The sequence below is a fragment of the Girardinichthys multiradiatus genome, chromosome 3, assembly GCF_021462225.1.
Source record: "Girardinichthys multiradiatus isolate DD_20200921_A chromosome 3, DD_fGirMul_XY1, whole genome shotgun sequence".
NCBI lineage: Eukaryota > Metazoa > Chordata > Actinopteri > Cyprinodontiformes > Goodeidae > Girardinichthys > Girardinichthys multiradiatus.
In genome coordinates this window covers 47,360,815-47,504,993 of record NC_061796.1, presented here as the reverse complement: position 1 = coordinate 47,504,993, position 144,179 = coordinate 47,360,815, and the positions used below count along the sequence as shown (strand labels likewise).

At 41.7% G+C, this 144,179-nt stretch overlaps 6 protein-coding genes and 1 long non-coding RNA gene across 9 annotated transcripts; 3 read left to right on the top strand and 4 right to left on the bottom strand.

The window, feature by feature from the left end:
* Positions 1-9,391: 9,391 nt before the first annotated feature.
* Positions 9,392-16,997, bottom strand: LOC124866222 (C-type mannose receptor 2-like). Of its 2 annotated transcripts, XM_047361919.1 has the most exons (6): positions 14,692-16,996; positions 14,124-14,166; positions 12,916-13,269; positions 11,774-12,103; positions 11,597-11,694; positions 9,392-11,392 (listed from the first exon to the last, which is right to left on the bottom strand). In XM_047361919.1, the coding sequence occupies exons 1-6, from the start codon at positions 14,710-14,712 to the stop codon at positions 11,249-11,251; spliced, it is 990 nt and encodes a 329-aa protein (XP_047217875.1). In that variant the 5' UTR covers positions 14,713-16,996; the 3' UTR covers positions 9,392-11,248. The 2 variants fall into 2 exon arrangements, with proteins under 2 accessions (XP_047217875.1, XP_047217873.1); XM_047361917.1 differs by having other exon boundaries at positions 11,597-12,103; positions 14,692-16,997.
* LOC124866223 lies at positions 11,976-13,052 on the top strand. Its single transcript, XR_007037751.1, has 3 exons — positions 11,976-12,361; positions 12,459-12,684; positions 12,794-13,052. It is a non-coding gene; the product is annotated as an uncharacterized LOC124866223 (long non-coding RNA).
* Positions 16,998-34,886: 17,889 nt separating the features above from the next.
* LOC124866070 (kallikrein-7-like) lies at positions 34,887-47,161 on the bottom strand. The gene is made up of 7 exons (XM_047361717.1): positions 47,079-47,161; positions 37,359-37,475; positions 36,451-36,634; positions 36,190-36,372; positions 35,585-35,646; positions 35,192-35,343; positions 34,887-35,093 (listed from the first exon to the last, which is right to left on the bottom strand). Exons 2-7 carry the CDS (start codon positions 37,396-37,398, stop codon positions 34,932-34,934), a joined length of 783 nt encoding a protein of 260 aa, XP_047217673.1. The 5' UTR covers positions 37,399-37,475; positions 47,079-47,161; the 3' UTR covers positions 34,887-34,931.
* A 2,562-nt stretch (positions 47,162-49,723) lies between these two features.
* Positions 49,724-70,023, top strand: trim33l (tripartite motif containing 33, like). The gene is made up of 14 exons (XM_047362084.1): positions 49,724-49,923; positions 54,397-54,459; positions 54,628-54,763; positions 54,922-55,048; positions 56,323-56,439; positions 60,504-60,618; positions 60,702-60,848; positions 61,684-61,795; positions 63,847-66,497; positions 66,597-66,808; positions 67,907-68,018; positions 68,119-68,175; positions 68,693-68,815; positions 69,275-70,023. Exons 2-14 carry the CDS (start codon positions 54,418-54,420, stop codon positions 69,575-69,577), a joined length of 4,254 nt encoding a protein of 1,417 aa, XP_047218040.1. The 5' UTR covers positions 49,724-49,923; positions 54,397-54,417; the 3' UTR covers positions 69,578-70,023.
* Positions 70,024-77,017: 6,994 nt separating this feature from the next.
* Positions 77,018-79,778, top strand: zgc:171704 (Ras-related and estrogen-regulated growth inhibitor-like protein). The gene is made up of 4 exons (XM_047361944.1): positions 77,018-77,623; positions 77,908-77,961; positions 78,058-78,125; positions 78,446-79,778. The coding sequence occupies exons 1-4, from the start codon at positions 77,521-77,523 to the stop codon at positions 78,854-78,856; spliced, it is 636 nt and encodes a 211-aa protein (XP_047217900.1). The 5' UTR covers positions 77,018-77,520; the 3' UTR covers positions 78,857-79,778.
* Positions 79,775-99,407, bottom strand: plin6 (perilipin 6). Of its 2 annotated transcripts, none has more exons than XM_047361942.1 (8): positions 99,322-99,407; positions 97,833-97,872; positions 97,427-97,625; positions 97,175-97,257; positions 96,445-96,682; positions 93,871-94,052; positions 85,535-85,801; positions 79,775-82,201 (listed from the first exon to the last, which is right to left on the bottom strand). In XM_047361942.1, exons 1-8 carry the CDS (start codon positions 99,324-99,326, stop codon positions 81,797-81,799), a joined length of 1,419 nt encoding a protein of 472 aa, XP_047217898.1. In that variant the 5' UTR covers positions 99,327-99,407; the 3' UTR covers positions 79,775-81,796. The 2 variants fall into 2 exon arrangements, with proteins under 2 accessions (XP_047217898.1, XP_047217899.1); XM_047361943.1 differs by having other exon boundaries at positions 99,217-99,335.
* Positions 99,408-139,466: 40,059 nt separating this feature from the next.
* LOC124866158 (GRIP domain-containing protein RUD3-like) lies at positions 139,467-142,830 on the bottom strand. Its single transcript, XM_047361835.1, has 2 exons — positions 140,368-142,830; positions 139,467-139,475 (listed from the first exon to the last, which is right to left on the bottom strand). The coding sequence occupies exons 1-2, from the start codon at positions 142,132-142,134 to the stop codon at positions 139,467-139,469; spliced, it is 1,776 nt and encodes a 591-aa protein (XP_047217791.1). The 5' UTR covers positions 142,135-142,830.
* Between the last annotated feature and the right edge of the window lie 1,349 nt (positions 142,831-144,179).

Here is a 144,179-nt window from a genome sequence, read left to right as displayed (position 1 = left end):
TCAAACTTTGTGTCGCTTGGAGTCTAATTTTAGAGAAACCGTAGCAGTTATCAACAAACCGTTTTCACTTCTGAAGAGCCGGCGGATTTTCCTACAAACTGAAAGTCAAACTGTGTTTCTAGGTGAAAGTATGGCGATACAGCAGAGCCTAAAAAACAGTGAATTTTGAGGATTCCTTCCGCCCCTGACTCCATTCATTCCTATGGGGATTTTGGGGGGGTGGTTTTTCGTTAATTACGTCGCCACGGTAACTCGAAACGCCAATAAAAGTAATAGCACACCTCCCGGGACCGAGCCGGACGTTTTGATGTATATATTGTGGGGGTGCGCGCTGCGGTTCGGGCCGCATTAACGGAGATAGGTTTTGACCAGGTGAATAGTAATAGGCATGGAGGCAGTGCAATGCACTGCCTCCATGCAATGCATGGCAGGCCCCAATCATTGAATCCTCGCCACATGTAATGGAGCTTCTTCACATACCCTGTATGTATGTGACGGACGTCTGTTTCACTAAATGTACCATTTATGGCAGTTCTTCAGGTTTGGACCAGAATAAAACACATTTATAAACCCCTGAACATGCTCTAATTGGTGTGTTGAATCACATGACAGTGATGGGACTGAGTGGATCCGTCATCTAAACACCAACAACAGCTCTTCGTCCAATCTGATCTTGCATCTTATACTGCTCTATACTTACTCTCACTCACTTAAAACTGTGCACATATATTTATATTATATTGTAGATATGTTTATACTGTTTAATTTGTATTGTATTGCACTGACTACGCCAAAACAAATTCCTTGTATGTCCAAAAACGTACTTGGCAATAAAGCTTTTCTGATTCTGATTCTGATTCTGATTCTGAGCTGTTTTGGAAAGATAAAATTTAATTTTTTCTTTGGATTTGTAAATAACATTTTGAAACCTATATTTAATTTTCCTTTCAGCTCACAGTTCAGCAATACTTTGTGTTGATCTGTCAGATGAAATCCAGACAAAAAGATACTGAGATCTGTGATTGTGAGGGTGGGAATACTTTTGCACTGAAGGTTCTCAGTGGGAACAGACTGATCAGAACAAAACGATCCTGAGAGCCGCTTCCTGAAGTCCTTCTGGGATCCAGTTTCAGACGGGTCTGCCCCCAGTTGGCCTCGGTGTGTTGTTGTGGAGTTAAGGTGTGTCTAATCAGAGCTGTGTGTGTGTGTGTGTGTGTGTGTGTCAGTGGGAGGACTCCTCGGTGTCTCTGAACAGGAAACGCTCCGGACTTCACTCTCCTCTATCCACCCGCCGCTTCGCCACTTTTCGGCTTTCTTCTCGTCTTTTTGTCGCTGGTCGGAGCTGCACAGATGGCGATCAAGGTAAGACCTTCAGACCAACCAGAGGATCTGCAGACGGATCGATTAGAGTTGATGATCACAGGATCTGATCAGAAAGGCGCTCCTCCCTGCAGGACGCGCCTCTTCTGGTTTCTGAGCTTTGCAGCGTTTTTGAGATGATTTCCACAGAGACAAATGAAGTTTTTCCACTGTAGGGTTTTAGGTTTTACTGGCAGAAATTTTTGTCTCAGGTTTGCATGTACGAATAACAATACTGAGAGTTTTAAGTCTCACGGCTTTTAAATATCTGTGAACACTGGGTTGGATTTGGTTCATGAAGTTTAATTAAAGCCCAGAATATCAGCGCACATTAAGGTCCAACCCTCGTTATGCAAATGATTCCAACAGAAATTGAAAGTGATGCAGCTGCAGTTCAAACACAGAGAAACAGCAACTAGAAATGATCCAAGCATGAAAACAGTTAGTGGATTTTATCCTGAAAATTTCTCCAGCTGAAAATGTGAATTTTTATTTTTTAGTTCTCACAAACACGAAGGTTCTTTAATAAAAACTTGCATCAACGTGGCTTTTTTATTTGTTACTAAAAACAGGTTGAAAGGTTTTTAGATGTTGGAGCTACAGACATTCACGAGGACCTGGTCCTCAGGCTGCCTGATCTGCTGATTTGGTCCTCAATGTCAGGTTGAGGTTCTGGTTCCTGGTATGTGATGTGGGACAAGTCAGATCTTTAGGGATCTGTGATGAACTCACATTTCTAACCTCCATCTATAGAACTTCATGTTCTATGGATTAAATCTTTTGTGAACCTTTTCTTGTAAAACCAACTGAAAAATTAAATAGCTGATAACAGCTAGTTAGCCTAGCCACTGATCACAGCAGTACCTAACCTCAGTGATTCTGATCCAACCGGGCATCGTTCACTTTGGTGTCACGTCCCTCTCACATATGAATTTGGACCTCTAAATAAATACTAGATAAAATGCTGTAAACAGTGAATTTTTGCAAGGAGGTATATGAATATAAACCTGTACATATGTCACATAGTTATCAGAGGATGTAATAATAATTGACAGTTTCAAAGTGAATAAATTACTGTTGAAGGATGGATAAAATTAGAAATTTCAATGTTGCAATTTAAAGCAGCTGTAAAACATAATTTTAAGGAAGTTTTCTTGGTGGAAAATGTGCTTTCAGGCGCTAGATTATGGTTTTAAAGTAGAATAACTGCTATGCAAAACAATAACTCCGCCCCCAGACAAACTTTAACCGATGCCACCAAAGTGGGCGGTGCCAAGTGTGGGGATGAGGGGCGGGGATTAACCAAGGGTGTGACCAGGAGGAGGAGGGAGAGTGGCCGCACCCCCTCATCATCGGGTGGAGGAGGAAGTCCAACTCCTGACTCGCTATGGGGGCGTGTCTCAGTGAGATGGTTTTATACCCGAACTGAGGGTTCTGACATAGATATGGACCAAGCTGTACCGTTTAAACCAACAGGAAAATTCACCTGCAGTAACCACTGTTCAACCCACAGAGGGCAGCACTAAGACAGTTTTAGGACAAATATTGCAAAATTAAACAAGTTTACATTAAATTAAAAAAATAGCAAAGCAACATAAAGATAGCACCCTGAAGGCGCAGTTTATACAGTTTATCTGCAAAGAAGTTGAGTTGGTGTTTAGTTCCTCTTCAAACCCAGGAAACAAGTGGGTCAAGGTTGGCTGTCAACACGCTGCTGTTTGTTAATGAGCTAAATGTTTCCGCAAACACAGTAAGAGCAACAGAAGCTATCTGTCCTACCCAGGACAGTCTAAGTCCAACCCTAACATCTGAAGGTTTGCATGCGTCGGACCTTTGAGAAGAGCATCATTGTGCAGAAGACACTTTTCACTGAACCAAACCTAAAGGACTTGTGTGAACCAGCCTCAGGAACCACCTGCAACTAGTTTCATCTTGTTCAATAAGTAAGGATGCTGCCCCCTTTTGGTGTTAGATAGCGATCAGTGGCATCCACTTCAGGAGGCGAATGGATCAGTGCTGAAGGTTTAAAAAACCTGAGTTAGATGTTAGGTTCCTTTTTTCCTGGAAGAACCACAGCTTTGGGTTCTGCTGACTGAACGTCCCGACAGGAAAAATGGTTAAAAATATGTTTTTTAGGTCGGAAACCCAAAACAATGTGGACCAATAAAGAGTTTTCATTTTAATGAAATGTTTTCACAGTTGGCGGGAAAACTTTGTGATGATGAAAACTCAAAGAACCAAAGGGAAAATCTTTGCAAAGCTTGGAAGAAAATCCAACATATCCGTATGTGGAAACTTCACAGGAAGCTGAGAGATATTTACAACGATGTGATCGATAAAGAAAGACAGACTCAGAATAATGATGAAAGTTCTAAATATCAGAGAAGGTCCAGATTAACACGTTGCTCTGCGCTGGACAGACAGATCAGACTGGGTGGTTCCGATAACTCAGCAGATCCTCTGAGATCATGCAGATTTCTGCAGCCACCGCCCTCTTTCACAAACAGTCTTCAGTCCCTCAGAGAGTTCATCGGACTGATCTCATTCAGCTGTTTCTGCCTCAGCTCCGGCAAAACAGACCCAAACAGCTCAGAGTGGGCCCGTCCGTCAGAACTCCAGCGTTTACAGAGAAAGTCCCAGAATAACTCAGAATGAAGACAGACTGGATCTGATTTAAGCCTGGAGGACGTATTTTATAAAGTTCTGGAGATAACTGAGAGGAGAAGGTTCAGAACTCAAACCTGAAAGAGCATAAAATCCAAGATAGATGACTTTTTATTTAGTTTGGTCCCATAAAATTTCACCTGTCCTGAAGGAGAAGCTCAGACTGACAGGTTGATGATTAACTTGAATTCGTTACACTCTAAATAAAAGGGAATAAAACTGCAGTTAGTGTCTCTGATTGGCTGACTCAGTGCCGGTCTGTGTGTAGAAAGGTAATGAGTAACTGGACAAAGAACCTGCAGATCAGGGTCAATAATAATGTCTGAGTTCATTCAAGAACAGGTCAAATAAAAACCCACTGATTAGTCTGGACTTCCTGCATCCTATTGTTCCTGTAAACCGATCCACAGTCAGCGTTTCCATGTTTCCTGATGGATGTAAAGAGGAAAAAACGCGGAGCGGAGACGTTATCTTCTGATGAAGCTGGACATTCCTGAGATTCCCAGTGGGAATGTAACTCCTCCCTCAGTCTCCCAAAAATACTTTTTAGTTAATATTTTATATATTTATAATTTACTCTTTATAATTTATACACTTTTCTGTTGAGTCAATCAGAAACACATCGTGACTTTGTGAAAGTTTGACTTTATTCTGGATTCTGTCCAGTTAAACCTGCTTCACCCTGATCCAGCTCTTCTTCATCCTGGGCAGAATTAGTAAAGCTGATTTTAACTGGTTTGTTTCCAGCACAGAAGGTTGGAGCTTTTGGAATAATTGTTATGTTAGTCTATTTTATTTTTTCCAGAACCACTTTGGGTCTGTTGGGCCAGAGTCAATCATCTAGCATGACGCTACGACCACCGTGCTTTACAGGCCTGTTTATCTCAAACCTCTTTGGGAGGACGTCCTGACCAGTTTAACATTAAGACCCCGCCCATAAGAACTTCCACTGGGTCACATCAAGGCTGTGTGCTCTCACCTTTTAATACCTGAAGTGACCTGTCAGAGCAGATAGAGCAACAGATTCATCATAAAGAGCGCTGAAGATTCTGCTGCTGTTCATTCTGCTCCAAGAAGATGAAAACAACCATAGCCCAGAGAACATTGGGTTTGTAAAATGGGATGAGGAGTATTATCTTCATTTTATTACTGATTAAGACTAAAGATGTTGTAGTGACTTCGATCCAGAACAATAGTCGCTGCTGGCTGAGGAGGGTTTTGTACTGTGACGCGTCTCCAATTAGCCATGATAAGTTCCATTTGCGTTTTATTTTAAAACATATGACAATAAACTTTGGTTCGATCAAATACATCGCTTATGATTAGAGTTGTGAAATAACGTTCAAAATAATGATCTAGAATGACGGTGGTTGAGATGACGGTCAACAGAAATGTTTGCAAAAAACCCTTCAGCCTGTTGGGAACGCCTGTATCAGCTAAATAACTGAGACCACAGAAACAATCTGAACACTTGTGCCACCATAACAAACATTAACTTTGGCTCTTACAGATGTGATTATAGATTTTAGGAGAAAATCTCACAAGCATAAAGTCACCTTAGCAGATCAGGCCATTACTACAAATACTCTGGGACAATATTAGATGACTTGTTGAATTTTGAAGCCAACAGTGACGCATTGTGCAGAAACCCACATCAGCGCCTCTTCTGCTTGAGGAAACTCTGCCATTTTAATATAGACCAAACCATAATGACCATTTTTTATTATATTTTATTGAATCAATTTTATCCTTTTCCTTGGTGTCAATACTCTATTTAAAGGAAATCAGATTATGCTCTAATATAATTTTTCTTCTTTTTAAGCTCAGTAATAGTAATAAAGAAAGACAACTAATTTGAAAATCTCACAAATATTGTTTGCGTTAAAGAATATTTGAAATATGATGAACGAAAGTAAAAGTATTCACATCCTGATGAAAACTCTGGGAATGAATAAAATCCAGCAGAATCATCACTGATCCTAACTTTGGTTCCTCTGTTTCAGTACTCAGATCTGGAGCTGGCCATCAACACGCTGGTCACAGAGTTTCACAAAGCTGCAGATGACGCTCCCACCATGAACACCTCCCAGTTCCAGACCTTCGTCTCCAAACAGATGCCGCTCATCGGCAAGGTACTGATGACATCACGTAGGGTCCTCCAATCACGGCAAGCTTTGCTCTATAGACCCCACCACCCAGATCTTCTGTTTTTGGCTTAACTTCATAAACCATGCAATTATCTTTTTAGTATTTATTTTTGAAACTTTTGAAACCTAACAGTAATGGAAACTACTCATTTTCTCGTTTACTTTTATGTTTATTTTTTCTGTAATTTGACCTCAAATTAATGGTGCAGAGAAACTGATTCTGCAAATTATTTAATATTTCACCAGAATTTCCTTAAAAAGTTTTGTGTTTACGTTGCTGACAGGTTTACAGTTTTAAAAACACAGAAAATGCAAACAGGGAAAGGATAAAGAAGCAATAATATTTATTTTTAGTTATTTTACTGTCATTTTTATCCCGCTTTAAAAAAAAGAAACTAAATCATATTGGAAGTAAGAAAAGGAAAACAGGCTGAAAAATAAAAAAAATATACATTTAAGAAATAAAAGTTAAAAAAATGAAAAATGAAAAGAAATAAACATACATTAAAAAAGGATACATCTGAAATATTAAGATGTAAAAATTATTTAAATGATTTATAATAGCTGTTTATAATTATATCTCCACTGCATAAGTTTATTTCCTCAGTTTTCCTTTAATTTTGCTTCTGTTCATGTTGGGTAATTTTACAGTATTGTTTTAATCTAACTGACTGTTCCTGTATTTTTATGCTCAATAAGTTTTAAACAGAGTTGGATCAGTTTTGTGGGAGGAGTCGGTCTGCAGTGGAGCTTTAAGGAGAAATTTAAGAAAAAGGGAAAATTCGCCTTGTTGCAGTGAAAATACAGATTAACTGTAATAAATCTGATAGTAACTCGAGGCCTCAGAGGCACTGAGGTCAAAGTTCATCCTGCTGCCAGCAGGGGGAGCTGCTTGATATTCAGCAGCCCCAGTGATCCTGCCTCCTCTGCACTCTGCACCTGAATTCTTGGGATGTTTTTGTGTCTGACATCACTTCCTGCCCTGAGTATTTTCAGATGTGCTGACTGACTTCATCCCCAGTTTTTAACATCTTTTTATCTGAATTCCAGTTATATTTGAAATCTCTCAAATATATTGAATCATATGAATACCTGACTGAAATATTAATGGAACTGCCCACCGACGTATATCAATCCTAACATATCAATCCCCTTGTTGCTAGTTTCATTATTATTAATATTTATGTGTATATATATATATATATATATATATATATATATATACATATATATTTTTGTCTCTCTTATCAATAACACTTTGTTTTTCCATTTCGAGATCTGCCTGTACTATGCCCTATACAGAATTGCACTGTTGTTGTTGTAATTGCCTTACTTGTTTGTGCTACTTTGTTTAAATAAAGTAAAAAAAAAAAAAAAAATGTGCTGACTGACTTCCTGCTTTCTGTCTGCAGACGGTGGAGAGTGAGGAGGGTTTGGGTCAGGTCCTGCAGCAGATGGGCATCGAGAGCGGCCAGAACATCTCCTTCCAAGACTTCTGGACGCTGATCAACAAACAGGCCTTGCAGGTGTTCAGCAACACGCACAAAGAGAAGGATATCAAGTGTAACTGCCTGCTGCAGTGACACCTGCAGGCACATCTGCAGAAACACCTGAGCCTGAGAAACCACATCTGCAGGGCTGCTGTGTCCTGACCATAGGGGGCGCTGCAGGACCACAGTCAGATATGAAGAACATGAAAAAAACTAATTAATTTGTGCTTCTATCAAACTTAAAGCTGCAGGTTGTTTTGTATGAGGAGGAAGTGGGAAATACGGAGGACCAATCATGACCTATTAGGAGACAAATAATTAACAAGAGTTTTACATCAAATTGTTTGTGTAAAATTAAAAGCTGCAGATCGTTTGTTTTTTGTGACCTGTAATGTGAATTTACAGAAAATCCATGATGACATTAAAAAGAGAAACAGGTCAATTGCTGGAATCACAAAGAAACATTAGATACTTATCAAAACTCCATTAATCTGTTATCTACACCTGCTTATCAGTACAGGCCCACAGGGGGCGGGGCCTATCTGCAGCAGTTATTGTGGAGAGATGGGGTACATCCAAGAATGGTCTCCGGTCCAACACATGAAAAACAACCATGCACACACTCACAAACCCCTAAGGCCAATTTAAAAAGACCTAACATGCCTGCATTGTGTGAGGAAGCTGGAATACCCGGTGAGAACCCACGGAGACCAAGCAGAGAGAGGCCATCCAGGATTCAAGCCCCACAACCTTCCTGCTCCATGGCAACTGAGCTAAGAAACTGTGGTACCATGCAGCCCTCCTGTCTAACAGGTATACCTCAAAAACACACAAATTACATTTTTACCCTGAAATAATTAAAAAGCAACTTTAAAAACCCACAAAAGTAAAATAAAAGACATTAAAGTTTAAATTTACCACATTCAATAGTAATCATTTTTTTCCATAGAAATTATGGATGAAAAACATTATAATAATCCAAAAACTAAAATGATTAGTCAGTCAGCTGTATGCCGCTAAGAACCAGTGGGACAGATTAGAAAACCCAAGAAGACTTTGTCATAAATATCATTAATTATTAGCAGCATAAAATTATGAATACTTCTTTCAAGGTCTTCTTATTCCAAACAGTTTTCTTTTTCTGCATGTCATTATTATTATTATTATATTACTATTATTATTATTTGGTCATGTTTGATCCTCCGTATATTAACTGCAATATAATCAATTCCTTTTTCATAGCAGAAAAAAAATATTTAGACAAACATTTTTGTTTTTTTTTAACCACAGAAATATGTAACAAATTTTATCAGTATCATTATATGTTTGATGTAATCCTGTAACTTTACTACTTCAGTTCTTAGTTAATCTGTTGCTTGGTGCCTCAATGAGTCGCAGCCCAGAATGAGTCCAGATCAGGAGGTATAGATCTCTGAAACCTAGATCTGATCATCGCTCGTTTGTTTTCCCACATTTTGTCATTTTTATTCTTATTCGGCTGTTACTGCAGATTTCTTGAATTATAATTAACCTCACAAAACGATGACTTCATGCTGCATAATTACTACATTATGATTGGTTGTTATAACCGCCAAGAATCTAAATGCAATCCAACGTTCTCTGAACTCTTCTAGTTTAAACAAGTCAAATGAATGCAGGCGGACCATAATTTCATTAAATGACTGATTTAATTGATGATTACATCAGATGATGATTTAACTGATTGTTTAGAAACAGTTACTCACTTCTAGGTTTTCTGTTTCTATCTAGAAATAGAAAAGCGACTCATGTCAGGAGGCGACAGTCCCGACGTACATTTATTCATCTCATAAAGCAAACTGTGATATTTTCATATTTCAGTCTGTTTTTACGTCAAATAATCTGTCTGCAGATTAAAGAATTATTAATCTGTGTGAAGTTGTGACTTCTGATTGGACGGTTAAAATCCAGCGTTGGCATCCATCTGTCCGCGCTGCGGCCGTCAGTCTCAGCAGATGTACGTGTTGATGATGTGAACCAAGCTTTAGATAAACCTCTGCAGGTCTCTGTAGCATTAATGAAGGAGGACACTCACCCTACCAACCACTAGTTGTGTTGGATTAATATTTGAATTGTTTTCAAGAATCTCTTAATGAGAAAAAATGTTTTTATCTCATATGAAGGAAGTAGATTATTTGGATGTGATTTTATTAGATATTCTGAGATCTTCTGAAGGCTCCTAAACGTCTCTTCTGATGAATATCCCGGTTTCTAACTTCCACACATGATGTCTAGCATCATCATATTACTTGGATTGTTTTAGTACTCCTAAAAATGATGTCCATATTTCTACTGATGTCAGAGGAACATGCGGGTTTTAATTGGATGTCCTGAATTACAGAAACCTCCTCAGTTTCAACCAGCTTTCTTAGACTAATTCAGGCCTCACACTTTAATCAGTGTCATATTTCAGGTATGGTGATATTTATTTGAATTATAACATGTAAAATGTAATGAAATAATTCTGGTCACAAACTGTGAAGGTAATTTAATATCAATCAATAATTAAATCAGTTTGTTGAAACTATCCAAAAGCCTTGTTATACAAGCACAAAGGAAAATAGAGCTTACCCTCCTAATGACACAGTATGGACTTTAAAATCAGGCCTAAATATCAAAGGATATTTACAAGTCTCAGGAATAATGTGACTACAGAGCAAAAGCACATTTCTTCTTAGATATGATTAAAAATGAAACAGGAACAATAGAAAACTCTGGAAAACCACTGATAAACTTACAGTAAGGAAGAATAAAAAGAATGGAGGTGCTCCTCATTCCGATGTTTCAGTTATGGCAACTTATTTTAATCACTATTTTATTAAATTTGCAGGTTTATCCTTATCAATCAAAGACAAATTGTGAATGTAATTAAACCTTTAAATGAGATCAAAACAATAAATCCTTCACTCACTAAGAAGTTCCTAAGCTCAAGATATTTATGAGTTATGCACAATGAGTTTAAAAATGAACAAAAATGCATCAACAGATCCAATCACAGAACCAATGAATCAATCAATGCAACAAAGAGTCGTTCTAACATTGCCATCATAAATCCCATCCTTCTTACCTGCCTGAGGAACTGCAGAAGCTGGAAGCTAGGAGCTAGGATGTGGTCCAGAGCTTCTTTACTCTGTTGGAGTGTTTCTGTCATCATCCCTGATTCCAGAAATAAATGGGCCTTTTGTCACAAAATGTTTAAACCTCAGGAAGCCATGGATTACTAATCAGAATATCAGATTCTGATAAAAGCTTCAGTTCAGTTTATTCCATAGGAATTGGTGTAGGTGATGCTAATCTGGTAATAAAGTTATTGTCTCTTAATAACATGTTTCTCTATTGAACAAAGTGAAAGGTTGGATTTTTTAAGCTGCTTTAATGAAAGATAATGTTAATTATTAATAATAATTGTGAAGGTGACTTTATTTCCCATATAAAGAAATATCACAGAATAATATTAGAATTAATAGTAATAAAGAAAAGCAAAGCAAGACCTATGAGAAGAAAATGACCCAACAGCAACTAGGAAAAGGAAATAATTAGTTGTTGGTGTTAAGTTGTGTCACACGTGTCCGTCTTGCAGACACTAGGGGGCGCTGTCTTGTCCTCTCGGTGGAAAACCTTCCCCTCAGGCTGGACCTTCCACCTCAGATTCACCTCCTCTGTTACTCCTTGGTCCTCCATCTTCTGCTTCAGCTGTAAAACAGTCTCCCATTAAAATAAAGTCCTCATTGATCAAAACATCTGATTAAAAACTCATCAGTCAAATATCAGTCAAATAGGAGACAAAATAAATGTAAGAATCACTGAATTTAATGAAAGATTTCCACATTTTTCTGCTTAAGAGTTTTAAAATAATAGATGCATTTCTCTGAAAGTCCCAGATAAGCTCTGTCTGACCTGCTGAAGGATGGATTCTTGCACTACAGGGTCGTTCAGGTCTGCAGATGCTGCCTTCAGCCGAATCTTCACCGACTTCATCACTGAAGGTATGACTTCTGCAGGGAGACCCAGAAACACCGGCTAACATCAGCTTGGCAGGATCATAGCTTGCAGAGATGCTGAAGGAAAACCCACCTGTGCTGCAGAGGAAGGTATAGTTCTCACTGCAGGGCCGCCGGGACCAGCTACCTGAAGAAGAGTCCACCATCACACAGTTCGCCTGTTCAATCGAGTCCTGAGTGGCCCAAACCCGGTAGGAGGCGCTGCTGCCATCTGACCAGACCCAGTCGGATCTGTACAGACCAATCCATGCATCGTCTGTCCAATAAGGCAGCAGAAGAGTCATCGCAGAGTTCTCTGCATAAGTTCTGATGCTGCTCAGGTCTGTGTATTTGGACCTGCAGTAAGACTGAGCGTCCGACCAGGTCATCTTCTGGTCCACCAGGACGTTATGGAGAGCTTCACCTGTTGATAAACAAATCAGAAATATTAAATTCAACAAGGTGCAATGGTCAAAAGAAAGAAAATCAGCACATTTTATAATGAAAATATTCTTAAAGTACATTTTCTTTTAATTCAGAGGAGCATCTATGAATAGCCAGTATCTTCCCTGCAGGGGACAGTGGTCTCGGTTTGGAGAATCAGGGAGGAATTCTTATGCAAAGAGGAAATCTGAGCAGGATCCAGTCAGAAGAGATTGGAGGGATCCTTTTATGGAAAAAAGTGAGTTCCTCCATAAAATTTATGCATTTTCTCTCAGAGAAAAAAGTTAGGACACCCCAGCCCTCTAATAGCTACTCTTACCCCTCTTTGATTGGAGGAACATAGTTCTTGTAACCACCTACCTACCCACCACCTTCCTGAAGACTCTTTGGATCTCACCATGATGTTCCCTCTCACTTCAACAGTCAGGAGCACCAAACTAAAGGTCTGAGGTTTAAACAGCACAAACCTCCTTCAAAACATTGAGTAATGATGTTAGAACCCTGAGGACCTCATATTAAGACCTCTGTCTGAGGCTTTGCTCATCTGGAATGGGAAGAAAGGTAAAGGTGTCCTGATTTATTCCTTTTTTAATTTACAAAAAGCTTTATAATATCCTTGTTGTTATTTGGTTTATGGAATTGTTAAAATTTTAATTTCCGGCTTTCCCAGGACATCCCAAACTTTGCTAATTTTACAGGAACCGCGACTCTACAAGAACTCAAACAGAGCAGATGTCAGGATAAAACCAGAGAGAACAATGAAACTAATCCATGTTGATCAATCAGACTCACCTTGATAACATAAAAACTGATGCAGCTCTTCACAGTCATTGGTGGACCAGGACCCAAATTTATTGACTGTCACACAATTCCCGCCCCGTGGCTCATAGCTGGACCATATGGCGAACAAAGAGCGGGTCGTATCCTTAGACCACTTCCAGGTGCCATTAAAGAGTCCGATCCAGAACTTGGAGGTTCCTGCTGCCTGCCGGGCTTTGGTGCTGTTGGCAGAGTTCTGGATGGTGGCGAGGTCGGAGAACCTCTCCCTGCAGTAGGTCTGAGCATCATTCCAGTTCTTCATCAGGCCAACGTATCGGAACTGTTGAATGGTTTGATCCGACTGAAGATCACAGATGGCCAGGAGACCTGAGAGATGAAGCATGGTGAGGTGTTTACCAGCGGAGATGAAAGACAAGCTGCTGAGGACATGTAGAGGCCACCATACTGTTGGACAATTCAGAACCAGAAATGGGACAGCCAGGTCAACTCTTCCTGGATTGATGTCCAGAAGGGCTTTAAGTGTTGGAAAATGAAACACGGGTCCCCTTATGGGTCAAAAAAAGGGTCCCATGCAGGATTATCCTAGATTTAAAAAAATGGCACCAAGTTAAATGTTTTTATACGGGAGGTTTGATGAGGGATAATTCTGGATACAAAGTGGGTCCCATATGGGTCCTGGATCTGTTGTGCAATTGAATTTTTGAAAATTATTTTCGAAATTGAGATTAATCTAAGGCCCACAAAGGATGCCAGACTGGTGTTGCTGATATATATACCAGTACCCACCCAGCCTGATCTCAACCCATATGGGTCCCACAAACACATGATGATTGGGCTGGAATGTTCTTCAGCCTGAAATAAGGTTCTGATGGATATTAACAGATGAGACGAAACCTTAAATCATGTTTATATAATGGAACCATCTGCAGCAGAAAAGAGTAACTAAACAGAACCAGGCTGCCTGTTTTATGTTCTGATCTCGCTGATGGTCCAAACATGCTCCGACTTGGACTCACTCAGACATCTCTGCTGCTGGATTATGGAAAGATCTGGGAACATTTGTGTCAGATTGTTTGAATAATAGAGTTTAACTGTTTAAACGCTGTAGGAGCTAAACATTATGACCAGACTGGACATGTGTGTTTGGAAAGATCTCTGTGGGCCTCAGAAAACATCGTAGGTGTTTTTAAAGTCCACGCAAAGGATAGAGAATCACAGACCTGCGATCACCAGGAGGAGTCCATGTTTCTTCATGACTGAGATCTGAGGACAAGAAAAAACAAATATTCACAGTAAAACATCAGCGAAGCACGAACATCAGCCTGAGAACCTGAAGATTATTCATCCGTATGAAAATCTCCAGCTTATAGAAATGCTGCTAAAAATAGATATAAAGAAAATAAAATGAAAACTTTAGCAGCTGCTTTATGCACAAACCTGAAAGTTTTACCTGTTTCTATTAACTTTTAATAGTTTCTTTACCCTTTTGATAACATTTTTGATTCAGTTGCTGCTTAAAATGACAAGATTTGACAAATAAACGCTGTAAAAAACAAGACATAAAAAATATTAATTATGGCCAATCTTTATTATAACTATTTATTAAAGCAGTAAATTATTAGTAAATGTAATATTAAAGTTCAAAGCTTTCTCAAAAATAAATATTTGTTAAACTCTGCTACTAAACCTTTAAGAGTTTTTTTCAACATTGTTTCATATAATTACTATTTAATAAACCTTTAAATATGTTTAAATGTATTCATAGAATCCAATCAAAGGCTCACAAACCTGAATAAGAAGAGATTTCATCCTGAGGAGCAAAGCGTCTAAACCATCCGTCTTTTATAAATCCTTCCAGACGTCCATCCCATCCCACGTCTGTCCACCCAGTCCCACGTCTGTCCACCCAGTCCCACGTCTGTCCACCCAGTCCCACGTCTGTCCATCCAGTCCTCTTTGATCCGAGGGCTGCATGTAAAACCAGACACAGACATTAATCAGAGCCCATTTGGTTAAAAGATGCTGAGAGTCGATCCTGGATGCAAACAGAAAACATACCTAACGATTCATTCAAATGCAGCTGGGAGGGGAAGAAGATGTCAGAAACCAGTAGGAACCAGAGCTAAATGAGGTGAGAAAAGGGTTGAACTGGAAAACCTAATGGTTGACTCTCAGGTCTGACCCCTAAAGCAAAAGATCCAACCTTGTCCTGCATGTTTTAGATAAAAGTAGCTGCTGAATGAGAAACATCTAAATCTGATGTCATTTAAAGGTTTTTTCTCCACTATTTGAAACAACTTCTCCTCCTTCAGCTGAACTTCCGTCTCAGGTGTTTTTGCATAGAGTGAAGAGGTTGAGTGGAAACAGTATGAGCGATCTGCACCAGCAGCTCACAGTTATTTGCTTAATGCTGTCATTATCATCATTTGGATAAGAAAGTGCTCAGATTGAAGGCTCTCCTGGTAAATCAGCACAGAGAACATTTTATATTTAAAACACAACCATTACAGGAACTTCTCTGATTTCTTCTATAAATCCATGTTTTTCGGTATATTCTTGGTTTTCACTCTGCAAATATTGCCTGAAAACGTGTTCATGGAGTTCAGGCGGTGTAAGAGAAGATCCAGAGAGGAGCAATGAAAACCAGGAGCTTAGACACTGAGGCAGGGATGGAAACTGACAAAGGCACCAGATGAGTTAATCAGTGGAGATGTGGAGCAGCTGTGGCGGGATGAAGGCAGTGAAGCTGAGGGAGGGAGACTATTTAACACAAAGGAAGCTGAACATCAAGGAGAAAAAATAAATAGAGATCTAAGAGAAATAAATGTCCAGAGAACAAAACACGAAGTAAACCAAGAAACTAAATTCAATTCAATTCAGTTTATTTATATAGCGCCAATTCACAACACATGTCGTCAGGTTCATTCCAATTAATCGTAACCATTGAACAGTGAAGTCAGATTCAGTTATTTATTCAAATTGGATCAAATGTTTTTCTGTCTAAGGAACACAAAGGAATGAATTAATATGGAAAGACCTCAATGAACACAGAGAAATAAACTGAAGATAACGAGACCTAAAGAACAAGGAAATTGTGAAAACACAAACAATTCAGGACACAAACAGTAAAATTTGAGTCCAAGTCGGGGCCTGTTTGGACCGTCAGAAAGGCCCAGACATAAAATATGTACATAGCCTGGTTCTGTTACGTTTGTCTGTTTCCATTATATAAACTTGATTTAAGGTTTCGTCTCAACTATTAATTTCCATCAGAACCTTATTTCTGGCTGAAGAACATTCCAGCCCAACCGTCATGTGTTTGTGAGACCCATAGGGGTGGAGATCATTTGGATAAAAACACATACTAGTACTGGTATGGGTACTGGTACAACCCATATACCCGAATTCCTCAAAATAAATCTTGTTTCCTAAACATGAATATCCACACTGAACGGTGACATCAGTGCATCATTTTATTGGTTCCCTTGTTCCTTCATTGTTCTATAGTTTATTAGTTTCTTTATTCCTTGATTTTCCTGGGAGTTTATTTGAATTATTCTAACCAAATAAAGAGTTTGTTTATTGAAATATTTTAACTTGAAGTTGAATTGTTTCTGTTAATAAATCCTCATATTTTAGAGAGAAGTTGTCTCTTTATTCGATGTGTGCAGAGTTGCTGTTGCCGAACGCCAGCGCTCAAATGATCTATTTCTATAATACAACCCCCTTATGGGGCTGCCATTTACAGGACAATACGTGACAGACTTTAAGTTGTTTAGCTAATGATTCATGATCAGGTCCTGATTTCTAGATTTTCATTTTACTTGTAATTTTGTTAATAATTGAAAATTATAATTGTTAATTGTTACTAATAGCCAAACAACCTTGATTTGATCATGTTGTCTTCTTTCTCTGAAGAAATGGACTCCCTAAAACTCATTGGCATGTAATATGATGCAAATCCAAAGACTACAAACTCAGCTGACTTTGGAGGAGTGACCTCCAGGCAGGCATACGATCAGACAGATGGAAGTCAAAGTGACCACTTTTCTGTACACCCTGTAGTAAACTTTGCAGGTTTGTTGGGTGAATAAATGTAAAAAACAGAAATAAAAATGTCTTCTTTTTAGGAAAGTTTAAAACTCCCTGAGAAAATGTAAAACTTTGCTGATCAGTGATTAAATTCAAGTGGACCTCCTGCAGTTTACCTACTTTGCAAACAGGTCGGCAGATGATGCAGTCAACTTGGGACTATTCTTCATCCTGCAACACCTCGACCATCCAGGGACGTACGCCAGGATCCTGTTTGTAGACTTCAGCTCGACCTTCAACACCATCAACCCAGACATCCTCCACCAGAAGCTCACCCAGCTCAACGTCCCAGCCTCCACCTGTCAGTGGATCACCAGCTTCCTGAAGGACCGGCAGCAGCAGGTGAGACTGGGGAGCATCTTCTCCCGCACCAGAACCATCAGCACCGGCGCCCCCAGGGGTGTGTTCTCTCCCCACTCCTCTTCTCCCTCTACACTAATGACTGGACCTCAGTGGACCCGTCTGTGAAACTCCTGAAGTTTGCAGATGACACCACTGTTATTGGACTGATCCAGGACGGTGATGAGTCTGCATGCAGACAGACGGTGGATCGGCAGGTCCACTGCTGTGGTCAGAACCACCTGGAACTTAACCCACTCAAGACTGTGGAGATGATGGTGGATATTCAAAGCACTTTTTGCAGAAACCAGCCGCCACAGAGACAGTTTCAACGGGCCAGGAGTACTTTCTATGTAAAAGAGAAGTCAGTAGAAGCTCCAAGTGGCCTGATGTAGAGAAACAGCACAACAGAGAAGCTCTGGGCCTTGGGTTCCATCTATGAGATAAAAGCATTATTGTCACACCAGTTCACATTTACATGGTTCGAAATTCAGACTCAGGTTCAAGGTTTGTTATAAAATAAATTTAAAATGCTTTTGTCCTTCTGAGGTGACGATACGTCTGACCTGACAATGGCTTCCACCTTCCCTTCTGCTCCGTCCTGTTGGTCATCTCCACTGCATTGACAAACTAAAGAAGAAATGTGCCTGAACGAAAGGTGTTTCGTTTCTCTTCCTGCCCCTGGATCACCTGCTGGTTCAGCACAAGAACTTTCGCTGCAGAGGAGTCCAGATGTCTGCGTGAAGGTTAGGTTGATTCTCACATCTGCTCTTCCTAGAAGTAGTACCAGGCCACATGGGGTTAATGCTAAGCTGATATAAGGAAGTGTCGATCTTTGTCTCATCAGATTGGTCTCAGCTCTGCTCAGTAATAAATCTGTCTCCCTAAAAGACTAATTTAATAAAGCTGACTGAATGGTTATCAACGTTCTCTTTCTTTAGAAAATAATGTTTTTCTCCAACAGGTTTAAGAAGCCTAATAAAGGAAAGTTGAGTATAACAAAAAAAAGGCTAAATATAACAATAGAATAAAAATATATGCAGCGAAGAGCAAAAACAATACACAGGTAAATAGTGAAGCTGAAATGAACTTTGCAAAGGGCTAAATATACGTTAAAACAGAGGTAGTCTGTAATATTGCACCTTTGGAGGGTGAAGTGTTTAGTGCAGGTCAGTGTGTAGCGAGAGAGTCTACAGAGTGCAGCTCGGGTTCAGCAGGTTCTGAGCCCGGTGGTCTCGCTCTGATTGCTCCTCAGCCACCTGCCTGAGGGGAGGGGCTGAGATAAACATGCAGATGTTTCCAAGCTGCCACAATGAGAGGAGGAAGATGAGTTAACATTTTTTAACCCAGACATTAAATGAACAACAAATCTACAATATTTTCACATTTTTGTGTAAACATTAAGGGATTTACCCCTTAAAGCCCATAGAATAGAAAAGTGACATTTTTTCCAGATTTTCTTTCTGGAAAAAACATAAAATAATGCAAAGTTGCACAGTTGGATTTCACTTTAATAAAAGCTGATATGACATATTAAATCTGCTGCTATGTTTCTAGGTTAAATCTTACTTTTAATAAGACAATTCAAAGACAATTGAAAGTACTTCACATGAACAGACCAGAGGAACAGAAAACGCAGAGATTAAAGATCAAGGTAGGTAATGAAGGCAGGTGAAGAAAAGTTGGACCACAGACTGAAATTAGTGATGTTTTAGTTCATTGTTTAAAAAGAACCAATAGGTTTTAACCTTGATTTAAAGTAACTCAGGGATTCAGGATTTCTGCAGGTTGCTGGAAGTTTGTTTCAGATTAGTGGAGCAGGATAACTGAATGCTGCTTCTCCATCTTTGGTTTTGGTTCTGGGGATCCAGAGTAAACTGGAACCAGAAGACCTGAGTGGTCTGGAAGGTTGGAAGGCAAAAGATCTTTCATGTATTTTGGTGCTTAGCCATTCAGTGTCTTATAAACTAACAGAAGTATTTTAAAGTCTCTTCTCTGAGGTCCAGAGACTCAGTGGAAGGACTTTAGAACTGGGCTGATGTTCTCTACCTTCTAGGTTCTAGTGAGGACCAGGCAGCAGCTTCTGGATCAGCTGCCTGATTGACCTTTTAGGGAGACCTGTGAAGAACCTGCAGTGATCAGTTCCACTAAAGATAAACAGATGGATGAGTTTCTGCAGATCCTGCTGGACATTAGACCTTTAATCCTGGAAATGTTCTTCAGGTGATAGAAGGCCGACTTAATGATTGTCTTTTTTTAAATTAAATAGTTGTTTTTATTTCTATTTTATCTGTTAATCACCTGCACGGCTCTTTGGTTTGTAAAGCTCTTTATAATTATTAAAATGATAATAATGACTGTGGCTAATTGTCAACTGCTTGAATGTTCCCATGACAATACAGATGATCCACAATCTTAGCAAAGATAACATAATGCAGAATTAACTTAACTAAAAAGTCCCAAAACACATTTGACATGCGGTAAAAACACATCATCAGACTCTGCGTGCTGTATTACGTCTTATAGATGGATTTTGATAGGACAGAGTTCTCCTTAGTGTCACTGTTTAAAGCGCCAGGGTTGAAAGTCAGAGCAGCTCAGTTCTATCTGTTATCAAGATTCATTTTATATCAGGAGACATTATTCTCCACAGTGGTGATTTTAAGAAGACTGAACTGACATGTATAACTGATATATGCAACCTGAGGAGTGATGCTGCGGGCTCTGTTTAAGCTAGCTTTTATTATGGCTGTAAACACAACTCTGCTTCCATGGAAGCCGCTTTTCTGATCTGCACCTCACTAAATGAATGAGTATAGTAATAAATAAAATATTAATGTGGACAATGATCTTGTTGTTCAACTAAACCATGAAGTAATGTCTTCCTCAGCAGCAGCTGCGCTAGCGCCGTCCTCCATCTTTAAATGTAGCATCCGTCCAGGACCTGCCACTCAGTAAAATGTCTCCACTACAGCCAAACCATCTGTTCTCTGATTGGATGGTTACAGTTGTGATTGACATGACATTGACCAATCAGCTGAGAGGAAGAAAGTTCTGGTCAGAATCAGGACTTAAAGGTGAAACTCACCCTTTAGTCGGGGAACTTGAGCTCAACTTTTATACTTAGGTTTTAGCTGTAAATAGAGATTAACAAAGAAAATGTGCTTCTTGTGTAATTATTTTTTACAAGAACAAATTTGTTTTACACACACATATCTATCTACACCTGCACAACGCTGAAGTTCCCATAAAAAAACAAATTCACAGCTACGCTGTCTGGTCACTTGATATTTATGACTAGAATTTGTGCCCATAAGGCTTCAGCTTGTTCTGCTACCAGTGAGCAGCTGTGACCTGGCATTAACCTGATATGTTCTGGCATTAGCCAGATAAAAACACCTAACAATGTATTTAGTGACTGGGGTCTCTTAAACAACATGTTTCAGTTCAGTTCAGCTCACTTTATATGGAGCCTTTTACAATAAATGGTTCCTTTAATACAGTCCAATCATCTACAGGGCCGAGTTCAAGTATTTCACATTTATTCACGTTAACGTCACAAATCTCAACGTATTTCATTGACATTTTATGTGACAGACCAACACGAAGTAGTGCAAAATAATAAAGTGGAAGGAAAATAGCTTTCAATTTCTTTCATGAACTAATCAGTGCATTTGTGTCCTGGATTCAGCTCCATCCATCTTCTCATGAACTCTGACCAGCTTCCCACAGCTGGATCCAGTGGTGTCTGGTCATCAGGGCAGGTTGGGCCGAGCCTCTGGTGGATTTAAACCTCCAGTTGCTTCCTTCTTCCTCCCCTAGGTGTCGTCTGACCATGGTGGCTGGGTGCTACACAGGTGTTGCTCATCAAGCCTCATCAAGAGAACTCTGCTGCCAGCACTTTGATGCCCGAGTGTTAACCAACGGTGGTAAAGCTCTAGCCTTCTGATGTTCCTGATTCCTTGTTCAGAAGGATTTTCTCACCTCGTGTTTGTTCTCCCTCAAGTTACCCTGTGTTCTGGATCCCGTTCCAGCTCGTTTCCTGGTTCCTGAACTTACCTGCATGAGTGGATGGAGGATGGATGGATGGATGGATGGATGGATGGAAGAGTGGATGGATGGATGGATGAGTGGATGGATGAGTGGATGGATGGATGAGTGGATGAGTGGATGGAGGATGGATGGATGGATGGATGAGTGGATGGATGGATGGATTAGTGGATGGATGGATGAGTGGATGGATGGATGAGTGGATGGATGGATGGATGGATGGATGGATGGATGAGTGGATGGATGGATGAGTGGATGGAGGATGGATGGATGGATGAGTGGATGGATGGATGGATGAGTGGATGGATGGATGAGTGGATGGATGGATGAGTGGATGGATGGATGGATGGATGAGTAGATGGATGAGTGGATGGATGGATGGATGGATGAGTGGATGATGGATGGATGAGTGGATGGAGGATGGATGGATGGATGGATGGATGAGTGGATGGATGGATGAGTGGATGGATGGATGGATGAGTGGATGGATGGATGGATGAGTGGATGGATGGATGAGTGGATGGATGGATGGATGAGTGGATGGATGGATGAGTGGATGGATGAGTGGATGGATGGATGAGTGGATGGATGGATGGATGGATGGATGAGTGGATGGATGGATGGATGAGTGGATGGATGAGTGGATGGAGGAGTGGATGGATGAGTGGATGGATGGATGGATGGATGGATGAGTGGATGGATGAGTGGATGGATGGATGGATGGATGAGTGGATGGATGGATGGATGGATGAGTGGATGGATGGATGGATGAGTGGATGGATGGATGGATTTGTGGATGGGTGGATGAGTGGATGGATGGATGAGTGGATGGGTGAGTGGATGGATGGATGAGTGGATGGATGGATGAGTGGATGGATGGATGGATGGATGGATGAGTGGATGGGTGAGTGGATGGATGGATGAGTGGATGGATGGATGGATGAGTGGATGGATGGATGGATGAGTGGATGGATGAGTGGATGGATGGATGGATGAGTGGATGGATGGATGGATGAGTGGATGGATGGATGGATGAGTGGATGGATGAGTGGATGGATGGATGGATGAGTGGATGGATGGATGGATGGATGGAGGGAGGATGGATGGATGGATGGATGGATGGATGGATGGATGAGTGGATGGATGAGTGGATGGATGGATGGATGAGTGGATGGATGGATGGATGGATGAGTGGATGGATGAGTGGATGGATGGATGGATGGATGAGTGGATGGATGGAAGGATGAGTGGATGGATGGATGGATGGATGAGGGATGGATGGATGAGGGGATGGATGGATGGATGAGTGGATGGATGGATGGATGGATGGGTGGATGGATGGATTGTTGAGTGGATGGATGGATGGATGAGTGGATGGATGGATGAGTGGATGGATGGATGAGTGGATGGATGGATGGATGGATGAGTGGGTGGATGAGTGGATGGATGGATGGATGGATGAGTGGATGGATGGATGAGTGGATGGATGGATGGATGAGTGGATGGATGGATGGATGGATGGGTGGATGGATGGATTGTTGAGTGGATGGATGGATGGATGAGTGGATGGATGGATGAGTGGATGGATGGATGGATGGATGGATGGATGAGTGGATGGATGGATGAGTGGATGGATGGATGGATGAGTGGATGGATGGATGGATGGATGGATGGATGGATGAGTGGATGGATGGATGAGTGGATGGATGGATGGATGGATGGATGAGTGGATGGATGGATGGATGAGTGGATGGATGGATGAGTGGATGGATGGATTGTTGAGTGGATGGATGGATGAGTGGATGGATGGATGGATGGATGGATGGATGAGTGGATGGATGGATGAGTGGATGGATGGATTGTTGAGTGGATGGATGGATGAGTGGATGGATGGATGGATGGATGGATGGATGAGTGGATGGATGGATGGATGAGTGGATGGATGGATGGATGAGTGGATGGATGGATGAGTGGATGGATGGATGGATGGATGGATGGATGAGTGGATGGATGGATGGATGAGTGGATGGATGGATGAGTGGATGGATGGATGGATGAGTGGATGGATGGATGGATGGATGAGTGGATGGATGGATGAGTGGATGGATGGATGGATGAGTGGATGAGTGGATGGATGAGTGGATGGATGGATGGATGGATGGATGAGTGGATGGATGAGTGGATGGATGAGTGGATGGATGGATGGATGGATGGATGGATGAGTGGATGGATGAGTGGATGGATGGATGGATGAGTGGATGGATGAGTGGATGGATGGATGGATGAGTGGATGGATGGATGAGTGGATGGATGGATGGATGAGTGGATGGATGGATGAGTGGATGGATGGATGGATGAGTGGATGGATGGATGGATGGATGGATGGATGGATGGATGGATGGATGAGTGGATGGATGGATGGATGGATGGATGGATGAGTGGATGGATGGATGGATGGATGAGTGGATGGATGGATGAGTGGATGGATGGATGGATGGATGGATGAGTGGATGGATGAGTGGATGGATGGATGGATGGATGAGTGGATGGATGGATGGATGGATGGATGGATGAGTGGATGGATGAGTGGATGGATGGATGAGTGGATGGATGGATGGATGAGTGGATGGATGGATGGATGGATGGATGGATGGATGAGTGGATGGATGGATGAGTGGATGGATGGATGGATGAGTGGATGGATGGATGAGTGGATGGATGGATGAGTGGATGGATGGATTAGTGGATGGATGGATGAGTGGATGGATGGATGAGTGGAAGGATGGATGGATGGATGAGTGGATGGATGGATGAGTGGATGGATGGATGAGTGGATGGATGAGTGGATGGATGGATGAGTGGAAGGATGGATGAGTGGAAGGATGGATGGATGGATGGATGAGTGGATGGATGGATGAGTGGATGGATGGATGGATGGATGGATGAGTGGATGGATGGATGAGTGGATGGATGAGTGGATGGATGGATGAGTGGATGGATGAGTGGATGGATGGATGAGTGGATGGATGGATGGATGAGTGGATGGATGGATGGATGGATGAGTGGATGGATGGATGGATGGATGAGTGGATGGATGGATGGATGGATGATTGGATGGATGGATGGATGGATGAGTGGATGGATGGATTAGTTGATGGATGGATGAGTGGATGGATGGATGGATGGATGAGTGGATGGATGGATGAGTGGATGGATGGATGGATGGATGGATGAGTGGATGGATGGATGGATGAGTGGATGGATGAGTGGATGGATGGATGGATGGATGAGTGGATGGATGGATGAGTGGATGGATGGATGAGTGGATGGATGGATGGATGAGTGGATGGATGGATGAGTGGATGGATGGATGGATGGATGGATGAGTGGATGGATGGATGAGTGGATGGATGGATGGATGGATGGATGAGTGGATGGATGAGTGGATGGATGGATGGATGAGTGGATGGATGGATGAGTGGATGGATGGATGGATGAGTGGATGGATGGATGGATGGATGGATGGATGGATGAGTGGATGGATGGATGGATGAGTGGATGGATGGATGGATGGATGAGTGGATGGATGGATGGATGAGTGGATGGATGGATGGATGAGTGGATGGATGGATGAGTGGATGGATGGATGGATGGATGGATGAGTGGATGGATGGATGGATGGATGGATGGATGGATGGATGGATGGATGGATGAGTGGATGGATGGATGGATGAGTGGATGGATGAGTGGATGGATGGATGGATGAGTGGATGGATGGATGGATGAGTGGATGGATGGATGAGTGGATGGATGGATGGATGGATGGATGGATGAGTGGATGGATGGATGGATGATGGATGGATGGATGGATGGATGAGTGGATGGATGGATGGATGAGTGGATGGATGGATGGATGGATGGATGGATGGATGGATGGATGGATGGAGCGCCAGCATTTAATCTCCACTACAGCATGTAAATCATGTAATATTAGGTTGAACACCTGAAACAGAAGCATGTTAGAAGTACTTTAACAAACACTTTAAACATCCAGCTGATTGAGGACTGGACTGAAGAAGCTGTGAAAACACCTGAAAGACCTCATGAAAGTCTGGAGAACTAAGTCTGTAGTAGAAATTAGAGCAGGATCAGGAGTTTAGGATTAGGATAATTATACACAGTCTGGCCCCGAGCCTGAAAGCCTGAAAGAACTGGGCTGATGTTCTCTACTTTCTAGGTTCTAGTGAGGACCAGACAGCAGCATTCTGGATCAGCTGCAGTTGTCTGAAGGACCTTTCAGGCAGACCTGTGAGGACACTGTTGCAGTGATCAATTCCATTAAAGACAAACATGTGGATGAGTTTCTCCAGATCCGGCTGGACATTAGTCCTTTAATCCTGGAAATGTTCTTCAGGTGATAGAAGGCTGACATAGAGACTGTCTTAATGTGGTTCTGGAGGTTCAGGTCTGAGTCCATCACTACACACAGATTTCCGGCCCAAACAGCCTGGACATAAATTGAGTCATTAACAAGACTAACATCTGTGAAATTTTCTCAGGTTTCTGCAAAACTGGTTTCAAGATGTTGCAAAGAGTTACCACAATGACTGTTTCTCTCAGTCATGAAGAATTGGCATTATTTTATCTTTAAAGTCAGGATTACAAAGCGAAACAGAAGAACCTGAGATAAACATGCAGATATTTCCACACTGAGATGGAAATCTGCCACAATGTGAGGAGGAAGATGAGTCAACATTTTAAACCCAGGCATTATTGCTTCAGGTATTAAATAAACAACAAATCTACTGTATTTTCATATTTTTGTGTAAAACTCAAGGAATTTACCACTTAAAACCCATAGAATGAAAAAGTGACATTTGTTCCAGGTTTCTTTTTTGGAAGAAACATAAAATTATACAAATTTGATATGATGTGTTAAATCTGCAGCTGAGTTTCCAGGTTAAATCTTTCTTTTAATTATAGTAAAATGCATTTTATTTACAGGTCCTTCTCAAAATATTAGCATATTGTGATAAAGTTCATTATTTTCCATAATGTCATGATTAAAATCTAACATTCATATATTTTAGATTCATTGCACACTAACTGAAATATTTCAGGTCTTTTATTGTCTTAATACGAATGATTTTGGCATACAGCTCATGAAAACCCAAAATTCCTATCTCACAAAATTAGCATATTTCTTCCGACCAATAAAAGAAAAGTGTTTTTAATACAAAAAAACATCAACCTTCAAATAATCATGTACAGTTATGCACTCAATACTTGATCGGGAATCCTTTGGCAGAAATGACTGCTTCAATGCGGCGTGGCATGGAGGCAATCAGCCTGTGGCACTGCTGAGGTCTTATGGAGGCCCAGGATGCTTCGATAGCGGCCTTTAGCTCATCCAGAGTGTTGGGTCTTGAGTCTCTCAACGTTCTCTTCACAATATCCCACAGATTCTCTATGGGGTTCAGGTCAGGAGAGTTGGCAGGCCAATTGAGCACAGTGATACCATGGTCAGTAAACCATTTACCAGTGGTTTTGGCACTGTGAGCAGGTGCCAGGTCGTGCTGAAAGATGAAATCTTCATCTCCATAAAGCTTTTCAGCAGATGGAAGCATGAAGTGCTCCAAAATCTCCTGATAGCTAGCTGCATTGACCCTGCCCTTGATAAAACACAGTGGACCAACACCAGCAGCTGACACGGCACCCCAGACCATCACTGACTGTGGGTACTTGACACTGGACTTCTAGCATTTTGGCATTTCCTTCTCCCCAGTCTTCCTCCAGACTCTGGCACCTTGATTTCCGAATGACATGCAGAATTTGCTTTCAACCGAAAAAAGTACTTTGGACCACTGAGCAACAGTCCAGTGCTGCTTCTCTGTAGCCCAGGTCAGGCGCTTCTGCCGCTGTTTCTGGTTCAAAAGTGGCTTGACCTGGGGAATGCGGCACCTGTAGCCCATTTCTTGCACACGCCTGTGCACGGTGGCTTTGGATGTTTCTACTCCAGACTCAGTCCACTGCTTCCGCAGGTCCCCCAAGGTCTGGAATCGGCCCTTCTTCACAATCTTCCTCAGGGTCCGGTCACCTCTTCTCATTGAGCAGCGTTTTCTGCCACACTTTTTCCTTCCCACAGACTTCCCACTGAGGTGCCTTGATACAGCACTCTGGGAACAGCCTATTCGTTCAGAAATGTCTTTCTGTGTCTTACCCTCTTGCTTGAGGGTGTCAATAGTGGCCTTCTGGACAGCAGTCAGGTCGGCAGTCTTACCCATGATTGGGGCTTTGAGTGATGAACCAGGCTGGGAGTTTTAAAGGCCTCAGGAATCTTTTGCAGGTGTTTAGAGTTAACTCGTTGATTCAGATGATTAGGTTCATAGCTCGTTTAGAGACCCTTTTAATGATATGCTAATTTTGTGAGATAGAATTTTGGGTTTTCATGAGCTGTATGCCAAAATCATCCGTATTAAGACAATAAAAGACCTGAAATATTTCAGTTAGTGTGCAATGAATCTAACATATATGAATGTTAAATTTTCATCATTACATTATGAAAATAATGAACTTTATCACAATATGCTAATATTTTAGAAGGACCTGTATAGGTAGGACAGAGTTTAAATGGCTACTAAATGGTTAACATCCTCCTGCTTTTTGGTTTGTCCTACAGTGACACCTTGTGGCCTGTTGTGGTTTTATTTTGAAGTGCGCAGTTTTTCTTCTTCGTGGTTTTTTATGTAATGCTGCACTTCCTGTTCGTGTTACAAGCACAAGGCAGCAGATCCTGAGATAATCAGAGGAAATCTTAAAACTAGTGCCCTTGGAAAGCAGAATGAAGTATAAATATGTCTGTTGTTATTAGAAGGGTGATGTATTTATTCAAGAAAAGAGAGAATATATTTGTTTTATTAGTCCATACAAGGAAAACTACAAATGCTACAAAGTTAAAGGAAACAATTAGTACATTTTGTGTTTCACACTTGTTGTAAAAAACTTTAAAAACACTTTTTATTTCATCGTGATTAATCCCTTTAAATGATTTGTACTGTATAGGACACGATCAACAATCTTATATCTTTTCTCTTTTATGCAATAGTTTTCACGGTGTTTATGGCAACTAGAGAAAGATTAAATGATACCTGTTTGGAACTCCCCGCGTCTGGCTGAATTAATCCAAGTGGCCGCTACAGTGAAAACTCACTGCAAGAGACCAGACCTCCCTGCAGTGAAGGTGACGCCATCCTACCTGAGGTCCAGATGACTCCACTCGTTCCCACATTCTTACACAGGCAAGATTAAAAAGGACAGTTACAACTACGGATGTCAAAGAGACATTGAGTGCTAAGGATCAAAAGGGACTGTCACACAAGCTCACAGCGTAACTGAAGTGCCTTAAATACTTATATCATATTTTGAAGTTACGTAATTACATGGGCTAAGTCTCAATGCATAACAGTTATAAATTGGTAAATAATTCAAATTGATTGGCATATGAGTTTGTGGTAAAAATAATAATAATTGTTGACCTGTCTGTTTATGAAAGAGTCTAAAAGTGAAGCTTTTGTTTTTTTGCTACAGTGCTTAATGCTTACATTTGTTGTTCCTGCTTATGCTAAAATTCCTTTGAATATACGAATCTGAAAATGCTTGATAAGTAATACTCTGTGGTAAAAGACAACTGCAGCTTATAAGAGTAGAGTACAGCATAGGATAATCAAATGCTGCAGTCAAAGCAAAAAATAAAAAATGTCACTCCCAACAGAGAAAACAGACAATCCCACAGACGTGCCACTCAGATCTAGTTCACGTGAGAGAAAACTAACAGAAAAAGGCCAGGAGATGCATAACGAAGACACCAAAAAACGTGAGAAACCATTTACCAAGGACTATGATTCTTGGAAGCTGGCAGCTAGAGAGAGTAGGACAAAATTAAAAACTCTGCACATTAGATGATCTGAGTAATTTACAGGAAAATATTCAAGCAAAGCATGATTCTGTAAGACTACAGTATGAACCTATTCTACATAACAGTAACACTACAGCAGATATTGTAAAAAAATGGATGCCTGTGTTACACTGACCAAAGAGATTTGTGACCTCATAAACAACCGTATAGAGACTATTAATGGAGATTATAATAGTCATCTTGAGAAAGAAAGAGTAAGAGAAACATTAAACAAGGATGAATATGGTTCTGTTTTTGGTCAACTGAAACTGTAAACTCATCAGAGTCATCAGAGAGATCAAGCACCCACTCCAGCTCAGCCAGTACCTACAACAGCAAGGCAGAAGCACAAGCAGAACTCGCTGCTAAGGTGGAGCAATTAAAGGCCACGAGTGAAATTCAAGCACATCTCCACAAATTAGAACATGAATGGAAACTTAAAGAGGCAAAAATGCTGACAGAAATGAAACAAAAAGAAGTGGAAATGCGCCAACTGCTGGAACAAGAAAGAGCAAAACTGCAACAGTTACAAGAAGAAAAAGACTTAGCTGTAGCAGCAGCTCGTGTGAGAGCATAAAACAAATTTGAATGCTACAAAAACAGAGCTGAAAAGATTAATGACAGAACCAACCCTGCTTGTTATACAACTAAAGCCCACTTGAATCCAGATGCTGTATCATTCCAGCCTTGCCAAGCAGCTCCCGAAGTGACAATGAATCAGGAGTCTGCTAGTCTAGCCCAAGTCATAGCCAGCTCATTAAGGATGAGCCGCTTGCCAGTCCCTGAACCCACTGTGTTCAGTGGTGACTCTTTAAGGTTTACAGATTGGAAGATGTCATTTATGACTCTTATTGACAGAAAATCCCTCCCAGCAAGTGAAAAGATGTTTTACCTCAGAAATTATCTTGCCGGAGAAGCAAGCAAAGCTGTGGAAGGTTTCTTTTATCGAGATTCAGAAAGTGCATACATTGGAGCATGGAAAGTTTTAGAGGACAGATTTGGGAACCAGTTTATTATACAGAAAGCTTTCCGTGATAAGCTCACACAATGGCCAAAGATCAGCCCAAATGATCCACTAGCACTACAAGAGTTTGCTGACTTCCTCCAAAGCTGCAATGACGCCATTCCACATGTCAAAGGACTATCTATCCTTAATGACTGTGAAGAAAACCATAGGTTGCTCAAGAAACTGCCTGAATGGGTTGTGCGCAAGTGGAGTCGAATTGTTGTGGATAAACTTGACACATCAGGCAGATACCCAGATTTGGAATGCTTCACAAAGTTCCTGAGCAAAGAGGCAAAAATAGCTTGTAATCTCATTGCCTCTCCACTGTTGATAAATTTTAAATCTGCAGATGACAGAACCACAAAGAAAGCCAAAGCCTTCAACACAAACACACAGCTGAAGAGTTTTGCTCAGGAGAAACAAGAAACAAACATCTATAACCAAAATCACCCTGCACTGTCTGTAAAAGTGAAAGTCATGGGATCACCAATTGTCCCACTTTTGCCTCAAAGAGTTTGGAAGATAAAAGGATATTCATACATGAAAATCGGCTCTGCTTTGGTTTCCTAAGAAAAGGTCATGTGACTAAGGACTGTAAGAGACGGCACATATGCAATCTATGCAGCTGTCGTCACCCAACCTGCTTGCATGAAGAGAGAAAGGAAAGACCTGTGGAGGCAACAACAAATAGCTCCAATGCAATGAGTTTCGTTTTGGTGGAAACTCACACTGTGATTTGCAGCAAGCAGGCAGACAGGCTCCTTCTCTTTCAGGCCGTGCTGAAGAAGCGTCTCTGATGGAGTAGCCATGGAGAAGGGCAGGTTTCTAAAGTCCAGACTCAAAAATGCAGATGTTGAACTCAAATCCCATATATGTGTGTGTGAGAGAGGCAGATGAAAAAGTTTAATATAGGTTCAGATTTTGCACACAGAAATATTATCAGTCAGTCAGTCAGTTGTCCACCATAACATGCACTAAACTACTTTCTTTTCCGACTGATCGCAATATTTAAGACAAACGAAACTTCCTGCAGGAAAGTTTTAACTCTTTAACACCTTAATTGATGCACTCTGTGCTTTTTAATCTTTTTCTTATGTTTTTTATTTTTCTCATCTCCATCCATCAACTGTTTTACTTGAAACTATTTAAACTATTTAACTGATTTACACTCAAACTTCCACTCTGTGAAAAACCAAACTTATCTTCCCAAATTAAAGCACATTTAACACAATCATCCCCACCTTTTGCTTTCATTTTTTAGGAGATGATGATTAATGTGTAATAAAAATAATAATATACATTATATCATACAGAGCAACTTCTCACCCAGATATATTTGTAGACAAATAGTTCGGTTCAATCGGCCAGAAGCCGCAGGCGGACATGAGGACTCCCCTCCGTAAAATGGAGGTGGACTGAACTGAGGACAACGTCTCCAGGCTGGCCAGGCGTCCGTGTCCCCTCCCGCGGTCTCCTCTTGCACGTTAGATCAATTATAGTATGAATGTCCCAGATAAAAGGTATTTTTAATCTGGGCAAAAGAAAACACAGGACCAACAGAATCTTCCTATGATTCTATTAAAATGCTTAGTCTTCCAAACACACACAACAGCGCTCACACAGTTAGTATTTTAACATATTTATGTCCCTTCAGCAATATGTATGGTGGACCTAGCTTAGTTTATGAGCTCCCTTATTATTCAACATTTCATTTCATTTCCTTACGGCGAAATGTTACCAACCAAATTATTCAGTTCCCTTACGGCAGAATTACCTACTCGTTTCTGATCTCCTTGTGGCGAGATCCTACCTAATTTTATCGCTATTTCCTTGCGGCGAAATAAAACCTTTCCAATTGCTGTCTCCTTACGGCGAGACACTACCAACGACTTTTTCTTATCTTAGCGCTTATTCTATTTTAAAACTGTCTCACCTTGGAGTTGACCTCTTGGTGACTCTCTGGATCCTCTGAGAGTCACAGTTAAAGCAAAGAAAATAAGGTTATTGAAATCTCTCCGCTCGAAGGACCAAGTTAATGTTAGGTATTAATTAGTCAACTCAGAGGCAAGAACGATACAAAGTCAGATTTACTTACAGCAACGGTAGCTCACTTCTGCAGTGCAGACTACAAAGTGTTGGCACCCCTCTCTCTTTATTTATACATGCTGGTTCACACACAGTTCAACAAACATTCAGGGTGTGTGTGTGTGTGTGTGTGTGTGTGTGTGTGTGGGTGGGTGGGGTCAGAAAGGTTAGGGTTCATGTGTCTTGATTTTAAACAGAGAGAGACGGAGTGAGGACTTGGTAATCATAACTCATTCGTCTCCCACATCTCCCTTTCTGTAGCATGTAGGAGGGAAAACCACTTAAAGCAGACATGAGTGATAAACAATACAAAAGTTTTCAAATCCTAACAATAAGTTTAGTTTAAATCAGCAGGTAAAAAAGGAAAGAGGACATTAAATAAAAAGGTTTGAAGGAAAATAAAATTTCTCAAACAGAAACTAAAAATGATTGAAATATTTTGCTTGAAATCGAGAAGAAAATTACCTAATCACTGTTGGGACCATACAGCCATGGATGTCGACACCAAAACTCCGGTACATACTTTTCTGGAACTTTTCAAAATAAAGTGCATTAACCTTCTTCCGGCACAGCCAGGAAACGGGATAACTGCGGACTTCCTGTGATGCCATTACCCAAATAAAAGCACAGCTGTTGCTACGTCCGCTCTCTTTCCACACGGCCTCCGAGGAGGATGGTTCAGGAGAGGCCAAGCGCGCGAATGTCTTTTGCTGGGAAAAAGACATAAATTCAACTGGATCCAAAGCCATACGATCATCAATCATATGCAAAGTTAAGTAGAATGAAATACTGTCTGTGTATCTGGTATTTTCATTCATGAACGGGGATAATTAAAGTACAAGCATTGCTGACTGTCTCTCCGAGGCCCGCAGACTGAAAACTGTTCGAGAGAGAGAGAGAGAGAGAGACCCCGTCCAGGACGCAGTCTCTCAGCCTGAAGGAAGACGGTAGAGACCGCAGCGGACAACGTTCGTTCTTCATCCACAGCTGGAGGTTAGCGGGAAGCTAACCTTTCGTTCACAGAACGAACGCAGAGGTTCCGCTTGTTTGACTGTGGACGTTTCGTCGAACTTCATCGCCCTTGAACAACATATCCTCGCTACGGTCAGAGGTTAGGTTTGGGCAGATTAACAGATAGGTTTAGGATGAAATGATCTAAACGTTTTCATGTTATGAAGTTTTGTTTTGTGGAACCTGGCGATCTTTAGCGCTAGTAGGCTAGCTACGGTACGCGCCGGTTCTGTGTTCTTTATATGTTTTAAAGTTAAGATAAACTTTATTTAAAGGGTGATTTTAAACAGAACATTGATCATAACGCGCCGTCCGCGCTTATGCATTTTAACCCTTTTATTAACCTGGTATTTTAAAGGTATGTGTTGATTCTGGTGCTAAGCTATTAGCTTCTTGCTAGCTTAACTGCTAACCAGTAAGAACACGTGCTGCTGCTAAAGAGTATTTAACAGAAAGGTTGTTAGTTTTCAAGCTAGTAAATAATAGTCCCTGAACATCATTTACTAAATTTGATAATGAAGTAAACACCATTAAGCCCCATTTCTCCAGAAAGATTTGGCTCTTTTCCAAAATACTGAATAATATTTCTCCAAATATTATTTTAATAAATAAAGGCAGTTAATTAAAGACCGTTGAGAATTAGTCATCCTGAAGGTTGGTTTTATTCAGCAGATCATTATTTAAAACATTATTTTATTAAAATAATATTTTATCTGATCTTACATTGTGAATGGTTGTCTAAAGGTTGCTGATTATTTTCTAAGTTAGTTCCAAAACTAATTTAACTTCATTTCCAGATTCTTCAAGATAATCCTTGGTTCTCAAACATAAACATTGCATGGTAATGTTGCATCACTCTTTTGGTCATAATTTCCAATCATCTTTAATCAGCTTGTTTATATTGTACATAGTCCATTAATCTTCATTATTCTTTAATTCTGATTGGTAGTTTAGTTGAATTGTTTTAGCAAAGTAAAGAGTTTGTTAATTGAAATATGTTTGACTTTGAGTTGACTTATTTTTGTTGATAAATTCTTGTATTTTAAGAAATTGTGTGAATTTATTCCATATATGTACAGAGTTTATGCTGTTCAATAATGTCAGAGCTCATCTCACACCTTTCTATTTTGTTCTAATACCATCGCCTTATTGGGGCTGGTATTCACAGGACAACCCTTAACAGACCGGAATATTATTTGATATAATATTTAAATATTAAATAATATTCTCAGATTCATATTTACAACATCAGACAACAGCCAGAATATCCTGTTTTTATCTATTTTCTAGTTTTGTGACAGTGGATATAGTGACTGCTTGTTACAAGGATATGTGGGTAAAAACAGTTTTACTTGTACAGAATAACATTTATCCTCACATAATTCAGCTATAAAGCTGAAAAGAAGGAAAATTAAGAACTACAGTAAAGGACAAAGAAACTGAAACTTAAAGGTAAATGCAGTAATTTAATGATGATGGAGAAATATCAAATTAACCACACCCTAGACACTTCATTTTGTTTTCTATCCACGGCTTGTACGAACAGACGTCCATGAAACCAGCTGGTTGACTGCATGCATAGTCTGCATTTCCAGTGAAAGCATGAACACCATAAAGCTGGTCATTGTAGACCCATCCTCCACCAGAGTCGCCCTGTCAAAAACAGAAAATTTCAGTTGTCATGTCATGATGGTTCTTCTAGTAAATTAGAGACATGTCGTTTTTGTACAGAAGACAGTTAAAAGCCCAACCGGAGATGTGTCCGTCGTAGAGCTTACAGCACAGTTCCAGGACTGGTGTAAGTAGTCATTGTTACGACCTGTCTTCAAAAAAGCAGCTTTCAACTTCTTAGGATCTTTAATCGTCATGTCTCCACACAGAAGATCAGATGGAGTATCTTTTACTATAGATGAAAAGCAGCATAAACAGACATTAGGTCTGTCTTAATGTCGGCACATTTTATTCCAAGATTTCATCTTATTGTCTCTGGTTTTTAACCAGTTTATCTCAGAATGTTTTTGATGAAGTAAAGTTGAAGAAACTCTTTTCAGTTTAGCTTGAGCAGAGAGTCTGATTGCTGAATTATATCATCTAAATTATTGAATTAATTTTAGAATGATTAGAAACATGAACATTTATCTCACTTCGTTTATTTTTAAGGCCTGCTATTCCTGCTCCAAAACCTGCAATCTGAACTGTGGTGCCTCTGAAACACAAGAACGAAACCAGAAATAAGTCACAGCACATAAAGAAAAAGAAAACTAACCCTAAGAGGCCAGGGGCCCCATGTACGAAAGAGTGCGCAGCTTTCATACTACAAGTTTGTGGTAGGGAAAAACTCTGAAACGTGCGGTGCACAAAAGAAAATCAGATGTAGAAAACCATGGGCAGACGTGTCACTGCACACGTAGCCTTCATGCATCCCAATTTCTGCCATTACAGCAAAACAACAACAACTTGAATGAATCAGTGACTCAAACCTGGCTGAAAATAAAATGTCGGGTCGAACCCGTTTAGGTCTACAGTGTATGTTTTAAATCCAAACGGCGCCATCTAGCTGCTGCACTGAGTTCATTCATAGCTCAATGTTGATCATCATAATGGTGTGAATATGCCTCATATTTGTCTGACTGTCATCAAACACACTATATCAAGTCCTTTAAATCTTTACAACCATTCAGGACGTCACATAGGCCTCATCATAAAGGTCAAAAACCAAGTTCTTCGATTTATTAAAGACACGACTTACACTGGGAGACTTGTTTGGCAGTCAGTCAGCTGTATAGGCTGGATTTTTGTTTTCTTCGGCAGCTTCAGGAGCATGATGTCATGATCCTTACCAAGGTTGTCTTTATAGATCTCATGATGAGTGATTACACGAGTCTCCTTTTTAGCACTTTTAGGATGAATTCCTAAAGTTGCTGTTATAAACCTGCTCAAATAAAATACTTTTATTGGAGAAAGAAACACAGTTGTTGGTGATTTTTCAATAAAACTGTCCTTGTCTTACCATCCAGGCTCCCAGCAGTGAGCTGCAGTCAGAATCCACTCATCAGAGATCAGAGATCCTCCACAAAAAAACTCATGTGTTGAATTACTTCCGTCAATCCTCACATGATACTGACGCTCTTTGTCATTACATTTATGACCATTTACGACTCTTTTCTGCAGAGACATTGAGCTCACTGGAACACCTGAAGAAGAAAGTGCGCTTGTTTAGCAATCCAAGATGAATCCTGTAATGGAAAATTATTTTAAAGTGCTCTGACATTCCCTTCACCTCTCTCATTTGAGTCTGTGTTTTATCACCCACAGGTGACTTTCCATCTACCTCTCACCTCTGACCTCTGTGTTTTGTTAGTGTTCTGTTTTTAGAGCAGATGGACTCTAAATTCCAATGCTGGAGAGTTTAATGGTTAAGACCCATCATTTAGGATGATGTCAGGAAGGGCAGTTAGGTCTGTTCCTAGATAACCTTGTCACCTTTGAACTCAAGAAGGGTTTGGGTCATAAAACACAGACTCTTGGAAGTTGAGATAACACAGTCATGTTCTGGTATAAATACTGTGTGTAAATGTTGATCGGGGGCTCTGTTTCACTGACTAACCTCAGTGTCAGGGTCTTCAAACGCTGAATGCCTTTGAATAAAACTTATAAGACAAAGTCCGGATTTTCTCTTGTTATGAGTCAACTTCTACCCACTTTGATAAGAAAATTCCACAACAATCCACAAAGCAGAAAGATGCTGGCATCACAGCTTAATTCAGAAAAACATCTTACAAGGTTGTTAGAAATTAAAACGTAAGTCAGTATAACTTCAGTGATGTTTATACCCAGAAACACAGAGACCAGAAACGTCCCTGAAATATTCACAGAACACCTCTAAAGTCTCAGTGTCCACAGTATGCCCTGACTCACCAAGCCACAGCAGAAAGAGAAGAAGGTTCAGCAGAGCCATTGTTGTGGTCCAGCTTCCTGTGAATGTCTGCAGTCCTGCAGCACCTTTTAAACTCTGTTCACATCTTCCTGTTGGACCTGAAGCCACCAGTCACAGGATGGACACTTATCAACACAACCACAGCACACAGTCATTTGCATACATTAAAGGTTTTGTGACTCACTCGTTCTTTATCTAAAAAAAACACTGAGTTTTGATGGATGAAAAGTCAAAAAGAAGTTACCAAAAAGGATGAAATGACAAAGAGCTTTATAACAGTCTGACCTCTCTAAAGCACATGAACGGCTTTAAATGAATTCAAATAAAACTAAGACTCACAGACAAACATCCGATTTAATGGAAAGGATCCTGGCTAAAGCAGGATTTAAATACACATTTTAAAACATGTTTCAGTAAAATTTTTACTGATGTGATGCCTTTCAAAAAGATCCAGACAAATTAAAGTCCTCTAAAATGGTGCAACAAAAGTAAGCATCTTTTAAAAACAAATTTTCTTCGGCTTTTAATCGAACTTTTGACTTACTCAAAAGCAGACTTGGACGTAAACTTGGCAAAATAAATGAAGAATTATTGAAGGAAGAGCGACACATATCGCTGTTTCAAGGTTGTTTCTTTAAAAAGGCAAAAACCGTTGACATGTTAGGTGTTGGGTCTACATGTTCCTATTTTACAGAAATAAGACTTCTTTATTTTATCCAAATATTGTGTGTTTTGGTCATTGTTGAGCAGGTAAAAATTAAACAAGAGACAAACAAATGTTTTTACATTTGCAATTTAAAAGGAAAGTAATCTAAATTCCGTGGTCCTTAGCTACTTTCAACTTGACAGTTCTAGTTCCCATGGCAAAAGTTTGAATATCAATGCTCTGTCCAGTTTTATGGATCCATGAACTATACCCCCTCCTTGTACAAGTTCAAAATGTTGCCAGTCCATCTCAGGACAACACAGAGACACACAGGACAGCAACCACACACACTCACTGCTAAGGGAGTTAGATTTAAGTTAGTTTTAGAGAGGCCTATTAAACAAACAGTCTTGTTTCTGGACTGTGGGAGGAAGCCAGAGCACCTGGAGAGAACATCAACATGTTTTCTGGGTTTTTACCTCACAATTTATCCAGCCTGAAGACCTGATTCTAAGCAAACTTGATGTTTTTTTTCTGCACTATATCCTACAGGCTGAATGGTCATCCTCTTCCTCCCTCATAGGTCAACATGAGTCTAACAAAAAACTGCTGAGTTGTTGAATGCAATGTTGTTTGTCCTATGTGTCTGATGGATGGATGAGTGGATGGATGAGTGGATGGATGGATGGATGAGTGGATGGATGGATGGATGAGTGGATGGATGGATGGATGGATGAGTGGATGGATGGATGGATGAGTGGATGGATGGATGGATGAGTGGATGGATGGATGAGTGGATGGATGGATGGATGGATGGATGGATGAGTGGATGGATGGATGGATGGATGGATGGATGGATGGATGGATGGATGGATGGATGGATGGATGAGTGGATGGATGAGTGGATGGATGGATGGATGGAGCGCCAGCATTTAATCTCCACTACAGCATGTAAATCATGTAATATTAGGTTGAACACCTGAAACAGAAGCATGTTAGAAGTACTTTAACAAACACTTTAAACATCCAGCTGATTGAGGACTGGACTGAAGAAGCTGTGAAAACACCTGAAAGACCTCATGAAAGTCTGGAGAACTAAGTCTGTAGTAGAAATTAGAGCAGGATCAGGAGTTTAGGATTAGGATAATTATACACAGTCTGGCTACGAGCCTGAAAGCCTGAAAGAACTGGGCTGATGTTCTCTACTTTCTAGGTTCTAGTGAGGACCAGACAGCAGCATTCTGGATCAGCTGCAGTTGTCTGAAGGACCTTTCAGGCAGACCTGTGAGGACACTGTTGCAGTGATCAATTCCATTAAAGACAAACATGTGGATGAGTTTCTCCAGATCCGGCTGGACATTAGTCCTTTAATCCTGGAAATGTTCTTCAGGTGATAGAAGGCTGACATAGAGACTGTCTTAATGTGGTTCTGGAGGTTCAGGTCTGAGTCCATCACTACACACAGATTTCCGGCCCAAACAGCCTGGACATAAATTGAGTCATTAACAAGACTAACATCTGTGAAATTTTCTCAGGTTTCTGCAAAACTGGTTTCAAGATGTTGCAAAGAGTTACCACAATGACTGTTTCTCTCAGTCATGAAGAATTGGCATTATTTTATCTTTAAAGTCAGGATTACAAAGCGAAACAGAAGAACCTGAGATAAACATGCAGATATTTCCACACTGAGATGGAAATCTGCCACAATGTGAGGAGGAAGATGAGTCAACATTTTAAACCCAGGCATTATTGCTTCAGGTATTAAATAAACAACAAATCTACTGTATTTTCATATTTTTGTGTAAAACTCAAGGAATTTACCACTTAAAACCCATAGAATGAAAAAGTGACATTTGTTCCAGGTTTCTTTTTTGGAAGAAACATAAAATTATACAAATTTGATAGGATGTGTTAAATCTGCAGCTGAGTTTCCAGGTTAAATCTTTCTTTTAATTATAGTAAAATGCATTTTATTTACAGGTCCTTCTCAAAATATTAGCATATTGTGATAAAGTTCATTATTTTCCATAATGTCATGATGAAAATTTAACATTCATATATTTTAGATTCATTGCACACTAACTGAAATATTTCAGGTATTTTATTGTCTTAATACGGATGATTTTGGCATACAGCTCATGAAAACCCAAAATTCCTATCTCACAAAATTAGCATATCATTAAAAGGGTCTCTAAACGAGCTATGAACCTAATCATCTGAATCAACGAGTTAACTCTAAACACCTGCAAAAGATTCCTGAGGCCTTTAAAACTCCCAGCCTGGTTCATCACTCAAAGCCCCAATCATGGGTAAGACTGCCGACCTGACTGCTGTCCAGAAGGCCACTATTGACACCCTCAAGCAAGAGGGTAAGACACAGAAAGACATTTCTGAACAAATAGGCTGTTCCCAGAGTGCTGTATCAAGGCACCTCAGTGGGAAGTCTGTGGGAAGGAAAAAGTGTGGCAGAAAACGCTGCTCAATGAGAAGAGGTGACCGGACCCTGAGGAAGATTGTGGAGAAGGGTCGATTCCAGACCTTGGGGGACCTGCGGAAGCAGTGGACCGAGTCTGGAGTAGAAACATCCAGAGCCACCGTGCTCAGGCGTGTGCAAGAAATGGGCTACAGGTGCCGCATTCCCCAGGTCAAGCCACTTTTGAACCAGAAACAGCGGCAGAAGCGCCTGACCTGGGCTACAGAGAAGCAGCACTGGACTGTTGCTCAGTGGTCCAAAGTACTTATTTCGGTTGAAAGCAAATTCTGCATGTCATTCGGAAATCAAGGTGCCAGAGTCTGGAGGAAGACTGGGAAGAAGGAAATGCCAAAATGCCAGAAGTCCAGTGTCAAGTACCCACAGTCAGTGATGGTCTGGGGTGCCGTGTCAGCTGCTGGTGTTGGTCCACTGTGTTTTATCAAGGGCAGGGTCAATGCAGCTAGCTATCAGGAGATTTTGGAGCACTTCATGCTTCCATCTGCTGAAAAGCTTTATGGAGATGAAGATTTCATTTTTCAGCACGACCTGGCACCTGCTCACAGTGCCAAAAACCACTGGTAAATGGTTTACTGACCATGGTATCACTGTGCTCAATTGGCCTGCCAACTCTCCTGACCTGAACCCCATAGAGAATCTGTGGGATATTGTGAAGAGAACGTTGAGAGACTCAAGACCCAACACTCTGGATGAGCTAAAGGCCGCTATCGAAGCATCCTGGGTCTCCATAAGACCTCAGCAGTGCCACAGGCTGATTGCCTCCATGCCACGCCGCATTGAAGCAGTCATTTCTGCCAAAGGATTCCCGATCAAGTATTGAGTGCATAACTGTACATGATTATTTGAAGGTTGACGTTTTTTTGTATTAAAAACACTTTTCTTTTATTGGTCGGAAGAAATATGCTAATTTTGTGAGATAGGAATTTTGGGTTTTCATGAGCTGTATGCCAAAATCATCCGTATTAAGACAATAAAAGACCTGAAATATTTCAGTTAGTGTGCAATGAATCTAAAATATATGAATGTTAAATTTTCATCATTACATTATGGAAAATAATGAACTTTATCACAATATGCTAATATTTTGAGAAGGACCTGTATAGGTAGGACAGAGTTTAAATGGCTACTAAATGGTTAACATCCTCCTGCTTTTTGGTTTGTCCTACAGTGACACCTTGTGGCCTGTTGTGGTTTTATTTTGAAGTGCGCAGTTTTTCTTCTTCGGATGGATGGATGAGGGGATGGATGGATGAGTGGATGGATGGATGGATGGATGAGTGGATGGATGAGTGGATGGATGGATGAGTGGATGGATGGATGAGTGGATGGATGGATGGATGGATGAGTGGATGGATGAGTGGATGGATGGATGGATGGATGAGTGGATGGATGAGTGGATGGATGGATGAGTGGATGGATGGATGAGTGGATGGATGAGTGGATGGATGGATGGATGAGTGGATGGATGAGTGGATGGATGGATGGATGAGTGGATGGATGGATGGATGGATGGATGAGTGGTGGATGAGTGGATGGATGTGGATGGATGAGTGGATGGATGGATGGATGGATGAGTGGATGGATGAGTGGATGGATGGATGGATGGATGAGTGGATGGATGAGTGGATGGATGGATGAGTGGATGGATGGATGAGTGGATGGATGAGTGGATGGATGGATGGATGGATGAGTGGATGGATGAGTGGATGGATGAGTGGATGGATGGATGGATGAGTGGATGGATGGATGGATGGATGGATGGATAGATGAGTGGATGGATGGATGGATGAGTGGATGGATGAGTGGATGGATGGATGGATGAGTGGATGGATGAGTGGATGGATGAGTGGATGGATGGATGGATGGATGAGTGGATGGATGAGTGGATGGATGGATGGATGAGTGGATGGATGAGTGGATGGATGAGTGGATGGAAAGATGAGTGGATGAATGAGTGGATGGATGAGTGGATGGATGAGTGGATGGATGGATGAGTGGATGGATGGATGAGTGGATGATGGATGGATGGATGAAGGGGATGGATGAGTTGATGGATGAGGGGATGGATGAGTGGATGGATGAGTGGATGGATGGATGGATGAGTGGATGGATGATGGATGGATGATGGATGGATGGATGAGTGGGTGGATGGATGAGTGGATGGATGGATGAGTGGATGGATGAGTGGATGGATGAGTGGATGGATGAGTGGATGGATGAGTGGATGGATGGATGAGTGGATGGATGAGTGGATGGATGAGTGGATGGATGAGTGGATGGATGGATGAGTGGATGGATGAGTGGATGGATGAGTGGATGGATGAGTGGATGGATGGATGAGTGGATGGATGGATGAGTGGATGGATGAGTGGATGGATGGATGAGTGGATGGATGAGTGGATGGATGAGTGGATGGATGAGTGGATGGATGGATGAGTGGATGGATGAGTGGATGGATGAGTGGATGGATGGATGAGTGGATGGATGGATGAGTGGATGGATGAGTGGATGGATGGATGGATGGATGAGTGGATGGATGAGTGGATGGATGAGTGGATGGATGGATGAGTGGATGGATGGATGAGTGGATGGATGGATGGATGGATGAGTGGATGGATGAGTGGATGGATGGATGAGTGGATGGATGGATGAGTGGATGGATGGATGGATGGATGAGTGGATGGATGAGTGGATGGATGGATGGATGAGTGGATGGATGAGTGGATGGATGGATGAGTGGATGGATGGATGAGTGGATGGATGAGTGGATGGATGGATGGATGGATGAGTGGATGGATGAGTGGATGGATGGATGGATGAGTGGATGGATGGATGGATGGATGGATGAGTGGATGGATGAGTGGATGGATGAGTGGATGGATGAGTGGATGGATGGATGGATGGATGAGTGGATGGATGAGTGGATGGATGGATGGATGGATGAGTGGATGGATGGATGAGTGGATGGATGGATGAGTGGATGGATGAGTGGATGGATGGATGGATGAGTGGATGGTGAGTGGATGGATGGATGGATGATGGATGGATGGATGGATGGATGGATGGATAGATGAGTGGATGGATGATGGATGGATGGAATTGATGGATGAGTGGATGTGAGTGATGGATGATGGATGGATGGATGGATGAGTGGATGGATGGATGGATGGATGGATGGATGAGTGGATGGATGAGTGGATGGATGGATGGATGAGTGGATGGATGAGTGGATGGATGGATGAGTGGATGAATGAGTGGATGGATGGATGGATGGATGAGTGGATGGATGGAAGAGTGGATGGATGGATGATGGATGGATGGATGGATGGATGAGTGGATGGATGAGTGGATGGATGGATGGATGGATGAGTGGATGGATGGATGGATGAGTGGATGGATGAGTGGATGGATGATGGATGGATAGATGAGTGGATGGATGGATGGATGGAGGGATGAGTGGATGGATGAGTGGATGGTGGATGGATGGATGAGTGGATGGATCGAGTGGCTGGTGGATGAGTGCGATGGATGAGTGTGATGGCATGAGTGGATTGGATGGATGAGTGGAGGATTGGATGAGTGGATGGATGAGTGGATGGATGGATGAGTGGATGGATGAGTGGCATGGATGAGTGGTGGATGGTGGATGGATGGATGATTGGATGGATGAGTGGATGGCTGAGTGGATGGATGGATGAGTGGATGGATGAGTGATGGATGAGTGGATGAGATGATGTGGATGGATGAGTGGATTGGATGAGGTGGACTGGATGAGTCGGATGGATGAGTGGATGGATGGATGAGTGGATGGATTGAGTGATGGATGAGTGGATGGATGAGGATGGATGAGTGGATGGATGAGTGGATGGCTGGATGAGTGGATGGATGGAGAGTGGAGGATGAGTGGATGATGGATGAGTGGATGGCTGCTGGCTGGATGAGTGGATGGATGAGTGGATGGATGAGTGGATGGATGGATGAGTGGATGGATGAGTGGATGGATGGATGGATGGACTGAGTGGATGAGTGGCATGGATGGATGAGTGGATGGATGGATGGATGGATGGATGGACGGATGAGTGGATGGATGGCTGGAGGGATGGTGGATGGATGGATGCGTGGATGGATGGATGAGTGGATGGATGGATGGATGAGTGGATGGATGGATGGATGGATGGGATGAGTGGATGGATGGATGGATGGATGAGTGGATGGATGGATGATGGATGGATGGATGAGTGGATGGAGGATGGATGGATGAGTGGATGGATGGATGAGTGGATGGATGGATGGATGAGTGGATGGATGGATGGATGGATGGATGAGTGGATGGATGGATGAGTGGATGGATGAGTGGATGGATGGATGGATGGATGGATGGATGAATGGATGGATGGATGGATGGGTGGATGGATGGAGGATGGGATGGATGGATGAGTGGATGGATGGATGAGTGGATGGATGGATGGATGGATGGATGAGTGGATGGATGGATGGATGAGTGGATGGATGGATGGATGGATGGATGGATGGATGAGTGGATGGATGGATGGATGGATGGATGGATGGATGGATGGATGAGTGGATGGATGAGTGGATGGATGGATGGATGAGTGGATGGATGGATGGATGGATGATGGATGGATGGATGGATGGATGGATGGAGCGCCAGCATTTAATCTCCACTACAGCATGTAAATCATGTAATATTAGGTTGAAACACCTGAAAACAGAAGCATGTTAGAAGTACTTTAACAAACACTTTAAACATCCAGCTGATTGAGGACTGGACTGAAGAAGCTGTGAAAACACCTGAAAGACCTCATGAAAGTCTGGAGAACTAAGTCTGTAGTAGAAATTAGAGCAGGATCAGGAGTTTAGGATTAGGATAATTATACACAGTCTGGCTACGAGCCTGAAAGCCTGAAAGAACTGGGCTGATGTTCTCTACTTTCTAGGTTCTAGTGAGGACCAGACAGCAGCATTCTGGATCAGCTGCAGTTGTCTGAAGGACCTTTCAGGCAGACCTGTGAGGACACTGTTGCAGTGATCAATTCCATTAAGACAAACATGTGGATGAGTTTCTCCAGATCCGGCTGGACATTAGTCCTTTAATCCTGGAAATGTTCTTCAGGTGATAGAAGGCTGACATAGAGACTGTCTTAATGTGGTTCTGGAGGTCAGGTCTGAGTCCATCACTACACACAGATTTTCCGGCCCAAACAGCCTGGACATAAATTGAGTCATTAACAAGACTAACATCTGTGAAATTTTCTCAGGTTTCTGCAAAACTGGTTTCAAGATGTTGCAAAGAGTTACCACAATGACTGTTTCTCTCAGTCATGAAGAATTGGCATTATTTTATCTTTAAAGTCAGGATTACAAAGCGAAACAGAAGAACCTGAGATAAACATGCAGATATTTCCACACTGAGATGGAAATCTGCCACAATGTGAGGAGGAAGATGAGTCAACATTTTAAACCCAGGCATTATTGCTTCAGGTATTAAATAAACAACAAATCTACTGTATTTTCATATTTTTGTGTAAAACTCAAGGAATTTACCACTTAAAACCCATAGAATGAAAAAGTGACATTTGTTCCAGGTTTCTTTTTGGAAGAAACATAAATTATACAAATTTGATATGATGTGTTAAATCTGCAGCTGAGTTTCCAGGTAAATCTTTCTTTTAATTATAGTAAAATGCATTTTATTTACAGGTCCTTCTCAAAATATTAGCATATTGTGATAAAGTTCATTATTTTCCATAATGTCATGATGAAAATTTAACATTCATATATTTTAGATTCATTGCACACTAACTGAAATATTTCAGGTATTTTATTGTCTTAATACAGATGATTTTGGCATACAGCTCATGAAAACCCAAAATTCCTATCTCACAAAATTAGCTTATCATTAAAAGGGTCTCTAAACGAGCTATGAACCTAATCATCTGAATCAACGAGTTAACTCTAAACACCTGCAAAAGATTCCTGAGGCCTTTAAAACTCCCAGCCTGGTTTATCACTCAAAACCCCAATCATGGGGGAGCAGAGGAAAGACGTGTCCGTGACTCATTTATTTAATATTCCCCTTTTCAGGGCGATTACAAACGCAGGACGCTTGCATCCTGGGAAGGCTGTAAGTTCCCTGGTTTGAATCCTATAGAGCCCCACTCTGGGTCCCAGAGCAATATAACATGGGTTTTATCTAGTATTGGTAGTAAATGTTGCAGGAGAGGATCCTATGGGTTTAATAAGACTTAACCTACACACACTTGCTAAACACAGTTCTAAAACAAAAGAAACCTCTGGAAAGCAACAAAATGAAGTGGTGGTCATAAATACTGCTCACATTTCTTTAGATAAAAGCACTTATTTGGAAACTGGTTACTCTTAAAAGAATACATGGTTGGCTGAAGCCCAGGATGCTGCAAAACTGGCAAACAGAGGAAATTGTACTGTGTGTGCTCAGGCTAGACCTACTCTCATCTTAATTGAAACAGCATTTATAAATTCTGTAAATGCTTCTATATCTAAAAGAAATCAAAGTGATATGACCTGTTTGTTGCAAGTGATGTCCTGGGAAAATTTGGAAAAGGTTTGTGCTGGTTGGGATAAAACGTATCCTGTAGCACCTCAAAATACTACCCTACCTATATTTCAACCCAAAATACTTTCTAAAGTCACCTGTTTTGTCAACAATAATGGAGCATCTCGAGAGGCTGAAGTAGGAAGATAAGGGGAGGAGCTCAGTAAAACTACAGTAAATTCAGCCTCTCAATTGACAGTTTATACAGCAGATGTGTGGTGGTATTGTGGGGGAAATAAACTTTTGGGATGGTTACCTGCCAACTGGGCAGGACTATGTGCACCTGGGTCTCTTATCTCTCCTATACAGGTAACCCCGGTACTGACTTTCAGCTGCCAACTGGGGGTGGCAAACATCTGATGAAGAGAGGTTCTCCAGTGTGGATAGATTCCTCAAGGTTTGCCAAATGAATTCAAATTAGTTGATCAGGTAGCCGCAGGTTTTGAATCTATTTTTATCTGGATAACACCTAATAAAAATGTAGATCGGATAAATTACATACATTACAATGTGCAAAGATTAGCTAACTTTACTGGAGATGGATTTGAAGCCGCCCATGAGCAGCTGGCAGCAACTTCTGTAGTAGCATATGAAAATAGACCGGCCCTGGATATGATCCTAGCTGAGAAAGGAGGACTGTCTAGTATGTTCGGAGAGTTGTGTTAGGTAAGGTAAGTTTATACATATAGCGCTCGTGTTGTACCTTTATCACTAACAACACAGCTCCTGATAGTTCTCTGACCAAGACTCTGCAGGGCCTGAGAGCTTTATCCAACAAACTCAAGGAACATTCGGTTGAGTTGAACATTCCCTTTTTGGTATTTTTGAAAAATGGTTTGGTAAGTGGGGGAACTTGATGGTAAGCGCATTTACATCACTTGTTGTCATGGCTGTTTTTGCTTTTTGTGGCTGTTGTCTCATTCCGTGTTTTCGAGCTCTCATTCTCAGGTGCATTGACCGTGCTGTGGACTCCCTAGACAACAAAGGCCTGGGCCCTCCTCCTGAGCACCTCAGACATTAAAATTGTTCCCTTAATGGACGATAATACTTTCTTAGTGGAGGAGGGGGGCGGAAGGCCAGGTGAAGAGGACGTTCTTATGCTATGCAGTGAGGAAACTACCCAACCCCACCGCCCGGAGCCAGACTGGGAGTCCGGGGCAGAAGAACTGTCAACATAGTTTAACCGGATAGGGTCTACAATATACTGATACACACTGTTGTTGCTCATTTCCACTGTGCTTCTAGGATTTTCTTATAACTTTTCCTTCCATAGGTGTTGCTTCATATATAATTTTGTTAGCCGTGTTATTATTATGTTTAATCAATCTTATTTTAGTACCATATTAGTTTAGACATGTTTTTACATTCCTGCTTTTTATTAGTAAAAGTTTTTATTATGTTGTAATCATTTTTGTGTCAGTACCAAATTACTTTAGGCCTGTTTTTGTGGGAAACACAGAGAGGATACAAACATTAGGGAACCAGACAACTACTGGAGGAAGCCATTCTATACTGAGGGGTGGAATCACGTGACCGCTGGAAGGAGTTGTCTGTCATATTTTAGCTCAGGACTCATATGCACACTTTCTGATTAGCATGAGGTGGCAATTGGGCCACCTCAACAAGGGGGTTCTGAAGGGTTAAATCTTGCAGAAGCACATAGCTCACATTTTGCTTTGGGGTGAAATGGTCACGGGGAGTAATTGCAGAGATTCACAGCTCAGGTGGGGGAATCTTTCCTCAGGTCAACTATTAGTCATGCACTGCACAAATGTGGTCTTCATGGAAGAGTGGCAAAAAGAAAGCCCTCGTTAAAAGAAAACCATAAGAAGTCCAGAAGCCAAGTTGGGGACCGAGCAAACATGTGGAAGAAGGTGCTTTGGTCAGACGAGACCAAAACTGAACTTTTTGGCCAAAATGCAAAATGTGTGGTGGAGAACTACCACTGCACATCACTCTGAACACACAAAGAAAAATGGGAAAAAACTTCAGTCACCAGATGTGTAAAGCTGGTAGAGACTGAAATACTTGCAGCTGTAATTGCAGCAAAAGGTGGTTTCACAAAGTAGTGACTCAGGGGGGCTGAAAAAAGAAATCATGTATAATTTTTGTTCCTCTTCACAATTGTATACCACTTTATGTTGGTCTTCCACATAAAATTCCAATAAAATATATTTATATTTGTGGTTGTAATGACACAAAATGTGGAAAAGTTCAAGCTGTATGAATACTTTTACAAGCCGCTGTATTTACAAAAATTTTGAGTTTTGACAAATAGAGAAAAGCTTTCACAAATCCCAAACTGTGTTTTCTATAATCCAACAACTGTATCATAAATCTGTCCCGTTTGAGCTGTCTGTGTGTTCTAGTTTAGGAGATAGACTCTTCTAACATGGTCTCACACCTTCAAGAATGAACATTTTAAGTTTCAAAAACTGAATAAAGGATTCATAAACCAAACACTGTAATTTATGTAATCTGTTATAATAAATGTTGTTCAGTTAGACCATTCTGAGTGTTTTAGGTCTCTAACCAGATTAAATGCAGCCCTTTAGGAAAGCACTGAACCGGAAGTACTCCCCAGGACTGTGGTTCTACCCAGTCCGGAGGTTCCCCAAACGCAACATAGGAGCGGGGAGCATGCGCAGTCGGCATTAGTCGGCTGATGCGGAATTGTCCGTCCATCTGGAACTAGCTTAGAACCGAACCGGAACTTTAATCTCGAAACTATCTGACTTTAATAGATCTGAGAGGAGAAACTGGAAGATGAGCGGCTGATGGTGGGAAGAGGAGAAGAAGCGGAGCTAGCAGGAGGTGAGTCCGTTAGAAGTTAAACAGTCACAGCCTTCAGGTCATCAGGTTCTCACTTTATCCATTAAAGAGGGAGTTTTCTACCGGAAGTGCTCCTTTAAACTTCGTGAACTTTGAACCTGCTGCTAGATTAAAGCGGAGAAACACGTGGATGTTTTTTTTATGTCTCAGAAGAAGAGCAGAGGAACTGAGGTGGAGTTAAACGGCTCTCCTGGTTTGTTTCTGGAGCTTTAAACAGCAGCAGTGGAGACATCTCTGCAGCTGACCGCTACATGGGAGAAAATAGCTCACAGTAAAATGTTCTGCATACAGAGAGGTAATCTCCTCCTCAGTAGCGACACCTACAGGAAGGGAGGAAAACCACAGTGAATACATGAGGACATTCATGGCGATAGTACACATTCTTTTAATTAATAATACAAATGTAGTATAGGAACACTCCCGTGACCCAGCAGCCTGTAGAACCTCCTTTAGCAGCTTGTAGAACCTCCTCCAGCAGCCTGTAGAACCTACTCCAGCAGCCTGTAGAATCTCCTCCAGCAGCCTGTAGAATCTCCTCCAGCAGCCTGTAGAACCTCCTCCAGCAGTCTGTAGAACCTCCTCCAGCAGCCTGTAGAACCTCCTCCAGCAGTCTGTAGAATCTCCTCCAGCAGCCTGTAGAATCTCCTCCAGCAGCCTGTAGAACCTCCTCCAGCAGCCTGTAGAACCTCCTCCAGCAGCCTGTAGAACCTCCTCCAGCAATCTGTAGAACCTCCTCCAGCAGCCTGTAGAACCTCCTCCAGCAATCTGTAGAACCTCCTCCAGCAGCCTGTAGAATCTCCTCCAGCAGCCTGTAGAATCTCCTCCAGCAGCCTGTAGAACCTCCTCCAGCAGCCTGTAGAATCTCCTCCAGCAGCCTGTAGAACCTCCTCCAGCAGTCTGTAGAACATCCTCCAGCAGCCTGTAGAACCTCCTCCAGCAGTCTGTAGAACCTCCTCCAGCAGCCTGTAGAATCTCCTCCAGCAGCCTGTAGAACCTCCTCCAGCAGTCTGTAGAACCTCCTCCAGCAGCCTGTAGAACCTCCTTTAGCAGTCTGTAGAACCTCCTCCAGCAGCCTGTAGAATCTCCTCCAGCAGCCTGTAGAACCTCCTCCAGCAGTCTGTAGAACATCCTCCAGCAGCCTGTAGAACCTCCTCCAGCAGTCTGTAGAACCTCCTCCAGCAGCCTGTAGAATCTCCTCCAGCAGCCTGTAGAACCTCCTCCAGCAGTCTGTAGAATCTCCTCCAGCAGCCTGTAGAACCTCCTTTAGCAGTCTGTAGAACATCCTCCAGCAGCCTGTAGAACCTCCTTTAGCAGTCTGTAGAACCTCCTCCAGCAGCCTGTAGAATCTCCTCCAGCAGCCTGTAGAACCTCCTCCAGCAGTCTGTAGAATCTCCTCCAGCAGCCTGTAGAACCTCCTTTAGCAACCTGTAGAATCTCCTCCAGCAGCCTGTAGAATCTCCTCCAGCAGCCTGTAGAACCTCCTCCAGCAGCCTGTAGAACCTCCTCCAGCAGCCTGTAGAACCTCCTTTAGCAACCTGTAGAATCTCCTCCAGCAGCCTGTAGAATCTCCTCCAGCAGCCTGTAGAACCTCCTCCAGCAGCCTGTAGAACCTCCTCCAGCAGCCTGTAGAACCTCCTCCAGCAGTCTGTAGAACCTCCTCCAGCAGCCTGTAGAACCTCCTCCAGCAGTCTGTAGAATCTCCTCCAGCAGCCTGTAGAATCTCCTCCAGCAGCCTGTAGAACCTCCTCCAGCAGCCTGTAGAACCTCCTCCAGCAGCCTGTAGAACCTCCTCCAGCAATCTGTAGAACCTCCTCCAGCAGCCTGTAGAACCTCCTCCAGCAGCCTGTAGAATCTCCTCCAGCAGCCTGTAGAATCTCCTCCAGCAGCCTGTAGAACCTCCTCCAGCAGCCTGTAGAATCTCCTCCAGCAGCCTGTAGAACCTCCTCCAGCAGTCTGTAGAACATCCTCCAGCAGCCTGTAGAACCTCCTCCAGCAGTCTGTAGAACCTCCTCCAGCAGCCTGTAGAACCTCCTCCAGCAGTCTGTAGAATCTCCTCCAGCAGCCTGTAGAACCTCCTTTAGCAGTCTGTAGAACATCCTCCAGCAGCCTGTAGAACCTCCTTTAGCAGTCTGTAGAACCTCCTCCAGCAGCCTGTAGAATCTCCTCCAGCAGCCTGTAGAACCTCCTCCAGCAGTCTGTAGAACATCCTCCAGCAGCCTGTAGAACCTCCTCCAGCAGACTGTAGAACCTCCTCCAGCAGCCTGTAGAATCTCCTCCAGCAGCCTGTAGAACCTCCTCCAGCAGTCTGTAGAATCTCCTCCAGCAGCCAGTAGAACCTCCTTTAGCAACCTGTAGAATCTCCTCCAACAGCCTGTAGAATCTCCTCCAGCAGCCTGTAGAACCTCCTCCAGCAGCCTGTAGAACCTCCTCCAGCAGCCTGTAGAACCTCCTTTAGCAACCTGTAGAACCTCCTCCAGCAGCCTGTAGGACCTCCTCCAGCAGCCTGTAGAACCTCCTCCAGCAGCCTGTAGAACCTCCTCCAGCAGCCTGTAGAACCTCCTCCAGCAGTCTGTAGAACCTCCTCCAGCAGCCTGTAGAACCTCCTCCAGCAGCCTGTAGAACCTACTCCAGCAGCCTGTAGAACCTCCTCCAGCAGCCTGTAGAACCTCCTCCAGCAGCCTGTAGAACCTCCTCCAGCAGCCTGTAGAACCTCCTCCAGCAGTCTGTAGAATCTCCTCCAGCAGCCTGTAGAACCTCCTCCAGCAGTCTGTAGAACCTCCTCCAGCAGCCTGTAGAATCTCCTCCAGCAGCCTGTAGAACCTCCTCCAGCAGTCTGTAGAACATCCTCCAGCAGCCTGTAGAACCTCCTCCAGCAGTCTGTAGAACCTCCTCCAGCAGCCTGTAGAATCTCCTCCAGCAGCCTGTAGAACCTCCTCCAGCAGTCTGTAGAACCTCCTCCAGCAGCCTGTAGAACCTCCTCCAGCAACCTGTAGAACCTCCTCCAGCAGCCTGTAGAACCTCCTCCAGCAGCCTGTAGAACCTCCTCCAGCAGCCTGTAGAACCTCCTCCAGCAGCCTGTAGAATCTCCTCCAGCAACCTGTAGAACCTCCTCCAGCAGCCTGTAGAACCTCCTCCAGCAGCCTGTAGAATCTCCTCCAGCAGCCTGTAGAACCTCCTCCAGCAGCCTGTAGAATCTCCTCCAGCAGCCTGTAGAACCTCCTCCAGCAGCCTGTAGAACCTCCTCCAGCAGCCTGTAGAATCTCCTCCAGCAGCCTGTAGAACCTCCTCCAGCAGCCTGTAGAATCTCCTCCAGCAGCCTGTAGAATCTCCTCCAGCAGCCTGTAGAACCTCCTCCAGCAGCCTGTAGAATCTCCTCCAGCAGCCTGTAGAACCTCCTCCAGCAGTCTGTAGAACATCCTCCAGCAACCTGTAGAATCTCCTCCAGCAGTCTGTAGAACCTCCTCCAGCAGCCTGTAGAATCTCCTCCAGCAGCCTGTAGAACCTCCTCCAGCAGCCTGTAGAATCTCCTCCAGCAGCCTGTAGAACCTCCTCCAGCAGTCTGTAGAACATCCTCCAGCAGCCTGTAGAACCTCCTTTAGCAGCCTGTAGAACCTCCTTTAGCAACCTGTAGAACCTCCTCCAGCAGCCTGTAGAACCTCCTTTAGCAGCCTGTAGAACCTTCTTTAGCAGTCTGTAGAACCTCCTCCAGCAGTCTGTAGAATCTCCTCCAGCAGTCTGTAGAACCTCATTCAGCAGCATGGACTTGTAGCATGGTTTTGGAGGAGTTCTGGTCCACAACCTCTAGTTTCTAGAGGTTGAGGTCTGGACTTTGACTAGGCCCTTGCAGCACCATGATTCTTCTCTTAGTCATTCTGTCTTAGATCTGCTGCTGTGTTTGGGTTCATGGTTCTGTTGAAGACCCAGTTTGGACCAAGCTGCAGCTGTTGGACAGATGGACTCATATTTGACTCTAGAAAACGTCGGTAAACAGAGGAGATCATGGTCCACTCAGTGACTGCAATGCGACCAGATCCTGCTGCACCTGAACAAGTCCGACTCATCAGCCCTCCACCACCAGGGGTCACAGTTGTTTGTCCTCATCTGCTGTTTGCTCTCATCGGTCCAAAGGATGTTGTTCCAGAAGTCTTCTTCATTCAGATGAAGCTTCTGCTAAAGAAGGTTTGCAAAGGTGCAAGATCTCTTGTTTTAAAGAAAACATTTAACTCTTAGTGACGCTGGTGACCTTCAATCATCATCAGCTGGACAGTGATCTGAACTTTCCTGCATGATGCATCAGAGTAGTAGCTCCTGGTTCTTCAGCAGGAGGATGGTTGCAAAATGAACAGAAAGCTGTTCTGATCTTTAGCAGCAGGTCTCAGTAGGAGAAACATTTCCTGATGTTATTGACCAACAAACTGAGAATTAAATTTCAATTATGACCTCGCTGTCTCTCAGGTGAAAACGTCTCTGGTCAACATGGAGACCGATGGAGATCCAGGAGAGGTCAAGACTCAGCAGGTAACAACACTTATTCCTGTTCTTCACGTGTTTTATAAGCTCTTGCTGCACAGATGGCTTCAGGTTCATCTGAGACAGGAAGGAGCTCATTCAGACCTGATGTTGACTCTCCAGCTGCAGCCTGAACAGTGATCTGATGCTTCTCCTTCTTCTCCTGGGTCTTCTCAGTGCAGCACCTGTGACGGCTCCTCGGCCTCATGTTGGTGTGTGGACTGTGGCGAAGCTCTGTGTGACGACTGCTTGGCGGCTCATCGCAGAGTGACCCTGACCAGATCCCACCGGGTCCTGAACCAGCAGCCTGAAGGTCAGATGTGTCAATATAAACTTTTATCACATCAATAAATCCCCTTACAGAAGGTAAAATCGCCCTGGTTCTGCTGGATCATAAAGGTTCGGATTGAAATAGGTCTCTGTCTCTCCTTGTTGCAGGATTATAATGTTTTTGTTTTTTTTCCTCTTCAGGACCCAGTTTAGTTTTTCCCACCAAGTTCTGCAGAACCCACCCGTCTGAGGAGCTCAAACTGTTCTGTTTCACCTGCTGCCAGCTCACCTGCAGAGACTGTCAGCTGGCAAACCACAAGAACCACAGGTGCTGAAGTCAGACTCACTCCACGCCTTTATTGCGTTATCACACACACACACACACACACACACACACACACACACACACTAAAGAAGCAGTTAGGTTTTTAACAAGTGGGGTTCTGGGAAGTTCTTGTCAGTAGTCAGTATCTTACCAGGAGAAGACATCATGCAGGAAGCCTAACAGTCAGAGAGGAGCTGAAAGAGCAGATTTGTGTCAGCAGAGTGTTTAGTTAGTCTATGTTTTCTCAGCTGAATCATCTGAGTTCCTGTCTGAAACGTCATGATCCAATGCTGCTGGTTGGCTCAGATCATCTGATCAGCTCAGACTCGTTCTTCCGTCTGAATCTTTCCAAAACACAAGAAGACGAGGCCGCCTGCTTGTGTTTTGGGAGACGGGAGAGGATATGTGTGTGGGCCAGAGGAACAGAGGAAGAGCTGTTGGTCAGAACCGAAGACCCTGCTATGATGTTTGGAATCCGTCTGGACATGGATGACCTTCACAGGATAAAAAAAGGGTCTTCAGGGGCGTATCAGAGTTACTGGATGGTTTTGAACATGCACAGAACTTTCATAGCAAGATTCAGGTTGTTTATGGTGGTGTTGATGAGATAGCTGTGGGTTTGACTGCTGCCATGTTTCTGCATCTTGATGCAGTCTAAGGAGGTCATGCCACGTTTATTGTGGATGTTGTGGGAACATGCAGCTAGGAGGGTCTTCAGAGCTCACCACCCTTTTTCCTGCTTCATATGTAACTCATTAAACTGAAGGGGTCAACAGCTACGTTTCCATTGACCTTAAAATTGCACAAATTGTAATTACAAAAATACATTTACTTAATAGAAACATGACAATTAAAAAAAAACACCTGTTTTCCGATAAACATTTTTTGCGTTAGGATGAGGTGGTGTTTGAGGTGGGTTTATTTTGCAAAGCTACAATGGAAACGAGTCACGTGACCAACAACCAGATGTTACTTGTGGCGAAAAAGACAACAGGAAGTAGTAGGAGTAGTAGGGTCCAAAGATGAATCAAGGAAGACTGAAATCTGCTGGAAGCTCCATCCTGATCAGCTCTTAGTCCTTCTGCTGCGGCAGAATTTTTGCAAACTTACGTTCATACTGTTGTCTACTGTAGATGAGATACGGACGACTGGTTACCACTCTATAATCTCCCCTTCAGAACATCTAAACCATCTCTTTAACATGAACCCCAGCCTCTGTGACCTGTCTGTGTGTTGGTCTTTGAAGACCTCACCTTTCTTCTCCCTGGTTTGTTTAGGTTTGACTTTGTCAGCAAAGCTGTGGAGAGCGTGAAGAAGCAGCTGGACGCCTCCATGCAACCTTTCAAAGCACAGATAGAAGCATCAAAAAGGAGTCTGCAGGATATGGAGATGAGGTACAGACCTGGTCTCTGTCACATTTAGCTCCTCAGTTGAATTATTTCATGAAAACTGACTGAAAGTGTCCAGAATGCGACTAAAATGTTAAATGAACTGAACTTATACAGGTCCTTCTCAAAAAATTAGCATATTGTGATAAAGTTCATTATTTTCCATAATGTCATGATGAAAATTTAACATTCATATATTTTAGATTCATTGCACACTAACTGAAATATTTCAGGTCTTTTATTGTCTTAATACGGATGATTTTGGCATACAGCTCATGAAAACCCAAAATTCCTATCTCACAAAATTAGCATATTTCATCCGACCAATAAAAGAAAAGTGTTTTTAATACAGGCTGCAAGGTGGCGCAGTTGGTAGCACTGTTGCCTTGCAGCAAGAAGGTCCAGGGTTCAATTCCCAACCAGGAGTGTTTCTGCATGGAGTTTGCATGTTCTCCCCGTGCATGCGTGGGTTCTCACTGGGAACTCCGGCTTCCTCCCACAGTCCAAAGACATGCCTGTTAGGTTAATTGGTCTCTCTGAATTGCCCTTAGGTGTATGAATGAGTGCATGGTTGTTTGTGTGTTGCCCTGTGATGGACTGGCGACCTGTCCAGGGTGTACCCTGCCTCTCACCCATAGACTGCTGGAGATAGGCACCAGCTCCCCCACGACCCACTATGGAAGAAGCGGTAGAAAATGACTGACTGTTTTTAATACAAAAAACGTCAACCTTCAAATAATCATGTACAGTTATGCACTCAATACTTGGTCAGGAATCCTTTTGCAGAAGTGACTGCTTCAATGCGGCGTGGCATGGAGGCAATCAGCCTGTGGCACTGCTGAGGTCTTATGGAGGCCCAGGATGCTTCGATAGCGGCCTTTAGCTCATCCAGAGTGTTGGGTCTTGAGACTTCTGGCATTTTGGCATTTCCTTCTCCCCAGTCTTCCTCCAGACTCTGGCACCTTGATTTCCGAATGACATGCAGAATTTGCTTTCATCCGAAAAAAGTACTTTGGACCACTGAGCAACAGTCCAGTGCTGCTTCTCTGTAGCCCAGGTCAGGCGCTTCTGCCGCTGTTTCTGGTTCAAAAGTGGCTTGACCTGGGGAATGCGGCACCTGTAGCCCATTTCCTGCACACGCCTGTGCACGGTGGCTCTGGATGTTTCTACTCAGACTCAGTCCACTGTTTCCGCAGGTCCCCCAAGGTCTGGAATCGGCCCTTCTCCACAATCTTCCTCAGGGTCCGGTCACCTCTTCTCGTTGTGCAGCGTTTTCTGCCACACTTTTTCCTTCCCACAGACTTCCCACTGAGGTGCCTTGATACAGCACTCTGGGAACAGCCTATTCGTTCAGAAATGTCTTTCTGTGTCTTACCCTCTTGCTTGAGGGTGTCAATAGTGTCCTTCTGGACAGCAGTCAGGTCGGCAGTCTTACCCATGATTGGGGTTTTGAGTGATGAACCAGGCTGGGAGTTTTAAAGGCCTCAGGAATCTTTTGCAGGTGTTTAGAGTTAACTCGTTGATTCAGATGATTAGGTTCATAGCTCGTTTAGAGACCCTTTTAATGATATGCTAATTTTGTGAGATAGGAATTTTGGGTTTTCATGAGCTGTATGCCAAAATCATCCGTATTAAGACAATAAAAGACCTGAAATATTTCAGTTAGTGTGCAATGAATCTAAAATATATGAATGTTAAATTTTCATCATGACATTATGGAAAATAATGAACTTTATCACAATATACTAATATTTTTTTAGAAGGACCTGTATAGCGCTTTTCCAGTCATACAGACTGCTCAAAGCGATTTATACTAGAGCCACATTCACCCACTAACGCTCACACATTCATACACCAATACGCAGATCGGTAGGCAACTTGAGGTTACGTGTCTTGCTCATCAACATATGGCAGGAGGAAGCTGGAATCGAACCCACAACCTTCTGATCACAAGACGACTACTCTTCCTACTGAGCCACAGTCGACCTTGATTGCTTGGTATCCATATCCATATGGAGGCTGCTGCAGCCTGAAACACAGGAATGGGTAGACATAATTAATCAATGAAATGAAGTAGATTTTAGCAAAACGTCAAACATCGGGTTTATTCTGACTGACTTGCGACTGAGGCTCAGTAGGAAGAGTAGTCGTCCTGCAATCAGAAGGTTGTGGGTTCAATTTCAGCTTTCTCCTGCCATAGGTCGATGTGCCCCTGGGCAAGGCACTTAACCTCAAGTTGCCTGCCGATCTGTGTATCGGTGTATGAATGTGCGAGCGTTAGTGAGTACGAATGTGGCTCTAGTATAAATCGCTTTGAGTGGTCTGCATGACTGGAAAGGCGCTAGATAAGTTCAGTCCATTTACTTGAAATAAAATCCTCAATAATCTTTGTTCGTCCACACCAGCGAAAAGGTTTCTAACCCCAGAAAATTAAAACGGTGCAGGTTCTGGTCCAACTCCATTTTTATCTGAATAACTAGGAAAACTGGACTGAAGTCCTGTTAACAGAACCAAGCTGCTCTGGAAAACATCACACAACAGTGTTGAAAATCAAACATGCCAGGGTGGAAAGACATCAGCAAAGAGCTCAGAGCAGCAACTGTTGCTGCCCATCAATCTGGGTTGAAAACTCAACCTGCAGAGCGAGCTGAACAGAGCGAGACGGAGGCAAAGTGGAGGTGGTATTTTCAAAGGAAATTAACTAAATTCTACAAATGAGTGACGCAGAGAAAACGGTTCGACCCAAGTCCTCAAAAGTGTGGGAGCACGTCACGCTTCACGAAACTGGAGCACCAGCGCCATGAGGGATGGAGGGACAGAAGCTAACATTTATGTATTTATTGTTATTGCAACAGAACACTCAAGCAGCATCCTGGTTTTTGTGAGCTAATTTACCCTCCAGGTCCAAATATTCTATTTTGGAATAAAGAAGTGAAAATTTAAAATGTTTTTTTTGTTATCATTATTAAACATTATTATTATTATGTTATTATGAAAGTAATCGTTAGTTGCAGCCCTAGAATGGACGTACCAGCAGATTCAGCCCAAGGTCAAAGCATGAATCTCAGAGAAATGACCAAAAACCATCTCAGACTCTACCAGCCTCTGTCAGCAGGATAGAGGTGAAGGGTCATAGCTGCTTTCAGATCATCAAGGTTTTCTTAAACTAAATAAAAGCATTTAAAATAAATGAATACATGTTTGTGCAGCATGAAAAGAACCAGATTCTCCAGCAGAAGGTCTCTGCTCCTGTGGGAGCCCAAATGATACTGATCCTTCCTGCCTGGTACCATACCTTGAAGCACTGTGTCCTGGCAGCACCAACACTCCCAGAACCTCCTCCACACAGGTGGCCTCTGTTACACAAAGCATCACTGATACTGGACCTGAAGGCCAGACCTGGACCATCATCCACAGAGTAACCAGCAGCTTCTCACTGGAAGACCCGTCCTTTACGGCTTCAAATGTTTTCCAGGGGAATCCTGACTTCCAGTCTCTCTCCCAGTAACTGCTGGGAGGATCCAACCAGCAGGGGGAAGCAACCTCTACAAGGAACCACGTTTTTACCTCAACCCACTAAACACAGCCGGACCCAAAACCTATCTGGGTTTATAAGCCCGCTGGATAAGACGAAACACATTTAAGAACCAAGCTTTAATTTCTTTTTCCCGGTCTTAAAACAATGAAACATTTTCTCCAATAGAACGTTACATATTTAAGGAAAAAAGTAGATATTTCATGAAAGCGTTTCTTCTTACCTTCATATGTCAAACACTGATCAGTTCTGTGTCTTTAATGCTTCTGGGATCCATTGTGGTGAATATGAAGAGCCATGTGAGGCCCCAGAGCCGCAGGTTGCAAACCGCTGATAACATTGTGATGGAGAATTTACCCCACAGTTTGGTTCTGGACTTTTCTAACCATTTTAATGCTTTCTCCTCATCTTCTGCCTATCTGACCACATCTGCTCTCCTTTAAGTGATGTTCTGACATTTGGTCTATCATCCAGCGGCCAGCAGAGGTCTCCCTGATCCGACCCATACACTCTGACCTCTGCTGTTGTGTTGCAGGCTGCAGGTTCTGGCTCAGTGTGAGTCCTTCATGACCAGCAAGCTGCAGAAACACATCAACACTCTGACTGCGCTCCTCAACAGTAGGTTTGAAGAAATGATCAAACAGATTCAGGTAATTTAAACCAACCTGGTGTCATAGGTACAGATTCATCTGCCTTTTGCTGTAACAGATGGTTTCTCTGTTCCTGTGAGCAGAAGGTTTACAGCGTGGAGCGAACTCTGATCACTAAGAAGATGGAGAAAGTGAAGCTGCTCCAGAAGAGTCACGTACCTCTCACTGAAGCTGCAGAAGAGGCCAGAAACACCACCAACCTGCCTACTCTGGTGGGCTGCATATCTCAGGTAGAACCTCCACCTGCTGCTCTTTGCTCATATCCGATCAGATCTTTCTGTCCTCTGCTCAGACTCATCTTCATCACTGAAGAGGAGTTTAAATTGTCGGATCTGCAGTTTGTTTGTGGTTCTCCATCTCCTGGTTGATCTCACTGTAAGAAGACAACTTAGTCTTCTTCTCAAACGTTTCAGAAGATTGGAGAATTCAGTTTTTCATGATGCCTGGCATTTTAAAAACATTCCCAGGCTCTTCAGAGGAGAAAGGGACCCACAGCATCACAGATCCACCACTGTGCTTAACAGTGGACATGAAGTGCTTCTCCACATACGGATCCTGAGTTTCACAGCAGACCCTCCTGGAGGACTTGTTGCTTAAAGCTCAGGCCGAGTCCAGTTAAAGTCTCAGTTACATGATGGTCGGACAGAAAAGGCTTTTTCTCACCTGCCTCCTGAATTAAACCCTCAGCCTGCAGACAGTCTGATGGTTGCTATGGAGACCAGGATGCTGATCTTTGCTACAGAGATCTTGATGGATTCTCAGATGAACAATCTTTATCATTGAAGTGATGGGGTTGATGTTGGGTTTCTTATTTTTTTAATTAGGTGACATTATTTAGTTAATTAATAACTCTTACATTTAGTTATTAAATTCAGACATTTATAGATATGATTACTCACTGAGTTGTTTCGGTACTCTGCTTCTTCATGGGTTGAATGACATCTTTGGTCCATGTTAGCAGCAGCGAGTCACAAAGTTGGTCCAGGTCCTTCAAATGAATCTAAAGGTGATCCGTTTGGTGCTTTGGGAATCGCTTTAACCGGATCTGGTATCTGTTTTTTTTAGATTACCTCCCAGTTGAAGGACCTTGCAGGCGAGGACTCGTGTCCACCTTCAAAGATGGTGGATGTGAAGGTCATCACTGACAGAAGCTCAGTGGAAGGCATTCTGAACTTTGGTAAGCTCAGGTTTTTTTTAGGATCTTATGGCTTTCTGGGTTTTGTTCTGTCTGTGTTTTATTTGTCTTGTCTGGATCTTTAGTTTCCATCTGTTGAGAAGCAGGAAGAAGCTGACTGAAGCTCTGTGATGATGAAAAAGTAAATCAGCAGCAGTGATCTGGTGGATTCAGGCTGTAGTTCTGGTCGATCTCATGATGTTTAGATCCGGGTTTACAAAAATAACCACAGGCTGTTAAATTAGAATATCATCAAAAGTATATTTTTCTCCCTCATGTCAGAAAAATGAAACTCATCTATTTCTATTCTTCAAACATAGAGGGAAATATTTCAGTCTCAGAATATAACATCGGATCAATAAAAAGGAGATTTTAAATAGAAATGTCAGGCTTCTGATTTCTGTGCTCTCACTACCTGGTCTGGGCTCCTTTTACATAAATTCCTGCTTCAATGGGTGGCATTAAGGAGATCTGCCTGTGGTTCTGCTGAGGTGTTCAGGAAGCCCAGGTTGCTTTTGATAGCGGCCTTCGGGTCATTTGCATTGTTGGTTCTGGTGTCTCTCATCTTCCTCTTGACAGAACTCCATAGGTTCTCTAATGGGTTCTGGTCAGGCCAGTTTACTGGCCCATCAACAGTACCAACATGGTCATTGGACCAGCTTTTGGTACCTCTGGCGGTGTGGGAACCGCCAGAGGTACTAAGTCCAGTTGGAAAATGAAATCAACATCTCCATAAAGCTTGTCAGCAGAAGGAAGCATGAGGAGCTCTAGAATCTCCTGGTAGATGGCTTAGGTGACTGTGGACTTCAGAAAACCCAGTGGACCAGAACCAGCAGAAGACATGGCACCCCAGATCATCACTGACTGTGGAACCTTCATCCTGGACTTCAATCAACGTGGATTCTGTTCCTCTCCTCTCTTCCTCCAGACTCCGGGACCTTGATCTCCAAAGGAAATGCTGAATTTACTTTCATCTAAAAACACTGAGGAACAGTCTGGTTCTGGTTCTCCATGTAGAGGCTCAGAAAACCTTGGCAGATGATTGGAGTTAATTAGCTGATTAGGGTGTTGACACCATGAGTTTCCAATAATTAACTTTTCACAATATTGAGACAGAACCTTGTTGGACCGCCGGGCTTCATGAGCTCTTTATCTTGATGTTAATGTCAACCTTTAATCTCGGACCTTCTACCCTGCTGGGTCATCTTAGCCAGGTCTACTGGATTAATGATACCAGGACATTTTTAATCAAACCCTAATGGCCTCTACCCAGACACCTGAAAACGGGTCGTCATTTTGTCTTTCAGCAGGATGACGATCCAAATGTTTTGCACGCATCAAACACAGAAATGGTTCAGCAGATCCAGAATCAACCCTCTTCCATGGCCGTCCCAGTTCTAAGACCCACCACAATAATCGTGACCCACACTGTGAGCTCAGCATATCTGGCAAGAATCCTCACAGAAATGCCATCCTGTGGTCTTCTTCTCACATCTTCTCTCCGACCTTGCTTGAAGGGATGGTACCAGAGCCAAGCCAACAGCTCTGCCTTGAGAATTGGACCACACTGTACAGTAAACGGTGACTTGTCTGCAGTTTTAAACCACAGTGGTTCTGGACATGATGACACATCGGATCCTGCTGTTAAACCAGTGTAGTTTCCTCTGACCATAATCGCTCAGTTATTTCGGTCCGGTTCTTCAGTCAGACTGTTTGTTAAGGCACCTGAGGCTCTGATCCAAATGTCCAGCTGAAGGAGGAGGTCCTCAGGAGGAGTAGGTCATCTTCGGTCCTGTGACAGACCTTAAATCCTAAAGACATGACAGTTTGTGTCAGTGAAGCACAGATTAGTGTGTTCTGATATGCCAAATGGTCGGGTTCAAGAACTGGGCTGAACCTGAGTGAAAAAGCAGCCTCCAGAAAGCCCGGAGAACTGTTTGGAACCACTGCATTAATGAGGAAATGAGGACTGGATCAGGACTTTTGCTTAAATGTTTCTGTACTTGGTTCCTGAGTGGATGCAGGAAACTCTGACTCGTTGTTTCTGATTCCAGGTAAACTTCACGTCTCCTGGGTCCCGTTCTCCGTGCCCCAAGCAGAAACTCCAGCCAGCTCTTCCTCTTCCCTCATCACCACTCCTCCCACCTCCACCTATCAGACCCTCACCTGCAAACCAGTTACAACTAACAGTGTTCCTGTTTGCATTTCTGCTCCAACCTCCACGTCACCTACATTGTGCTCCACAGACACCTCCATCACATCACCCAACTTCTCCTCCAATCTGACAGCTTCGTCTTGTAGGACCATTTGTCAAACTGGGACCAGTACTGGTGTTGCTTCACGTGTTCCAGGTGTCAGTCTACCAGCTTCCAAAGATCATTGCCCTCCTCCACCCTCCTCGTCTACAGTTTCCTCCATCTTCTCTAATCCCTCTACAGGTAAACCCAAGGTGAACGTGTTGAAAATCGTCGAGTCAGTTCTGCAGTCGAGATCCTCTGCTTCTCCTTCCCGTCAGTCCTGTCTTCCTCCCACCTCCGTTTCCAAGTCTTCCTCAGTTTGTAAAACCATTTATGCTGCAGCCTCCACCAGCAAGCCCTCCCAGCTGCACCCGAGCTGTGGTTCCTGGGGATCTTCATCCAACAATCGCTGGGTGGTTCCCTCTGCATCCACCGCAGTCCCCCCACCTGCCTCCAGCTACACCGCTCCATCAGCCACAGTTGTCAGGTTCAGAACCGTCTCGGCTGTTGAAGCCAGGAATCCGTTCCTCTCTAGTCTCCTTCATCAGGCATTACCATATTCATCTGCTCAGGCAGGTCCTCCTTCCTCTGTAGGTCCAGCTTATGCTCATCACCAGGCCACACCCGTCATGTGTCCTTCTACGCTGGGTCAGAGCTCGTCCAGGCCCTCTGGAAGTCCTCTGTCTTCCTCCTCTTCAACCACCTCCACCAAAGGCTCTGGTGTCAGAATCAATGTTCTCACCAAGTCTCAGCTGGAGTCCAAGTCAGGGAAGCTGTTTGTCAAGTTTCAGTGGAAGAATAAGAAGGCCAGCAGTTCTTCAACATCCAGCAGCTCCTGTAGAGCTCTTGCTCCTAAAATCAGAACGTCAGCTCCTCTGATGCAGCAACCTGCCAGCGCCCAGAACCAGTCTGTAGGTGAGGGTTCGTCCGAACCACACCTCCAGAACCAGCCTGGAGCTGTGGTTCAGACGAGCCCTCAGACTGTTGTCCAGTCTTCATCCTCCATCCCTTCGTTCCCATCTCTAAGCTGCTCTCCAGCTTCCACCTATTACATCTTCCCCCAGGTGGTTTCCCCCACAGCTCCGACAGTCAGTGTTCAGCCCGTCAACCCAGTCCTTCCCCTGGTACCGGCTCCGTCGCTGCTTAATGGCACCCTCAATCCAGTCCAGCCATCGCTGATTGTGAACCAAAGAGCTGTTCCCAGTCAGAACCAGTCTGCTGTACTGCTGCTGACCAACACCAACCCCGTGTACTCGGTGTTTGACTCAGGTCGCAGCCTCCCCTCAGACTGGACCCAGCTTCCAGTGCTGCAGAACCATGCGCTTCTAGTTCAGGACAGCTGTGAAAGTTCACAGGTTCCTCAAGGAACTCCGGGGAATGTCTCTTCTGTTGGACGGAGTCCCTCAGCTCCAGGAATCCAAATCTGTATGGAATCCAGGAATCAGCTGCTTTCGGACCAACATCTCACCTCCAGTGTTGGACCTCTTCCCTCCACCCTTGAAGACCAGCAACAGAATCCAGATTTAAAGGGGATGATTGGCTCCAACCACAAAGTCCAACACAAGGAGGGACAGCAGGAACCAGAAGCATACAAACCGACCAACGATGGGTCTGATCGGACCACCGATGGAAACAGAGAGGAGGAGAAACTTTTTTCTCCTGAGACACCAGGGAACAGACAGGTAGCAGGTTCATCAGAAGGAACTGCCCCCGTAGGAGATCAGTCTTCATCTGAAACACACGATGCAGAACCAACTCTGACCAAGCCCAATGAAATCCAATCTTCTTTTAATTCACCTGGAACATCAAACCAGGAGCTCCTCATAAGGTTGTCTGAGAAAATTGAACCTGCAGAAGAACAGTCTTCACCGAAGGTATGTGAGGTGGATCCAACCAGGAGCAAATCCACAGAAACCCAAACCTCTGAAAAACTATTATTATCTAGAACTCCAGAAGATCTCACCGTCGTCTTGTCTGAGGAACACGAGTCGCTACCTGAAGTCTACGACGTCAAATCGAGCTTTGAAGACATCCGGTCGTTTGTTAAACCGTTTTCACCTGGAACTTCAGATGATGACGTTGTTGAAAATGAACCTGCTGAAGAGGAGTCATCACATAAAGTTTATAAGGTCAAACCGAGCACGTTCACATCTAAAGAAATGGACGTTTTTGGTCAACCAGCTTCACCGGTAACGTCTGAGGACAAGATGTCCCTCGGCTTGTCTGAAGAACCTGAACTTGGACTGAATCTGTCTTCTTCTGAAACATCAGACAGAGAAGACGAAGAGCCACCGAGGACTAAGACTAAACAGCAGGACTACAGTCAGCTCTACTGGCAGCCCACAGTGTCTCTGCTAAGACTTCCTCTGCCCCTGCCTGGACCTGGATGTCTCCTGCCTCGTTACCATTTTATCCTCGGAAACCAAAAGGATGAGCTCTACCTGCAGGAGGTGCAGGAGGACGCTCAGGTTTGTTCGTCTTCATGATTAATCCAAACAAAACAGAAATATCACATTGATGGGGTCATTTGAAACCATCCAAATGCTTCTGGTTCTGTTGTGTTCTAGTCCAGTGATGAGGATGTCTCAGAGACCATCTCTGACAACGCCTCGGACATCACTGAAGACTTCACAGAGCTTCAGTCTCCCGAGTCGCCGTTGTCCCTGGAGGTCATTTCCTGCGCTGCATGTGGATCTTCCAGTGCTTCAAAGATCTGCACAGTCTGTGGTCGGGGGTACCACAGAGACTGTCACGTCCCTCCATTTGGACCGGACATCTGGTAGGAGTGAATTTCTTCTGCTGAAGTGGCTGATCTTCATTAGTCATTCCTAAAACACAGAGTTTCAGGATTTAACCAGAGCAACACATCATCTGAAGGTTCAGCACAGCAGGCAGATTCTAGTAGTCCTAAAGCAGATATAGAATCTTCAGCATCCAACAATCATCAAACACCCATGGATGCAAAAACACGTTATCTCCATTTCTAGCTTCTCTTCTAGCCGCTCTGATTTACCCAGAAGTCATTTGTTGGAACCATTTTGGATCAGTCTCTCCTAAAATCTGATTTGAATCCAATGGTGTCCAAGTTCTGCTACCAAATGAGCAGGTCCTCGTGCCGAGCACTGATGAGAACCCAAACAAGAAACATTATCCATTAAATGATGGATTAAAGTTAATTATGATAAAACAACTCGTAACTGGACTGTTCATATAAATCTATGCACATATCATAATTGGGTCACAGTAATACTGTTCAGCATGATGCAGAACATTCAATCCATGGATTATGATCCAATGGATCATACTGCTAATAGATGCTAACAGATGCTAATAGCTGCTAATAGATTCTAACAGATGCTAATAGCTGCTAACAGATGCTAATAGCTGCTAATAGATGCTAATAGCTGCTAACAGATGCTAATAGCTGCTAATAGATGCTAACAGATGCTTTACCAAAATAGAGATAAAGTGACGCTGGTCTGCATGAAGATGTCAGGAAGGCACATTTTTTTTCTTCACTCGTGTCTCAATCGTCATACAGTAACAGACGAAATTCTTATTTAGCATAGTCATCAACAGCTGGTAGAACCTCATGGAGCTTTGGAGAACATTTGTCCAGCTCTACAATCCAGAGTTACCTTCACAAACTTTAATAAGCAGAGAAGAAGCCTTTTAAATGGCAAGCCTAAGGCGTGCAATATAAAAAGAAAGGCGTCCCAGCAACAAGCCTTGGGGTACCCCAGTGTCATTCCAATGGATCCTTCAGGACCAGAACTGGAAATCATTTACCATTATAAACGACTGATTTCCATCAGGCTACAGATGGACTGAGCTCCTTCATGTTGTGGAATAAACGTCCCTCATCTTTGTCTTACAGGTCAGAGTTGGTCTGTTCGCTATGTCAGGACTTGTCGGACCCTTCGGACCCCTACAGCGCTGACAGGCCAACGAGTCCACAGTGTTCTTCTCTCAGCCTGCAAGACCAGAGGGTGTGTGTGGTTCATGTGTCTGCATCATTGGATCATTAGATGCTGTGTGTGATCCTCCCAGCCAAGGTTCTGGTCATTTAAACTGAGTTCTGTGTTTCAGAGGTGTGAGACTCTCCTGCTGCACCTGAAGGTTGAAGGCTGCGGACGCTTCTCACAGGTCAGTTTTTACACACCAGCCGGTTCTGGTGTTGGCTGGTTAGAACTACACAGGATTAATCTCTACCCAACGTCTTTAAGATGAAAACTGTGTATGGAAGGGGTGTCCAAAGCGTGGCATGTGGGCCATTTGTGGCCCTTCGAATGATTTTCTGCCTCCCCTGACCACAGTTGCTCCATGCAGTTGATTCACAGACGTTTAAAGAACATTTTTACTTCTTTTAACACAAAGCATTTGGATGGTAGAGGAGTTAAAAATATTACTGTCTGGTTATGTTAGCATTTTTAAAGTTATTTTATAAGTCACATTTTTGTGGCCTGATAGAACTTGGACATGTCTATAAAATGTTTTAATGCACGCCTGGAGTATGAAAGAGACAATAATAAGATTTTCACTGCTGTTATGTAATCAGACTCTAAGAGCATAAATGCTGCATGTCTGTGCATTTTAATAACACTGTAATGGCAGAAGGCTGATGTGTAGCCTGCTGCTCATACTGTCTTTGTTGCTGTTTCAGTTGGATCTTTGGTCTGATCTGATGTTGATATCAGAGCGTCTGAGCCACCACGTCTCTCCTCCTTATCAAACACCTGCACAGGTCGTCTCTGACCTCTGGCTTTTGTTCAGCGAAGCCTCACAGGTAAGACTGGAATTGCATTTGTGAATGTGTTCATTTCAGACCTAGAAATGAACAGAAGTTTTAGCTCCCTGCATCTTCCTAAAGTATCTTCAGCAAAGGTCTGACACATGAGACCCACACCAGCCTTCTTTTCTGGTTTTTTATCAGACCGCAGAAAAGAAAATACCCTGAAGATCACATTTCAGTCTGAAAAGATGAGAAAAAGCCATTAAAGTTCTGCAGAAGGTCTTGAGAACCATAGATCAAGACCAGTTTAAAGGATGACAGTAGTCTGGGGCAGGATCAAGAGTTTTGCATTGCAGCTCTAGTGCATATAAACAGACCTGTTTAGAGTTTATAGCAGAACGCTTTTTGTTCAAACCCTGCTGACTCCAACAGATGGAGCATCATCAGGGCTCTGCAGAACTCACTGCTGAGCTGCTATATCTGTTTTCAGCTTTATTTATCTGCTGTTTCCAGGGAAGTCCTTTAATGGACCTGCAGCAAAGCTTCCAAAAGAAGTTGGTGGAAACTTTGGGTTCAGAACTTCATCCTTCACTCCTGATGGCACCAAATGGAAGCATGCTATGTGATCCTGAAGGTCCGAGCAGTTCGGCTAACAGTACTGTGTTGTGCAGTAGAGAGATGCCAAAGCAAACAGAAGAAGACGACTTCATGTCCGAGTTGAAGCTGAAGGCCCTGAGGAAGAGACTGAGGGACTTTCTGGATCTGAGGGGAACCTCTGCAGCCAAGAGGCCCAAGCACAAACATGAAGACGTTTAAGGCTTAAAACCACAGACAGACTTTTTTTACTGCAGGTATTCTGCAAGAACCACGTGAATTATGTTTACTGAGCCAGTTACAGCACCGAATGGATCTTTCTGACAACCTGGTATGGGTCAGGGTTCCGTAAAGAGTTCTGTCTAAGTGCCTTTACATTTGCCCTGCTTGCAGATAATCATCTTATGTGTAAAACATCAAAGCTTCACGCAGGAGGGAAGAAATGAGACATAAAACCAGACATTCGGAATATAGTTGATAGAAACCATCTGCAGATCCTTAAAAGAGAAAATTATTCTCACAACTTCCCTCACAAGTTGGATTTTTCTGTTATTGTTTGAACATTATTTCACATTTTGTACACATTGTTCGAAGTAAAGCACGTTTGTTGAACAGTTCATACAAATCTTTACTGAATAAAGAATCAAAGGGAGCTGAATGTAAAATTATTAACTGCTCTTAAATGTTGATTGAATGAAGAGAATCTGAATTTAAAAACTACATCAGTGTTTTCTGTAGCGTGAGAATACAGTAAATTTGTAATACCCTGCCTTAAAAAGTTTAGTTAAAAACTAAAACATTTTCATGTTTTATTTATAAATTAACAAAGCAATAACCAAAGCTGAAGAAAATGTCTTGATTGGGGTTGTGTGGAGTAGTTAAATGCAGTCAGTGTGACCACTGAATGTTGTTACTTAAGAAGTGTTTTCTCAGCTGACCCAGGTTCACTCTTACCCCTTTTCCATCAATGCAGTGTTGTGACTATTACTATGAATATATTAATATTTGATCAAATAACATTTGGGTCTGTTAAGGGTTGTCCTGTGAATACCAGCCCAGTAAGGCGATGGTTTTAGGACAAAATAGAAAGGTGTGAGACGAGCTCTGACATTATTGAACAGCATAAACTCTGCACATACAGGTCCTTCTCAAAATATTAGCATATTGTGATAAAGTTCATTATTTTCCATAATGTCATGATGAAAATTTAACATTCATATATTTTAGATTCATTGCACACTAACTGAAATATTTCAGGTCTTTTATTGTCTTAATACGGATGATTTTGGCATACAGCTCATGAAAACCCAAAATTCCTATCTCACAAAATTAGCATATTTCATCCGACCAATAAAAGAAAAGTGTTTTTAATACAAAAAACATCAACCTTCAAATAATCATGTACAGTTAGCACTCAATACTTGGTCGGGAATCCTTGGCAGAAATGACTGCTTCAATGCGGCGTGGCATGGAGGGCAATCAGCCTGTGGCACTGCTGAGTCTTATGGAGGCCCAGGATGCTTCGATAGCGGCCCTTTAGCTCATCCAGAGTGTTGGGTCTTGAGTCTCTCAACGTTCTCTTCACAATATCCCACAGATTCTCTATGGGGTTCAGGTCAGGAGAGTTGGCAGGCCAATTGAGCACAGTGATACCATGGTCAGTAAACCATTTACCAGTGGTTTTGGCACTGTGAGCAGGTGCCAGGTCGTGCTGAAAAATGAAATCTTCATCTCCATAAAGCTTTCAGCAGATGGAAGCATGAAGTGCTCCAAAATCTCCTGATAGCTAGCTGCATTGACCCTGCCCTTGATAAAACACAGTGGACCAACACCAGCAGCTGACACGGCACCCCAGACCATCACTGGACTGTGGGTACTTGACACTGGACTTCTGGCATTTTGGCATTTCCTTCTCCCCAGTCTTCCTCCAGACTCTGGCACCTTGATTTCTGAATGACATGCAGAATTTGCTTTCATCCGAAAAAAGTACTTGGACCACTGAGCAACAGTCCAGTGCTGCTTCTTTGTAGCCCGGGTCAGGCGCTTCTGCCGCTGTTTCTGGTTCAAAAGTGGCTTGACCTGGGGAATGCGGCACCTGTAGCCCATTTCCTGCACACGCCTGTGCACGGTGGGCTCTGGATGTTTCTACTCCAGACTCAGTCCACTGCTTCCGCAGGTCCCCCAAGGTCTGGAATCGGCCCTTCTCCACAATCTTCCTCAGGGTCCGGTCACCTCTTCTCGTTGTGCAGCGTTTTCCTGCCACACACTTTTCCTTCCCACAGACTTCCCACTGAGGTGCCTTGATACAGCACTCTGGGAACAGCCTATTCGTTCAGGAAATGTCTTTCTGTGTCTTACCCTCTTGCTTGAGGGTGTCAATAGTGTCCTTCTGGACAGCAGTCAGGTCGGCAGTCTTACCCATGATTGGGGTTTTGAGTGATGAACCAGGCTGGGAGTTTTAAAGGCCTCAGGAATCTTTTGCAGATGTTTAGAGTTAACTCGTTGATTCAGATGATTAGGTTCATAGCTCGTTTAGAGACCCTTTTAATGCTATGTTAATTTTGTGAGATAGGAATTTTGGGTTTTCATGAGCTGTATGCCAAAATCATCCGTATTATGACAATAAAAGACCTGAAATATTTCAGTTAGTGTGCAATGAATCTAAAATATATGAATGTTACATTTTCATCATTACATTATGGAAAATAATGAACTTTATCACAATATGCTAATATTTTGAGAAGGACCTGTATATGGAATAAATTCACACAATTTCTTAAAATACAAGAATTTATTAACAAAAATAAGTCAACTCAAAGTCAAACATATTTCAATCAACAAACTCTTTACTTTGCTAAAACAATCCAACTAAACTACCAAGCAGAATTAAAGAATAAAGACCAACTATGTACAATATGAACAAGTATGACCAATAAAATTAAGCAACGTTAACATGCAATATTATTTATGTTTGAGAACCAAGGATTATCTTAAAGAACCTGGAAATGAAGTTAAGTTAGTCTTGGAACTAACTTAATAATTGGTATACCTTCAAACAACCATTCACAATGTAAGATCAGATAAAACATTATTTTCATAAAATATTTTAAATAATGATTTGCTGAATAAAACCAATCCTCTGGATGACTAATTCTAAATAGTGTCTCATTAGCTGCTTGTATTTAGTGCTATAATATTTAAGGAAATATTAAAATTTAAGGAAATTTTATTTTGAATAAAGCCAACAACCTTCCTGGAGAAATTATTCTTAGCTGGTGTTTAATGAGCTATCACATTAGCTCCCTGTTGGTTGGAGTAAGGGGGAGTCAGGTTTAGCCTAAACCGGCTCAGTTATGGTTGAGGTGCAAACACACCCTCCATTTCTGGTACCTGTATGACCCCTTCTCTTTTCCAATGATTATAATCAGTCTGACAGAGGGAGGTATCCCAATCCTTGTGGTTTTTAGTATAACAATGACCATCAGTGGACCTTTGTGGGGTTCCTGAGACGACATTGTTGTAAATAAGCGCCGTTTAACTAAATAATCTGAACTGAAACTATCTCTGTAGTTATGCGCTATAGGCTTAGGCTGCGGGGGACATAATGACCACTTTCACCCTCTTCGCTACATTCTCATACTACTCTCCAATTTTGCATTATTTGCTGTTATTTCAGCTTTTAACTTTATGTTCTCTCTCTTTTCTCTTCCTAGAAGCTACACCTGGCCTGGCTCTGTGTCTACCTGTGACACCTTTCTGGAGAGAGGCATCGTCCAAGCTTCTGCTGGCAACAACTTATTGCTCACCTTCTACAGATGATCCACATGGCCCTGTCTTTCAGTGTTTAACCCTTTCTCTCTCCTAGACATGGCTACTGACTGAGCTTCTACTGTAACTAACTCTATGTTCTCTCTTTCAGACTCTAACCTTGAAAACTGGATCAGAGTTTATCTGTTCTTTCTTTCTAGATGAAACAACTAAAGGAGCTACATCCATTAACATTTACTTTTCCTTCCCATAGAAAGTACTCCTGGATCAGTGCTTCTTTGTTCTCTTTGTGTCTCTGCTCTGTTTCTTTCAAACCTCAGTCGGTCGTGGCAGATGGCCGCTCACACTGAGCCCGGTTTCGGTTCTGCTGGAGGTTTTCTCCTGTAAAAGGGAGTTTTTCCTCTCCACTGTCGCTACATGCATGCTCAGTATGAGGGATTGCTGCAATTCAACACCAGTGACTGTCACTGTCTCTACATGCTCATCCAGGAGGAGTGAATGCTGCAAGTCTTTGACTGGATGCAATCTGCTGGGTTTCCTTAGATAGAAAAACTTTTTATCCAATTTGAATAAATAACTGAATCTGACTGAACTGTTCAATGGTTAGGATTAATTGGAATGTATGAACCTGACTGTTGTGAAGAACCTTGAGACGACATGTGTTGTGAATTGGCGCTATTTAAATAAACTGAATTGAATTAATAAAATAATATCTAGGGAAATATTATTTTCCTAGATTGGAAACTGATTCTTAATCGATTCATAAGATGGCGGTCATAAGACACGTGTTTAGCCTTAGCCATTAGCGGTTTCAGATAACAAAAAGAGAAACTTATAGCTTGTAACCACTCCTTTAAAATCCATCAATAAAAGGTTCAAAATACATAAGCGTTGACAGTACGTTATGTCCAATTTAAATAAAGTTTATCCTAACTTTAAAACACAACACAGAACACATTAGCTCAGCAGCTAGTCTGCTAGAACTTAGCCAAGTTTTCTCAACACAAACAAAAACCAAACGTCATTAAACAAACATTATTTAGATTATTTCATTCTAAACTAATCTTCTCTGCCCAATCACTACCTCTTACATACCTCTTACCGTGCTGAGAAAAAGATGTCCTGGGCGACGTTGAGGGAAGCAGAATTGTCCCGGTCATCTACGTGTGGACTGAGCAAAGGGACAAGCGTTCCAGCTAGGGGGGCATCAGCTGGTTAGCCATCCCAGCCGAACTGTACGACAAAGGCAACTTGCGGCTCCTTCAATGGGGGTAGCTCTCAGTACCAGCACGTACATGCAGGAAGGCATGCAAAGCTGCGGTCCCGATGCCTTCTTCTTCAGGTCATGGGGGAAAATCCGTTTTAATTAGGGCTGCATCTGGAGGCCTCAGAAGAAAAGTCAAGCCACGCTTGACTCATTACACCCTTTATATGAATGAATGCTGGGTACTTGAATAGCAAATTACTTCTTAACTCTGTTGCATTTAATCGGCATGATGGTAGTCACGTTTGGATCTAAGTTAAAGAGTTATGCCTGCTTGCCGGCAAGGAGACATTTGCGCGTTGTGTCCCTCTGTCCAGTTCTGCTGGAGAACCATGTGGTAGAGGCCTCCATGTAGGAACACAGCGTTTTTTTTTCAAACAGTGACATCACGGGGAGTCAGCTACGACTCCTCCTCTTCCTGGGCTGGGTTAGGAATAGGTTAGTGTGATGTTGAAAGGTGCAGAGGTTCATACAGGCCTTCAATTTTGTATAGTTCAGAGTCCATGTTCATCCATGTTGTAATCCATGGCTGGGATCCCAACAGCGGTTTGGGGTCCATTCTGGTTGCCAAATGTGAACCTGAACCGGTGACGTGTATTCACTCTGGTTCTCTGGTTGAACTCGGGCACCGCAGAATACTGGGTTCTTCTGCACGAACCATAACGTCACCCATAGGCAGGTCGAAGCCGCAGGCAATAGAAGCAACAAGTACGGTGGCAAAGAGGAACAATGTACTGTATAAACATTATTTGTATGTTTGTAAAAACACACTAAACAGACCTTGTATAACGAGTCATTTCTGTTACACTCAGGGTTCCTGAACATATGCAAATGAAAACATTGTACATCCATTGTTCTTGCATGGAGTCGCCGTCTCCTGGCCTTTTGGACCACTGCACGGGGCTCAGCAAAATCCGCTGTGCCACTACCAGTCACCCCCCCCCTCCACCGCCGCACTGTGTAACACCTACTGTTAATGACTCAGGTTAGGAAATGGACTCAACAAAACACAGAAGTTTGAAGGCACGCAAACCGAACTGGTTCAAGAACGAGACTTCTTTTGGTGGAAAAACGGTAGCTGAGATGCACCACTACCACTGGAGCAACTGGATGCTTGCTGTTGGGCTTAGCATCATTATTCCTCCTACAACTTCAGACGTTTAAAATGGGAGATTAGAAAAGTGAGAACCATGTCTCCGTTATTGTGAGGATATTCGAGATTTGGGTTATATGGAGGAGGAACCTGTATGCAGAGTTAACTGATCAGCGGCAGGGCAGCTTAAGGGCTGTGTAACCATAGCAACACGGTTGTAGTACAGCTAAGAGCGTAGTAATCATGAACAGCTCGAGGCTTTTGTTTAAACAGTTTGGATTTTAGTTGTTCTCGTTTTCTTTATCTTTTCCCCATTGATCTAGAGGACAAATCATCTTACACCACAAGCTGGAGGTACGCTCAAGGAGATGAAGAGCCAATCAGAATCGTTTAAAACCTTGATTAAATTTTCAGATTAACTCTTGAATAATGAGCTCACCGTAACATCACTGTTACATGGTGGATTTAGGCCTATTTCCTGCAGAGCTGCATTCACAGTTTATGACTCCTTTAACAAGCACTGTCAGGCTTATAATATCCCCGGCAGGTTTTTATAAATCCTGCTGGAAACTGAACCAGAGCCAAAGGAGACTTTAAAGACCATTCACAAACACAGACTTGTTGCCTTGCAGCAAGAAGGTCCTGGGTTCGAATCCCAGCCTGGTGTCTTCTCACATCGAGTTTGCATATTCTTCTCATGCATGCTTTTGTTCTCTCCCACAGTCCAAAAGCATGACTGCTAGACTAATTGGTCTCTAAATGCCCATTGGGTATGGGTGTGCATGTCTCTGTGTTGCCTTGTGATTGACCTGTCCAGGGTGTACCCCACCTTTTGTCCTATGACTGCTGGAGATGGAGTTCCCCACCAGTCGCCCAGCTGTAAGGATAAATGGTATAGACGATGGTTGGACGTTTGCAAAGCTAATGAGGGGAACTGTCTCCTAGCCTTTTGATCTTTACAGAAAGTCATGATGCATCAGAGGGAGGATCAAACATTTACTGGAAGAAACTCAGTGGAATGACTTGGGGTATTCACTGGTTCTGCAGAAAACCAATCCAGATCTTTGTTGTGTTTTTAAAAAAACTGTCCAAGTTTAGCAATGGTGGAAACTAACTGGTGTAGTGCTGTGAACCATTGACTGTTTTTACTGGGATTTACTTTATAAGTTTAGCTTAAAAAACTGAGAAAAGAAACATCATGATGAGACTTGGGTTCAGCCAGTAGAGGGCAGCATAGAGCAGTTTGTGTGGGAAAACATTTTTTTTTAGCAAAAATCAATCGCAAATAATTTTGGTTTGATGTATTTTAGAATGTTATTTTTAAATAAAGGAGAACTAAATGTTGAAGAATAATGCCACAAATTTTCTTATAGATGTTTTACTTTCAAAATGTCATGTTATAAGAATAATGTTAAGATCTTAGACTAATTAGTGCAACAAACGGTTGTTTTCCAGGTCAGCCACCAGAGGGCAGCACTGCTTCTCCGCTCAAGTCGTGATGAAGTGTTTCTGCTCACTCTCAGACCAGGACATGAAGAATCTAATCATGTTTGTCCCAAATAGGTTATTCTATTAAAAGCAAATTCTTAAATAAAAATTTGTCCGTTTCAAACTGTTGGTTTTGCCCAGCAGTGAATGCTGAAAGACAGAGAGGTTTCTGACCTGTTTGGGTTAGCAACAATTGCTGTGAGTTGTTATTTTATGCCATGCAGAGCCCAGATGTCCAAAGATTTCCACTATGCAGCAGAAATATCCCAAAATGTCCCCATAATACACATCCTCACAATGTGGTCCTCAAAAATCCTCACAAACACAACAGGATGGCCTAAAACACCACCCATGCCCCGGTCCAGTGTTAGCTTCATATCTACAAAAAACCTAACATGCAGTAATCACACTTCAGATAGACCCTGTCCACCAATCACAGACTGTATCCAGACTGACGCCACGCCCACAAGATGTATAAGAAGACCAGGACCTGCAGCCGGAGCTCCACATCCTTTAGGTTCACAGTCAAACTAGATCCAGTACAGATTCCTGATGGTGGTGGAGGTGAAAAGCCGCATGGAGGTGATGGAGCCAAACCAGCAGAGGGTGGAGGCAAACATTCTGCTGCTTGGGGTGCACAACGTGGGCAAGACTGGTGAGAAAACTTTTCATTTAATGTTTCTTTTCTGCCTTCATTATGTTAAAGGTTTAGGGCTTGAGTTCAGCAAGATACTGAATGAAAATGAACATCCCAGAGCAGTTCAAAGATCTTATTATGGTGTCAGATTTCACAAAAAAAAAGAAATGCTTCAATATAAGGAAAATAACCTGAAAACGCCAAAGACTGCAGTGATGTTTTACTGTTTCCTTTTAGAGCCTCTGTAACATGATAGTTTGGTTGTTTTTTGACTGTAATATTATTGTTATTCCTCTTTGCAGCTCTAACGGTCAGATTTCTGACCAGACGATTCATCGGAGAGTACGGAGATATCGGTGAGACCTTCATCTGTTTCCTCTTCATAGTTAAAATGTGTTCTGGTTTTATTTATACCCGACTGAACAATGTCTTAACCTGCTTCTTGATTTTAGAGTCGATTTACAGTCGAGTCGACAGAGTCGATGGTCAGGAGATCTGCATCAACATCTGGGACTCACAGGTACGTCCTCACCTGGCTGCTCCATTCCACACTGTGCTATGTTTAAAACAATCTGTGTGCATGTCCAACATGTTTTGCAGATTTTAAAAAGGTGCAAGTAATAAAAAAAATACTTGGATAGAGTATTTACAGTGGTTCTGTGGACAGATAGTGAGCAGTCACTATCTTACCTGCAGTAAAGACCTTTTCTAAAGTCCTCAGCTTGGATGAGCAGATTTCTGCCACCTTAACTAAATCTGCAGAACAGTACCATGAATATCTGAAACACCTGGAAATATTAGCTTCCTGTCAGTTTAAATGAAAATTTGGTTTCTCTTCAGGCTGAAGGGAAAACCTGCTCCGTCAGCGACAAGCAGCTGCAGTGGGCAGATGGGATGGTGCTCGTCTATGACATCTGCGACCGCAGCAGCTTTGAGGCGATTCGCCAGCAGCTGCAGCTGATCCGTCGCAGCAGGAAGATGTCGTCTTTGCCTGTTGTCATCGTGGGAAACAAACGTGACCTGCAGCATCACCGCAGAGTCTCCGGCGAGGAGGGACATCTGCTCGCTCTGACGGAGCGCTGCGGCTTCTTCGAAGTGTCCGCGGCCGAGACGTACCACGGCGTCTTGTTGGTGTTTCACCGGCTGGTCGACCTCGTCAGGGAGACCCGGGCCCTGAGGAAGAGTATGGCGGGAGTCAGAGGGATCGTCAGGAGCATGTCGGCGGTGTTTGGGAAAAAACGAGCCGAATGAACTCGCGTGTAGGTCGTTTTTACGGATTTAGATGAAATGTAGGCGGTGAGGAGCTCCTGTCCGATACCTTCTGAGAACAGTCAAAGATGAGGCAGGCTGAAGAAGGTTGAGAGAACGATTCTTTGTTTGAAAGTCAAAGAAGTTGGTGAAATAAGTTGTGCAGATGTTTGGTTTGGGATGGAAGTGGGCCTAGAAGCAAAGATAGAAGAATAAAGGGGGCTAAGAGAGACTGGGATGGAGTTTGGTTTACGTTCTTCAGAGGATGAATCCTGGTGACCTGAACCAGATGCTCCACTAGTGACACCAGAGTCTGGGAGTTACTGAGTCCAGTGCAGAAGCTGACTGGGTGCTCAGAAAGATCTCCACAGAGGATGACTCCTGCTGACTGAGGTCTTCTAGCTAGTCAACACGGTGCCCAAAATTCAGCTGAGCCATGAAGTGGACTCTGTTTTCTTAGTTTAGTCTTATGGAAATAAAAAACGTTACACCTTCCTAAAAAAAGTGGAGGGGTTTCCTGTCAGAGTTCATGAACTCTGCAGGCAGCAGGAGGCTCCGGTTTCCTTTTGCTAATAAGCTCCTAAATAACTTTAACTGGATTTTATCAAGGCTATAAAGGTAACTTGCAGAATTTTGTCTTTTTCAGACTTCACAGCAGAGATGAACAAACTGTTTGTAGATTCTCATCTGAATGTTTTAAATAAGCAATAAATAATACAAAGTTATCACCTTTTTCCTCTGAAAGCTGTAAATGTCCACAATCAGAGACAAATGTGCTGCAACCTGCAGGAACCTTGAACCTAAGGATGTTCGTGATGTTCAGCTGTACAGAAATCTGTATATCTTCAAGTTTCTGTTGTGAAAATGTGTTACAATCTGTTTTTCTGCAATGAAACCTGAATAAAATCAGTCTGTTTCCAATCAAGAGCTGTGGAGAAGCTTTATTTCATCACATCTCTCTCAGGAAGAAATATTACATTCAGTTGGACGATGCTTGAGATACAAAGAGTGATAATAAATAAAACTTTTCTGAAATTTTTAACAAGCCTAAATTAATTCTACAGTCGCTCGGTTGCAACTTCCACTGATTTTTCACAAAAACCTAAATTCAGCTGTTAATTTTATCTCTTTATTTATCTTTAAGGAACATCATTTTATTCAATAGGAACCCACAACAAAACATCCCATCAGATTACATCACATTTCAGAAAATCACTCATTTATTAAACTCAATCCAAAAATTTACATTATGTTAATAAACTTAAAATATTTGCTTTATAACAACATTGTTCTGAAAGAGGTTTTCCAAAGACCGCCCAGTTTTACACAGGATTTTATAATCAGGAACATAGAAAGTTAGATTGAACATAAAGTGAAGTTTATTGAAATAAATACTGATTAATTTGTGATAAAATTAGTTAATCCCAGAGATCAGTGAGTCGGCTCATCTCTCAAGCCTAAATTCTGCTTCTATGAAAAACATCCAAGTGAACAGCTAGTCAGATGAAAGTTTGAGATTGAGGAGGCATCCCACAAGGCTGTGTACTCAGCCCACTTCTAATTCTCTGATACCATGATTCAGTTAGATTATACTAGAGCAAAAGTGACAGCTACAGTCAGAGTGGCTCTAAAAACTATACACTCTTATTAAAAGGCCAGGTTTGTATTATGCAAAACAACAGGACCACGATGAATAATTTCAAAACTTCCATCTTTAATGTGACAAGCAATTTATGATGTGGAATTAAAGTAAACAAATCAGTTTCAAGGGAAAACATGAAATATTTAATTGGTTAATTATGCATTTCCATCAGTTTCAGTGTTCGTGGGTTCAGACCTGATATCAGCTCTAGTGAACGATTACACTGGAATAAAGGTCAGCTCTTCCAGATGCATTTTTTTTGCTCGTTTGCTTCTTTTAGCTAGGATCAAAACTACCTCACTGTTCAAAGGAATCAGTCAGGAGAAGAATGCAAAGAATTTCACAGCCCTACATCTGAGCCATCCATAACTGGAGATAATATGGGGAAACAAGGGCATTTACAAAACCTGGACTGTTCTCCAAAACTGTTAGATAAGACAGAAACTGGTCAGCGAAGCTGCCATAAGATCAACAGCAAAACCTGAGGGAGCTTCAGGAATGTCCAACAAGTGCTGGTTCTGTTCTACAGGTGAAGATTTACATATGTCTGAACCATGGAGTAGATTTCCAACAGGAAAAAACCTTTCCTGCCAAGGAAAACATCCAAGTCAGACTAAAATCTCCCAAGTCGTCATGGGATAATGTATTATGTTCTCTTGAAACCAACCTGGAATTTTTGGGACACACCATCAAAAGAAGACTACACACTAGAACAAGACGGCGGCATAATCATGATTTGGGGTATCTATTCTTCAGATGAACAGGAACCTTTCCTCAACATGGATGGATTTATGAAGGACTGGTTCTACATACTAGTCAGTTTTCACCCAAAACCTTCAGGTGTTGGCCAGAAAGCTGCAGATGCAGAGTGGTTTAATTTTTCACAAGTATGAAAACAAATCACCAAGAGAATGGTCTCCCGAACTCTGAGTTGAATTGAGCGTAATGTCACATTAAAAAGATTTTATATAGATTTAATCATTTACATCATAATAAACCTGGCATTTTAACAGGACGGAGAATGGTTTCATGTCCACTGAGCAAATAAAAACTGTATAATATAATTAATATGTTAAGATAACCTCGGTGTAAGCCCAAGGTTTCTCTCATGGTCTAAAGCAGAATTTCAGCATCAGTGACCAACGCTAATTTGGTAATGCCTCTGCGGTTCAGCATGAACGCACAAACCAGCATCAGCTGAGGAAGAGACGTCTCGTCAGGAGCTGCGGTGACAGGCCTCAACGGATCCGAAGCCGGGCTCAGAGGCCGGGACCAAGTCGCCTCAAACTGTAACGGGGTGTTTAAGGGTCGTCTGTTTCTGTGACAGTGCCGGTACCGTCGCTGGAGTTGGGGCTCATGTACTCTAAGGCCTTCTGGCTCTGGACAACGAAGTGTTTGAGTGGCGTGAGCAGCAGCTCGGTAGCGGATGGTCGTCGGATAGCGTTGCCTTCGGAAGGGTGGGCTGTTACGTCCATCTCTGGGGTGGAAGACTCTTTTGTGCTTGAGCGGCGACCATTGGGGGGTTCAGGGCTTTGGGCACTTCCAGGGCAGGGGGTGGCACGCAAGTAAAGACTGCGACGACGACGAGGGCGGCCATCCATCGTCTTTAGGAAGAGGCTGTTAGCTGAGCTACGACGGGATGAGCTGTCTGAAAAGTCCTCCTTGTTCAGGAACTCCTCCACCTCCTGAGGCGATGACTGCTCCAGCTGAGACCAACAAAACATGAATTAATGCAACATGATCTGTGAAGATGCTATGAATCAGAGTATGGCCTAAACCCTTTTGCCAACTATACCTCTAGGATTGATTTGGGATGTCCCTTCCTGTTCCTAAACTATCACCAGTTGTCTTTTATGCAAACAGGACACAGGTCTTTGTCAGAGTTCTAGCATGTAATTAAATGTTTGCAGCATAGCAGAGACATGTAAAAACGTCATGCTTTCAGCAAACATGCTTGTCTGTTGAAATAAGAGATAATACACTGCCTGGCCAAAAAAAGTCTCCACCTGGATTTAACTAAGCAAATAGGTACGAGGCTCCCATTGGATATTTACTGCAGGGATAATTATGTCTCAGCTGGCAACAAGTTATTTAACCCCAACTGGTTCAATAAGTTGCTTCTCATTTCTTAAACAGCCATGTCTAAAGACACATCCTGTGGTCGTGGAAAAGATGTCAGTCTGTTTCAGACAAGTCAAATCGTTGGCGTGCATCAAGCAGAGAAAACATCTAAGGAGATTGTAGAAACTACCAAAATTGGGTTAAGAACTGTCCAACACATTATTAAAAACTGGAAGGATAGTGGGGACCCATCGTCTTCGAGGAAGAAATGTGGCCAGAAAAAACCCCTGAATGATCGTGATCGACTATCACTTAAACGTTTGGTGAGATAAAATTGAAGAAAAACAACGGTAGAACTCGGCTATGTTTAATAGTGAAAGTAAGAGCATTTCCACAATGTGAAGGGAACTCAAGGGATTGGGACCGAACAGCTGTGGAGCCTTAAGAAATCCACTGATCAGTGAGACTAACTGGATTGGATTGGACTCTGGAGCAATGGAAGAAGGTCATATGGTCTGAAGAATCTGTCTGGGTTTGTGGTTGTTTGGGACCAGGATGCAGACAGAAGCTTGGTAGCCACATAGTCTTTGGAAACTTTCCTTTAATAAAACAATAAACAAATGACTTACACCAGGAGACGGAGCAGGAGACACAGGAAGGTAACAGGAGGAACCAACGGGGAACAAGTGAAACCAGTAAGCTTTTATACAGAGGGGTGAATGGTGAAACATAGAGAATGAGAGAGGCAGGTAAGCAGATGATTGCTGGCAGGTGTGAAGACCAGGTGTAGGAACCTGAGGGAATACGTTTCTATGGCAACGAGAGCTGGGAAACGAAGAGACAGGAGGGGAAACTAAACTAGAGACAACTCTAAGGGAAACAAACACTAAACTAACTGGGAGGAGCAGGGAACATAAACCTAAACATAAGATAGCATAAATAGTTACTCTAGAAGGAGCTAAATCTGGAAACAACTAAAGTAAACAAGCACAAGAATACTAAACCAGAAACTAAAACTAAATAAAACCAAAGAGGGGAAATAACCATAAGGAACAAAACGAAAGGGAACTAAACTAAATAACAGACTTGGGGAAGAAAATAGATCTAAAGTAAACACACAAGCACAAGGACCTAAGCAAATATTAACTAGACAAAAGTAAACTACTAATCAAAGGAACAGGGAAAACCTCTAACGGCAAAAACAAAGACCGAAATGGCACATCCTGACAGAATCCAGATTTACCCTGTTCCAGAGTGATGGGCGCATCAGGGTAGGAAGAGAGGCAGGTGAACTGATGCCCCCATCGTGCCTAGTGCCTACTGTACCAGCCTGTGGGGGCAGTGATATGATCTGGGGTTGCTGCAAGTGGTCAGGTCTGGGTTCTGCAACAATGTGTTCAAAGAATGAGGTCAGCTGACTACCTGAATATACTGAATAACCAGGTTATTCCATCAATGGATTTTATTCTTTCCTGATGGCACGAGCATATTCCAAGATGACAATGCCAGGATTCATCGGGCTCAAATTATGAAAAAGTGGTTCAGGGAGCATGAGACGTCATTGTCACACAAGGATTGGCCACCAGAGTCCAGACCTTAACCCCGTTGAGAATCGTTGGGATGTGCTGGAGAAGGCTTTGACTCTACCATCATCAATGCAAGATCTTGGTGACAAATGAATGCAACACTGGGTGGAAATAAATCTTGTGACATTGCAGAAGCTTATCGAAACAAAGCCACAGCGAATGGAGCCGCAATCAAAGCTAAAGGTGGTCCAACGACATATTAGAGAGTGTGATCTTTTTTTTTGGCCAGGCAATGTAAAGACCAGCAAACTGTGACTGTGAAAACGAAGTTCTCTCCTTACAGGTTTATTCTGTTTTCACATGAAGGTTTTATTTATTATAGGAAAAAAGCTCCTGGCCCTGTGCGACATCAGTCAGGAGGAATTTCAGCCCACTCTTCCTAGCAGAATTTTTTTAATTGAGCCTTCTCCCATTCTCCTTCAGGAGTTTCAGCTAGAGTTCAGAATTCAGAATAGTTTCATCATGTCCAGCAAAGCAGCTCCAGACCATCACTCTACCTCCTCCGTGTTTGACTACAGGTATGATTTTAAATTTTTCAGTTAGTTTTACTCCAGATGTAACGGGCCAACCACTTTTATCTTGTCAGTCACAGAATATTTACACAAAGGTCTTGATGATGAAGATGATTTTGGTAAAGATGTGAGATGGGCCTTTGTGGTCTTTGGGGTCAGCAGTGGTTCTGGCCTTGGAACTCTCCCATGGAGGCCATTGTTGCCCCAGTGTTCTTAATGTTGAATCATGACCTCTGACCTAACCGAGGCAGTGAGGTCAGCAGAACTTTAGATGTTCTTCTGTGACCTCCTGGATGAGTCAATGATGAACACTTGGAGTAATTTTGGTAGGTCAGCCTCTCCTGGGAAGGTTCTCCACTGTACTGTTCCAGGTTTTCTCCATCGGTGGAAAATGATTTTCTGGACACCCAAAGCCATAGAGATGGTTCCAGAACCCTCATGATTTAACAAAGGGGGAAATAACTGTTTCAGATTGGTTTGAATGATTATTTGTCTCTTAATTAAGAAAGTAAGAAAAATGAAGAAATCATCATGTGAAAACAGATTTTTGTTTTGACTCAGTTTATCTTTGTCTAAAAATATTTATTTTATGATCTGAAAAAATTGAAATGTGGCAAAAAGCAGAAACAGAAGAAATCTGTAAGGGTGTGGATACTTGTTCCCAGCTCTGTATGTGTACCATCACACCTGTACTTGGCACCACTTTGTAAATCTTTGGTCGTGTCAATCAGTTTTGGCACAATGTGCAGGTTAAAGGATGTTTTTACTGCTCTGTAGTCTTACATTTGTCCCTTTTCCTGTGCCGTATTTTCAGGTGTGCATGTTGCTTTTGTTGGGTGTGTGTCAGGTATGTTTCAGTGGTGTTGCTCTCTCAGCATACCATGGTGTAGAGCGGCGTGGTGTTGATCACAAACTGCAGGAGGACCTTGGAGAGCTCCTGCAGGTCTCGGAGCACCTGCTGGATCTGAACCGGCAGTTCTCTGACCTGTCGAACCGGGGTCAACTCGGCTAACATGGCTGCTCTCTCCACAATCCCTCTCAAGGTGGCCCCTCTTATACTCTCCACTCGGAACAACAGCAACACCAAGAGGTTCTGGAGGTTCTGCAGCAGCTCACCTGTTATCTCCAGGACCCGAGTCAGACCCACCTGAAGGGAACAGATAATTTATGTCAGCTGATTTACTTTGATGTCTGACTGCATTTTGAGAAATGTAGTTTGTAGTCCTTTACATTTTGTAACTGAACAGTTTAAAAAGCCTTACAGGAATAAATACATAATTTCTTTTGACTTACTTCATGAAGTGTAATGGATGAATAACGAAACCCAGAACAGAATCAACACATTCAGGATTTCTGAAAACTTAAAGTCCTCTTCATGTAAAAATCTGTGGTGTTTTTATTCTTCCAAATTTCCCTAATCTAGAGTTGAATACAAATGAAAACAATTTTACTTTGACTAAAAACATAATTTAATAATGCTTTTATTACTTTATTGATCCTGAAATGACGAGAGTTAATCAGGACCAATCAGAGGACGTCTCCTCTGATTGGTCCCGACTGAAGAGCATCAGCTGGTGATCAGGGCGAGGATGTTTTTCAGCTCCAAGATCATTTTTATCAAGAGCTGATTTTCAGGTGTGCATCTTTACGACCAATCAGCAGTTTAATAGTTCCCTTTCTCATCCTCCGTCCCTTTCAGAGCATAAATAAAAAAACATTTTTTATTTTTTCTGTTTGCGTGCATATATGTGCTCTGATCTGATTAATCAGGCCCGTCGTAAGGAGAATATAAAATTGGCTCAGGAGTTTTACATCAGCTGTAAACCATTTCACTGATGATGTGAAAGGGGTCTGATCTGAAGCTCACTAGCAGCTGCTGAAGTTTCCCAGGAGGCAACTGAGGAGAAGATCTGGACTGAAACCAAGTCCCAGCTGGCAGCAGATCATGACACGTGAGGAAACCAGAGGGCAAAACTCCACAGGAGGCTGAGCTCTGGGACGTGGACAACAATAGCTTCTGTTGTCATGTTTAGGAAGATCCAGGAATGAAGCCGAAAAAGGTTTCATACATGCAGGCATGATGGGAAATATTAACACCATCCAGTTCTAAAGGTTTAGAGAATGAACCATTTAGATCCTAAAATCAACCTTGAGAAGGTTATTAGGTCATCTCTAAACCATGTTCAGTCCATCTTTCTACAGAGAGGAAGATTATTCCCAAAAGGAAAACATCTGAGACAGCTGCCAACCTTCCCAGGAGTGAACGTCCCAGCAGATTCAGCCGAAGGTCAGAGCACGAAGCTCAGTGAAATGACCAAAAACCCCAGAGCTCCATCTCAGACTCCACAGGCCTCAGTTAGCAGGTTAAAGGTTACAGACTTCTGGAACAATGTCCTCTGGAATGATGAGTGTCTGAAGAGATGTTCATATTCTCTGTTTGTTCTCTGAGTGGGCACTGCTCCCGGGTCTATCCTGGGAATCTCTCCGGGGTCTCCTCAGGTATTTGGGTCGCAACGAGACCTCTGACTTGCTGACAAACAATCGGACCAACATGTGATAAAACAAAGACGAAGAGCAACACGTTTCTGATGCGAGCGGCCCTCATTAGTTGGAGCGAGCTGCAAAACAACGACAGCAACCTTCTTTTATTCCTCATCCAGAAACGTGACCAGCTGAAACAAGAACACTGTTCTGTTAACAGCATCGCTTTATTAGAATATGATCTTAAAAGGTCTGAGAGAAGCAAAGTCAAACACTTCTGTGCACAAATGTTCACCATCAGAACAACTTGAGAACTGAAAGTGGTTCATAGCGTTGTTCAGTTACACATCATGTGTTGTTTATCTGAAGTCCAGTTGGTCTCAGTTTGAGAGCTGCTGATAACCAGAGGATTGTTATTGTATCCTCAAATATAGATAAGCGTAGAAATAAAATTAAAGAGTCGCTTCTCTTAACGTCTGTGTCTGATCTCTTATTCCTTGTCTGAGCAGCAGCTGACTCTCAGGCTGTCTGCAGTCAGATGTTTTCAGTGATTTTCTGAAAACATCTTCCTGTCCTCTGTTTTCACCTAATCCAGACATCATGCATGTGCTGCCTCTGTATAAAATGCCAGAACTCTATATTTCTGACTATCAGTCAGTCACACTGAATCCCAAATACTAAAGAGTTTTAAGCGGGTTACCAAACCATACATCAGAGCCAGCCTCCCGGTATGGCTAGATCCATGTCAGTTTGCTATTTGCCCCAACCGCTCCATTCACCACCCTGCACAAGTTCTCACTCATCTGGACAATAAAGACATAATGCCAGAACCTTCACATTGATCTTAGCTGGTCACTACTAGCAGAAATTCTCCTGCTTCGGCTGAACACAGCATCCTGTCTCTGGAATCAATCAGCAGGTTGAACTCCATCACAGTGAGCCCTGGGACACCTCAGGGATGAGTGCTCAGTTCATTGTTGCTCACACTGATCAACTGTTCATCTACATATGAGGCGGGAGTAGTGCACACCTTCACATACAACAACGGCTTTTCTCAAGTACCTTCAAAAATGTGCTTGCTGGACCAAAGGTGTAGTCAGAACAATCCTCTATTTCACGTAGGTTGTGCCTCAAGAGCAAAGTCCTCATATGAATGATCAGGAATTTGTTGATTAGAAATTCAGAAAGCTCTGAAATAATTTGTAATTAGTCATAACTTTGAAACATTGATTGTTGATGTTGTGAAACGTTAAATATGTTTTTTATTTAGTGGCTCAATAAGATGTGAAAAATCAATGTGAGTCTTCTAGTTTCAGTGCAGAAAAAGATCGCTGGTGATTGGCCATACACTGATCAGCTTGTTGGAAACTAAAATCCAACCATTTTGTTTCTGATCACTGAACGCACCATACCCAAGGTACCATACCCACCCATTAGATGGTGCTACTAACAGTCCTCAGAGAGAAGGAGACCTTACTGATTTTAAAGTCAATGAGGGTTTGAGAAATAGAGTCAGAGGGACCACAAAGGAGAAGAAAGAAGTAGCTTCTGGAGAGGAAAATCTATTTTCTCCAAAGGCTTGACTGGCTGCCACAGCAGGCTGGGTAAGACATCATCTAGTAAAAGGAATCTGATGGTGTTCATGGTAGCTGCTAATATAAGAGGTTAAAGACAGTTTAAAAAAACTGTGTAATAAATTGGTCTTTGTCTAAGGTCCTATTTAACTGTAGAGCTGTGTAATGTTGACTGCTCTCTCTTTCACACACAATCATCAAACACATTTTAATATCAGAGTTTTCACATTTCATTTATTGAGAGTGAAAAGGTAATTTAGCTCTAAACCTAATAACTGTTAATGAGTCTTTAACATCACTGTGCAGGAATTTTGACCCACTCTGCTTTGCAGAATTGTTCTTATTCGGCCATGTGGGAGGGTTTCCAGCATGATGACCCATTTCAGGTCATACCCAAGCATATTAGTCAGATTAGTCAGATAGTGACAGACTGATGGTCTGCCGCTAGAGAGCAGAATGTAATGGTTCCATCACCTACGGCAAGCTGTTCAGGTTCTGAAGCAGCAAAGCAGTCCCACACCATCACTCTACCACCACCATGTTTGACTGTAGGTAAAAGTTCTCTTTCAGAAATGCTGTTGGTTTTAGTCCAGATGCAACGCCTCCCACACCACCCAAAAAGTTATATTTCTTTCTCTTCAGTCCTCAGAATATTTTCCTGCAATTCTTGGAGATCATCAAAATGTTTTTTGGTAAACGTGAGACGGACCTTTGTGTTATTTTGGGTCAGCAGTGGTTCTGGTCTTGGAACTCTCCAGTGGAGGCAATTTTTGCCCAGTCTCTCTTTGTTATGTATGAATCATGACCTCTGACCTTCACTGAGGCAGTGAGGCCTGCAGAGCTTTAGGTGTTGTTCTGAGTTCTTCTCTGACCTCCTGGATGAGTCATTGATGGGCTCTTAGAGTAATTTTGGCAGGCCACCACTCCTGGGAAGGTTCTCCACTGTTCCATGCGTTCTCAGTTTGTGGATAATGGTTCTTAACGTGGTTCTCCGGAGTCCCAAAGCCTTAGAAATGTCTCTGCAAACCATTTCTAGACTGATGGATGTCTGAAACTTTTATTCTCAGCAATTATTGAGTCTCTTTAGTTCTGGACATGATGTGTTGATTTCTGAGATTTTTTAGCCTGCTTCATGTTGTCATACAGGATCTATTTAAGTTATTTCTCGGTTCTGCAGGTCTGGCAGTAACCAGGACTCGGTGAGGCTAGTGAAATTAAACACAGCTTTCCAAGAACAAGTGGTTAATCAGTTAATTCATGATTTTGAGGTTTTTAAAGTTGGTGAGGTTAGCCATTAGCTAGTTAGCTTTTATTTTTGTCTGACATCACCATTTGTTTGATGAAACAAAGATAAAACAGAGGACAATTATAAGGGTGTTAATACTTTTCCACAGAATTGTACCTGGATGAAAAAGTCTTTCTAACTGAGATCGAAGGTCTTCAAAAAAAAAAAAAAAACAAGACAGTCCAAACTGTGGCAAATTTGGACTTCATGGAGATTTTTTTTTTTTTGCTGTGACAGAACTAAAGATCTGGAATATTTGGATTTTAACATGGGAACAGTTAAAGGCTCAGCATCTGTGTCCTGACCCCTGCTTGTGGAGGTCTCATGTAGAGCACCAACATGTACCATCCCTGCGGGCCTCTAATGACTCACAGCAGCTTGGACTCTGAGCCTTCTGCTGGTTTTTATCGCAAAATCACTTCGAACGCTTCGAGCAGCACGTAGGCAGAGCTCAGCATCAATTACAGGCGTCTGCAGAGGAAGCAGATCCAGTTATCTGTAATGGAGCTGCTTTTCCTGAAGGCACGTCGCTCCTGTCTGAGTAAAAACCATCCCAGCACTGCCACAGAGGAATTTCTCAAATTCAGTCTACGTGTAAAAATGAACAGCAGCTCTGGATGTGCTGATAGTCATCTGTGTTCAGAAATAAATTGCATTTAGGATGTTCTGGTCTCAGCTGTAATCTGAAAATAAAAAAAACACTTTTTATCATTTTAAAAAGAACTAATCCTGAAATTTAAACCTTTCTGCAGAGACTTTTCAGTGGAACATCTGTAGATGATCCATTTTATGAGCCGCATCGCATTAATATGATAAGGAGAAGGATGTTGATGAGGATCTGCAGGTGGAGGAAGATCGGCCCATGTTGGTTCATCCTACAGAACCAGCAGCTTTGTAAAGGACCCGATCAAACCCGGCCTGAAAGGCTGCTGTCAGCAGGTGATCTGCAGGTTGAAGGAACCGTTGTAAGTCCGCTCGCGTAGTACACACACACACACACACTGTGTTAGTGTACTTCTCTGTCTCTGAGGACCAGTATGACTTTCCCAGCACCGCCAGTCTGTGAAGCATTTTCAGGGGATTTTTTGGGCCATTGTTTCAAAAAAATGTTTTTCAAAGAAAAAAACTAAAATGTGTCCAGAACTGCATCATCTTCATTTTTTAATCCTTTGGACTGTATTTTTTAGCTTCTGGAACATAATTTGGATGTTTTATTTGTTGGCAGAATAATTATTTGGTTTTTAACAGCTTCAGATTGAAAACTGGATTCATTCAGATTATGTGTATCTCATTTTCTGCAGTTTGTTGTTAGATTCTTCTGTTTATTATTTTGGATAATTTTCAGCTGTTCCATCAAACTAAATATCCTTTAATGTAAAAACATCCCAGCGGTCCAGCTTAGACTCAAACTCTGACATTCCTCCAGATTCCTTGAACATTTCCAGGATTTTTTGCTCTGCAGAAAGAGAAACAGAAAACGTCTCCCTATCATTCAGGGAGGATCGTTGTTTTAACTCAGTTTGATGATTTCTATCCCCAGTGGCGAAGACACCGCTGAAGCAAAAAGTGCAACAACTTAATTTTTTATTCTTAAAGTAAAACTTTAAAGGTAAAAAATGAAATTGTTCCAAGGGACCAATCAGCTGTGGTTTCTGTGCCAGCGAAAATCATCATAAGAAACTGATTTAGTATTATGTCATGAGTACAGGGGCCGCAACAGCGGGCAGGACCAGTTCTACAGGGGCTCTGGCCCCTGTTTGCCCCTGTATAGAACCACCCATGCTAATCCCTGCAGCCCCTTCATCCTAATTTATTTTAATTGTGTTGCAGAACGCCCGCTGTGACTTGTACGTTTAAATGTATGAAACACGAGTCACACAGTGTGACTTAAAATGAAAATCAGTTTAACGAAGGAATAACTAGTTTTCATTATTTCTGCTAAAATGTTTAATTTATTTTGGTTTTTAAAGCACTTTATGGTAAAAATGGTTGTCGGTCTGACTCTAACCAGTTATTGCTATGTTTGACTCTTCTGATCAGTTTTGCTGCCTTTTCTAGATCCTCCAACTTATCTACACATGGTTTGGGTTTGGTTCTGGATGGTTCTGGAGCTTTCTGACAGTTTCAGTAGTTTTAAAGGTGCAGTTTTGGGCTGAAGCTGAGCTGAAGACCAGATCAGATCACAAGGGGAATAAGTGAACAAGGAGTGGGCCTTGTTCTGTTGTTTTACTGTCCAACGGGTCATTTTATACCTAGAAATGTTCTTTGTCTTGTTTCTGATGCAGATGTTTTTATTCTGCAACATAAAAGCAAAACTTAAACTGTAAACCTGATTTAGGGCCTTAATGGAGCCGTCTGAGGTTCTGTTTCACAGAAAAAACCAAACCCTGGACCTCCATTCGGTCCTCACAGAGACGGATGATCCGACTGCCCTCCTCAGGGAGCAGCTGGGTCACGTCTCCCCGCCTGTTTGTTGGTTCAGGATAATGTGTTTGTGCAGCACATCAGATCTGTATCTCTGAAGGACAGAGAGGAACCTGACGAGTGAAACGTGGACCGACCTGAAACTCTGACAGGAAACATTCCTCTTATCTGCAGCTTTAAATACCTCCTAAATGTATAAATACCAGCTGAGAACATAAATCTGATTTCCATCTGAAACCGGATGAAATATTTCCACCAAATCCAGCTCAGTTTTCTGTTAGCCTCAGAGTAATTTATAGATATATCTTTTTATATTTTTTGCAGCTTTCCATCATCTAGTGGTAATAACTGCCTAGTTTGTATTGTCTAATTCAAATATTATTTGACATAATAATAATAATAATTATTATTATGCATGATATCTAGAATAGCTGTGATTTCTTTCCTTCAGTATTGAAGTTCATTTCAAGGCTTTGAAGAGTTTTTCTTTAAACTGCTGTTTTATTGTCAACACAGTTCATCATAGTTTATTCTCCCAACATGAAGAAGAATGTATTCAACTTATTTCTGAGCTGTTGCCTGTTTCTGCTCCCTGATCATCATCAACATTATTATTATTATTATTAATTGAACAGATCTACTGATCTATTTCTTTAATATAATATATTTAAATATAGATATATCTATCGATATAGATATATCAATAGATAGATCGATAGATAGATTTAATATAATATATATAATTTAATCTAAGATTTTCCAGCATAATTCTGAGGTTTTCCAGGACCTTGAGCAGATTAGTTGGAATCTTTCAGTTTGTTCCAGAATCCTGCCTCCAACTGATAAAGACGTTGAACCATGTGGGGGATGAAGTTTAACGCTGAGAGTGTGATCTGAAGTCAGTGAACGCATCACGACTGATGGAAGTGTGAGGGGCGAGAGACACAGAGAGAGAGAAAGAAACTGACCTTTGAAGACTCCTCTGTAACCATCCAGAATCAGAACCACAGGACTGAAACTGTGGACCAGGTATCACTAATGGAACAGTAGTGCCCTCTAGTGGCATTAAAAACTCGTTTCATTTCCATCCCGCATGAATTCACTGAAATTAGTTTTTAATGTTACTTTCTGTGTTTTTTGTTGGAGCACAAATTAAAGAGGCTGAAAGAAGTGTTTTTGTTTTAAATAATGATTTTTCTTTCATTTATTTTGGATTTTTTCCAGGTGTTTAACATTCACTCATCACAGATTATAGTTTGATCAATAAACTGTGATTATTAACTGTATGAATGTGTCCAACTTGTCTAAAGAAAGCTTATTTATTAGATTCTGTCGTAACAGAAACTCTGAATAGAAAGTTCCTCGTCAGATTTTCTCCTCCTGCTGAAGAGACGTGTTCCTGTCCTGTGATCTGAGGGTCTGAATCTGTAGCTGCAGCCCTGGAGGTCTCACCTGGTCAACGGCCCCTCCCAGTGTCCTGACGGCGCTCTGCAGCTGCTCTCTGACCTTCATCATTCGGTGATACAGCTGCAGGCTGAGAGTCAGCAGGAGGCTGCGGACCCTGGTCCAGAGGCTGGGCTCGTCACCATCATCTTCATCTTCGTACTCCTGAACCCTCATCTCCCACTCCCGACCTGGACAACATTGGGAACACCTACATGTTTCATGTTTCTACAGAAGGTCTGGATCAAACTGATTCTAGAGCAACTTATAAGTTGTTTAACTCAGGAATTCTTTGTATCTACTTTGAAATTTATTTGACCTGTTTAAACCCATGATTTCTATTTTTTCTGCCTGCAGCTCTGATTAATTAATTAACTTCTTAAACAAAGTTTGTTGCATTTCATGCAGCGTATAAATAAAATATTTGTTTGGGAGGTTTTATAATAAGTATTGATGTTAAAAATCAATGAAGATCTTATTTGACTTCCTTATTCTCGTTTTACTTAAAACATCCAGGAGCTTTCAGTTAACGCGGTCCTCCTTCACTTCTTCTGGTCCAGCCTCAGAAGAAATGAAGGCAGACGGAACGACAACAGATGGTCCTCTGATGCTGAAGATCTTCATCATCTTCCTCCTCAAGGTGTCAGAGCTCTCAGAAGTGGGTTTGTCGGCGCTGATCATTTCAGCTTCAGTGTGATTGACGTCATCATGTGACTCTGTTCTCTGATTGGTTCTGCTGCTCCAAACAAATGGATGACTCATGAAGTCGGACGGAGGCCCAGTCCCAATACTCGCACTTCCACCCTTGTGTCCCTTGCGGGTTCCAGTTGATGGTTCGAGTGCGTAGTGTTTCCCAGTTCTCCAGAGTGGTCCTTAGCCCCGCCCCCTTTGTGCCCCACATCCGCCCTTCGGCGAAGCCCGCATCGAAGCGGACTTCGCCGAAGTATATTACCCACAATTCACTGCTGCACATGACGTTCTGAGCAAAAACCAATCACAACCGTCAACGTAACCAGCCATCAAATCAGAATAATAAGAACTGCATAAACTTTAGACAGCAAGCCGACAAATATATTTTTTACTGGTTTTCCAGACTCAACATTGTAAGAAACCAGTGGGTTCAGAGTGATTCTGGGCCAGTAGATCATAACACTGAAGTTACCTTTTAAACAAACACTGGAGCAGCGAGAGTCTGGTGTATAAACCTACGTCACTTCCTGCACTTTCTTCTCCTCAAAACAATTACTTGTTGCAGTTTTAAATAGTTTTTTTTAGCAACAAGACTGAAAACAGCGCTGGTTCCCGCCCTTTTTGATGTTGAAGTTACGTTGCAGAGGTACAAGTCGATGACGTCACCTCTATTGTCCCAATTCTCCAATTTTGCAGGTTTTAACCTGCGCACTTCGACCCCTACATGCACTTGTACAAAGTAAACACTTCATAGAGGGGCGTAGGGTGTAGAGTGGGTGTTGGGACAGGGCAGAACACTGAGTGGCCGGAAACGGTGGAGGGGTTTTAGCTCCCTCTGCTGGTGGTCTTCAGAACAACAACTGACACCCTGTATAAAAGTATTAATTTAAAAGATTAAATTCTTCCTTCAACTTTGGTGCTTTTGGAAATGTTTGGATTAGAGCTCCAACCAATTGTTGGAAGTGTTTCTGTCTGTATGTCTTCTGTAGATCTGGAGAAGGGTTTTGATTGTATTCTTCAGGGTATTCAATTCAATTCAGGGTTAGATTAATACTTTATTAATCCCAAAGGGAAATTAAATGTTGTTATAGCTCATATTATGTAGGTTATTGGAGGTTTGCTGCAGGGGCAGCTCCGTCTTCATTCTCAGCACTCAGCTGAGCTTGCTCCCAGTGGGAGTTGGCTAGCGCCAAACACGTTCCTTGGCTCTGGTCCTGTTTGTGGTGCTCAATGACAGCATCTCAACATGCAGCCATGGAGAGGAAGGTGTCTGTTCTCCAAATATCAGGCTCTTCTCTTTGCTTGTTGCAGATGATGTGGTTCTATTGTTGTTTTCAGGTCAAGACCTTCAGCATGCACTGGATGACCTCACAGCTCAGTGGGAGGTGGTCAAGATGAAAGTCAGTTCCTCTAAGTCTGAGTCCATGGTTCTAACCCAGAAAAATGGTGGACTGGTGGTGGTCTTCGATTTAAATAATGTGACCGATTGCCCAAGGCGCCATTAGAAAGGTGGAGGGGATCAATCGGCGAATAAAAGATAGAAACCTGATTTGTTTCTCAGCTGCGCCCTGAAGGAGCTTCTTGGATTGCATGTTTTTAACAAGACCGCACAGATTCTTCCTGACATCTGAGAGGATGGCTCAGGTTGGCATTCATGCAAAAACAGCCACTGGTCCTAATCTTGGAGTACGGACCAAATTTATTCTCCAGAAATAAAAACAACCATTCAGTCAATCAAATATTTAAATGTTCAAAAATGAATTACATTAAGAAGTTCCTGGAGATATGTTGCCTCTTTAAGCCACGTAGCGTCTGTGGAGTTCAGCTGCAATTTTGTAAGCAGGAAAGCAAGGATTTTGACTGCAGTCATTGAGTTTCAATCTGTGTACTCACGCAGTGTAGGTGGGAGGGGTAAGTAGTAGGCGGTGGTGTCCTCCAGAAGACTCAGGACGTTGTCCAGCCCCGCTGTGGCTGCTTGGCCCACCTGCGTTTCCTGCAGCTGCTGTACGGCCGTCCGAACTGTGTCGGAAACTCGCTCCAGCTGATCCAGAGCTCCTTCCAGGCCGTCCACCACCCACACCTGGACATCATCCAGAGTCAAAAAGAAGGCGTCCTTCAAGTGAGTCATCGCCTGAGGATGGAGACAGCACCTGGTCAGCAGCAGGTATAATCCAGACAGAGGATCCACATATAAAGGTGTAAAGCTAATTGTGATAAACTCCTTTGTGACATGAATGAACTCCAGCTGATCGATGTTATATGGTTAGATTATTTCAATGAAAACCTTTAAAGTCCTTCAGTTATCAACAAAAACATCTTAATATGAGCAGCTTCATGTTTGTGCTCTAAAAATAAAAATCCACACCACTTATTTCCACTTTGAGCTTTGATCTCAGCTTGGAAGGAATATTTTGGGCTCTTTTAAAGATATTTTTTCTTTTTACGCTCCCAAGAGGTTTAGTAAAGAAATATTTACATCCTGTTCCTTGTAATAAAGCCTTGTTAAATCTGAAGATGGTGCTGAGAGTGGTCTGGATTGAACCAGCAGTTATCCCGGGGGAGTTCTTGTTTATGAAATCTTGTTCTGTTTCTAATCTACAGCGGTGGCTGGAGCAGAACAAACCTCATCTGTGGACTGGGTCAGGATGGGAAAGTTTCTTTCCAGGCTGTCAAGACCAGAAAGAGCTAAACTGTTGGCAAGTTCAACTGCAGAAAACAAGATTATGAGATTGGTCAGAGAAACACTGATCATGAAGTTTCCAAACAGTAATTATTAAAGCAACAGCAGAATCGGCTTTATGTGCCGCATCCAACAAAACTAATCAGCATCAGCTGCATCAGGATGGTGTCTTCAGAAGCTTTTATCTCTGCTCACTTTGTGGCTCCAGACTCTGGAAAAGGGGCGTGGCTCGTCTCATGGCTTCTTTAGAGACACTGAGAACTCCGACCTCTGCCACTCCTCCCATCAGACCCAGCAGAGGGTAGCGGTCTTTGACCCCAGAGTACATGGAGATTACCGACTGGAACACGGAACGGACCAGAGGCAGATGGGAGACTCTGAGCAAGGCGCTGGTCTGAAAACATCACACCAAGCAGCTCGTTACTACAGATCTACTGTGGAATCACTGGTTCTGTCATCCATCCATCCATCCATCCATCCATCCATCCATCCATCCATCCATCCATCCATCACAGACTGTACATGTTCTTGACTGCATGTTTTAAACATTAGAAACATTTTCAGTGCATTTTCTCCGTGTCTTTACTTCCTCTGAACAAACCTTCTGATCTGGACAATCTGCCATGTCTTCCTCAACCAGTCTGAAAAGAAACAAAATGGAACAGATGTCACAGATCTTCTTCATCATGAAGACTCCAAATGTTAACCTTTAACTTCAGCTGCTGAGGTGCGACCAAGCTGGCGACTGCAGCTCAGCACAGCAGCATGAACCTCTCAGTCACGGAGGCATCTGCAGAACTCAGTATGAAGACTCCACAGAGGAAAATAGTTTCATGACATAAATAAAAAAAGAAATATGTTGGGAAGCAAAAATAATCTATTAAAAAATAAATATACTCGAGCCAGGTAGTGTTAGTCTTTTCTGCACAATATGACCATAATTTATGTTGGTGCTTCCACTTCCTGTACGAAAATCATCTGTCACCTCTGACCACAAATACTTAATAATAATTATTCTGAATTATTCTCAACATTTAAATATTGTGAATTCACTTTCACACGTGGTAAAGACAATAGTAACACTTTTAATCTAGTAAACAAAGCTCCACATATGGTTTTCTTCCACAATATATCATCCTCATCAGTCAGTCAGTCATTTTCTACCGTAGTGGGTCGCAGGGAAGCCGGTGCCTATCTCCAGCAATCTATGGGCGAGAGGCAGGGTACACCCTGGACAGGTCGCCAGTCCATCGCAGGTCAATATATATATCATCCTATTACCATAGTTTCATCCTAACTTTAATCTAACCCAAAAAACTCATATAGGGAATATTTTATCAGAAGCTGGACCATGAAATAGTATGACTTGGAAAATCAGAGATATGATTTAAACACAACAGTTTTCAGTGAGCAAAGACCCCCTAAAATCTTCAAAAATAAGACACTAGAGTTTTTTACAACATTTCTGTTAAAATGAAGGAAATAAATAAAGTGAGGGTCCAGGCCACACCCAGAAGTTTTTACATTTCTAACAAAACCAGAAGACATGACCTGTTCTGGCCTCCATCGGGTTTAATTTGAGATGCAAACATCCCAGAGCCTTCATCTTCCTCATCCCCCCAGGTTTGAAACAGGAGATTCTGGTCGTTCTTTGCTAGCTGTGATTTCTGTGACCCCCTCCACCAACACACATCTTAAAGCTCTGTTTAAACTTCACACACAACTTCATGCAGTTTTAGAATAAATATCTCTAGCATTTATTTTCTAAATATTCAGAACTAAATGCTCACTGTTGTCAGATCTCCCTGAGGTAAAACGTTGCAGAATCTAAGAAGGTTTAGGACATTTCTGCTGTGATCCTTACTGTGGGTCATTCTTGGGTAATTCAAACATGTGTTGCAGTGTCCAAAATGAATTCACGGAGCTCCCACAGGGCAGGAAAACAGAAAAACAAACTGGATCATTTATGGTGTAAAATACTTCACCTGAAACTTCCTTCAGCTCTCCAAGTGAACCTGCAGGTCGTGTCCACTCGAGTTAAACTGGAAACGTATAACGATAGAAGCAGAGAAAGCTGCTCTGAGCCTTACCTCATCAGTGATCCAGTGTAGAATAATCAGCTTAGCCCAGTAGATATAATGATGATTAGGATGACAGAAGAAGATAAAAAAAAAATCCATCTGGGTTTGGGGGGCAGATATCAGCGTCCTGATTGGCTGGAGCGTGGTGTGGTGTCAGCTTCCTGTTTCTATGACAAATCAATTAACCTTTAATGAAAGAAAACATTTAGGAAGAAAGTGCTGGAAACTGTGGGATGATGGAGACTAACGCACACCCAGATGTTGTAAACCAAACTGTTTTACTACTCAGTTCATCTGAAAAATTGTCCAACTCACCTGAGTTTACTTTAGACGACAACACGCACAGTTCAGGGCGGATGTTTCTGCTGTTACCATCCCTTAAAACCTGATGGAGATGGACATGCTCACTCTGTGTTTCAGTGAAACATCTGTGAGTCATAAAGTCAGACCTACCAAGATCTACCTGAGATGCCTTCATCTACAGCGTTCCTGTATAACAAAAAAATCTAAATTAGTATCATAAAGTATGTGTTTTACCCTGCCTCTCGCCCATAGACTGCTGGAGATAGGCACCAGCTCCCCCGCGACCCACTATGGAATAAGCGGTAGAAAATGACTGACTGAGTATGTGTTTTATTTATGTAAATGTGTATTAGTGAGTAATACAGAAAAATACTTAACTATTTTTTTTTCCTATGGTTAAACTGCTAACTGTAAGGTTTGGCTTCTTTAAATGGTTCTGGAAAGGAAGGTTCTGCTGGAGGTTTCTTCTTGTTAAAAGGGAGTTTTTTCCTCTCCACTGTCGCTACATGCATGCTCAGTATGAGGGATTGCTGCAAAGTCAACACCAGTGACTGTCCACTGTCTCTACATGCTCATCCAGGAGGAGTGAATGCTACAAATCTCTGAGTTGATGCAATCTGCTGGGTTTCCTTAGATAGAAAAACTTTTTATCCAATTTGAATAAATAACTAAATCTGAATGGAGTAAGGGGGAATTAGGTTTAGTCTAAACCGGCTCAGTTATGGTTGAGGTGCAAACACACCCTCCATTTCTGGTACCTGTATGACTCCTTCTCTTTTCCAATGGTTATAATCAGTCTGACAGAGGGAGGTATCCCAATCCTTGTGGTTTTTAGTATAACAATGGACATCAGTGGGCTCTACATGGACACACTTTATCAGTTTATTATTTTATTTAGTACCCCTACACATAGCCCATTCTAAAATGGCCAAACTCTAACACTCAGTAGTTTATTCTAACCTCCCCAACAACCCGCACCATTCAGACCCTTTGTGAAGATCCTGGAGACGACATGTGTTGTGAATTGGCTCTATGTAAATAAAATTGAACTGAAACTGAATTAAATGAATTATGATCACAGCAAATCAACAGCAAGAGGAACTCTTGTTTTTTGTCTCTTATAAGACTTACAAGTCTGAAAATTGCAATAATTTGATGTGAATGTTAGCATTAGCATACTAGCTTTAGCCAACTTTGGCTTTAGCGTGATCGGGCAGCTCAGGCCTCAGATGATTGGAAAAACCAGGTTTAAATGCTTGATGCACTGTATCTAAGTCTTAATTATTTAGATGTTGGGATTATGAATCTGAGATTATTTAATATTTGATCAAATAACATTTGGGTCTGTTAAGGGTTGTCCTGTGAATACCAGCCCAGTAAGGCGATGGTATTAGAACAAAATAGAAAGGTGTGAGATGAGCTCTGACATTATTGAACAGCATAAACTCTGCACATATATGGAATAAATTCACACAATTTCTTAAAATACAAGAATTTATTAACAAAAATAAGTCAACTCAAAGTCAAACATATTTCAATCAACAAACTCTTTACTTTGCTAAAACAATTCAACTAAACTACCAAGCAGAATTAAAGAATAATGAAGACTAATGGACTATGTACAATATAAACAAGTTGATTAAAGATGATTGATAATTATGACCAAAAGAGTGATGCAACATTACCATGCAATGTTTATGTTTGAGAACCAAGGATTATCTTGAAGAATCTGGAAATTAAGTTAAGTTAGTCTTGGAACCAACTTAGACAATAATCAGCAAACGTTTAGACAACCATTCACAATGCAAGATCAGATAAAATATTATTTTAATAAAATAATATTTTAAATAATGATCTGCTGAATAAAACCAACCTTCTGGATGACTAATTCTCAACGGTGTCACATTAGCTGCCTTTATTTATTAAAATATTTAAATAAATATTATTAAGGGAGTATTTTGGAAAAGAGCCAAATCTTTCTGGAGAAATGGGGCTTAATGGTGTTTACTTAGTTATCAAATTTAGTAAAATGATGTCAGGGACACATTATTTACTGGATTGAAAACTAAACCTTTCTGGGTAAATATTATTTACCAGCTAGCACGTGTTCTTAGCTGTTAGCAGTTGACGCGAACAAAGAAGCTAATAGCTTAGCACCAGAAACAAACACACACCTTTAAAAAATACCGTCAATAAAAGGGTTAAAATGCATAAGCACGGACGGCGAGTTATGGCCGATCTTCTGTTTAAAATCACCCTTTAAATAAAGTTTGTCTTAACTTTAAAAACACACAAAGAACACAAACTGAACACGTGTGTTGCAGATAGCCTGCTAGCACCAAGATAGCTGAGTTCAACACAAACAAAACCAAACTTCATAAAATGAAAAACGTTTAGATCATTTCAACCTAAATATCTCTCTATTATTCTCCCCAAACACTTAACCTCATGAACTGTGGTGAGGAACGTTGTCCAAGGCGGAGAAGTTTGAAGAAGGTATCCACAGTGAACAATGGTTAGTTACAGCTAACCTCCTTAGCTGTGGGGAGTGGCGGCTGTTCTGTCGGCCGGTCTGTGAACAAACGGTTAGCTTCTAGCTAACCTCCGTGGCTGTGGATGAAAGACGGCCCGTTCTGTCCGCCAACCACTCTACATGTTACCGTTACCACGGTGATGGGGTCTCTGCTGTCTTCCTTCCAGACTGGGAGACGCTTCGCTCGGCTTCATAGAGACCGCTTCTCTGTAGGGAACTTCTCTGGGACAGTTTGCTTCTGCAGGCCTCAGAGAGAAAGTAAGCAACTCTTACACCTTAATTTCCCCGTTCATGAATGAAAATACCAGATACACAGACAGTATTTCATTCTACTTATCTTTGCATATAATCGATGATCGTATGACATCCTTGGATCCAGTTGAAGAGTTTATGTCTGTTTGCCAGCAAAGAGACATCAGCGCGCTGTTCCCCTCCTATCCCAATGATCACCGGTGGAAGAGGTCGGCTTGTAGGAGAGGGGGTGCTCTTATTCAGACAGAGGCATCATGGGAAGTCTGCTGCTGCTACCCCCCTTTCCTCAGTTGCTGGAAGTCAGTTAAATTTTTGAAAGTTCCAGAAAAGTTTTTACCGGAGTTTTAATGTTGTTTCTATGGCTGGGTCCCAACATCCCCCCTTTAGTTCTGAAGAATGGGATGAAGTCCACAGTCTTTGGGGCTAAACATCCGTCCTCAGCCATGTGAAAAGAGTCACTGGGGTCCTGTAGGTAGGCAGAGTTCAACAGTTCATTTTGGTTCAGAGGTTAGTGTTTGGACAGGAGTGAGGCAAGTTTGGGCAGAGACTAATACTAATAAAATGTTTAAATAAAATAAATACATAAATAAAAAATCCTGCAATAATTTTCACACCATAATAATACTGCTTTTAAAACCTTAATACTTTCTTAAGTTCAAAACCATAAGAAAGAAAAAGATTAAAACAGAATATAGGGTGTTGGAAATTATTTACCATCTTCATACCTTATTTGATAGATTTTACAGGGTTGATTCTGGACTGCAACGGCGTGCCATGTCTTTTAGGAACGTCGTTACCTCAGTTATAACACGCCTGCAGATCATCTCAAACTCCTCCTTTGTGATGACATCTTTGGAGTAGCTCTACTCTTTACCACCAACCTTACAGTTCAATGTTGCTCTGTGAAAAGGTGTTTGTCTTTTAACTGGTGGTTTGGGTTGAAGCTGGCGCCAGTTATCAACCCCCTGGTTCTGTTGCATCACTTGGGAAGATACTTTGCGCTTCTTCTTAGGCCTGTTCTCAGTTTGAATGTTTAACACTCTAACTTTTCCTGCTCTGTCTGAATGGACACGTGTTTCCCACACAAGCTGAGCATATCTACGAGTCTCCTGCATGGAGAGATTCTCTGTTATACAATGCATAGTCACTTCATACTGCACGCTAACATGGAGGTTGTGAAGAAACAAAGACTTAAAAGTGTGGTCTTCTTCAAGACCTGAAACATAACATCCCTGAAAATAAGCTGTCTTCAAACGGTGGAAATATTCTCTGGGAGGTTCAAACTGTTTTTGCAAAACTGTCAAAGCATTAATAGTGGCAGCGGCTTCATCTCTGTAAACATAGTACTCCTCTCTAAGAGCCTGGCAGAGAGATGGATAACTGTCACTAATTTCTGGAGGAAGAGTTTTTATGAACACATGAACACTCTTAGCTGTTGTTTTCCAAATAAGTCTCAGCTTCTCACGATCAGAAGGAAAACGCAAGTCAAGAAGACAATGTTCAGCCTCAAGCAGGTAAGCCTCAATATTTGACTCCTGGCTACCTGGATCAAAACCTTCTATGTCCTTAGCAAGGGATTCAAGCTGTTTGAAACGGACACCATGCTCCCAAGGTGGACCACGTCCATCTGAGAAGTCATGCTGGTTAGGTTCATGAAATGGTGGAAGAAAACAAGTCTTCTCATGATTTAAATGAGAGTTTTCTAATGAATGGACTCGTGCAAGTGGTGGTGGGTCAGGTTGGATTGAGTCACCTGAGAACCATGTGCTTCTCTCCTGGTCCCTAGGGGTCGACACAGAGTCAGAAAGGAGAGGGGTGCCGATCAGGCCAGAAGGGTGCTCCTCCCACCGAATTGGACCACTTGTGCACGCTGAGTTCGGCACTTGGTCATCTTGGTGGTTGTTCACTGCAATGGGATTTGGCAGGACACCACTGGAAATCATCTGACTTCTGTGGAAGTAAGTTGGACACTGATTAAATTTAGGAAGGGGAGACTCTGACCTAGGAGCTGAGTACCTGTTGTCTGAGTCTGCTCCCTGCTGTGGCTGCTGTGAGTGAAAATGCAAATCAGGTACCTGAGAGGTGGGGGTCTGTTCCCCCCTTTGGGTTGAAGCTTTCTTGAGTTCGTCTGCCTTCAGGTCCACTAACTTTGCTTCAGCTTTCTTGGTCCTCTCCTCGGCTTTTGAGAGCTCAAACTTTGCAGCATTCTCTCTTTCAATGGCCATCTGATGTTCAGTCTGTAACTGAAGATATCTTTTAGCTTCCAGTTGTGATTTCTGCTAATTCAACAAGGTAAGCCTACCAACAACATCTGAAATCAGAATCTCTCTAGTCGGATACTTAATGAAGTTTACCAACTCCTGAATCCTCTCATCACATGATTTAAAGCATCCCGCTCATCTGGAGACAAACGGATGAGATCAGCAACCACCACTTTCTACATCTCCACATCTGCTTAATTCATAATGGAGTTTGATTCCATCATTCTGGCAGACACTACAAAACAACAACAAAGTTATGAGAAATTGCTAAAAGCAACAACATCCAACAAATGTATGTCCAGCTATATATGTATATCTGACTATACATATATTGGAAACATTTGTATGAGTGTAAAATGGGCACAGAAGTTGATCATTCAACCTGTGACTTATGACAACACTATGCTCTAAGTGTTACAATGCTACTCCTTTCTCTAAGGATATTTGTGATTTTAGCCTTAATTTTTTTACCTTTCTTTGGGAGAACTAGTGATTAGACACTACTCTTAACATTTAAGGGGATTTTGTTTAAAATGCAAAGGAAAAAGAAAATTGCTGCACCTCCTAAGGGTAATAATTGCAATTTGGCTTTTGGTTCACCCTCCTTTATAGCAGGGTGGAAAAGATTAAATTTGGGATTTAATCTAGCAATAAATCCTGTTCTTTCATAACATAAAACAAACTATGAAGTTTCTGAATGGATACATGCATCAAAATTAGGTCAGATACTAAAATTAACTGCAAAGTTAATTCAGTTTCAGATTGTGGTCGTACACAAAACACAGCCTCTGGATACAGATGTGCAGCAACTGTCTGGACAGAGAGGTTAACTGAAGTTAAACCAAGTCTCAAATTAATGCTTACACAGAAGAAACCAGACTGAGTCAGAACATCAGAGTTGATTGTTACTAGCACGGAGATATTGGAGTTATTAATTTTGACAAAAGTCTAAAATTGTGAACTCCTGGAATGTCACGAGTTATAATGTTCTCTTAAATATAATCAGTGACATCTGATGTTAGAACTCTGATGTTTTGAGTCGTATATTGACCAGTGACAGCTGGTTTTAAGCTAATCACTTGGTTCATCAATAATGTGCAGTTGTGGTTTATTCATTCACATCTATGTACAGTGCAAGCTGTTCATGATAATGCCTACCCAGGGATGCCAATGTTGGGATTATGAATCTGAGAATATTATTTAATATTTAATATTAATATTTTATCAAATAATATTTTGGTCTGTTAAGGGTTATCCTGTGAATACCAGCCCAGTAAGGTGATGGTATTAGGACAAAATAGAAAAGTGTGAGACGAGCTCTGACATTGGATGGATGGATGGATGGATGGATGGTTGGATGGATAGTTGGATGGATGGATGGATGGATGGATGGATGGATGGATGGATGGATGGATGGATGGATGGATGGATGGATGGATGGATGGATGGATGGATGGATGGTTGGATGGATAGTTGGATGGATGGATGGATGGATGGATGGATGGTTGGATGGATGGATGGATGGATGGATGGATGGATGGTTGGATGGATTGATGGATGGATGGATGGATGGTTGGATGGATGGATGGTTGGATGGATGGTTGGATGGATGGATGGATGGATGGTTGGATGGATGGATGGATGGATGGATGGATGGATGGTTGGATGGATGGATGGTCACTCAGATCAGCTGATCAGTTGTTGCTGGAGATGCCAAGGACACGGTGGAAGCTCAGGGGGGATCAGACTTTCGCCGATGCAGCCCCCAAATGTTGGACCACTTTGCCGCTGGAAATTAGAAAAGCCTCTTCACCATCCAGTTTTCAATCTGTTCTGAAAACACATCTCATCTTTCTGGCTTTTGAGCCAATATTTGTTGTTGATTTTTAATTAAATGTTATGTTTTCCTGTCTGTTGTATTTTTTTGCTGCTACTCTTACTTGGATTTTATTTCTACTTTTAATAATTATATTTGTTTGAAATTATATTGTTTTGTTGATTTATTTTAATCATTGTTGTTGTTCAGTACTTTGGTCAGTACCTGTTGTTGTGAAAGTGCTTTATAAATAAAGTTGGCTTGGCCATCCATTTTATGTTTTGACATTAAATTATGTTTTATGGTGTTTTTTCTTTCAATTTGCTGGCTGGTTATTCACTTAAGCCAAGTGCAGCCTGGCGGTGTCAGGCAAAAACACAAGCCTTCGATTTTCTCTTCAACAACTGTTACATGGTCCACAGTCCAAGGCGTGGTGCCTAGTCATCATTTTCAATCCTGTTCTGTTAAGAAACTTTGACGCTTCTGAGTAAACTGACCAAGACTGCAGTCCAATCATTTGTCCTTTCTTGGCCCCCTTCATCCTGACGGGCTCAGTGTGAGTTTAATTGTCAGGTTGCACCACGGTGCTCTGGATCAGCGTTTGTCTGTTGGTACATCAGCCCTTAACAAACGACGGTGGTTGGACCTCTACTAAGGTCAGTCGTTAGGGCGCTGTCACCACCTCGCTGGGCAGATTAGAGGCGTTGGCTTTATCTTGTTTGTCATCATTTGTTTTTATTTTTCCATTTTTCACTACTCTGCTCATCAATCCCGCATCAGATAGATGAAGATCATTTGACCAGCTGCTAAAACTGCACCTTGTTATTTTGAGATCTCTTCCAGTGGGTTCTGTTTCTGAATGTGCAGTGGTCCAGCTCAAAACCCAAATGGAAACGGTTTGCCTCAGTGATGGTTCTAAACGTTTTTGTAAAATCTACTGAAAGTTGAACATCTGCACGATGGAGCAGTTAGTACCACTGTTGCCTTGCATCAAGAAGGTTCTGGGTTCAAATCCTGGAATGGAGTTTGCATGCTCTTTCCCTGGAATGTGTCTCCTGGTACTCCAGCTTCCTCCCACTGCCAGGTTAATAGGTTACTCTAAAATATCCTCAGACATGGTCCTGTGTCCCTGTATTGTCTTACAATGGACTGGTGGCCTGTCCGGGTTGAACCCTGCCTTTTGTCCAAACCTGCACGGACAAGTGGGAATGAAAATGGATAGATGGATGAAGGTTTGCCATTAACGTCACCGAAATGGTCTGATTGTGAATAAACTGTCTGACATTTTTGGACATGAGATCATTTCCTCTGGTCATTTCTGATTAGACTCCGTCTCTTTCCTCCATCCTGATTAGTTCGACTCTGCAGAATGAGGTCAAGTCGGACGCAGCGACACCTCACTGAGATCATCAGGCCTGAGTTGAAAGGCCTCCAGGCAGAGTCAATGGAGTTTCTCTGATGAAGAGAGCAGTGTTCCAGTCTTCATGTGACTCAGATGATCACCGACTCATTCACCACACTGGCATCGGTGGTTTGTAGGGTTTAAAGGAAGATTCAGCTGCTCAGGATTTACTTTAATTATCACTGTCACACTGTGGTGATTTGCAGATTTTCTTCTTCCAATCAACAAAGCCCGTTTACAGTCAGAGCAGGTCAGGATGCATCCGCTGACGTCCAGCGGTCAGGAGATGACTTACTTTCATAATTCAGATTTAAGTTCTGACAAACCATGTTGGACATTTTACATCTAGTCTTTACTTTCTAATTCCTTCTAAGTAGCCACACCTTCTAGTAATCTTTTAAGGGATTACTAGTCCTTCGAGATTCAGTTCAGTGCCTGACCTTTTCCAGAATGTTTCTGTGTTTCTAAATTATTGGGACCAAACAAAGGTCAGACTGATTCATGTCTGACTGAGTCAAAGGTCAGGCTGCTAACCACCATAAAGGGACCAGTGTTGTTTCAACAAAAACAGTCAATTTAGTAAACAACTAGTTTTATATGGAACCTTTAGGCTCAGAGATAACAGCAGCTTGTTGCAAAGAAACAAAGAGTTATGTGTCTTGTTTGGTGTCTACTGGCAGGTCAGATGAGCAGAACATCAAGAGAACATTTAGATTCGAACGTTCTGTAATTACCAGCAATTGTTAATTATTTGAATGAACAATTTATTTCAGACATTCCGTCAAAATATTAAAATTACAAACATATGAAGACAGGGGGACACAGCTGATAACTTCAGTCATTGCAAAGATAAAAACTAGAAATTTAAATGTACAGGTTTTAATCTCTTTCTGTTTTTTTTCTTAAAGCAGAAATTTATATATGTTTTTAATTGGGTCTATACAATTTTCAAAATAATAAAAATCAGCATTTGGCCGATTTTTTGATGGTGAATTAATTGTTAAAAGATTAAGACATATTTTTTCTGAAACAGATTTATAATAATTATTAAATGTTCACGTGATGATTACCGCCTGAGGTCTGGACTCCTACAGAGATGCAGTTTGAAGTGACCTGGATGTCGGGGATTTGATGAGAAAATGTTTATTTCAGGCTTTAGAAACTTGAGGCTTGACTGAAAAAAAATCAATGATTCTGATTCTAAGCGCTAAAAATAAGGAACATTTATTAAAGAATACGTATGTTTTTGTAGTTGTTCTAAACATAAAGTTAAACTAGATATCTGAGTACAATTTGGTCCTAACGTTTTAAATGTCTTCATTGAGAGCAAAGTGGAACCAGAGTCCTTGTTTTCTTGATTTTGTGCAAAAACATGGAGAATGAAGCTGATTCTGATTCTTTAAGGACACAAATTTATTTAAAAAATGCTCCAAATGTCTTCATTTTTCTGTTGTTTTTCTGAAAAGAAATATAAGAAATGAGACATGGATGAAACCAAAATGGGAAAGCTTTACGTGGAAAAGTTAGGGACCCTCACATGATTGTGGAGAAGTTCTGTTCCACTCTTCTTTCCATCGTTGCTTCGGTTCATTGAGGTTTTCTGGACACATCTCTGAAGGTCCCACCACAGCATTTTAATTGGTTTAAGTTCTGAACTTTGACTAGGCTATTGCAACCGCTTGATTCTTTTCTTTCTGCAGATTAGCTTCTGGGTTTTGGGATCATTGTTCTGCTGATGACCCAGTTTGGACCAAGCTTCAGCTGTTGGACAGATGGACTTCCATTTGACCATTAAATACTTTGGCAGAGAGAAGCGATCATGGTCCACTCAATGACTGCAAGGGGCTCAGGTCCTGTTGCTGCAGAAGAAGCCCGAATCATCATCCCTCCACCACATTTTATGGTTGAGATGTTTGTGCTGATATGTTGTGTTTGGTTTCTGCTAACATGGTTCTGTCCATTAAGGTCTAACATCTCTACTTTGGTCTCACCTGTCCAGAGGACATTGTCCCAGAAGTTAGAGAGAAGAGGCTTTCTCCTTCAACCCTACAAATCAGCCATACTGGTTCAGTGTTTATCTAGCTGTCATGTCATGATCTTTAACCCACTAACTGAGGCCTGCAGAGTCTGAGGTGGAGCTCTTGGGTTTTTGGTTGTTTCTCTGAGCTTCACGCTCTGACTTTGGGGTGAATCTGCTGGGACGGCCGCAGTCTGAGATGTTTTTCTCCTGGAAAAAATCTTTTCTTCAGCAGAATGATGGACTTCAGATGGTTTGGAGATGACTTTATCAGCCTTCCTGGGTTGATAAGAAGCAACAGTTAGGTCATTGCTGATGTCTTTTCACCCTGGCATTGTGGTAACACACCTGGATGCTCCAGAGCAGCAAACTGACAGAACTCCTACTGTTATAGATGATTTGATTAGCAGCACCATGCTGCAACTTTCCCTCTTAAATCTAATCAGCAAGGGTGTACTTAGTTTTCACACAAAGCTTTAAAATTTTGGCCTTATCTTTGCTTGGTAAATAAAGACTGTGGTCTAACCTCCTTGAGGTCCCTTAGATCATGATACAGAGAGCAGATTATCTTTATGTCCTGCTAAATGGACACTGAAACTAACATTTTCACATGACAGTACATGAAGCCTACGAAGACAAGCTTCACCAGAAGTAAATTAAAGCTTGGAGTGTTATAATTAGGCCCGAGCAGGAAAACTGCAAGGGCCTATTGTAATCGCTTGAATTCTTATTCTTTTTTCCGCTGCCTCGTTGCGGGGCAATATGGGGACTTTGCCATGCCCCAAAACTCACCAAACTTCACCCAAAATGGTCCCCCGCGTGAAATTCGTGATCCTTAATGTCGTCGTCAGTGGGCGTGGCCAAACCACTTAGCCACGCCCCCAAACGTGAGATAGGCCGAACCGTAAGTCGTACAGATCTGAAATTCGGCACAATGCTAGAACTCCTAAAACCAAAAAAAAAAGTCTCTTGGGGGTATGTCCTAAAATGCACAGGAAGTCGGCCATTTTGGATTAAAGGCCGATTTTTGCCCGTTTTTCACTTTTACTCACCTCGAACTTTAACGAACTCCTCCTAGGGATTTTGAGCTATCGGGTTCATATTTGGTCAATATGGAGTTAAGGGATGGGGGATTAAAAGTTATCAAAATCGTGAATTTTTGGCCATGTTTAGGGGGCGTGGCCGGGGCACGAACTTGGAGTTCGTGCCGAAAGTGAAAAATTGCAATAACTTTCCCAAAAAAATTCCAAATCACACCAAAGTTGCCAGCAAGGAGGACCTTCGGGTTCCCGACAATCCTATGGGGTCATATGCTGACATCATCAAAGCCACGCCCCCTCAGAACAGGAAGTCACTTTTTTCACTTGGAAAGTTGCCTCTCTGACCCTCTTGACCCAATCAACTTGAAAGTGTGTCAGAAGACAGATAACTAGTGGGTCTAACTTCGTTTGAGGCACAGTGTCTTTTCATAAAAGGGCGTGGCCGTGGCGCCGACCCGAATTCAGACGTCACGCCATGGCCATACGTTTGCCTCTAATTTCCACATAGATCATCTGATCTGCATCACATTCAATGTGATTGATCCTTGTCCAGTCCCCCACAAAGATCTGATGACATATTCGGTGGGCGTGGCCTAATTCGTCCACAGCGCCCCCTAGAATATTTCAAAAAATCAGCCCCGAGCCATGCTTTGACCGAGGATTGTGAAATTCGGTACACATATGTCACTTCTTAGGACCTACAAAAAAGTCTCTTGGAGCATTGGTCCAAACCCCACAGGAAGTCGGCCATTTTGGATTGAAGTTGCCATTTTGACCCTGTTTTGGCCGTTTCTAACCCGCATATCTGAGCGAACTCCTCCTACAGCTTTTGACTTTGAGACTTGAAAATCACTCAGTATACTCTTAAGGCATTGGGGATCAAAAGTTATCAAAAGCTTTTTGATACATGAAAGCGTGTGGGCGTGGCCACGCCTCAAAATATGACTTCTCGCCATAAAACACTAAATTGATATAGCTCCTACAAGGAAAGTCACAGAAAAATGAAACCTTCTGGGATTGATCTGCCTCTAGGCATGAAAAATATTCACTTGTCAAATGATGACATCATCGAAGGTTAAAAGGTGAAACAACACTATTGTAGCACTGCAACTGTCATTTTGGGCTGCAATTACAGCTCTCACACAATATGGTTGCGCACACGCAACACTATCTAGTTTTGAAAAGAAATAGGCTATTATTTTCATTTTATCTCCATGTTGTTGAACCAGAACTGAAGTCATAAAATGTCTCTTGCAATCTACCATCCGAACAAACGGTTTAACTTGTTTTATGTTGGTAAATGCTTCTTCAGCTTCTACACTCCATGTTAGTTCAGACGTCATTTTCAACTCTTCCTCATACATTAGTTTGTTTAATGGAGTTACTATTTCTGCATAATTTGGCACCCAGTTTCTACAATAATTAGTTAGTCCAAGGAAGGACATCATTTGTGTCCCTCTTCTGCTAAATGTTTTAATAATGCTATTGTGTCATTTTTACAGGTCTCCTCATCAGGAGAGGCTAGTAGCACATCATCAACATATAATAAACCCTGACTACCTCCTGGAGGGTCAAACTTGGCCATACTTGCACTCGTTACCTGAAAGTATATAGTTGGAATTTCACAGTAGCCTTGAGGTAGTCTGGTATAAGTATATCTTTGTCCCTCAAAGGTGAATGCAAACCAGAACTGACTATCTTTCCTGTTGATGGAGCTTGTTTTTTAACCGGAAAAATGGGGGTGAGAGACATTAAGGACATCCTTCAATCAAACGAGGTGTGAAAATTTTGACAGGTGGGCGGGACTTCCGGTGGCTGGGACATCCTAGGGCGGGACTTCCGGTGGCTGGGGCTTCCTGTGACGTAACCGGATATCATCATTAATCGGATGTTGTCATTAACCGGAAGTTGTCATTACAAGGAAGCGAATCTTTCTAATTGTATGTTTTTAGATGTTTTTTACATCTAAAAACAAAACATGTAGTTTTTCCACTTTAAAAGGTCACTCAATTTAATGCAGGCACATGACACGAAATTCTGATAAGAAGAGAGAACCTGACAGATTGTAAATTCATTTTGTTTTAACACAGGGGGTTATTTAGATGCTACAGGTCCTTCTCAAAATATTAGCATATTGTGATAAAGTTAATTATTTTTCACAATGTCATGATGAAAATTTAACATTCATATATTTTAGATTCATTGCACACTAACTGAAATATTTCAGGTCTTTTATTGTCTTAATACGGATGATTTTGGCATACAGCTCATGAAAACCCAAAATTCCTATCTCACAAAATTAGCATATCGTTAAAAGGGTCTCTAAACGAGCTATGAACCTAATCATCTGAATCAACAAGTTAACTCTAAACACCTGCAAAAGATTCCTGAGACCTTTAAAACTCCCAGCCTGGTTCATCACTCAAAACCCCAATCATGGGTAAGACTGCCGACCTGACTGCTGTCCAGAAGGCCACTATTGACACCCTCAAGCAAGAGGGTAAGACACAGAAAGACATTTCTGAACGAATAGGCTGTTCCCAGAGTGCTGTATCAAGGCACCTCAGTGGGAAGTCTGTGGGAAGGAAAAAGTGTGGCAGAAAACGCTCCACAACGAGAAGAGGTGACCGGATCCTGAGGAAGATTGTGGAGAAGGGCCGATTCCAGACCTTGGGGGACCTGCGGAAGCAGTGGACTGAGTCTGGATTAGAAACATCCAGAGCCACCGTGCACAGGCGTGTGCAGGAAATGGGCTACAGGTGCCGCATTCCCCAGGTCAAGCCACTTTTGAACCAGAAACAGCGGCAGAAGCGCCTGACCTGGGCTACAGAGAAGCAGCACTGGACTGTTGCTCAGTGGTCCAAAGTACTTTTTTCGGATGAAAGCAAATTCTGCATGTCATTCAGAAATCAAGGTGCCAGAGTCTGGAGGAAGACTGGGGAGAAGGAAATGCCAAAATGCCAGAAGTCCAGTGTCAAGTACCCACAGTCAGTGATGGTCTGGGGTGCCGTGTCAGCTGCTGGTGTTGGTCCACTGTGTTTTATCAAGGGCAGGGTCAATGCAGCTAGCTATCAGGAGATTTTGGAGCACTTCATGCTTCCATCTGCTGAAAAGCTTTATGGAGATGAAGATTTCATTTTTCAGCACGACCTGGCACCTGCTCACAGTGCCAAAACCACTGGTAAATGGTTTACTGACCATGGTATCACTGTGCTCAATTGGCCTGCCAACTCTCCTGACCTGAACCCCATAGAGAATCTGTGGGATATTGTGAAGAGAACGTTGAGAGACTCAAGACCCAACACTCTGGATGAGCTAAAGGCCGCTATCGAAGCATCCTGGGCCTCCATAAGACCTCAGCAGTGCCACAGGCTGATTGCCTCCATGCCACGCCGCATTGAAGCAGTCATTTCTGCAAAAGGATTCCCGACCAAGTATTGAGTGCATAACTGTACATGATTATTTGAAGGTTGACGTTTTTTGTATTAAAAACACTTTTCTTTTATTAGTCGGATGAAATATGCTAATTTTGTGAGATAGGAATTTTGGGTTTTCATGAGCTGTATGCCAAAATCATCCGTATTAAGACAATAAAAGACCTGAAATATTTCAGTTAGTGTGCAATGAATCTAAAATATATGAATGTTAAATTTTCATCATTACATTATGGAAAATAATGAACTTTATCACAATATGCTAATATTTTGAGAAGGACCTGTATTTAAAAAAGAAGGATGAATTGGCTTCTGTTGTAGAGATGATCTAAAACAGAGAAACCAATGAACTGAAAAAAATTGTTATGAGTGCTCAGCATCCTGTTTCCAAATTAGAAATGGATTCTACAGCTAAAAGACTTTGTTTGGAATCATGAGAGACTCCATTTGGTAAAATGGATGATAATTTTACTTACCTTAAGGTTTTCTTTTTTTCATCTTAGAGCAATAGTTATTGATGATTTAGAGAAAACAGTTTTCTCCTCATTCCACGTGGGAGCCAGAGGTTGTAACCAGTATGTCTATGTAAAACGTAACAAGAAACTGAAAAAATAAAAAATAAAGGTTATAAAATCCTCAGACATGTCACTGTTTATTGAATTAAAGCAGACAACTTGTGTATTGTCTCAGACAGTCTTCACACCAACTGTAGTCAAAAGTAATCAAGAGGAAAATAGCACTTTCCTGGCTATAAGTCTGGAGCATTGTCTGATAATACACATCCACTGTTTAATGAATTAACGCGTCTGCGCTGTTGCTGAGGTGTCTCGGGGGGCATGGCCAAGGGGCGTAACTAAGCGCGCTAATAGGATTTTGTCATTAGGGGGCGAATCTAGAATCAACAAATTAAAAAACATACTCTGCAGATGATGATTCAACTTCACCAACAATGGATGAAAAACAGGCCTCAGGTCAGCTAAGACGTACATCTCTTCTGTGTGAAACCCCAGTAACCGTCTACAGGCATACGCGCCGTGAAATGGATGCCCCGAAGAAATCAACATATTACCTATGCAAGGTACAAAGGCCTCCGTTCGACACTCTGCAGGAAGAGTGGTCTTTGGAACCATATGGCCTGAGTGGTAGCTGGGGGTATATTTTCATGTACGAAATAGGAGAGCTCTGCCTGTATCAATTGGATCAAGACGAGGTATTTAATGGATCATTGGCTCTGTGTACTCTCACCCACAACGACTGGGCTGTGTTACGGCTGGCAATCCCACACCTTAACGATAACCCTGAATCAGTCTCAGTGTACGAAAGGGAGGATGAAGATGAAAGCTCTCCTCGACCAGCAAAAAGGATGAGAATGTGTCCTTCCGATGTTGAAATAGCTGCGAGAGAACCTCTCTTTAGTGCAGTGTGGGGGTCAAAAACCACAGCAAATGGCCGCTGGTCTTTTCAGGCAAGCAAACGCAAGAATAACCAGACGACCCCCTCAGATCTGTTTGTGTTGGAGGCATTCAATCAGAACTGCGGTGTATTCAAGACTGTGCTGGCTCTACCGTATGATGCTTGGGTTGAGAAGATGAATGAAATTGGACAGTGTCTTTCCAACCTTTTCGAAAACTCACGCTGCTGGATTGATGTTATGTCAGTGAAAATAATCCTGACGTTCCCTGCTGTGGATCTAAAGCCCACCCTCTTTTGAGTACCCACCCTCTTTTGAGGACCCACTCCCCTTCTTGAGGACCCTCCCACCTTCCTGCGCTATATATCAGGGTCTAACTGCGAGCTCACAGACTCTTCTTCTTCATAACGGCGGGCGGCAGACCTTGAGAATGTATGGAGCGTACGGGAAAACACCATACTGGGACCTCTACAGCCAGCAAGAAGAGACCGTCTTCTCTCCTGATCATGATGATAAAAGCTTCAACACCTTCTCCAGACCTCTACTCACCAGCCGCCTCATCGTCGCAGCTCTTTGAGTCCCTATTCAGTTCAGGGACACCGACAGGATACAACCTCAGATCATATCATCCGCCTTCACCCGGCCTCTATTCACCACTATGCGTGGCTGAGTCTGTACACACAGATATCCAACCTGAAGACAAGAGGGTGATCGTGGAGGACGAGGCAACCATCAGCTACTCACCCTCCCCACAAACTCCAGACTTGATACCTGCCCCTCAGCCTTCACCAGAGGAGGAGGAGAGTAATCAGGGTGATGAACTTGACGGCTGGATCTCAAGCGCTCTCATCAATACGGTGAAAACAGCAATACTTCATTTATTCAACATAACCTGTTTGAACTATGTCAAAGAAACCTGTTACGGGTGCATTACGAACCACCCGAGCCAACGACAGCATCAGTGCCTGGAGATATTGGAGGAGGAGTATTACCAAGTCAACTTTCAACGCATCGTGCGACGACTCATAAACCCCAAGCTCCTTCTTGCTATTCGGAAACTTCTGACACTTCGACGCATACAAGCAGATGACTTCAGAGTGAAAACGATTGCTGAGACGGTTTTATATGAACTGAAATCGGTACAAGGCTTCCATAGTGCAATCACTGATATGTACGATAAGATGAGCGATAATGATTGTCTCAAGCAGCTTAACTCTGTCTCAGAGTGCTACGATCCGATCTCAGATGATTGATGACTTGTTTTGTCTTTTCTGTATTCTCCCTCAGCTTTCTACTGGTATACATATATAACAGTTTTTTTATTTTTTTTTAAAGATTGCAATGTTTGAATTGATCTTTATTATCTGAATGTGTTTTTTTTCTGTTTCTCTATTAAATACGGGTACAAAATAAAAAAAGAAGTATAAATATACCCTCAAGTATTTGTTTTATTCATTATTTAACAAGTAGTCGTCAGAGTGAGCATAAAACTGGGATGTCTGAAAGAAGGATCATGAAAAATGTATATTACAACCCATCAAATCCTGGAAGTTTAGGGGGTTTAGAAAGGTTGAGGAGGGTTATACAAGATGAAACGGGGAAGAAGGTAGCGGTTGAAAAAGTTAAAGATTTTTTATCGGGAGAAGATACCTATACTCTACATAAACCTGCAAGAATAAAGTTCCCGAGAAACAGAGTTTTTGTCACCAGACCATTGAGACAGTTCCAAGCCGATCTCTGTGACATGCAAGCTCTGGCCAAGGAAAATGACGGTTACAATTATTTATTAACAGTCATTGACATCTTTTCAAAGAGGGCGTATGTACGTGTTTTGAAGAGGAAAACTGCTGCAGAGGTGCTAAAGGCTTTTAATCAGTTTTTAAAGAAAGTCAGGTCACAAAAAAACTTCAGACTGATGCAGGGAAATAATTTTTTAACAAGAAATTTAAGCTTCTAATGGAGAAACACGGTATTGAACATTTTGCCACAGCAAGTGAAGCAAAAGCCTCTGTGGTTGAGAGGTTTAACCGTACGTTAAAAACAAGGATGTGGAGATATTTTACAGCTAACAACACCCGGCGGTACGTTGATGTCCTGCAAAACCTAACCAGAAGCTACAACCACACGTACCACTCCAGCATTAAAATGAGCCCTATTGAAGTGACCTCAGAAAATGCCTTTCAAGTGTTTCAGAATCTGTATGATGTCAAGTCCAACAGATATTGCAAGGACTCAGTGACAATGTTTAAACAGGGGGATCTTGTCAGAATATCCAAGGTCCGTGGAGTGTTTGACAAAAAATACGAACAGAGTTTTACGGATGAAGTGTTTACAGTGTATGAGCGGATACCCCGTTCTCCTCCTGTATACAAACTCAAAGATTTGGATGGAGAACCTATCGAGGGTTCCTTTTACGCTGAGGAACTTCAAAAAGTAAAAATATTTAACGACAAGATGTATCAAGTGGAGAAAATATTAAATCAACGCACCGTCAAGGGTGTCAAACAGGTTTTTGTACGCTGGAAAAATTGGCCTGAGAAATTCAACAGTTGGATCAAGTTTGATGAACTACGAAACGTATAAAATAGGTGTGTACTAAAACCTAATGATTCATACAACATCATGGAACGCAAGGCAGAGGATGACGGTTTTTACGTTACTCTTCCATCTAATGCTAGCATGGAAGTGTTTAAAAATAATACCAGTTCAAGTTTCCGTGTAAATTTAGCTCAACATATTGATTTAGAAGGCCAATGGATGGTTGCATTAGCAGAGATTTCATACCCTCATACATGGCATAATTTACCGGATTATGATGCCTACTTTGAATGGAGGAAGGTTGGTGATGTGGAGATCAATACGCAAAGGATCAGAAGTGGCTACTATAACAGCGTTATTCAACTCGAGACAGAGATGGAAATGTTTTTCAAAAAAATGAACTCGGGTATCCGCATTAAATTCAGCAAAGTTCAAAAGAGATTTGCATTTCAAGCAAGCGGTCCGTATGAAATACGCTTCTTCAACACTCTGGCTTATATGATGGGCGTGAAACCAGGGGAATGGATTCATGTTTCTGAACCAAAACTGGCTCCTTTTCCGGCGGATATAAAGGCTGGTTTCTATCACCTATACTGTTACAGCGACGTGGTCAGCCCACAAATAGTAGGCGACACTTTTGCACCTTTACTGCGGACCGTCAAAGTACAAGGCGACTTCAGTGATATGATTACTCTGACGTTTAACCCCGCCCACTACCTTCCAGTCTCCAGAAGACATATTGAAAATATCAATATAGAAATTAAATCAGACCAAAACGTTCCTGTAAATTTTGTCTATGGAAAGACCATCGTAAGAAGACACTTCAGACCAGTGATATCACAACATAGCCTGAGATAAATTTTATTTTTATAAACAGAGATATATATAACCTCTAAGACTGATTGGTTATCATTCATATTACCTGGGTCCTTCAACACTGCATCAAGTAGGCAGTTTTTCATTCAGGGAGATGGAGAAAAGTATCTAGATCTCAACGATACGCTGTTGCATCTCAGAGTGAAAATTACTAACGAGAATGGAACAAACCTGCCGGATGATGCACCTGTAGGGCTCATCAACTACCCGTTAAACACCATCTTCAGTCAGTGTGACGTCACTCTCGGAGATCGATTGATTTCACAATCCAGCGCTACACATCCATATAGAGCCATGATTGAGACATTGTTAAACTTTTCTGAGGATTCTTTAAAAAGCCAGTTTAGCTCTGGTCTTTTTTATAAAGACACTGCAGGGGCTCTGAACTCTATTGTTACAACTAACGGTCCTAACCAAGGTCTTAACAGCAGAGCAGGCTTTACGGCAAATTCCAGGGAGGTACATCTCCTAGGCCCCCTGCATGCAGACATATTTTTCTGTGAAAGACTTCTTTTAAACTCTGTTGACCTTAAAATTAAACTTACAAGAGCCAACGATGCCTTTTGTCTCATGGCAGCAAGAGACTCTACTTACAAACTCAGGATATTAGAAGCATCTCTTTTTATCAAAAAAGTTACTGTCTCTCCAGCTGTACGACTGGGTCACACTACAGCTTTAATGAAAGCAAATGCTCTGTATCCACTTTCACGTGTGAATGTAAAAACATATTCCATCCCTGAAAATTCAAGGGTATGCAACCAAGAGAATCTTTTCTTAGGCATCTTTCCCAAGTATGTGGTGATTGCGTTACTGGATCATGACGCTTTTACAGGAACACGCAATCTCAATCCGTTTGACTTTAATCATTTTGATATGGAATATTTAGCTTTGTGTAAGGATGGCAGACAAATTCCTGCTAAAGCCATCCAGCCAAATTTTAACCAAGGTAATTCAGTGAGAGAGTATTACAACTTGTTTACGGCTACAGGACGACATCTAAAAGATCTTCCGCTGAGTATAACACGTCAGGAATTTAATCAAGGATACTCTCTATTCGCATTTAATCTTAACCCGGGTGAGGACACAGATGCTCTATCTCCAGTTTCCAGTGGGAATTTAAGACTGGAAATGCGCTTCAGAAACCCGTTGCCTCATACCACCACGCTGATCATCTACGCTTGTTATGATTCTATTTTAGAGATTGATTCAAAGAGGCGTGTGCTGGTGGATTATTATTAATCTAATCAGGCATGAATAATCATGAAATTGAGAGCCTGATGCATCATCTGCTGGGAGATTTGTTTTGCGGTGTTTGGCCGTGCGACCAGCTGCCGCTGCTAGCTGATAAATTCCCAGGGCCGGCCTACTTTATCGTGAATACACATCCTTCACACATGCCGGGGGAACACTGGCTAGCTCTGACTTTGGATGAAAATGGTCAATCCAGCTTTTTTGACTCTTATGGATTCTCTCCGGATTTCGAGTTCTACCCGTCAAGCATCGTAACATTTATAGAAGACAGATCCTCAAAAATATTGTATCATAATAATCAGCTTCAAAACACTCTGTCCACTGTGTGTGGTCACCATTCGATTTTTTATTTATGTCATAGAGCGTGCGGATTATCACCTCAGCAAGTGTTGTCGAAATACACCGGAGATGTGATTAAGAATTATTTAATGGTATCTAACTTTGTGAAAAAATATCAGAAATGTGTCATTAATCAAAGTTGTACATTTTATACTCACGGAACATGCTCTTTGGAGATGTTTCTGGATTGTTATGGAATTTAAATTGTCTTTTTTTTCCATTGTTTGTTTTTTCTTATGATTTAATATTTGTGTAATGACATCATATGTTAGTGTGTGAAGTAGAGAACGAAGTTAGACTTGAAAAATATAATCAATAAATATTTTATTGAATAAAAGAAATAGACTACATGTTTCATTTTCTTATAACGGTTTATGGTGAAAATGTAATCCATCGGGGTGGTAGTGTCGTCTTACGAAGATACTTTTTTGATCTCCCATCAGCATTTTTTGGATCTTCCAGCTCAGATCTCGACCAGTAGGGAGAATGAGTTATCTGCCTTCTTCTTCTTTTTCTTCTCTGCTTAACGCTGGGGGGTGTACCCCCATTTTCAATAGATGTACCCCCTGTTTTGAACTGTCTATATTCTTCACGAGCATAAGGGTTATTGACTGAAGATATGGGGATGTTTACCTCTGACAAGGTATGTAGAAAGTCTGACCATCCTTTGGGTTGCGGTGCTCCAGATTTTTTAAACGGAAGGATGAGATTTTTCAACAAGTCAATCATGTGGGACCCCTTTACAACATTCCCTTTATATACAAATTCACCTCGCGAAGTCCAACTCTCACTTCTTTCGGATAATTTCATCAAAATGTACTCGGCATTTTTACGGTTGTGTTTAGGTAGGCTTTTCAGTACATCCATAACAACCTGATCCTTAGGGGCCTCGTCCTGCCCTGGGCCTTGTTTTTCTTGGGACCGCTCATGTTCAGGAACCTCTCTGTCACGCTGCAGCATTAAACTGACCCGCTGTTTTTCTTTCACACCTTGCTTGAGTAGAGAGAGATACCTCAGGAAAAGTGCATCATATTTCTTGATTTTTTCATAAGAAGTCAAACCCGGCTCGTTTAATATCGCTCTCATTTCAGCATCCAAATTCTCCTCCGCCGTCTGTCTGATGGACGTGTCTGACTGGGTCAGACGCTTGAATTGATGAGGGGAAATGAGAAGCATCTTCTGCGATGTTCTGAGAGACATTATCTCCTGATTATACCACCCACTAGATCACCTATCAAGGGAGCAAGAGCCGTTAAGATGTGGAGAATAAAACCACCTCGTTGCCTTTTCATAGCCAGCTGTTTAGTTTTTATTCCGTTTTTTTTATCACCCAACAATCTGATGATTTTTCTTTGCTTCTTCAATTTCCGGTGTTGAGATGGAGATAGTTTAATGTTACCTTTTAAAATATTCAGAGCAATCTCACACAGAGCCTGAATAAAGTCGGGAGAGCAGTGTGCAAGAATATCTTTGCGCTTCTGCGGGGTGGCCTCAAACAAGGCTCTGAATAATGGGACATTCCTTTTTATACACGCAGACATGATGACTTACTTTGTTTTGGGCACATACACAGCAGGCCACTGCTGAGGAAGTATCCCCGTTCTCAGTCTGAAATGTTCTGGGCAGGTAGGCGTAAAATCGATGATTAAATATCCATGAGCTTCTCTCGTTGCGTCTTCAAAACTCTCCAAGAAGAGACCCTTTTGAGATGGAAACATTTGACGGGCCAATATGTTCAGCTGCAGCTTATCTCTCGGGTTCTTAAACAACACCATATAATTAGCGTTCTGGCTGATGGTGCGACTGAACTTTCCTTGATGAAAAACATTCTGAGTCAACATCATAACACTCATATTACGATGGTGACGAAACTGGGTAAAGACCTTCATCACGTTTTCATCATCTGAGGCTCGAGCGATAACATCGTCTAGAATGGTCAGATGATTCTGATCAGGAGGAAACAGGTTTTCATCTTCAAAAGAATGAGGCAATCCTTCCACAAATTTTATATTTTTATTCATCTTCTGCAATTCAGCATACATGGGTTGAAAAGATGTGTAAATCCACACAATATTTTCTGGAACAACATCCATGACATGATTACAGTTCTGCAAAACACTTTTCACAAAAAAGGTTTTTCCACAACCACTGGGTCCTATTATCATACATGAGAAAGGCGCTCTAAATCGAGGATCAAAATCAACCTCCTGTAAATTGGCAGATTGCAACATTTTTATTTTATCTTTCTTCTTCTTCTTATGCTCTAATAATCGAACGGCAGAGTTGTATCACTAGCTTTTTCTGGTTTTTGGTTTGATATGCATAACTCTTGGGTCCTGTTGATGCAAACTCCGAAATGCTGTCTCCTGCGAGCTCGTCAGTAAGATCACCCAGATAATTCCCCAACTCCAGAGGAGTTTCACCACTTTTTGTCACATAAATCAAACTGTCTGTGTCAATCAATATGTCCTGCAATTGCTCCATGCTGCTGAGAAGTTTTAAACGTGCATAAGCGGTGGTGAATGCAGCAATAAACACATTGTTTACCTTGCTTGGGGGAGAGATGACACGTTTGCTGTAGTTCCACTGCACTACACACATTTCAGGGTTGAAGAAATGAAAATAGTTAACCCTGTATTTACTCGAGAACATGAAGCTGAAAAACTCATCAGGGTTAGTGATGACTGTGGTCTGAGACAGATCACTTCGCTGTGCAAACTTTCCCCAAAAGCTGTTTAAGCACAGTTTCGCTACCTGTCTTTTGGCAGGGTTCACCTCGATTTTGCCTGCGTCTAATTGGATCCACACTTGTCTCCTTAAAGAACTCATCCCTGAATTTAACACAACCTTGATAAAGAACGTCCACATAATTTTTACAATAACAAAGAGCTTCCTTCTCAAAGTCAAAGACCCCTTTGCTCGCTTCTCTGTACCAGCTGTTAAACACCTGTTGTTCTTGAAGACTCATGCGTTCTACAGCGTAGGAGGATGGAGGAGGAAAAGACCCCACATACTGGAGATGTTGTTTAGAGGAGAATAGGTGGGGAAAAAAACATTTGGTCTTATCACTAAAACCTAATACTTTTGGCATCGCACTAAGCTTCATACACATGAAGGACAGGCTATCAATGTATTTTAACCTGTAATCAGGGTCGGTTAAACAGAGAAGTTTACTTCCTAACATGATGAGATGAGGTTTAATACCTAACTGCAGCATAGCTGTGATAATCAGGTAGATGTCATACCCACGTGCGTTATGAGCTATTAAGGTAAAGCCTCTGTACATCGGTCTCCTGAAATGAAGAAGTAATTTTTGGGTGCAATTCAATCCATAAGCATGCCATTCCTCACCTTTCAGCGTTTTAACACAGACCAGAAAGGGGATGTGCACACCGTTCTCGTCAATGAAGCATTCAAAATCATAAAAAACCAGTTTATCATCTAACTGATTACAGGCTTGGGCGGTTTGAATGTAACACAGATGACCATCGCATGTCACATCTAAATCAGGAGGTATATTCCCACCACAAATACGGCATTTTACACACGTGTGGTTTATCCTGCTTGCTCCACCATCGTCCCTGTTCCCAAGAAGCCAAGGACCACAGGGCTTAATGACTTCAGACCCGTCGCCCTGACCTCTGTGGTGATGAAGTCCTTTGAGCACCTTGTGCTCTCACACCTAAAAGACATCACCGACCCCCTCCTGGACCCCCTGCAGTTTGCCTACAGAGCCAACAGGTCTGTAGATGATGCAGTCAACCTAGCCCTTCACTTCATCCTCCGGCACCTGGACTCCACAGGAACCTATGCCAGGAACCTGTTTGTGGATTTCAGCTCTGCCTTCAACACCATCGTCCCAGTTCTGCTACAGGAGAAGCTCTCCCAGCTGAGTGTGCCCGACTCCACCTGCAGGTGGATCACTGACTTCCTGTCTGACAGGAAGCAGCGCGTGAGGCTGGGGAAGCACGTCTCTGACTCCCTGACCATCAGCACCGGTTCCCCCCAAGGCTGTGTTCTCTCTCCTCTGCTCTTCTCCCTGTACACCAACAGCTGCACCTCCAGTCACCAGTCTGTCAAGCTTCTGAAGTTTGCGGACGACACCACCCTGATCGGACTCATCTCTGATGGTGACGAGTCCGCGTACAGATGGGAGGTGGACCATCTGTTGGACTGGTGCAGCCAGAACAACCTTGAGCTCAACGCTCTAAAGACAGTGGAGATGGTTGTGAACTTCAGGCAGAACCCAGCCCCACCTGCCCCCATCACCCTCTGTGACTCCACAATTGACACTGTGGAATCTTTCCGCTTCCTGGGAACCATCATCTCCCAGGATCTCAAGTGGGAGCCAAACATCAGCTCCCTCATCAAGAAAGCCCAGCAGAGGATGTTCTTCCTGCGGCAGCTGAAGAAATTCAACCTGCCAAAGACTATGATGGTGCACTTCTACACAGCCATCATTGAGTCCATCCTCACCTCCTCCATCACCATCTGGTACGCCGCTGCTACAGCCAAGGATAAGGGCAGGCTGCAGCGTGTCATTCGGTCTGCTGAGAAGGTGATTGGCTGCAGTCTACTGTCGCTCCAGGAACTGTACACCTCCAGGACCCTGAAGCGGGCAGGGAAGATTCTGGCTGATCCCTCCCACCCTGGTCACAGACTCTTTGAAACTCTCCCCTCTGGCAGGAGGCTGCGGTCCATCCGGACCAAAACCTCACGCCACAAGAACAGTTTTTTCCCATCTGCCACCAGCCTGGTTAACAAAGCCCGGAAACCACCCTGACACTGTCCCTTTCACCCACACCCCCCCTTTTTGGCTGACAGGACACCTGTAACCTGTAACTCTATGAGTTACATTAACGCTCAGCTTGGACTCCTGCTTTACTTGCACAATGATCACCTGCACTGTTGTATTGCTCTTGCATCTTATACTGCTCTATATTTACTCTCACTCACTTAAAACTGTGCACATATATTTATATTATATTGTAGATATGTTTATACTGTTTAATTTGTATTGTATTGCACCGACTACGCCAAAACAAATTCCTTGTATGTCCAAAAACGTACTTGGCAATAAAGCTTTTCTGATTCTGATTCTGATTCTGATTCTGATTGCTGATTGGAATAACGTATATCCTTTTTCATATTAACATCAGAAGAAGAAGAAGAAAACCCAGGGATCAGTTTAAATTACCTTGATATCAGCGCAATGTTTCAGTAACAATGTCTGACATGCAGCCAGAAGCGTTAAACATGATGCTTTATTACAACGGTCACGTAAGGATAGGGGAACTCTCTGTCTGCGCTGTTGCTGTCCAGGTCTCGATGAAATCTGCTCTACCATCAACGTTGCCTCTGGAAAGATAAAGAAAAAAAATAAATTAATGAAATATGCTAATTAATTCAGTAGGTAAATGAGTATAAGAAGAATTAAACTTACCATTCAATAAACCTTTAACAAGCCTCGCCCTGGTATAAAGAGCACAGAGTCGCCGTCTTTTCCTCAATTTAAGATATTCTGTGAAACAAAATAAAGTTACCTTACAATGCAGGTCTTTTGAAAAAAAACAAATCTTGTTTCTGTGAAGATTTGAATATAACTATAACTTACTCCGTACACGGGGTATTTGAACGGTTCCGGGTGGTTCCAACTCTTCCTGCACTGAACTGCTACAGTTCTGCTGAATGTTATCCAGGCTTGGGTTCTGGATTAAATCATTCGATATATTTGTAAAATATTTTATCAGGGGTTAAAACAAGTCTGCAATATTGCATAGACCTGTGAAAACATATGCTTAGAAATATATATATATATATATTTATTTTTTACTTACTCTCCTCTTCCGGAGCTGTTAATTTTTCCGGTGCACGGTCAGGTGACTGTGGTACATGAATGGCTTCGCCCTCTATTTCATGTTTCGCTGGGATCAGATTGTCTTTTTTAAAGACAAGTTTCCGTCTTAACTTTGATTTTTTCGGAGGCAGACGGTTACAAACGCTGACTTCTCCAACGTTCAGGAATACGTCTCTTGTTAAATCTGTAAGTAGAATTTATCTCATTTATTTTTTAAATCACAAAATAGCATTCACCAGTTGACTAAACCAGATGTTGTTGTTGCAGTTAATAATTACCATAGTCAGACTGTGTAAAAACGATACCATCCAGCTCATCACTCGTGGGTACTAAAGAATATAAGTTAAACATTATTATTATCCAACGAGCATTCACAAGCACTTAAATAATTCTTAAAGATGAATACTTACTACTGAAGATTGTGTTGTATCTTTTGATAGAAGCAGAATGTTCACCTTCTTCGTTTCCTGAAATATTTTCCGACATTAAACAGTGGATGTGTATTATCAGACAATGCTCCAGACTTATAGCCAGGAAATGCTATTTTCCTCTTGATTACTTTGTGACTACAGTTGGTGTGAAGACTGTCTGACACAAGTTGTCTGCTTTAATTCAATAAACAGTGACATGTCTGAGGATTTTATAACCTTTATTTTTTATTTTTTCAGTTTCTTGTTACGTTTTACATAGACATACTGGTTACAACCTCTGGCTCCCACGTGGAATGAGGAGAAAACTGTTTTCTCTAAATCATCAATAACTATTGCTCTAAGATGAAAAAAAGAAAAGCTTAAGGTAAGTAAAATTATCATCCATTTTACCAAATGGAGTCTCTCATGATTCCAAACAAAGTCTTTTAGTTGTAGAATCCATTTCTAATTTGGAAACAGGATGCTGAGCACTCATAACAATTTTTTTCAGTTCATTGGTTTCTCTGTTTTAGATAATCTCTACAACAGAAGCCAATTCATCCTTCTTTTCTAAATAGCATCTAAATAACCCCCTGTGTTAAAACAAAATGAATTTACATTCTGTCAGGTTCTCTCTTCTTATCAGAATTTCGTGTGATGTGCCTGCATTAAATTGAGTGACCTTTTAAAGTGGAGAAACTACATGTTTTGTTTTTAGATGTAAAAAACATCTAAAAACATAGAATTAGAAAGATTCGCTTCCTTGTAATGACAACTTCCGGTTAATGATGATATCCGGTTACGTCACAGGAAGTCCCGCCCACCTGTCAAAATTTTCACACCTTGTTTGATTGAAGGATGTCCTTAATGTCTGGGGTGTTACATGGTGAATCCTCACATTTTATTATCACCCCTGCAGTTATTAAATCCTTTATTACTGGTTTTATTCCTTCACGTGCATCATATTTCAAAGGGTATTGTTTTACTCTGGGCCTGTATTCTGTTTTTGCTCTAATTTGAAGGTAATGCTCCTTTTACTAAACCCACATCTGTAGGGTCTGTTGACCATAATTTATCAGGGACTTCATTCAAGAACTGTTCCTCCTGTTCAGTAAGGAATATTTCTCATTGTTGTTTTGTATGCAAATGTTTCCCTTCCTGCACTGTCACTGTCCAAAATAATAACTTTCTAGTTAATCCTGTGGATGCACTAATTTCTGTATTCATTGTTGTTGCAAACCAGTCTGTAGCATCTTTTACCCTCTGCACTATTCTTCTCATATCCTGCCACTTGAGTTCTTTATCCTTGAATAAAGATGTGTGGAGGTGTCTACATTTTGCAGAGCTTCCTAGTGTCTTCCTCTAACACTACTTCAGCAACTGAGGTACTCTTCCTTTCTGTATAAACATAAGTTACCATGACTTTAATAGGGGTTACTTTAGTTAATGCTTCTTCATAAGTTTTATCTAGTCCAGGAGTATTTTTATACCACATGGTAATATGTAGATCATCTGGTGTCATCTGATCTTGTAGTCGAGTTATGACATTTCTTCCTTCTGTTAATAAAGCTGTCCCTACGTCTAGGGGTGGCTTATTTGGAACATCTAGTGGTAATAAGATGGTCCCACTCCTTTTAACACGAAATAATCTCCTTGGCTGAGTTCTGCTTTTCTCTTTACTACAATATGTCCTTCTGAGGTTGGAATTAATGCTAACCCCAGATGTAATAATCCATCTCGTCCCAATAGATTCACCAGACACTCAGGGAACATTAGAATAGATAGCTGACATGACTGTCCATTGGGATCTCTTATCCAAACTGGTTCAGACTCACAGACTCGTGTCAATTTCCCACTAGCTGACCTTACTGTTATTTGCTGATCACTAAGTCTGGAATTTGGGATTGTTTCTCTACAGGTGGTCCTGCATGCTCTGGTATCACAAAGAAAAGTAATTAATTTTCCATTCAACAGTAAGTTAACTTCAGGTTTTATGCTATCTAGGGAGAGAAGGTCCTAGAAATTTAGGAAGACCTCCTGCCCCTGTGTTTTTGGTTTTTTGTTTTCATCAGTGTCTGAGGTACTAGGAACAATTTCACTTGTTATCTGTCCTAGTCATGCTGAATCATTATTTCTCCTTTCAGGACAATCTCTGACCAGATGTCCTTCTGTCCCACAACACCAGCACCCTGAGGTGTATTGTCTGTAATTTCCTCTGCTCACTCCTCCTCTTTGACACCTGCGGTTTTGTCCTCTGCCTCTAAATCTTCCTCTTCTTCTGTTGCTTTGATAATAAATCTGCTCTTCTTGCTGGAAAAAGGTGTTGACTATCTTTTTTTGTTTTTTATCCTTCATTACTTTTTCTGCTCTATGAAACAATAATTGTTTCCTACAATTTTCTTCTCCCTTTTCTTTCTCTTCCTCCTTATGCTTCTTTACTCCTTCCTCTCTCCTTTTAGCTACTTTTAACCAATAATCTACATCCTCATAACCTTCTTTTTCCATTTTTCTTGGGTCATGCTTTGTTTTTTCAATTATTGCATCCTGTAGATTGACTAATTTTTTAGAGTTTAAATGACCGTCATAATGATATGTGGTTATCCATTTATCTAAATATTTTAATTTACTCGGATCTTGTGCTTCTATGAACTTCCAATCTTTGCATTGTAGTTCGTTTTTCAATTTATTTTTACTCGCCCCTTTTCCCATGTTTTTTTTATTTTTTATTTTAATTTGGTCCAGTATATAAATACCTAGGGTATTCTAAATGCTGGATTATTCTGCTCAGTAGGGTGACAGAAAAATTTCCGTTTGTGGTAATTCTTACTTCAACTCTTTCGAGTGGAGAATTCTTGCCTTTGCTTCCACAAAAGTTAGTCACTTACAATCCTACTGCTTTGGTATGAGGCAAAACCTAGTGGTTTAAATCCTCCATTCATTTCTCAAATTCACATTTAAACGCGTATTTTTCTTAGTATTTTTTGTTGTTTAAAATACTTAAACGTAGACTCCGCCGTTCTGGAAACACGGAATTTTAGTATTACTTTCTTAATACTTAAGAGGACTCTGTCGTCCCCTATAACCTCGGAAGTTTCAGTATTTTCACTAATACTTTAAGCAGAACTCCGGCGCACTGCTGTTACCTGTCAGGGCCTAGGATTCACAGGGTTTGTTTACTTCACACAATGACCCCCAGTCATTCGTCACACTTTTGTTTTAAATCCAGATTCAACTCACCACTTTGTCTTCTCCTCTCTCTCAGAGTTGCGTCAGCCGTCAGACTCCAGCGGGCAGGCCGAAATCCAGTCCCTCAAAGGGTCTGTGTGTCTTCCTGATGAAGACAGCCGTGCGCACGGTCTTTTCCTGGAGTCTACCGACCCGCTGGAACCATCAGGCGTAGTTGGAATCCGGCTCGAAAGGACCAAATTAATGTCAGGTTTAAACAACCTACAATACTTAAAAAGAAGAGAGAGAGACAAAGTATTAGTTATTTTACTCGCACGAGGAGAACGGTCAGAGATGTGTTCAGTTACAAGTCTCCCAACCGCTCTGAAACCCATCCAACCGCTTCCTCTTTTTATTATCTTTGGGGGTCCCTAGTTTACAAAAACATTAATCTCTAAAGGATGGGAAAACAACAGCTGCACCGTAAACAAGTCATAAACATCTTTATCCATTAAAAACACATTCCCACAGTCCTCTTTCAGCTTCCAGGGTCAGTTGCCCTTTTGTTCAGTGCACTCAGCCTTCATCTTTATGACCTCCTCAACTGGACTGCTTCCTTCTCTGCTAGCTCAGCTCCATTTATGATCTTTGCCTGCAGACAACTCATCAGATCATTTACTCACATACATCTTGAATGATTATAAGATCAAATAGTTATGTTAAAAAATAGGAGAAACTATAAGACAAATCTTTATTCAATTATTCCAACAGAAAGAAACTCTATAATAAATAGATGCTCAGAAAAGGCCTGGAAAGTTTTCTTCCTTTAATGAGACATTTATTGCATACGTTTCTTTTCTTTATATGTGTATACAGATGTGAAACATGTACAATTTTAGAGTTGGTACCATTAGTAGGTGGTGAAATATAAGATAACAAAAACATCTATAAATGTATAAAATGAAAATGGCATTTATTAATTAAATCAATAAACCAAATAGAATGAATATTTTGCTACTTGTGAGCTCAGATAAAGTTGTAAGACTTGCTCTTAAACCTGCCCACAATGCTCAACATACCACCATATGCACAAAATGCTGTATGGTGTATATATGCATGATTTGTTTTCTTTTTTCGTCATTGTTTTTAAAATTTTTCCTTTGTTTGACCTCTCTTCTTCATGTTGTCTTTTTTCCAAGGCCAAAAGTGCCACTGTCCAACAAATAATTCATTAAATAAATGTTTATTGATGCATTAATACTAAAATAGTAATTCATAAATTAAATATATAGAAATATCTATTTAATTAACAATATAATAAAATCATACATTTTTGAATTCATTCTGTGTTAAAATCACCCAATTAATGCAACATTTATTTCTGCAACACAACTACTGACCAATCACCTTGAGTATAGCAATGTTGGCCACGCCTACTGAGTTTCACGAGCAAGATTGACGGATAAAAACATTTGGGATTTTGAAATAACAAATCTATAAATAATAATAGATGCTTTTAACATGACCAGTTTTAATGAATTATTTTCTTATTTGATTTTTAGAAATTATGACATTTACAGACCAATTATTTATTTGATGTATGAATTTCCAACTACATTGAAATGATCAGATATAAATTTTCATTTAAAAACCTACATATGTCGATTAATACCTTTCCCCTTGAACTGAAAATTTGATTACCGTATTTTCCGCACTATAAGGCGCACCGGACTATAAGGCGCACCTTCAATGAATGGCCTATTTTAGAACTTTTTTCATATATAAGGCGCACCGGATTATAAGGCGCACCGGATTATAAGGCGCACCTTCAATGAATGGCCTATTTTAGAACTGTTTTCATATATAAGGCGCACCGGATTATAAGGCGCATAGAATAGAAGCTACTGCAGTCAAACGTTTGACTGGGGTTGCGTTATGCATCCACTAGATGGAGCTGTGCTAAAGAGAATGTCAACAAAACAGTCAGTCAAACTTTATTAATACACTACAAACCAGCGTTCTGATAACTCCATTCACTCTCATGGTAGCCGTAATGCTGCAAGCGGTGCGGCTTTGTAGTTTACCAGTCGTACTGAAACATTTTGACAGAGCGCCGTGTACAACCAGTATGGATCAACCAATTAACCAACTGATCCATATATAAGGCGCTCCGGATTACAAGGCGCACTGTCATTTTTTGAAAAAATTAAAGGTTTTTAAGTGCGCCTCATAGTGCGGAAAATACGGTATGTTAAATTCAATTAGAAAATACCTTAGTAATCCCTAAGGGAAATTAAATGTTGTAACTCATACAGGTTTCCCAAAGCAGATCCAACCTTCTCTATCAGCTTGTCGAGCTTATTTTAAGTCGCCAGCTTTAATTTTGCTCCAGATGATAGCAGAACAGATTTAACTCTCCACAACAGACTTTTCTTGACCATCTCAGTTTTACTCAACGACTTTTGGATTAATAGTTTTTTTTATTTTTATTGAAAGTCATCTGAGTATTTCTGCAGATGACTATGCAATGCGTTAAATATACAAATAGAATTTGTCAATAATAATATCGTCTAAAACCTAATCTGCAAGAGCTTGTAACGGGTTCCTTGCACAATATGAATAAAGAGATTTTTATAGAGACATGACTCATGTGACTTAGTGAGGTTGTAGACTAGAACTACTGAAATGTAAACGGATCATTTCATTCTTTACATCTTTCCATACATATTTAAACACAGAGTCACACTGATAAGCCAGCTTCTGCCTTTTTTACTCTGCTGATAAAAAATAAAAATAAGATGAGCACTAATTATTATTTACTGTCATCCTCATCAAATATAAGTGAACTACTTGATCAAATATGTTAAACAGGTTTACCTGGTGGTTCAAAAATTCATACAGTTCAGGAAATAAATTAGTAGAATTTGATATTCGTCCTTGATTTAGAACAACTTTATATGTTAAATAGATAAAAATTGTGAGATACCGCTATGGAGGCCCTAAATAAAAAATAAAAAAAACATTTCACACTGACAAAAGTTCATTATTTAAAGGCTGTTTTAGAGTCATCTCCTAAGGACTGTTTGCATAGTTCTTCATCGGTGCTGCCAATGCAGAGACTCTGGTTCCATGTCTGTGCAGACATGCAATAAACAAGATGCAACAGTTGAGTATATTAGTGGTGCCTGTGGCTAGTTGCTGATGCAACACACTGCCATGAGTGCAAGGTGTTTCTGTTTTTGTTTGTGCATCAGAACCAAGGTATGGTACTGTCTTTGATAGAAAGTCCAAGTTTTTGTTATGCTTGTTAGAATTTCTTTCTCTTCTTGATGGAGCTGCACCATGCAATGAAATGCCACCCTCATTGTAATATGTGTGCAATATCTCAGAGGCAAAGGGCTGCTCATATGCCCTCATTAATAACTGTGATTTACAACGGGCATACACCCAATTCAAAAAAAGCCTCTAGTTCTGGATTTTAAACTGGACCCCAGGTCAAGAACTCAAACTATTTGCTTTGATTTTCTTGAATATTCTAGTCCACATTATTCAAGGAATAAAAATTTATATTTTAACTGATCAGAAATTTTACAAATGTAAAAAAAATAATGCTCCAACTTCTATTTATAAGATACTTAGAGTGAATATTGCCAGTTAAAAAATAGTTTTCCCTTTTTAATGCTGGCACCAAAATTCTGCTTTGGAAGCTGTCATTCGCCTTTATTTGGTATAAGTGTAGTATTTCTTTACAGCTCACAGTCAAAATAACATTTTTGCAAACACTGGACCAACATAATAATAATAATATAGTCTTAATTAAAACATGAATAAACGTTTGCTATTTACAATAACTCAACAATATTGAGATCTTTGCAGCCAAATTTCTAAACTCAAACCAATTTACTTAACCTATTGCTAGCATTACAAAGATTACATTTAGTTTCGTAATCTGTAAAAAGATTTAGATTCTTTTGTAATGCTAAAATGCTTGTATTCAATGCAACTTCGAACCTCACGTATATACATAAAAAAATCAAGTAATTGAAGCTAAAAATGCATTAATCATTTATTTACTCGTACTGCAGTAGGGTCATCAGTAGGGGTAATTAAATACATGTACAAACTTTTCATACTTCAAACTTGAGACTTAAATTCTAGTGTAATATTTGTAAAAGGCATATATATATAAGGCAGATACACTCCTCAATAAAATAAAAGGAACACTCAAATAACATCCTAGATCTGAATGAATGAAATATTCTCATTGAATACTTTGTTCTGTACAAAGTTGAATGTGCTGACAACAAAATCACACAAAAATCATCAATGGAAATAAAATTTATGAACCAATGGAGGCCTGGATTTGGAGTCACACACAAAATTAAAGTGGAAAAACACACTAGAGGCTGATCCAACTTTGATGTAATGTCCTTAAAACAAGTCAAAATGAGGCTCAGTATTGTGTGTGACCTCCACGTGGCTGTATGACCTCCCTACAACTCCTGGACATGCTCCTGATGAGACGGCGGATGGTCTCCTGAGGGATCTCCTCTCAGACCTGGACTAAAGCATCCACCAACTCCTGGACAGTCTGTGGTGCAACGTGATGTTAGTGGATGGAGACATGATGTCCCAGATGTTCTCAATAAGATTCAGGTCTGGGGAACGGGCGGGCCAGTCCATAGCTTCAATGTCTTCATCTTGCAGGAACTGCTGACACACTCCAGCCACATGAGGTCTAGCATTGTCCTGCATTAGAAGGAACCCAGGACCAACCACACCAGCATATGGTCTCACAAGGGGTCTGAGGATCTCATCTTGGTACCTAATAGCAGTCAGGCTACCTCTGGCGAGCACGTGGAGGGTCGTGTGGCCCTCCAAAGAAATGTCACCCACACTATTGCTGACCCACTGCCAAACCGGTCTTGCTGAAGGATGTTGCATGCAGCAGATCGCTCTCCACGGTGTCTCCAGACTCTGTCACATCTGTCACATGTGCTTAATGTGAACCTGCTTTCATCTGTGAAGATCACAGGGCACCAGTGGTGAATTTACCAATCCTGGTGTTCTCTGGCAAATGCCAAGCGTCCTGCACGGTGTTGGGCTGTGAGCACAACCCCCATTTGTGGATGTCAGGCCCTCATACCATCTTCATGGAGTCGGTTTCTAATCATTTATGCTGGAGGTCATTTTGCAGGGCTCTGGCAGTGCTCCTCCTGTTCCTCCTTGAACAAAGGTGGAGGTAGCGGTCCTGCTGCTGGGTTGTTGCCCTCCTACAGCCTCCTCCACGTCTCCTGGTGTACTGGTCTGTCTCCTGGTAGCACCTCCAGGCTCTGGACACTACGCTGACAGACACAGCAAACCTTCTTGCCACAGCTTCCATTGATGTGCCATCCTGGATGAGCTGCACCACCTGAGACACTTGTGTGGGTTGTAGAGTCCGTCTCATGCTACCACGAGTGTGAAAGCATCACCAACATTCAAAAGTGACCAAAACATCAGCCAGAAAGCATCGGTACTGAGAAGTGGTCTCTGGTCCCCACCTGCAGAACCACTTCTTTATTGAGTGTCTTGATAATCACCAAAGATTTCCCCCTGTTGTCTTTTCCATTTGAACAACAAGATGTGAAATTGATTGTCAATCAGTGTTGCTTCCTAAGTGGACAGTTTGATTTCACAGAAGTTTGATTTACTTGGAGTTATATTGTGTTGTTTAAGTGTTCCCTTTATTTTTTTGAGCAGTGGAGAGAGATAGATGGATAGATCTGGATGGATAGATCTAGATGGATAGATCTGGATGGATAGATCTAGATGGATAGATCTAGATGGATAGATCTGGATGGATAGATCTGGATGATAGATCTGGATGCATAGATCTGGATGGATAGATCTGGATGGATAGATCTAGATGGATAGATCTGGATGGATAGATCTAGATGGATAGATCTGGATGCATAGATCTGGATGCATAGATCTGGATGGATAGATCTAGATGGATAGATCTGGATGCATAGATCTGGATGGATAGATCTGGATGGATAGATCTAGATGGATAGATCTGGATGGATAGATCTAGATGGATAGATCTGGATGGATAGATCTGGATGATAGATCTGGATGCATAGATCTGGATGGATAGATATGGATGGATAGATCTAGATGGATAGATCTAGATGGATAGATCTGGATGGATAGATCTGGATGGATAGATCTGGATGGATAGATCTGGATGGATAGATCTAGATGGATAGATCTGGATGGATAGATCTAGATGGATAGATCTGGATGGATAGATCTAGATGGATAGATCTGGATGCATAGATCTGGATGGATAGATATGGATGGATAGATCTGGATGGATAGATCTAGATGGATAGATCTGGATGGATAGATATGGATGGATAGATCTGGATGGATAGATCTGGATGCATAGATCTGGATGGATAGATCTGGATGGATAGATCTAGATGGATAGATCTAGATGGATAGATCTGGATGCATAGATCTAGATGGATAGATCTAGTTGGATAGATCTGGATGGATAGATCTGGATGCATAGATCTGGATGGATAGATCTAGTTGGATAGATCTGGATGGATAGATCTGGATGGATAGATCTGGATGGATAGATCTAGATGGATAGATCTGGATGGATAGATCTAGATGGATAGATCTGGATGGATAGATCTGGATGGATAGATCTGGATGCATAGATCTGGATGGATAGATCTGGATGGATAGATCTAGATGGATAGATCTGGATGGATAGATCTAGATGGATAGATCTAGTTTGATAGATCTGGATGGATAGATCTGGATGGATAGATCTGGATGGATAGATCTAGATGGATAGATCTGGATGGATAGATCTAGATGGATAGATCTGGATGGATAGATCTAGATGGACAGATCTGGATGGATAGATATGGATGGATAGATCTGGATGGATAGATCTAGTTGGATAGATCTGGATGCATAGATCTGGATGGATAGATCTAGATGGATAGATCTGGATGGATAGATCTAGATGGATAGATCTGGATGCATAGATCTGGATGGATAGATCTAGATGGATAGATCTGGATGGATAGATCTAGATGGATAGATCTGGATGGATAGATATGGATGGATAGATCTGGATGGATAGATCTGGATGCATAGATCTGGATGGATAGATCTGGATGGATAGATCTAGATGGATAGATCTGGATGGATAGATCTGGATGGATAGATCTAGTTGGATAGATCTGGATGGATAGATCTGGATGCATAGATCTGGATGGATAGATCTGGATGGATAGATCTGGATAGATAGATCTGGATGGATAGATCTAGATGGATAGATCTGGATGGATAGATCTAGATGGATAGATCTGGATGGATAGATCTGGATGATAGATCTAGATGGATAGATCTGGATGGATAGATCTAGTTGGATAGATCTGGATGGATAGATCTGGATGGATAGATCTGGATGGATAGATCTGGATGGATAGATCTGGATGGATAGATCTAGATGGATAGATCTGGATGGATAGATCTGGATGGATAGATCTAGTTGGATAGATCTGGATGGATAGATCTGGATGCATAGATCTGGATGGATAGATCTGGATGGATAGATCTGGATGGATAGATCTGGATGGATAGATCTAGATGGATAGATCTGGATGGATAGATCTAGATGGATAGATCTGGATGGATAGATCTGGATGATAGATCTAGATGGATAGATCTGGATGGATAGATCTAGATGGATAGATTTGGATGGATAGATCTGGATGGATAGATCTAGCTGGATAGATCTGGATGGATAGATCTGGATGGATAGATCTGGATGGATAGATTTAGATGGATAGATCTGGATGGATATATCTAGATAGATAGATCTGGATGGATAGATCTGGATGATAGATCTAGATGGATAGATCTGGATGGATAGATCTAGATGGATAGATCTGGATGGATAGATCTGGATGGATAGATCTAGTTGGATAGATCTGGATGGATAGATCTGGATGGATAGATCTGGATGGATAGATCTGGATGGATAGATCTGGATGGATAGATCTAGATGGATAGATCTATATTAATCTCTATCAATATGCAGTATTCTTACAGTAGACTGGCCAGCAGAATTGAGGATTATGACTATAATAATCTATCAAGACAAACAGTTTTATGAATTTATCTTGTTTTATTTTTCTAAACTTTGAAACAAAGCACCTATTTTCTCTTTAGTTTCTCTCACAGCAGGTCTGAAGCCCATGTTTAAATATTTCCAGTTCAGTTATGTCATAGTTAAACCTCCTGAATGCTCAGATATAAGTGATTTTCTCCAGCATGATTCACCATAACGACTGCAGTGAAACTGACCCTTGGGTCATTTTCTTTGCCTCCTTAACAATCGCAACTCATATATTGCAACTCAGAAGTTAATTCAAATTAAAAGTTGTAGATGTGGTATCTGTTGTTTAAAACACAGAGCCGCTATCTTTTTCTTATTCATCTCCAGATTGACAAGATGTCCCACTGAGTCCAATTAAAATGCAATATCGCAGTGGAGATCTGCAGTTGCATGTGCTGCTTCGACACACGGGCAGCAGTCACGCTGCTGGGTTTTAATGTAGATAATGATGCTTTAGAACTGTGTGGTTGGTGCCCATTTAGGGGTTCCCCGTATAATTCATCACGTTAAGGCAGCTTGGGGGGGGCGTTCCAAGGGATTTTAGTTTGTAAATTATTAAACATGTAATATATACTATAAAAACTAATATACTCCCTATATGTTTTTCAGGGTCAAGCACGGGGAGAACATGCAAACTCCACACAGAAAGAGGCGCCCAGTTAAGATCTGTGACGTTCTCTCTGTGCAGATTCAGTGTTAAACGCTGTATCACCGTGCCGCCCTTTTTTTTTCTGAAATGTCGGATATATTTTGAGGTTTGAAAGTGAGATTGTTGAACTTTGTTAAGATGGGAACTTCTTGTTTTTGTACCATTTTTCTGGTTTCCTTAAACCCACAGCGTGCTCAACCTTTTTTTTTCCCAAACCGAAGGCATTCATTCTGCCTCTTTGCGTGCTTCCTCCATGGGTTTAGTATTTGGGTTGTCCAACTTCTCTGGGATAGTTTCTGTCTTTTTAATTAATTCAGAATCAAGATATGTTGAGAATGGTGGTGACCATATCCTGATTTTTCAGGTCAGTTTGCAAATGTTCCAGGTGTGAGGTGAAGCTTAAATTCCTTCTTTACATTTCCTATGGAGGAGCAATGACAGACTGAACAATTTAGCTGTTTCCTGGAATCAGTACACAATTGGGGACAATTTACATTAGCCAATTAACCTAACATATATGTTTTTGGGGAGTGTGGGGGGGAACCAGAGCACCTGGAGAAAACCCACTCAAGCACGGGGAGAACATACAAACTCCACACAGAAAGAGGCGCCCAGTTAAGATCTGTGACGTTCTCTCTGTGCAGATACAGTGTTAAACGCTGCATCACCGTGCCGCCCTTTTTTTCTGAAATGTCGGATATATTTTGAGGTTTGAAGGTGACCTTTACATTTTTTAAATTTAGTTAAGAAGAGAACTTTTTTTAGTTTGTTACTTCATATGTGTTGCTGTTTTTCTTCAATTTTTCAGGTTTCCTCAAACCCAGAGCATGCCGAATTCTTTTCCAAACCGAAGGCGTTAATTCTGTCTCTTTGCCTGCTTCCTCCATGGGTTTAGGTTCTGGGTTGTCCAACTTCTCTGGGACAGTTTCTGTCTTTTTCATTAATTGAGAATCAAGATTTGTTGAGAAGTTGCTAAATTCCCCCATAATGTCAATGTCCGTTACATTCGTAAATTCACTTAAATCTGATAGGGTTTCCACTGAGAGATTAAGATCCATCCTGCCAAGGTCAAAAATGTCTTCTCTAGGGATGGATTCTTTTTGCTGTCTTGGTTCTGTCCACCTGTCACTTTTTCTTTTCTGTTTATTAAGTTCATCTCTGTCTTCAAGCTCAGCAGAGAGCTTCGTGTTAATTCTGATTTGGTTTTCGAGCTCTGTTTTCACATTTTCCAGTTCTGGTTTTAAACCAATTTCCCTGTCAGATGATGTTTGTTGTAGGACATTGACTTTCTGTTGAAGATCATCCTTCTCTACCTGAAGGTTGTTGATAAGCTCCAGGTTCTTATTTGCTGTCTTCAAGTTTTTATTTATGTCCTTTTTAAAGGTTTCTGCTTGCTGTTTTAGTGCAGAAACATCTGTTTTATACCTAGATTGTAATTCCTGGTATAAAATCTCTATCTTGTCCATCTCGCCCTTCAAACGTTTCTCCTTCTGTTGCCAGAATGCAATCTCTTTCGACATAGTTTCTCTGAGATTGTCCTGCTCAGTTCTCATGGTGTTGATAAGTGTCAGGTCCTTCTTTGCTGTCTCCAAATGACCTTTTTTCTCCTGAATTATCTGCAGCTGAAGATTTTCTACCCGTTTTCTCAGCTCAGAATTATCATTCTCGGGCTCTTCGGATTTCTGTTGCAGAATCTCGATATGTTCTAACATTGTTTTCTGAAGATGCACCTTCTCATCTCTCAGTTTGTTGATAAGCTGGCGGTCCTTATTTGCTTTCTGTGAATTAGCTTTTTTCTCGCGATCTAAATGTTTCTGATATGTGTCTACTTGCTGTTTCAGTACAGAAACCTCTTTTTCATACTTACAGTTGAGTTCCTGGTATGAAACTTTGATCTGGTCCAGTTCTCTCTGGAAACCATTTTCCCTCTCTTGCAGGAAGGCAATCACTTTTGACATGTTTTCTTTTAGATCGTCCTGCTCAGTTCTCATGCTGTTCAGAAGTGTCAGGTCCGTCTTTGCTGTCTTCAAATGAGCTTTTTTCTCCTGAATTATCTGCTGCTGAAAGTTTTTGACCCGTTGTCTCAGTGCAGAATTATCTTTTTTATTTTGGTCCAAATGGTTCTCAGTCTCTTCGAGTTGCCGTTGCAGAATCTCAATCTTTTCTGACATTGTGCTGTAGAGATATGTGTTGTCATGTCTCAATTTCTTAATAAGGTGGACGTCTTTCATTGCTCTATGTGAATTAGCTGTTTTCTCGTGATTTAACTCTTTCTGATATGTTTCAACTTCCTCTTTTAGTTTGGCAACATCTCTTTCATATACGCCAAGCAATTCTTGGTGAAAATCTTTGACCTGCTCTAGTTCACTTTCCAAATATTCCTCCTTCTCTTTCAGAAATACGATCTCTTGTGACATTTTTTGATGGAGATCGTCCTTCGCAGCTCTCAGCTTCTCAAGGAGCTGTGGATCCTCACCGATCTTCTCTTCACAAAACGTCTGCACCTGGGCCTGCTGCCTCCCTGCAGCAACATCGACTTCACATTTTGAGCACAGCTCCTCGTAGGAAGTCTTGAGTTTGTCCAGTTCTTCTTGAAGGACATTATTTTTCTCTTTTTCTGCCTGGATTTGTGAAGTAAAAGCTTCCTGGTTGAGGATGAGGGCCACCTTTATTTCTTCAAAGTCTTTTTGCAACAACTTTTTCTTCTTGTATTTCATGTCATTGTGCACCTTGGAAGCAATGACCGCAGGGTCAAGGGTTGCTGGATCACTAAATCTATCTATTCTCTCAAGTTTGCTCTTTGTCTCTTTTTCCTTGTTGATATACATTTCTTTGAGACTTTTCTGCCTTCTCCACTGGAATTGTGTCTCTGCCAGCTCTGTTTGCAGGTAGGCTACCTTTTGGTTCTCTTTAAACCATTTTTCTCTCTCCATTTCCAAAAGAGCGTTCAGTCTCTGGATTTCCCCTTGGAAGAAATTCACAGGAGGAGGATGACACTGGGCGTGCGGATTGTGTTGATTTCCCCATTCCTCCTGGGGTCCTATATTTTCATTGCGGTATCTCTGCATTTGATGAGACATTTTTCCACAAATGCGGTTGTGAACAACACATAAGTATGTTACATAAACTGAGCCGATGACGTCACAAAGACACCTTCATGAGTGACATCATAGAATTTTTCCTTTGATCTCATTAAACCGGTTCTAGGATTCCACCAGCTATTATTTTTAATTTTGTTTATATTCAAAATAATCTCTCATTCACTTGGGCTGTATTATTTAATCAGAATCCTGTATAACGTATTTTTGAATTAAATTAAATTTATTTTGTTGTTTTTGTGTCTATAGTCAGAGTGTATAATGGGAAAACAGAGTTGGAAAGTGTCAGGTTTAAACAACCTACAATACTTAAAAAGAAGAGAGAGAGACAAAGTATTAGTTATTTTACTCGCACGAGGAGAACGGTCAGAGATGTGTTCAGTTACAAGTCTCCCAACCGCTCTGAAACCCATCCAACCGCTTCCTCTTTTTATTGTCTTTTGGGGGTCCCTAGTTAACAAGAACATTAATCTCTAAAGGATGGGAAAACAACAGCTGCACCGTAAACAAGTCATAAACATCTTTATCCATTAAAAACACATTCCCACAGTCCTCTTTCAGCTTCCAGGGTCAATTGCCCTTTTGTTCAGTGCACTCAGCCTTCATCTTTATGACCTCCTCAACTGGACTGCTTCCTTCTCTGCTAGCTCAGCTCCATTTATGATCTTTGCCTGCAGACAACTCATCAGATCATTTACTCACATACATCTTGAATGATTATAAGATCAAATAGTTATGTTAAAAATAGGAGAAACTATAAGACAAATCTTTATTCAATTATTCCAACATTTCCTCCCTGTTTGTCTTATATTTGCTCATATTCTCATATCACTTAAACAGCCACTTCTCTCAGATTTTTAACTGTAAGTTTATCTTCATGAGTACAAAGACAAGAGGTACTTACTGACATTTAAATCACAGATTCATATAGAAATGGATCTGGGTACAGGTCAGAAAAGTGGTCAGTCACATCCTCATCATCTTCATCATCCTGATGTTTAAATAACAGATAGAGTTGTGTAACTCTGTCTTCCATAGGAGAAATAGCTGTGGTGATGAGACGGTTAAACAGAGAACGAAGGCAGGGAATACAACAACATCCACACAATGTCAAAATTGCAGCAAACACTGCAAAGGAAATTATTACTGATGATACTAAAATTTTATACTTCCCAAACACATCCAGCCAGGAGTCCCACATCGAGGGGTCTACTCCATAATGCTCTTTCATTTTGCCATTTAGAGATCTCAAACCTTCTATGGCTTTCATTTGGCTGCCATCAGCCAGCAGCAGTGTTGTTAGGTATGAATGTGCAACATTTTTCTCCAAAAATAGCACAAACGTCTCCTTTTTCAGCTAACAACATGTCCAAAGCAATTCTATTCTGGAATGACATCAGGGAAGTTGAAGCCAATTAGTCATGGACAGTTTCAAACCCACTTTGTGTCCAATTTCCTAGTTTTTGTACATTGTAATGAATATAGTTGATCCTGTCTACGTTTTTGTTCAACGTACACCACCAACAGATACTTGATTCAAATCCTGCAGCTACTTGATCAGTTAATTTATATTCATCTATAGCATCTATGTATGTAGAGTCTCCCTCAGTCTGCCAAGCTGCTTCTCTGCACTTCCTATCACAACAATCATGTGGATTTAACACTAAATAGTCCATCTGTTACTTCATCTACTAACATAGAATATACTGAAACTGGTAACAATAAAGTAATTAGAGCACAGAGTCCTGTTACGTTTGAAGGTGATCAATCAAACAACCACCACCAAATGTCTCCTCTAGAGACTAGTTTAAAACACTTATTTACTTTTACAATTGTAATACACCATACTGCAATGAGATTTCCCAATTTATTACCTCTCTCTGTCATATTTATACATGTATAGTTTCCAGTGGTGACCCGTTTATGAAATACTGATTTATCCTTATCTGCTATAATTACAGGAAAAACAGAATCCCAGTGCTGACACATTTCATTAGGATTAGTTTGATTCATTACTTCCATCATAC

What these genes read in the sequence shown, in the direction of transcription:
- plin6 (XM_047361942.1), bottom strand. An exon ending in CAGATTGTCCAGATCAGAAG is followed by an intron (nt 97,626 to 97,832) that starts GTTTGTTCAGAG and finishes TGATGTTTTCAG; the next exon opens with ACCAGCGCCTTGCTCAGAGT. An exon ending in TGGGAGGGGCCGTTGACCAG is followed by an intron (nt 85,802 to 93,870) that starts GTGAGACCTCCA and finishes TGTTCCCTTCAG; the next exon opens with GTGGGTCTGACTCGGGTCCT.
- LOC124866070 (XM_047361717.1), bottom strand. Translation starts at nt 37,398, where the DNA reads ATGGCTCTGCTGAACCTTCTTCTCTTTCTGCTGTGGCTTG. An exon ending in TCTCTTTCTGCTGTGGCTTG is followed by an intron (nt 36,635 to 37,358) that starts GTGAGTCAGGGC and finishes TTTCTTCTTCAG; the next exon opens with GTGTTCCAGTGAGCTCAATG. An exon ending in CTACGACGGACACATCTCCG is followed by an intron (nt 35,094 to 35,191) that starts GTTGGGCTTTTA and finishes TGTTTTTGACAG; the next exon opens with GGCGACTCTGGTGGAGGATG.
- LOC124866158 (XM_047361835.1), bottom strand. Translation starts at nt 142,134, where the DNA reads ATGTCTCATCAAATGCAGAGATACCGCAATGAAAATATAGGACCCCAG.
- LOC124866222 (XM_047361917.1), bottom strand. Translation starts at nt 14,712, where the DNA reads ATGAAATCTCTTCTTATTCAG. An exon ending in TGAAATCTCTTCTTATTCAG is followed by an intron (nt 14,167 to 14,691) that starts GTTTGTGAGCCT and finishes TCTTGTCCTCAG; the next exon opens with ATCTCAGTCATGAAGAAACA. An exon ending in TCAGTTTTTATGTTATCAAG is followed by an intron (nt 12,104 to 12,915) that starts GTGAGTCTGATT and finishes GTTTATCAACAG; the next exon opens with GTGAAGCTCTCCATAACGTC.
- trim33l (XM_047362084.1), top strand. Translation starts at nt 54,418, where the DNA reads ATGGAGACCGATGGAGATCCAGGAGAGGTCAAGACTCAGCAG. An exon ending in AGGTGCAGGAGGACGCTCAG is followed by an intron (nt 66,498 to 66,596) that starts GTTTGTTCGTCT and finishes GTTGTGTTCTAG; the next exon opens with TCCAGTGATGAGGATGTCTC. An exon ending in CCATTTGGACCGGACATCTG is followed by an intron (nt 66,809 to 67,906) that starts GTAGGAGTGAAT and finishes TTTGTCTTACAG; the next exon opens with GTCAGAGTTGGTCTGTTCGC.
- zgc:171704 (XM_047361944.1), top strand. Translation starts at nt 77,521, where the DNA reads ATGGTGGTGGAGGTGAAAAGCCGCATGGAGGTGATGGAGCCAAACCAG. An exon ending in GCACAACGTGGGCAAGACTG is followed by an intron (nt 77,624 to 77,907) that starts GTGAGAAAACTT and finishes TCCTCTTTGCAG; the next exon opens with CTCTAACGGTCAGATTTCTG. An exon ending in TCAACATCTGGGACTCACAG is followed by an intron (nt 78,126 to 78,445) that starts GTACGTCCTCAC and finishes GTTTCTCTTCAG; the next exon opens with GCTGAAGGGAAAACCTGCTC.